Source organism: Lepisma saccharinum, chromosome 1, assembly GCF_977018435.1.
Source record: "Lepisma saccharinum chromosome 1, izLepSacc3.1, whole genome shotgun sequence".
Classification (NCBI taxonomy): domain Eukaryota; kingdom Metazoa; phylum Arthropoda; class Insecta; order Zygentoma; family Lepismatidae; genus Lepisma; species Lepisma saccharinum.
In genome coordinates this window covers 4752981-4897159 of record NC_139229.1, presented here as the reverse complement: position 1 = coordinate 4897159, position 144179 = coordinate 4752981, and the positions used below count along the sequence as shown (strand labels likewise).

At 39.0% G+C, this 144179-nt stretch overlaps 1 long non-coding RNA gene across 1 annotated transcript; it reads left to right on the top strand.

The window, feature by feature from the left end:
* Positions 1 to 77453: 77453 nt before the first annotated feature.
* LOC145997040 (uncharacterized) lies at positions 77454 to 142287 on the top strand. Its single transcript, XR_014442875.1, has 3 exons — positions 77454 to 77582; positions 141388 to 141611; positions 142131 to 142287. It is a non-coding gene; the product is annotated as an uncharacterized LOC145997040 (long non-coding RNA).
* Positions 142288 to 144179: the final 1892 nt, after the last annotated feature.

Sequence of the window (144179 nt, the reverse complement as noted above, 5' to 3'; positions counted from 1 at the left end):
CTACCTACCCTACGAGCCAGAGCTGGAAGATGCGATGGCTGGGATCGACTACCCGGTGGAGGTCCCGGACATTCGAAAGTTCGAGGCCCGTACACACAACCCTCGGTTGGCCATCAACGTTTACGGTCTCACCGAGAACAAAAATGTGGTGTACCCTATCCGGGTGAGCGACGTAGACGACGATGATGCGCAGGAAATTCACCTTCTGCTCATCAAGGACGAGACCCATCACCACTACACCCTCATTCGCTCGCTCTCTCGGCTTGTTTCGAGCCAACGGAGCAAAGACAAAACCCACATAGAAGTTTGTCGCAGGTGCTTGTCTACATTTCATAATCAAGAACAGCAGGATTATCAGCGCATCAGAGGTCCCAACATCGCTGCAGAGAAGCTCGCTCGCCACAAACTTTATTGTAATGCCAACGAGCCGGGTGTGGCAGTCTTGCCACAACCTGGCACCGTGGAGCGTTTCCACATGCGCGGTGCCATGGTGGAGCATCCCGCTATCATCATCGCGGATTTCGAGGCCTTCCTCAAACCCCTGTCCACTTGCGATCCAGATCCCGAAGTTTCCTCCACCACCCCTTACCAACTCCACGAGGCATCCAGTTTCGCATACGTTGTGGTGCGACGTGACCAGCACATCGCCCCCGAGCCCTACGTGTACCGTGGCCCCGACGCAGCCAAACACTTCCTCGAGAGGATGGTTGTCGAGGCCATCGAGATAGGGAAGGTACTGTTGGCCCCCAAGTCTATGCTCCCACTGTCCCCCGACGATCAACGTAGACACGACGAGGCCATCGCTTGCCCTGTCTGCGTCAAGAAGTACACCGCCAACAACCGTAAAGTCCAACACCACGATCACTTTAACGGTAGGTACGTTGGTCCTTGGTGCAACGGATGCAACCTCATGGCCCGGGACCCGCGCTTCACCCCTGTGTTTTTTCACAATGGCTCGGGATACGACTTCCACCATCTGGTGCCTCACTTTGGGTACGACGACATGCGAATCAACGTCCTGGCGCAGAACGAGGAGCGTTACATTAGCTTGAGCAAGTGGGTTCGAATCCCAGGATCACGCTCTACCGTCGAGCTTCGCTTCCTCGACTCCCTGAGGTTCCTCCCAGCAAGCCTCGATGCTCTCGCAGGGAAGCTTAGCGACGAGCAAATGCTCATTACCTCCGGAAACTTTCCGAACTTGGACGCCGGCCTCTTCAAGCGTAAGGGGGTCTATCCCTACGAATACATCACAGACCCTTCCAAGTTCGCGGAGACGTCGCTACCTCCCCAGGCGAAGTTCTACAGTCAGCTACGCGGCTCGAACATCACCGACGAAGAATATCACCATGCCCAGTCCATGTGGCGCGAGCTGGGTTGTCGAACTCTCGGGGACTACCACGACGCCTACCTCAAACTTGATGTGACGCTCCTCGCCGACGTGTTCCAGACGTTCCGTGCGACCGCAATGAAAATCTACCAGCTGGACCCCGCCTACTTCTATAGTCTCCCCGGACTGGCGTGGTCAGCCATGTTTCTGGTGACGAAGATCGAGCTGGAGCGTCTTTCCGATTATGACATGGTGCTGTTTGTGGAACGTGCTATCCGGGGTGGCATGGTCCAGGTGTCGCAGCGACACTCGCGCGCCAACAATCACCACATGGCCAAGTGTCCACCCGATTCCAACCAGACGAAGCTCGTCATGGATTTCGAACCCAAAGAGCGTTACGTCCTGCACTACCAGAATCTCCGGTGGTTGATGCAGCGAGGGGTCACGGTCCACGCAGTTCACCGCATCCTCAAGTTCGAGCATTCTCCGTGGCTGCGTCCATATATTGAAGTCAACACCAAACACCGCACCGCAGCCACGTCCGAGCTTGATAAGGATTTCTTCAAGCTCATGAACAATGCGGTGTTCGGGAAAACCATGGAGAATGTACGGAATCGTGTAGATGTGAGGCTAATATCAAACAAAGCACAATGTCGCAGGCTCGTAGCAAACCCGTTATTCAAATCGAGGACCATTTATAATGAACAGCTTGCTCTGGTGCATATGAGGAAGAGCGAGGTGAAGCTCAACAAGCCAATTTATGTTGGCGGCTCAGTATTAGACCTGAGCAAGCTGCACATGTTTCAAATATATTATGGGAAACTACGCCAGCACTATAACGACAATATCAGCCTACTCTACACGGACACGGACAGCTTGGTGTACCACGTTCGCACGGACGACGCGTACGGGGATATAGCCACAGTTCCATTTTTGGTTAACCTCTTCGACACCTCGGGCTATCCCCAGCAAAACAAGTACGGTATCCTGGCCCGCAACAAGAAGGTGCCTGGCAAACTCAAAGACGAGAAGGACGGTGATGTAATTCTCGAGTTTGCAGGTCTTCGCGCCAAGGCCTATGCCATCAAAGCCGAGGGCAGCGTTACCAAGAAGGCCAAGGGTGTCGGCAGACAGGTGGTTCGGGAGCATCTCACATTCGAGGACTTTGTCGATTGCCTCAAGACCAGGTCGTCGGTTCTAAGAGCAGAACAGCGCATCCAGAGCGTCGACCATATCATCACCACAAACAAGTAGTTGTATTTGTGGTGGGATAAACTCAAGAAAGTATGAACCCCCCCTCAAGCAGATTTGCTATACTTAAAACTATCTTAACATGAGCATATGAGCTTTTTGCTCAAGTGTGAAACCCCCGTATAATCCAAGATTTTTGTGAAAAAGCCCTCATGGATTCCATGAGAAAGTATGACCCCCTCAGATTGATGAGGCTACACTTATAAAAGCTACTTCTGTGAGATTGTTATCCATAAATTTGTTAAAAATATGCCCCTCTTGTGGCCATACTTAAAACTAGGCTATCCACACACATACACATGCATACACCTACATACACACACACACACACACACACACACACATACATACACACACACACTCACATACATATTTACTTCTGGTTTAAGTTCAATTGGACACCAGCTTCAATTTGTTTATCTAATATTAAAACAATGTAGTTCTTCTAGAATTGCTCCGTGACAACAGACCCATCTATGTGCAAATGCCTGAACTCGGTGAATACTTGGGAACAAGTCCATTTTTTTCATTATGTCAATATTTTTAACTTCTTTTGCCAGTAATAGGGAAATGGTAGCAAGCAATAAACAAAGTACTTTGGAGCTGAATATTCCTTTCTTAGACGTCGTATATTACTAAAATATCTTTAATTCACATATTTTCTCATACCGCAGTATCTTGTTCTATTAGGCCTCTTTGAGAACATTGCCTATTAGGACTCTTCAAGAACATTGCCTATTAGTAAAATAATAGGACAAGCATATGGCGGTATGGGGATATGTGAATTGTTGGTTTCTTCAATTCAGATAAAAGGATTGAATAGAAACTGGGATATTTTGCATTTGTTACATTCAGTTTCTTTGTTGTAATCTGTTCATATATAAAATCAAGCCCCGAGAAAGTATAAGATCAATACTTGAACAATATGTGCGCATGACGGCCCCAAAGCGGTGGGATCGATACTTTCCGCACGGTGCACAGTTCTATTTGCCCGCATTGAGTCTTATTAGAGCGAGCTCCGGCAGTTTTATTCTGATCGATTAGTTCCAGAGTTGTCCACTGCCGCGCCGGGAGGCAATGGCGCTGCGGTATGGATTGCATCGATTAGTTCCAGACAATTCCGCTCCCCTAAGCGTGGAGGCGCTGCGGTACGGATTGCATGTACGCTCAGCAGAAAAACGGGGGGTTCATTCAGAAGAAAGTACTTCGGCAAAAATGTTAGAGAATAGCTCATGTTTCTGAATGTACCCCTACAGTGTTTCTATTGGCTCTGTAAAACTATAAAAGCCAGGGCACAGTGCAGATTCTTCACCATTGCTGGATTGGAGACTTGAAGCATATAATTTGGCGGAATAACCCAAGTAATGTCATATATACATACACATACAAAGCACAGTGCTGAACCCAACTGATCCAGCATAGAGATTAGATTTAAAACCCAAGAAATTGTATATAAATACCAAAGCCAAAAATATTAAGTGTATACACACATATATACATACACACACACAAAGTACAGTGCTGAACCCCAACTGATATTTTTTATTCAGTATAAAGTTTTGAATTGAAACCCAGGAAATTGTATATAATAAACAACAACAAAAATGCCAAATCAAAAACATTGTAATCAATGCAATAAGAATATATCCAGCCCCAATTGGGCCAAGCATCAAAAAATTTGTAATCCAGACAAAAGCAGAACTCCCACAAAAATTTGCCCCAAATGCAATAGAAAATATAACATGCAATACTTCACATATATACATAAAAATACTTGCTCTGCACAGTCATCAACATTGCCCTCACAAACACTGAAAAGAAGGCACGAAGCACCTCTTAATGCCAGAGCAGCAAAGCAGCCACGCCATGAACCTATCCGTAGCAGTTTTAACGGCCAATTAAGGGATCACAAGTTTGTATCAGAGCCAAGATGTGGCATTGAGAATTTCTTGAACAGTATAAATTCTGATCTGCAGGCAATTCTTAATGCACAAAATGGCTCTTATAAGCTCTCCCTCAAATTGTTTGTACAATATAAGAAACCAAACGGCACAAAATTTACACATCCCCACTTAACAGAAACTGTACCTGTATATTCAAATTCAAATTCAGACAAAATAATAAGCAGGCTAATAGATCAATTAAATATCAAACATTCTGAATTTGCGGCAAAAGAGTCAGGATGGAGCCTATGCGGTTCATCACACAAGCTCTATGTTAATATTTCTGAATTCACTCTATTACAAGGTTCCACTTATGTGCCATTGCCTGCTAATATCAAAAACAAAAGAGCCGTGGTCAATATTGAAAACACCGACCAGAAATGCTTTTTGTGGTGTATATTAGCTGCTTTGTATCCAGTTTCAAGAAATCCTCAGAGAATAACTTATTACAAACAGCATGAACATGATTTTGACGATGTAATGGAGGGTTTGGAATATCCAATGTCAGTTCAGAATATTGATAAATTTGAAAAAAGGGCCAAGCACATCAATGGCAAACAATTATCTATTAATGTATTTATTTGTTCCACTGGCAATTGCCCGATAGCACCTCTCAGAATCAGTACACTTGATGATGAATCTGCAATTCCGATTGATCTGCTCTTAATTGAGGGGGATGGCACATACCATTACACTCTGATACATAATCTTGAAGCTTTAGTGAGAACACAACTAGACAAATATAAAAAAATATTTAAGTTGTGCAGAAGATGCTTAACTGTATTTGATGGTAGAAAAATGGTGAATGGTGTTTGTGAAGAGAGTGCAGAAATTGCAAAAAATAAGTTAATTGAGCATCTGAAATACTGTGGCAACCATAAACCTGTTCATATGGTGATGCCTAATCCAAGTGAAAATTGCAAATTCAAAAAGTTTGAAGCCTTGTTGGAACACCCAGCATTTATTGTCTATGATTTTGAATCGAATCTCAAATCTCTTGCATTCTGCAATCCAGATCCTGAAGAATCCTCAATTACACCATACCAGTTACATGAACCTTCCAGTTTTTGTTATGTAGTTGTACGGGATGGTGTTGTTATTAAAGAATATTCATACAAGGGACCAAATGCCATCAAAATATTTGCACATAGAATAGAAAATGTGTGCCGTGACATAGCATCTAACATCTTATTAAAATCAAAACCCATGTTGCCTTTAACAGAGGAACAGATTGAAGATTTCAACAATGCAGAAAAATGCCCGGTATGTGATTGTGAATTTTCAGATACAAATATCAAGGTTCATCACCATTCTCATACAGATGGTCGATATAAACAGGCCCTGTGTAATAGCTGTAATATTAAGATCAAGAGACCAAGATTTATCCCCATATTTTGCCATGGAGCATCCAATTATGATTTCCATCATTTGATCAGATACGAGGGTTTTGACAAACAGAATTTAAATATTTTAGCTGAAAATGATGAAAAATATATATCTATTAGCAAGATAATTAAAGTTGATGGTGTTTCTATTCAATTAAGATTTCTTGATTCTTACAGATTTTTATCTGCTAGCCTGGCTACACTGGCCTCTCAATTATCTGATGATGAATTCAAAATCACACGTGCCATGTTTCCAAATCAGGACCTGAAATTAATTAGGCGAAAGGGTGTATATCCATACGACTATGTTACAGATTTATCTAAATTTGATGAGTGTTCCCTGCCACCACAAGAAGCATTTTATAGCAAAATCAGAGGATCTGGAATTACTGATGAAGATTATCACCATGCCAAATTGATGTGGAACAGTTTTAAATGCAAGACATTTGGTGATTATCACATGGCTTATTTGAAACTTGATGTCACTCTCTCAACTGATATATTGCAAACATTCAGAAAATCTTCTATGCAAAATTATGGACTGGACCCAGTGTATTTTTACAGTGCCCCTGGTCTAGCATGGGCTGCAACGTTTTTCAACACCAAAAAGCCATTGGATCTGATCCACGATCAAGAAAAGTATCTGTTTATGGAGGAATGTATAAGAGGGGGGATGGTGCAATGTTCCCAGAGATATGCCAGAGCAAATAACAAGCATATGCCTGATTATGATCCAGCACGGCCATCAAATTATATACTGTATGTAGATGCAAACAACCTCTATGGTCACGCCATGATGCAAAAACTGCCATATGCAGGGCTTGAGTGGGTTGAAGATTTCAATATTGAAGATCTTCAGGATTTTGATGACAGTGAACATGGCCTCTTCTTAGAGGTTGGTGTGACAATTCCAGATTATTTGCACAATAAATTTTCTGATCTGCCCCCAATTCCCGAGGTTCAGTGCTCACCTGGCTCTAAACAGAAGAAGCTCATGATGACCCTGGAGCCGAAACAGGGATATGTCATATATTACAAAAACCTCCAGTTCCTGATGAAACATGGTGTCCAAGTGACCAAAGTTGGCAAAGTTTTGAGGTTCAGGCACTCAAGATGGTTGAAACCATATATTGACACAAACACAGAGCTTCGAACATCTGCAAAGAGTCAATTTGATAAGGGCTTGTTTAAATTGATGGTGAATTCAGTGTATGGCAAAACAATTGAAAATGTCAGAAAACATACCGATGTTAAAATAATTACTGACCCCAGCCGGAGCAAAAAATTGGTTGCAAAGCCCAACTTCAATTACAGAAGAATTTATGATGAGCACATGGCACTCTTCAACATGATGAAAACAAAGATCAAGTTTGATAAACCTATTTATGTAGGGGCTGTGATATTGGAATTGTCCAAATTACATATGTTAATATTGTATTATGATGTGCTGAAACCTTTTTATGGTGATCGTGTAAAATTATTGTACATGGACACGGATAGTTTTCTTCTTGAAATTCAAACAGAAGATGTTTATCAAGATATGTCACAGCCTGAATTGTTTAAATATTTTGATACCACTGAACATACAAAGATTCAACAACACCACAACAAAAAGGTGCCTGGCAAGTTAAAAGATGAGACACTTGGCGATGTTATTGTGGAATTTGCTGGGTTAAGTGCCAAGGTGTACAGTTTTAAAACATGTAGTGCTGTTGTCAAAAAAGCCAAGGGTATTGGCAGAGTGACTGTTGAAAAAGAGCTTGTATTTGAAGATTATAAAAATTGCATCAAATCACAGAATTCAATTAGAACATCAGAAAATAGAATTCAGAGTGAGAATCACTTATTGACTTCAAATATTGTAACAAAAGTGGCTCTGGACCCACATGATGATAAGAGATGCATTTTATCATGCGGCATGCATACTTTACCTTGGGGGCATTGTGATTTGAAAAGTGGAAATCAATGCCCAATTACAGAGCATGATTTGAAATAAATAAACATGCCTATGAACTTATTTGGGTTCAAAATTATGGACCTGCCCACACCACAACCCTCTTCTGATATGATGTCTAAACTGAGTGGCTTGTTAATTATTCATCTGAACAGCATACTTACAGATGTTGATGATGAAACGGGCAAAACATTGTACATATTTAACAATAATTTAAATCACTACCAATTACCTGTAGGTGGGCAATTGCAATTTATTACAACCCCTGAGGGTGATGTCAAGATTTCAGTAGGGAGAAATATTTACAGAATTAAGCACTCAAACATGATTTCTGGCACTGTATATACTGTTTCTGCTGGTGACTGCTTATATATTGAGGTCCCTGGATCTTATGACAAGCTTATACCCTTTTTTATAGAATTAAGAATCAGATACTCTATAATAAATAACCACTAAAAGAAAATGCCTAATGATATATTTGGCCATACAAGACATGAAGATCACAGTGATGAGATTCTGATGCTTGATGTCAGAGTCAAGAAATTAAGAAGTGATTTACAAGCTTTACAAACCACACTCAATGCCAGTCTTCAATTAGAAATTACAAATTTGCAATCACAATGCATGGACCCTCTTCTTAAAATTGATTCTGAACTCAAAGTGCTGCTTCAGAAATATACTGATTTGGCAACATTAGATAATTTTCAAAGTTTAGAAGAAGCTGTAGCAGCTCTTCAAGCCAAATTTAAGACCCAGGCTAACAACTCCGAGCAATTGAAACACCAATTGGAAGAGCAGATAAATAATGTCCAGACACAGCTCCAAACAATTGTCAAAAGCATAAAATCACAAGAAGATTTTGATCTAGTGATTTCCACTCTAAAGGAACAGATTCAGTCACTCCAGATACCTAATCTGGATCCTCTGCACAATGCCATAGCCGAGGTTAAAGAAAAAATTGAGACGCTTGAAAATTTTATGAACAATTTGCCATCTTCTGATGCTTTGAATGCAATAACTCGGAGTGTAGCAAATATTAAGCTGCAACTTGAAACATATGAAGATTTTGGAAAAATTCAAAGTACCATAACCCATCTTGAAGGTACAATAGCAGCAGTGCAAAGTGATTTGGCAAATGTACAAGAAACTCGCCTGCCTGGGATTGTAGATACACTTGTCAGTGTCCAGCAACAAATCACAAAGCTTGAAAACCTCAACACTGAATCTGAGCTGTCACATTTTCATCACTTGATCGATGATATTCAAACAAAGCTTGAAATTTTACAACAATCCACACCCACTCAGGCAGATATAGCCCTGCTCCAAAATGCTATGCAAAATGTGGCTGATGCATCTGAATTAAATAATGTGAAATTGGCACTTGAATTTTTGCAAAATACAGTATCAAATCTTCCTACATCACAGGAACTTAAAAATATTAAGAGGGCAGTGAATAGGATATTGAAATCAGAAGATATCAAGAATATCCAAGCAGAGATCAAACATCTCACTCAGACAGTGGCCACTCTACCAACCAATCAACATATTAATGAACTGCATGCCCTGTTTGAGGATATCAGAAGACAGGTCCATGATCTTACTGCTCAAAATTCAAAATTGGCAGTTGTTGAAAATTTGCAACAAATTGTAGCTAATATCAAGCAACAGCTAGGGACCATGGAATCCAATCAAGCAAATGCTCTGTCTGTTTTTGCCACCCAGCTTCAAGAGATTGTGCAACAATACAAGAAACTTGTTGTGGACATAAAGATCAAGCCAGGCCACGATGATGTTGTTAGGACTATCAATGAGCACCTTGAATCTGTAACAAGCAGATTGCTTACAGCAGAAAAGGAAATAACAGGCATAATCGAGAATCCAAAACATACAGTAATTCTTGAATTGTACAGCATCCCCAACAAAGAATATGATTCACCATTTACACCAGGTGGCAAAATATATATGCTGTCCCCTGCACAATTTTATTACCAATTTTTTGTTGGGGGCACATTGAGACCAATCAAGATCAAATATTGGCATCAGCCACAGGCACACCACTACCCTACCTTATCAATAACAAATGCTGAGAACAAAGTGAAAATCACCAGTGTAGAGTTAGAGGATTTTACAGACCCCAATACATTAGAGACATCCTATGCTGAAGATGATGGATCTCTGGAATTTAAAATACAAATAGGGGACAAATTATATTTAGAAAATCCTGCAGTCTCAGCTGCTGAACACCCCATAGTTGCAATATTCTTGTTTACATATTATGTCTAGACAAATTATTGTTGATGAATTACACAGACAGGCCAGGCATAATTTTAAGAGACTCCCAGTAGTCACAAAGGGCATAGATGATTTATGGCAGAGCGACTTGATTGAGTTGGCAAGTGGACAGTTGAAAAACTTAGACAAAATCAACAAGGGCTACAAGTATCTACTCACTGTGATAGACACATTTTCAAAATTTGCCTGGGCTGTGCCACTCAAATCCAAGACTGGGGCATGTGTTACAGAAGCTTTTAGGACAATCATCAATCATTCAGGAAGATCACCACGCTATTTGCAAACAGATAATGGCAGAGAATTTTATAATTCAGTGTTTCAACAATTTATTAAAAGCCAAGCAATAAAACATTACTCGAGTTACAGTGATCTCAAGGCCTCAATTGTAGAGAGATTCAACAAAACCCTAAAAAATCTTATGTATAAACAATTTACACTGCAAGGTAATTATAAATGGATTAATATTCTTCCAGAACTTCTACATAAATATAACAACTCTGTCCATTCCACAATCAACATGAAACCCTCTGAAGTAACTTCATCTGATGAGCAAAATTTGATCAGGACTGTTTATTATCCTAGATACCAGCCAACAACAAGAAGGGCCAAATACAGGGTGGGTGATCAAGTAAGAATCAGCAAATATAAGCACTTATTCAAGAGAGGCTTTACAAGAAACTGGAGCACTGAATTATTTACAGTGGTTCAAGTTAAACCCGGGACCCTTAACACATATATAATAAAAGATCATCGAGGAGAAATTCTCAAAGGCAGGTTCTATGAACAAGAGCTCAGCAAAACTAAACAGCCTGACACATATCTCATAGAAAAAATCATCCGCAGAAAAGGCAACAAGTTACTTGTCAAATGGCTGGGTCATCCGGAAAACAGCTGGATCGATGCAGACAAAGTGATAATATGAGCACCTGGGATGTTATAAAAAGGCTGCCAGAACCTGAACAGCAGAATAAGAGAAATGGCAACTTGCTGCCTGATAATATTAGGTGTCTTATTGTCGGGCCATCTGCTTGTGGTAAAACTACACTAATGGTTGATAATTTTTTATTGGCCCCCAACTGGTTAGACTGGAAAAACAGGCACTTGTATATCTTCTCTAAGAGCTTGGAACAATTAAAATATCAGCAGCTGATGAAGCTATATGATGGATTGGATATTGCCACTTTTGAACCAGATGTTAAGCCACTTGATGAATGTCTCGATAATTCTGTTGTTGTGTTTGATGACATTATACTGGATAATCAAAACAAGGTTAGAAATTTCTTTACACAGGGCCGGCACAAAAACATTGATTGTTTCTACCTGGCACAGACTTTTTCTAAAATTCCGAAGCAGCTGATCCGAGACAACAGCAATTTTATATGTGTGTTTCATCAAGATCATACCAACCTCAAACACATACATGATGAATATGTAGGTGGGGACCTGAGCTACAATGATTTTTCTAAATTTTGCAGCAGGTGCTGGAACCAGGACAGTTATGGGTTTGTCACAATTGATATGACAAGAACACCTAATACTGGCAAATACAGAAGTAAAATCAACGATTTTCTAGACGTTGAGACGTATATAAATAACCATGAAAAGGCCAATCATTGATGATCTTAAGTTAAGAGATTATCTTGTAAAAAGATTCAAGGGATGGAAATCAGAGAACCGAGGAATTTATGAAAAACACAAACAAACAGAACAGCCTGTAATTGATGCTATTAATAATTTAGGTAAGAATATCAAAACTGTTACAGAGCAAAATCAAGATTTGATCACAGAGCTTGTGCCTGTAGCTGCAAGAAACATATTAGATTATCCATTCACCCCACTTTCCAGTATTCATACACCTAGTCCTATTGCTCCTAGAAGAATTGAAGCTACACAGGATCCTATTGAATTGGGACTTCTTGCTCAAAAATATTTAACCACACCTAAAGACAACAAAGATGAGGTTTTTGGCTTATATGCCGACACAGAGCTTGATGGGAGCATCATTCATAGAATTGGCAATTTCAGAGTAACATTTATGGGAGATGATATAATTGTATATTCAGAATCTCGACTTGGAGAAAAAGGTGCTTTTGTTAAGTACACCGGCACACCTGGGTTGTGGGAATTGATGACTAGGAAAAGGCCTGGCAGCTATACAGATCAAGATTATGAGGATTACAAAGAAATATTAATAAAATCAGATGCTCTATACCAGAACAATGATCCCACACAAAAAAGAGTCAAGTCGAGCAGTGGAGCAAAATACAATAATTTAATCAAGCCCATATGGTTACAAATCAAGACAGGTAGTGGAATCAAACAATACAACACCCTGCCTAAAGAATTTGTGTGGGTTGATGATGTCAGGAAACTTGTGGATAGGTTATTGGTGATAGCTGGGGAGGAAAATGCTGGGAACCACAATTTTTACAATGAAAAAGTTGGAATTATGGACATGATAAGCACCAAATTGTCTAATTTTATAGTGAATGACCCTAAGGGGATTGGATATCTCATAAAAATTATTAATACTCTACCACCTAAATTTTGGAATATTTCTGAGGGTCGGGGGTTGGTTAATGACATTATAAACAAGCTGCCATTTGAACTACACATTCCAGGCTATCAGTATTGTGGTCCCGGTACAAAATTGGATCATAGATTAAACAGAGGTGATCCTGGTGTAAATCCCCTAGATGCTGCTTGTAGAGACCATGACATAGCATACAACACACATACTGATCTTGACAAGAGACATGTGGCAGACAAGAAATTAGAAGAGGCTGCATTTGGCAGATTTGTAAGCAAAGATGCTTCTTTGAGTGAGAGAATATCAGCATTGGGGACCACCATAGCTATGAGCACCAAACAAAAACTGGGGTGGGGGCTGTGAACATGTATATAATAAACCTACAATGAAGGCCAAGGGTGTTATGTATCAGATACCTTATGCAGGTCTCAAATCTCTTAAAACTATTGATAGTCTTTTAACCAAAAAGCAGCGCAAGAAAAAAAGCTCTTGTCTTGCAAAGGGCCATGGTATGAAATTGTTGCTTAGTACCCCCCAATTAAAAAAATTACAGCAATCAAGAAAAAAATCACATGTGGGGGGATTCATATTTACCATCCCGGCCATCTTAGCTGCTCTCGGGGCTGTTGGGAGCTTGGCTGGGGGATCAGCTGCCATAGCAAAAACAGTGATAGATGCCAAAAAGAATAGGGCAGAATTAGATGAGCAGAGGCGCCATAACCTGGCAATGGAGAAAAAAGGCAAAGGTGTTAAGAGAGCCATGAGTAAGTTTAAAAAAAACAAGAGCCGCTTACAAACCAAGATATTGAAGCTTTAATCAAGCCACTGGGCATCAAACATTTTAGGGGTGTGTACATGTCTGATTCTTTACCGGAGCAACCACTCAACAAAGAGTGTGGCATTGTTAATTTGGATGAGTACAAAAATCAGGGCACTCACTGGATCTGTTATCTTAAATATTTAAACGATGAGGCATTTGTGTTTGATTCATTTGGAGGTGTTCCACCTGAAAATTTAGTAAAATATCTAAAATCAACTAATCTTTATTACAATAATGCCCGTGTTCAGAACTTCAAAGATGTTAATTGTGGACATTTGTGTTTATCTGTTCTTAGATATATGTCTCAAATAAATAAACCATCAATTGAAAATTTTCAAAAAGCCTTGTGGTATTTAAAACATCATGGGGGTATTCCATCTCACCAGCCAAAATTCAATATTGAAACTCAAATTACATGATGACATAGTGTATCCCAAAACAATAGCTCTCAGGGCATTTTACGGCATGTACTTGATCCCTAATATTACACACCACAACAACAAAATTGCAGTAGGGGATCAAAAAATTGTCATCACTCCAGGGCAATATAATCTCTCCACTCTAAATGCTCAATTACCCAGAGGTGTAGTGTTAAGTCAAAATTCTGTCACTCACAGAGTAGAGATTGTATCTGCTACAGAAACAGTGGATCTGGGTACTATAGGAGAGCTGTTAGGATTTGAGAACAACACAAAACTCGAACCGGCCATCAAACACACTGCTATGAATATACCTAAATTCTTAGCCATAGAGACTCTGAATATTCACTGTAATGTGGCGGAGGGTATGATCACCAAATCAAATGGCATAGGCACTCACAAACAAACCGGCATCATTGCAACATTCAAACCTAATTCCGAATTCATGGAGCCCATCATCTACAATCCATCCCCAACATTATATTTTCCTGTGTGCCACAATAGAATAGATTACATTGAATTGATGGTCACTAATGAAAAAGAAGAATTAGTTGATTTTGCTGGAGCCACAACAACTGCTATCATAGAGATTAACATTTAAATAAAAATACATACAATGGAAAATATTGAGAGTTATGAGCTACAATCATTCTCCCCAAACAGGAGGACATTTGCAAATTTAAATCAACCCAACACAGAAATTGAGGTTGATCTTGATGTAGGGGATGGATTTATACACCCTCACAGAGCAGATCTATACATCAAATTTGATGTTGTAAAGCTCGATGGAACAGATTATCCGGCAAATTCAAATATAAGATTGGTGGATAATTTTGTGCCGCATCTGTTCTCTGAAATTGAGATCAGAAAGCATGGCGTTGTTATAAACAGAGTGGATTATCCCGGCATTACCTCCACAGCTTTGGCCACACTAAAATTATCCAAGACCGAGGCTTCATACTACCAAATAGGTGGATTTGAGGCTGGTGATAAGATATTATCCAAGAACCACACAGTGCTGTTCCCCATGCGCCTGTTGCCAGGATTCTTCTCAGATTACAAAGATATTATGTGGAAGGGTGGGTTAAGAATTACATTTAGAAGAGCTGCAAATGATAATAATGCTTTGATGAGGTACAGCACATTAAACCCTACAGGGAAGCTCTGCCTAATACCTTACCTGATGCAGGAAAATGCATTATTCAGACTATGGAGCTAAGAATCCCTGTTGTTGAATATGAGGCCAGTTACGCTCTTAAACACAAAGCAGATATAGTAAAAAATCCACAGATTCCTCTGCAATTTTACACATATCAATGCGTACAGAAGCCCGCCACTGGTTCTTATTATGAGTTTGATGCTACAAATTCATTCTCCAGCATACAATACGACATGCCTGATTTTGTGGTGGTTCTGTTTCAGACTGGAAGACACAATAATCAGGAAAAAAATTCAAGTAGATTTGATAACTGCAACATCAAGAACATATATCTTAAAAATGGCAGAAATGAGGTATTTCCTAGAGAAAATTACAATTTAGACATGTCCAAGGATGATTTCCTCAAATTATATGAGGCATTTTCGGCTTTCAAAAGGGTCACTACTGGCAATACTGACATGTATTACACACCAGATGAATTCAAAGCACGGAGACCCATGTTTGTAATCAACACTTCAAAAAGGAAACAAGTTGTGGTTAATGACAGAACAAACATTAAAATTATCTGTGAATTCCATGAGGCTTTACCCGATGACACCATATGTAGCGTTATTCTCATAGGAGAAAAATCATATGTTTATGATGTAAGAAATGAGAGGGTCACGGAGCAATTCTAGAAGAACTACATTGTTTTAATATTAGATAAACAAATTGAAGCTGGTGTCCAATTGAACTTAAACCAGAAGTAAATATGTATGTGAGTGTGTGTGTGTATGTATGTGTGTGTGTGTGTGTGTGTGTGTGTGTATGTAGGTGTATGCATGTGTATGTGTGTGGATAGCCTAGTTTTAAGTATGGCCACAAGAGGGGCATATTTTTAACAAATTTATGGATAACAATCTCACAGAAGTAGCTTTTATAAGTGTAGCCTCATCAATCTGAGGGGGTCATACTTTCTCATGGAATCCATGAGGGCTTTTTCACAAAAATCTTGGATTATACGGGGGTTTCACACTTGAGCAAAAAGCTCATATGCTCATGTTAAGATAGTTTTAAGTATAGCAAATCTGCTTGAGGGGGGGTTCATACTTTCTTGAGTTTATCCCACCACAAATACAACTACTCAAACAAAGTTAGAAAAATTGCGCTGGATCCCGATGACGATAAGAGGTGCGCCCTCGAGTGTGGTATTCACACATTGCCTTGGGGGCATCGTCGTTTAGAAATAAATAAGAATTGCGCACAGTGCAAATAATTAGCACTCACCACCACACACAACAATTTTCACTAACTCAAAAAAAAACATTTTGTTACTCAGTAAAAAAAAACACTTTGACTGTCATTACAAAAAAAAACTTTGGCCGTATTCTTAAATAACCAGCATGCCTATGAATTTGTTCGGTTTCAAAAAACAGATCATTATGGAAACCATACCAGATCATGAAGTCTTACCTTCCGTGTTACCTAAACTCAACGGTCTGTTGATCATTCACCTCAACAGCATTTGGACGAAATTGGATGATGATGTGGGTAAGATTTTTTATGTTTTTAATAACAATTTACATTTCTACGAAATTCCGATCGACGGGAAACTTCAAATCACCGTGAATCCGGAAAACGCAGGCGAAATCAAAATTTCTACCGGCAAGAACATTTTTCGAATCAAGCACGACAAGATGCTTTCTAACATTACGTACGATGTGTCTGCAGGAGATTATCTTTACATGGAACTCCTCGGAGATTACGACAAACTTATTCCTCTCTTCGTAGAATTACGAATCGTCTATCCTATTATAAATAACCGTTAACCAAAAATGCCTAACGACATTTTCGGCAACACCAAGCGTGTAGACCATGCAGAAGAGATTCTCATGTTGGACGTTCGTGTTAAGAAGTTGAGGACCGATTTGATCGCTTTGCAGGAGACCTTAAACAAAAGTTTAGAGTCGGAAATCGCTACGCTCCAAACGCAATGTCTCGACCCCATTCTGAAAATCGATTCCGAACTGAAGACGCTGATAAAAAATTATGTCGACGTACCTTCTTACGACAACGTTCAAAATATACAGTTGAGCGTGGATTCGCTTCAAAATGATTTGGCCAAATTACAGCAATTTCAATCGAAAAATGAAGATTTGGAAAAATTGAAACTCGAAATCGAAGAACGAACTTCCGCAATCGAAAAGAATTTCTCCGAACTTCAAACCGTGGTGAACGATATTGATGTAGAACGCTTGCACGTCGTCGTTTCCAAATTACAAGAAGAATTCACCGGCACGTTGGAAGAAATTAAATCCAAGTTACAGACTTTGGAAGATACCATGACGAACCTACCATCGTCGGACGAACTGCAGGTCATCGGTAAAAGCGTCGCGAACATAAAAATTCAATTGGAGGCCTATCAAGATTTCGAACACATTCAAACCACCATCGCTACGCTTCAGGCGTCCTTGGAATTGATCAACGAAGAAATTAAAAATATTCACGCTGAAGCGAGAGCGTTGACGAGCATTCAAGACACGTTGAGCACGGTTCAGCAGAAGATCGAATATTTAGAAAATTTGAACGTCGAATCCAATCTCGCTCATTTTCATCACGTACTGGACAACATACAGGGTGACTTGGAATCGTTACGGACGAGCGTACCTTCGAGCGAAGATTTGGAAAAATTGAAAACGGCAGTGACGGCACTATCCGAATCGAGCGACATCAAAATTTCTTTGAGCGATCTCGAGAGTAGGGTGGCCAATCTCCCCACCTCCAAAGAATTGCACGCTTTGAAAAGGAACATATCTCGAATGCTGAAACGACTGGAAACGGAAACGGCGAACGTGGAACAGATTCGAGACGAAATCAGTTCGCTGGTGTCGACGCTGCCCACTTCGCAGAGCGTCGCCGATCTTCACACGCAGTTTACAGAGATGCGAAGCATCGTGAACGATCTTACCGAGAAGAGCTCGAAATTGAATCAAGTCGAGAACCTTCAGAACATCGTCGTCAACATCAGAGATCAAGTCGGAGTGCTGGAATCCACGCAGGAATCGACGCTGGCTTCTTTCGGTGCCAAGTTACAAGAACTCAACGAAAACTACAAGCAGTTGAACGTGGAAGTAAAAATCAAACCGTCGTTGTCTGCCGTAACGGATACCATAGTCGAGCATTTGCTGCCCATCGAAAATAAACTCGGACACGTTCACAGTAATCTGCTCGGCGTCGACACTAAATTCGCTAAACTGCATTCTCTGCAAGCCATCGAAATCAACAGCGTACCCAATCAACAGAGAATCTCCACGTTCGTCGAAGGTAACAAACTGTACATGTTACATCCTTATCATCCGTACTACAAGTTTCTCCTCGATGGCACGATTCAGATAAACGAATTTTCGTACTGGTCTCACGGCAGAAAAGCTAGCGTTCCCACCATGACTTTGATATCGAATCGTGGTGTCCAGAAAGCAGGAAACATTCCTCTGGCACGTTGGAACGAAACGCGCAACATATATGAAATACACGAAGACGAAGATCTTACCGTTTTCGACGTGAGTGCCGGCGATAAGCTGATCATTCAAAACACGAGCGAGGTACCACCCTCTTTGAATCCCATCACGCTTGTGCTTCTCTTGAAACGTAATCTCTAAAAAAAAAAATGTCTAGGCAAGCCATCGTCGAAGAATTGCATAAACCTGCACGCCGTAACTACGAACGTTTGGCTGTGGTAACCAAGGGCATCGACGACCTCTGGCAAAGTGACCTCGTGGAGATGAGTAGCGGCAATTTGAAAAACGTACATAAATTGAACAAGGGCAACAAGTACCTCCTCACCGTCATAGACACATTTTCGAAATTCGCATGGGCTCTACCTTTGAAGGCGAAAACGGGAACATGCGTCACGGAAGCATTTAAATTAATTTTTCGCGAAAGCGGCGGCAGACAACCACGGTTTCTGCAAACGGACAACGGTAAAGAATTTTACAACGCCGTATTCCAAAAGTTTATTCAAAAACACAAGATTCAACATTATTCGACCTTCAGTCACATCAAAGCCAGCATCGTGGAAAGATTCAATCGAACCTTGAAAACACACATGTGGAAACGATTCACGCTTCGGGGAAATTACAAATGGGTCGACATCCTGCCGGAACTCGTCGACACCTATAATGATACGGTACACAGAACGATAGGCATGAAGCCAGTTGACGTTACCAAGTCTGACGAGCAGCGTTTAATTTCTACCGTTTACTGTCCAAAGTACACACCCACGACAAAAAAAGCTAAATACAAAATTGGAGACCAGGTGAGGATCAGCAAATTCAAACGCACCTTCGAGAAGGGATTCACAAAAAATTGGAGCACGGAACTCTTTACGGTGGTTCGAGTTTTACCCGGAAACCGACACACGTATATAATAAAAGATAGTAGCGGCGAGATTTTGAAAGGAAGATTTTACGAAGAGGAACTCTCTAAAACGAAACACCCCGACACGTACCTCATCGAGAAAGTATTGCGTAGGAAAGGTGACAAACTGTTTGTCAAATGGCTGGGACTTCCGGAAAAGAGTTGGATCGACGCGAACGAAGTGATCTTGTGAGTACGTGGAACGTGGTGAAGCGTCTACCGGATCCGGAAAGTCAAACGAGAAAAAAAAAGAACGGCGAGTTGCTTCCCGACAGCATCCGCTGTCTGATCGTAGGTCCTTCGGGGTGTGGGAAAACGACACTGCTCGTGGACAATTTTCTCCTCGCACCGAATTGGTTAGATTGGAAGAACAGGCACCTGTACGTGTTCTCGAAAAGTTTGGAGCAATCCAAATACCAGCAACTGATGAAAGTGTACGATGGTCTGGACATTGCAACGTTCGCTTCGGAAATAAAACCACTCGACGATTGTCGTGAAAATTCAGTCGTTGTGTTCGACGACGTCATCCTGGAAAATCAAAATGAAATTTGCAACTTTTTCACGCAAGGTCGTCACAAAAAAATGGATTGCTTTTACCTAGCTCTAACGTTTTCCAAAATTCCAAAACAGTTAGTACGCGACAACGCTAATTTCATATGTTTGTTTCGTCACGATCACACCAACCTCAAGCACGCGTACGATGACTACGTAGGCGGAGACATGAACTACAATCAATTTTCGGAACGCTGCTCTTCTTGCTGGAACAGTGACGATTTCGGATTCGCTACGATCGACATGACGAGGAAACCCATCGACGGAAAATACAGAAACAAAATCAACGACTTTCTAAACGTTGCAACGTTGTGAGAAACGACGTGTATAAATAACGTCATGACGAAACGAAAAATCGAAGACGAAAATCTCAAGCTTCGCGATTACCTCGCGAAACGCTTCAAAGGTTGGAAATCCGAGAATCGCGGATTCTACGAAGAGAAGAAACGTCAGGATCAACCCGTGATCGATGCCATCAGCGGTCTAGGTAAAGAAATTAAAAGTGTCACGGAACAAAATAAAAATTTGATCAACGAACTCGTACCACTCGCAGCTAAAAGTTACGCTGTACCCACGCCCATTTCGAGCATTCCTTCGACGCCGTTCGAACTGAAGGACGTACCGACACGACGTCGAGCCATAGGCAACACGTCTTCGGATAAGATCGAGTTGGGACCTTTGGGCACGAGACTACCTGAGCACGGGGAAGTTCGACAAGGATGAAGTGTTCGGATTGTATCCGAGCATGGAAAGCAACGAAGGCGGCGGTGTGGAAGATTGGGAAATCGAAGGTGACCTTCGAAGGCAACGACATTAAAGTCAATTTAGGCGACAAGGATAGTTGGAACAGGTATCCGGGTACGGTGGGACTGTGGGAACTCGTCGCCAAAAAGCAGCCGAAAGATTACACCGACGAAGATTACCAAAGTTACAAGGAAATTCTGATCATGACGGATGCCTTGTACCAGAACAACGACGCCTCGCAGAATAGGGTGAAATCGAGCAGCGGCGAGAAGTACAGGAATCTCATCAAACCGATTTGGAACCAGGTCAAAACAGGCAGCGGCGTCAAACGCTACAACACGTTACCCAAAGAATTCGTTTGGGTGGACGACGTTAGGAAACTCGTGGACCGATTGTTGGTGATAGCCGGCGAAGAGAATGCAGGCAATCGTAATTTCTACAACGAGAAGGTTGGCATCGTGGACATGATCAGCACGAAACTTTCCAACTTCATCGTGAACGACGACAAGGGCATAGGTTACCTGATCAAAATCATCAACACGCTGCCTCCGAAATTTTGGAACGTGGCCGAAGGAAAGGGACTCGTGAACGACATCATCAACAAGTTACCTTTCGAGATGCATCTACCTGGCTACCAGTACTGCGGACCGGGTACCAAACTCGAGAAAAGATTGGAGAGAGGAGACAAGGGTGTGAATCCGTTGGACGCGGCATGCAAAGATCACGACATCGCCTACAACACCACGCAGACGGATCTGGACGCACGTCACGAAGCAGACAAAAAATTGGAACATGCAGCTTTCGAAAGGTTCGTGAGCAGAGACGCATCGTTGGGTGAACGGGTCGCCGCACTGGGTACCACCATCGCCATGAACACAAAACAAAAATTGGGGTGGGGTATATAAATAACATCCAGTAAAAAAAACAACATGGCTTGCATAACTGATTTGCCGCACGAACTACTATCTAAAATATTCAAAAAGGTAGTTAACGGAGATGTTAATAAACTTGTGATCATAGCTAAAACGACGCCGGCATTTCACATGGGATGCGAAATAGTTCTCAAGGACCGTCTTCGGGAGATCAGTGGAATGAGGTGCGGTGATCTCGACACTCTTCTGTCGGCCGCGGGGGAGAAATTGAACAAGAGGTTGGACGAACTGTACGAGGCGAGGTAGGGGAGAAGACGGGACACCGATGATTGGAGAAAATCTAAGCAGGAGACGGAAGAAATCATCACGCACATCATCGCGTTTTCGGAAGCACGAACTTTCTTCCTCTGTTAAAAAAATATTCGATACAAAAAAAAATCTCGTGAAAAAATATATATATAAATAACACACATCGTGAATAAAAATTAAATTTCTCTCTAACACCCTGAAAATTTTTCTTTGATATGACGAGTGAAAAAATGAGTGACCTCCAAGCATTAAAACAAATGCAGTAGTGGTATTTGTGGTACTACCAGCACCACTTACAAGTGTAGAAAGTATGAACCCCCCTCAAGCAGATTTGCTTACACTTAAAACAAGCTCAACATGCCTACATGAGCTTTTTGCTCAAGTGTGGAACCCTGCCTAATCAAAGATTTTTGTAAAAATGCCCTCGGGAATTTCTCGGAAAGTATGAACCCCCTCAGATTGATTTGCCTATACTTATAAAAGGCACTTCTGTGAGATTGTTGTCCATAAACCTGTCAAAAATATGCCTCTCTTGTGGCCATACTTAAAACTAGGCCACCCACACCCATACACACCCACCCACACCCACCCACACCCACCTACACATATTTACTTCCGGTCCACTTCCGGTCCACTTCCGGTCCACTTCCGGTCCACTTCCGGTCCACTTCCGGTCCACTTCCGGTTTAAGTTCAATTGGACACCAGGCTCATCTTGCATATCTAGTACTAAGACAATGCAATATGCAGAGACCCTCTAGAATTGCTCCGTGACCCTCTCATTTCTTACATCATAAACATATGATTTTTCACCTATGAGAATAACACTACATATGGTGTCATCAGGTAAAGCCTCATGGAATTCACAGATAATTTTAATGTTTGTCCTGTCATTCACCACAACTTGTTTTCTTTTTGAAGTGTTGATTACAAACATGGGTCTCTGTGTTTTGAATTCATCTGGTGTGTAATACATGTCAGTACTGCCAGTAGTGACACGTTTGAAGGAAGAAAATGCCTCATATAATTTGAGGAAATCATCCTTGGACATGTCTAAATTATAATTTTCTCTAGGAAATACCTCATTTCTGCCATTTTTAAGATATATGTTCTTGATGTTGCAGCTATCAAATTTACTTGAATTTTTTTCCTGATTATTGTGTCTCCCAGTCTGAAACAATACCACCACAAAATCCGGCATGTCGTATTGTATACTGGAGAATGAATTTGTAGCATCAAACTCATAATAAGTACCAGATGCGGGCTTCTGTACGCATTGATATGTATAAAATTGCAGAGGAATCTGTGGATTTTTTATTATATCTGCTTTGTATTTAAGAGCATAACTGGCCTCATATTCAACAACCGGGATTCTTAGCTCCATAGTCTGAATAATGCATTTGCCTTCATCTGGTAAGGTATTAGGCAGAGCTTCTCCTGTAGGGTTTAATGTGCTGTACCTCATCAAAGCATTATTATCATTTGCAGCTCTTCTAAATGTAATTCTTAACCCGCCCTTCCACATAATATCTTTGTAATCCGAGAAGAATCCTGGCAACAGGCGCATGGGGAACAGCACTGTATGATTTTTAGATAATATCTTATCACCAGCCTCAAATCCACCGATTTTGTAGTAAGAAGCTTCGGTTTTGGATAATTTTAGAGTGGCCAAAGCTGTGGAGGTAATGCCGGGATAATCTATTCTGTTTATAACAACGCCATGCTTTCTGATCTCAATTTCAGAGAACAGATGCGGCACAAAATTGTCCACCAATCTTATATTTGAATTTGCCGGATAATCTGTACCATCGAACTTTACAACATCAAATTTGATGTATAAATCTGCTCTGTGGGGGTGTATAAAGCCATCCCCTACATAAAGATCAACCTCAATCTCTGTGTTGGGTTGATTTAAATTTGCAAATGTCCTCCTGTTTTGGGGGAATGATTGTAGCTCATAACTCTCAATATTTTCCATTGTATGTATTTTTATTTAAATATTAATCTCTATGATAGCAGTTGTTGTAGCTCCAGCAAAATCAACTAATCCTTCTTTTTCATTAGTGACCATCAATTCAATATAATCTATTTTATTATGGCACACAGGAAAATATAATGTTGGGGATGGATTGTAGATGATAGGCTCCATGAATTCGGAATTAGGTTTGAATGTTGCAATGATGCCGGTTTGTTTGTGAGTGCCTATGCCATTTGATTTGGTGATCATACCCTCAGCCACATTACAGTGAATATTCAGAGTCTCTATGGCCAAGAATTTAGGTATATTCATAGCAGTGTGTTTGATGGCCGGTTCAAGTTTTGTGTTGTTCTCAAAGCCTAACAGCTCTCCTATAGTACCCAGATCTACTGTTTCTGTAGCAGACACAATCTCTACTCTGTGAGTGACAGAATTTTGACTTAACACTACACCTCTGGGTAATTGAGCATTTAGAGTGGACAGATTATATTGCCCTGGAGTGATGACAATTTTTTGATCCCCTACTGCAATTTTGTTGTTGTGGTGTGTAATATTAGGGATCAAGTACATGCCGTAAAATGCTCTGAGAGCTATTGTTTTGGGATACACTATGTCATCATGTAATTTGAGTTTCAATATTGAATTTTGGCTGGTGAGATGGAATACCCCCATGATGTTTTATATACCACAAGGCTTTTTGAAAATTTTCAATTGATGGTTTATTTATTTGAGACATATATCTGAGAACAGATAAACACAAATGTCCGCAATTAACATCTTTGAAGTTTTGAACACGGGCATTATTGTAATAAAGATTAGCTGATTTTAGATATTTTATTAAATTTTCAGGTGGAACACCTCCAAATGAATCAAACACAAATGCCTCATTGTTTAAATATTTAAGATAACAGATCCAGTGAGTGCCCTGATTTTTGTACTCATCCAAATTAACAATGCCACACTCTTTGTTGAGTGGTTGTTCTGGTAAAGAATCAGACATGTACACACCTCTAAAATGTTTGATGCCCAGTGGCTTGATCAAAGCTTCAATATCTTGGTTTGTAAGCGGCTCTTGTTTTTTTTAAACTTATTCATGGCTCTCTTAACACCTTTGCCTTTTTTCTCCATGGCCAGGTTATGGCGCCTCTGCTCATCTAATTCTGCCCTATTTTTCTTGGCATCTATTACTGTTTTTGCTATGGCAGCTGATCCCCCGGCCAAGCTCCCCACAGCACCGAGAGCAGCTAAGATGGCAGGGATAGTAAATATGAAACCCCCCACATGTGATTTTTTTCTTGATTGCTGTAATTTTTTAATTGGGGGGTACTAAGCAACAATTTCATACCATGTCCCTTGGCAATACAAGAATTTTTTTTCTTGCGCTGCTTTTTGGTTAAAAGACTATCAATAGTCTTAAGAGATTTGAGACCTGCATAAGGTATTTGATACATAACACCCTTGGCCTTCATCCTAGGTTTATTATATACATATTCACAACCCCCACCCCAGTTTTTGTTTGGTGCTCATAGCTATGGTGGTTCCCAATGCTGCTATTTTTTCACTCAAAGAAGCATCTTTGCTTACAAATCTACCAAATGCAGCCTCTTCTAATTTCTTGTCTGCAACATGTCTCTTGTCAAGATCAGTATGTGTGTTGTATGCTATGTCATGGTCTCTGCAAGCAGCATCTAGGGGATTAACACCAGGATCCCCTCTGTTTAATCTATGGTCCAATTTTGTGCCTGGACCACAATACTGATAGCCTGGAATGTGTAGTTCAAATGGCAGCTTGTTTATAATGTCATTAACCAAACCCCGACCCTCAGAAATATTCCAAAATTTGGGGGGTAGAGTATTAATAATTTTTATGAGATATCCAATCCCCTTAGGGTCATTCACTATAAAATTAGAAAATTTTGTGCTTATCATGTCCATAATTCCAACCTTTTCATTGTAAAAATTGTGGTTGCCAGCATTTTCCTCCCCAGCTATCACCAATAACCTATCTACAAGTTTCCTGACATCATCAACCCACACAAATTCTTTAGGCAGGGTGTTGTATTGTTTGATTCCACTGCCAGTCTTGATCTGTGACCATATGGGCTTGATTAAATTATTGTATTTTGCCCCACTGCTAGACTTGACTCTTTTTTGTGTGGGATCATTGTTCTGGTATAGAGCATCTGATTTTATTAATATTTCTTTGTAATATTCATAATCTTGATCTGTATAGCTGCCAGGCCTTTTCCTAGTCATCAATTCCCACAATCCAGGTATGCCGAGATACTTAACAAAACCACCTTTTTCTCCGAGACGAGATTCTGAATAAACAATTATATCATCTCCCATAAATGTTACTCTGAAATTGCCAATTCTATGTATGATGCTACCATCAAGCTCTGTGTCAGCATATAAGCCAAACACCTCATCTTTGTTGTCTTTAGGTGTGGTTAAATATTTTTGAGCAACAAGACCCAATTCAATAGGATCCTGAGTAGCTTCAATTCTTCGAGGAGCAATAGGACTAGGTGTATGAATACTGGAAAGTGGGGTGAATGGATAATCTAATATGCTCCTAGCAGCTACAGGTACAAGCTCTGTAATCAAATCTTGATTTTGCTCTGTAACAGTTTTGATATTCTTACCTAAATTATTAATAGCATCAATTACAGGCTGTTCTGTTTGTTTGTGTTTTTCATAAATTCCCCGGTTCTCTGATTTCCATCCCTTAAATCTTTTTACAAGATAATCTCTTAACTTAAGATCATCAATGATTGGCCTTTTCATGGTTATTTATTTATATTTCAATGTCTAGAAAATTGTTGATTTTATTTCTGTATTTGCCACTATTGGGTGTTCTTGTCATATCAATTGTGACAAACCCATAACTGTCCTGGTTCCAGCACCTGCTGCAAAATTTGGAAAAGTCATTGTAGCTCAAGTCCCCACCTACATATTCATCATGTATATGTTTGAGGTTGGTATGATCTTGATGAAACACACATATAAAATTGCTGTTGTCTCGGATCAGCTGCTTCGGAATTTTAGAAAAAGTCTGTGCCAGGTAGAAGCAATCAATGTTTTTGTGCCGCCCCTGTGTAAAGAAATTTCTAACCTTGTTTTGATTATCCAGTATAATGTCATCAAACACAACAACAGAATTATCGAGACATTCATCAAGTGGCTTAACATCTGGTTCAAAAGTGGCAATATCCAATCCATCATATAGCTTCATCAGCTGCTGATATTTTAATTGTTCCAAGCTCTTAGAAAAAACATACAAGTGCCTGTTTTTCCAGTCTAACCAGTTGGGTGCCAATAAAAAATTATCAACCATTAGTGTAGTTTTGCCACAAGCTGATGGCCCAACAATAAGACATCTAATATTATCAGGCAGCAAGTTGCCATTTCTCTTATTCTGTTGTTCAGGTTCTGGCAGCCTTTTTATAACATCCCAGGTGTTCATAGTATCACTTTGTTTGCCTCGATCCAGCTGTGTTCTGGGAGTCCTAGCCATTTGACAAATAACTTGTTGCCTTTTCTGCGGATGATTTTTTCTATGAGATATGTGTCAGGCTGTTTAGTTTTGTTGAGTTCTTGTTCATAGAATCTGCCTTTGAGAATTTCTCCTCGATGATCTTTTATTATATATGTGTTAAGGGTCCCGGGTTTAACTTGAACCACTGTAAATAATTCAGTGCTCCAGTTTCTTGTAAAGCCTCTTTTGAATAAGTGCTTATATTTGCTGATTCTTACTTGATCACCCACCCTGTATTTGGCCCTTCTTGTTGTTGGCTGGTATCTAGGATAATAAACAGTGCTGATCAATTTTTGCTCATCAGATGAAGTTACTTCAGAGGGTTTCATGTTGATTGTGGAATGGACCGAGTTGTTATATTTATGTAGAAGTTCTGGAAGAATATTAAGCCATTTATAATTACCTTGGAGTGTAAATTGTTTATACATAAGATTTTTTAAGGTTCTGTTGAATCTCTCTACAATTGAGGCTTTGAGATCACTGTAACTCGAATAATGTTGTATTGACTGGCTTTTAATAAATTGTTGAAACACAGAATTATAAAATTCTTTGCCATTATCTGTTTGCAAATAGCGCGGGGATCTTCCACTCTGATTGATGATTGTCCTGATGGCTTCTGTAACACATTTTCCAGTCTTGGATTTGAGTGGCATAGCCCAGGCAAATTTTGAAAATGTATCTATTACAGTGAGTAGATACTTGTAGCCCTTGTTGATTTTGTCTAAGTTTTTCAACTGTCCACTTGACAACTCAATCAAGTCGCTCTGCCATAAATCATCTATGCCTTTTGTGACTACTGGCAGTCTCTTAAAATTATGTCTGGCCTGTCTGTGTAATTCATCAACAATAATTTGTCTAGACATAATATGAAAACAAGAATATTGCAACTATGGGGTGTTCAGCAGCTGAGACTGCAGGATTTTCTAAATATAATTTGTCTCCAATATGTATTTTAAATTCCAAAGTGCCATCATCTTCAGCATAGGCTGTTTCTAATGTATTGGGGTCTGTAAAATCCTCTAACTCTACACTGGTGATTTTCACTTTGTTGTCAGCATTTGTTATTGATAAGGTAGGGTAGTGGTGTGCCTGTGGCTGATGCCAATATTTGATCTTGATTGGTCTCAATGTGCCCCCAACAAAAAACTGGTAATAAAATTGTGCAGGGGATAGCATATATATTTTGCCACCTGGTGTAAATGGTGAATCATATTCTTTGTTGGGGATGCTGTACAATTCAAGAATTACTGTATGTTTTGGATTCTCGATTATGCCTGTTATTTCCTTTTCTGCTGTAAGCAATCTGCTTGTTACAGATTCAAGGTGCTCATTGATGGTCCTAACAACATCATCATGGCCTGGCTTAATTTTTATGTCCACAATAAGTTTCTTGTATTGTTGCACAATCTCTTGAAGCTGGGTGGCAAAAACAGACAGAGCATTTGCTTGATTGGATTCCATGGTTCCTAGCTGTTGCTTGATATTAGCTACAATTTGTTGCAAATTTTCAACAACTGCCAATTTTGAATTTTGAGCAGTAAGATCATGGACCTGTCTTCTGATATCCTCAAACAGGGCATGCAGTTCATTAATATGTTGATTGGTTGGTAGAGTGGCCACTGTCTGAGTGAGATGTTTGATCTCTGCCTGGATATTCTTGATATCTTCTGATTTCAATATCCTATTCACTGCTCTCTTAATATTTTTAAGTTCATGTGATGTAGGAAGATTTGATACTGTATTTTGCAAAGATTCAAGTGCCAATTTTACATTGTTTAATTCAGAAGCATCAGCCACATTTTGCATAGCATTTTGGAGCAGGGCTATATCTGCCTGAGTGGGTGTGGATTGTTGTAAAATTTCAAGTTTTGTTTGGATATCATCGATCAAGTGATGAAAATGAGATAGCTCAGATTCAGTGTTGAGGTTTTCAAGCTTTGTGATTTGGTGCTGGACACTGACAAGAGTATCTACAATACCGGGCAGGCGAGATTCTTGTACATTTGCCAAATCACTTTGCACTGCTGCTATTGTAACTTCAAGATGGGTTATGGTACTTTGAATTTTTCCAAAATCTTCATATGTTTCAAGTTGCAGCTTAATATTTGCTACATTCCGAGTTATTGCATTCAAAGCATCAGAAGATGGCAAGTTGTTCATAAAATTTTCAAGTGTCTCAATTTTTTCTTTAACCTCGGCTATGGCATTGTGCAGAGGATCCAGATTAGGTATTTGGAGTGACTGAATCTGTTCTTTTAGAGTGGAAATGACTAGATCAAAATCTTCTTGTGATTTTATGCTTTTGACAATTGTTTGGAGCTGTGTCTGGACATTATTTATCTGCTCTTCCAATTGTTGTTTCAATTGCTCAGAGTTGTTAGCCTGGGTCTTAAATTTGGCTTGAAGAGCTGCTACAGCTTCTTCTAAACTTTGAAAATTATCTAATGTCGCCAGATCAGTATATTTCTGAAGCAACAACTTGAGTTCAGAATCAATTTTAAGAAGAGGGTCCATGCATTGTGATTGTAAATTTGTAATTTCTAATTGAAGACTGGCATTGAGTGTGGTTTGTAAAGCTTGTAAATCACTTCTTAATTTCTTGACTCTGACATCAAGCATCAGAATCTCATCACTGTGATCTTCATGTCTTGTATGGCCAAATATATCATTAGGCATTTTTGTTTTAATGGTTATTTATTATAGAGTATCTGATTCTTAATTCTATAAAAAAGGGTATAAGCTTGTCATAAGATCCAGGGACCTCAATATATAAGCAGTCACCAGCAGAAACAGTATATACAGTGCCAGAAATCATGTTTGAGTGCTTAATTCTATAAATATTTCTCCCTACTGAAATCTTGACATTACCCTCAGGGGTTGTAATAAATTGCAATTGCCCACCTACAGGTAATTGGTAATGATTTAAATTATTGTTAAATATGTACAATATTTTGCCTGTTTCATCATCATTATCTGTAAATATGCTGTTCAGATGAATAATTAACAAGCCACTCAGTTTAGACAGCATATCAGAAGAGGGTTGTGGTGTTGGCAGGTCCATAATAGCCTGTTTTTTGAACCCAAATAAGTTCATAGGCATGTTTATTTATTTCAAATCATGCTCTGTAATTGGGCATTGATTGCCATTTTTCAAATCACAATGCCCCCAAGGTAGAGTATGTATGCCACATGATAAAATGCATCTCTTATCATCATGTGGGTCCAGGGCCACTTTTCTTACAACATTTGTAGTCAACAAGTGATCCACACTCTGAATTCTGGATTCTGATGTTTTGATTAAATTCTGGGATTTGAGGCAATTTTCATAATCTTCAAATTGGAGATCTTTTTCAACAGTTACTTTGCCAATACCCTTGGCCTTTTTGGCAACAGCACCACTACATGTTTCAAAAGTGTACATCTTGGCACTTAACCCAGCAAATTTCACAATAACATCACCAAGTGTCTCATCTTTTAACTTGCCAGGCACCTTTTTGTTGTGGGGTTGAATTCTTGTATGTTCACTGGTATCAAAGTATTGAAACAATTCAGGCTGTGACATATCTTGATAAACATCTTCTGTTTGAATATCAAGAATAAAACTATCCGTGTCCATGTACAATAATTTTACACGATCACCATAAAAAGGTTTCAACACATCATAATACAATATTAACATATGTAATTTGGCCAATTCCAATATCACAGCCCCTACATAAATAGGTTTATCAAACTTAATCTTTGTTTTTTTCATGTTGAAAAGTGCCATGTGCTCATCATAAATTCTTCTATAATTGAAGTTGGGCTTTGCAACCAATTTTTTGCTCAGGCTGGGGTCAGTAATTATTTTAACATCGGTATGTTTCCTGACATTTTCAATTGTTTTGCCATACACTGAATTCACCATCAATTTAAACAAGCCCTTATCCAATTGGCTCTTTGCAGATGTTCGAAGCTCCGTGTTTGTATCAATGTATGGTTTCAACCATTCTGAGTGCCTGAACCTTAAGACTTTGCCAACTTTGGTCACTTGAACACCATGTTTCATCAGGAACTGGAGGTTTTTGTAATATGCGACATATCCTTGTTTCGGCTCCAGAGTCATCATGAGCTTCTTCTGTTTAGAGCCAGGTGAGCACTGAACCTCGGGAATTGGGGGCAGATCAGAAAATTTTTTGTGTAAATTATCTGGAATTATCAGATCAACCTCTAAGATGAGGCCATATTCACTGTCATCAAAATCCTTAAGATCTTCAATATTGATATCTTCAACCCATTCAAGCCCTGCATATGGCAGTTTTTGCATCATGGCGTGACCATAGAGGCTGTTGGCATCTACATACGTTATATAATTTGATGGCAGTGCTGGATCATAATCAGGCATATATTTGTTATTTGCTCTGGCATATCTCTGGGAACATTGCACCATCCCTCCTCTTATACCTTTCTCCATAAACAGATACGTATCTTGATCGTGGATCAGATCCAATGGCTTTTTGGTGTTGAAAAACATTGCGGCCCATGCTAGGCCCGAAGCACTGAAAAAATATATTGGATCCAGTTTATAATTTTGCATGGAAGATTTTCTAAATGCCTGAAGTATATCAGCTAAGAGGGTGACATCAAGTTTTAAACATGCCATGTGATAATCACCAAATGTCTTGCATTTTAAATTGTTCCACATCAATTGGGCATGGTGATAATCTTCATCAGTGATTCCAGATCCTCTGATTTTGCTGTAAAACTCTTCTTGTGGTGGCAGAGAACACTCATCAAATTTAGAAAAATCTGTAACATAGTCATATGGATATACACCCTTCCGCCTAATTAATTTCAGGTCCTGATTTGGAAACAAGGCACTTGTGATTTTGAATTGATCATCAGATAATTGATTTGCCAGTGTAGCCAGGCTTGCAGATAAAATTCTGTAAGAATCAAGAAATCTTATGTGAATGGGAACACCATTAACTTTAATTATTTTGCTAATAGATATATATTTTTCATCATTTTCAGCTAAAATATTTAAATTCTGCTTCTCAAACCCCTCGTACCTGATCAGATGATGGAAATCATAATTGGATGCTCCATGGCAAAATATGGGGACAAATCTTGGTCTCTTGATCTTAATATTACAGCTATTACACAGGGCCATTAAGAATTTACCATCTGTATGAGAATGGTGTTTCACCTTGATATTTGTATCTGAAAATTCAGAATCACATACCGGGCATTTTTCTGCATTGTTGAAATCTTCAATCTGTTCCTCTGTTAAAGGCAACATAGGCTTTGATTTTAATAAGATGTTAGATGCTATGTCACGGCACTCATTTTCTATTTTATCTGCAAATTTTTTGATGGCATTTGGTCCCATGTATAAGTGTGGCTCACTAGCTACACCATCCCGTATAAGTATATAACAAAAGCTGGAAGGTTCATGTAGCTGGTATGGTGTAATTGAAGATTCTTCAGGATCTGGAATGCAGAATGCAAGAGATTTGAGGTTCGATTCAAAATCACAGACAATATATGCAGGGTGTTCCGACAAGGCTTCAAACTTTTTGAATTTGCAATTTTCACTTGGATTGGGCATCACCATATGAACAGGTTTATGGTTCCCACAGTATTTCAGATGCTCAATCAACTTATTTTTTGCAATTTCTGCATTCTCTTCACAAACACTATTCACCATTTTTCTACCATCAAATACAGACAAACATCTTCTGCACAACTTGAATATTGTATTGGATTTGTCTAGTTGTGTTCTCACTAAAGCTTCAAGACTGTGTATCAAAGTGTAATGAGAAATGCCATTCTCTTCAATTAAGAGCAGATCAATCGGAATAGCAGATTCATCATCAAGTGTACTGATTCTGAGAGGATCTATCGAGCAATTGCCAGTGGAACAAATAAATACATTAATAGATAATTGTTTGCCATTGATATGCCTGGCCTTTTTTTTCAAATTTATCAATATTCTGAACAGACATTGGATATTCTAAACCCTCCATTGCATCATCAAATTTGTGTTCATGTTGTTTGTAATAATTTATTCTCTGAGGATTTCTTGAAGCTGGAAACAAAGCAGCTAAAATACACCACAAAAAACATTTCTGGTCGGTATTTTTTATATTAACCACGGCTTGTTTGTTTTTAATATTGGCAGGTAATGGCAGATATGTAGAACCTTGTAATGGGCTGAATTCAGAAATATTAACATATAATTTGTGTGGAGATCCGCATAGGCTCCATCCAGATTCTTTTGCTGCAAATTCAGAGTATTTAATATTCAATTGATTTATCAAACTGCTTATTATTTTGTCCGAATTTGCATTTGAATATACCGGTACAGTTTCTGTTATGTGGGGCTGTGTAAATTTTGTACCATTTGGTTTCTTATATTGTACAAACAATTTGAGGGACAGCTTATAAGAGCCATTTTGTGCATTAAGAATTGCCTGCAGATTAGGATTTACACTATTCAAAAAATTCTCAATGCCACATCTTGGCTCTGATACAAACCGATAATCCCTAAGTTGGGCATTAAAACTGCTGTGGATAGGTTCATAGCGTGGCTGCTTTGCAGGTGAAGCATTAACAGGTGCTTCATGCTTTCTTTTCAGACCAGATGTAGATGGTTGTATTGATAACTGTGCAGAGCAAGTATCTTTATGTATATATGTGAAGTATTGCATGCTGTATTTTCTATGGCATTTAGGGCAAATTTTTGTGGGAGTTCTGTATTTGTCCGGGTTACAAATCTTTTGGTGCTTGGCCCAATTGGGGCTGGATATATTCTTATTGCATTGATTACAATGTTTTTGATTCGGCATTTTTGTTGTTGTTTATTATATACAATTTCCTGGGATTCAAATCAAAACTCTATGCTGGATAAAAATATCAGTTGGGTTCAACACTGTGCTTTGTGTGTGTGTGTATGTGTGTATGTGTGTATGTGTGTATACACTTAATATTTTTGGCTTTGGTATTTATATACAATTTCTTGGGATTCAAATCAAAACTCTATGCTGGATAAAAATATCAGTTGGGTTCAACACTGTGCTTTGTGTGTGTGTGTATGTGTGTATGTGTATGTATGTTGATATTTTTGGCATTGGTATTTATATACAATTTCTTGGGGTTCAAATCAAAACTCTATGCTGGATAAAAAAAGCAGAAATAGGCCACAACTTGGCCACAAGTGGACCGGAAGTAGGCAAACCGGAAGTGGACCGGAAGTGGACCGGAAGTGGACCGGAAGTGGACCGGAAGTTGACCGGAAGTGGACCGGAAGTGGACCGGAAGTAAATATGTGTAGGTGTGTGTGGGTGGGTGTAGGTGTGTATGGGTGTGGGTGGCCTAGTTTTAAGTATGGCCACAAGAGAGGCATATTTTTGACAGGTTTATGGACAACAATCTCACAGAAGTGCCTTTTATAAGTATAGGCAAATCAATCTGAGGGGGTTCATACTTTCCGAGAAATTCCCGAGGGCATTTTTACAAAAATCTTTGATTAGGCAGGGTTCCACACTTGAGCAAAAAGCTCATGTAGGCATGTTGAGCTTGTTTTAAGTGTAAGCAAATCTGCTTGAGGGGGGTTCATACTTTCTACACTTGTAAGTGGTGCTGGTAGTACCACAAATACCACTACTAAATGCTAAATTTATCAGTCGAGTATGTAAAAATTCAGGAATTGGAAGTCGACAAACCTTACACGATAACTTCCGGTTCAATCGTTTCTACCCAGTATGGTCCCAAGGTGCGTCTGTTGTTCAACGGACAATACAGTCTATTTTTACCAGATTGATACGCTATCATGTTATCCGACGAGAAGCTAGCTATCTTAATCGAGAACAAAACTCTAATTGTGTACAAGGGGACAAAGGAACTTCTTGGTAAGAAAACAAAGCATGTAATAGAATTTGTGTAACGGGGCTACGCGGAGTATATATAAAATAACATCCATTGAAAAAAAATCTCAGAACATTTATATATAAATAACATATCGTGAAAAAATAACACATAGAGCATCAACATGAAGCCCAAGGGTGTCGTGTACCAGATACCATATTCGAATCTAAAAAATCTAGGTGCCCTCGATGGGTTACTCACCAAGAAACAACGCGAGAAGAAACGTTCTTGCTTGTCGAAAGGACACGGAATGAAATTGCTGCTCAGCACACCTCAATTGAGACGCTTGCAGCGTTCGCGGAAACAGCAATAGATCGGAGGTTTCATATTCAGCATCCCGGCCATCCTGGCAGCATTGGGGGCCGTTGGAAGTTTGGCTGGCGGAAGTGCCGCCATCGCGAAAACCGTCATCGACTCGAAGAAGAACAAAGCGGAATTGGAAGAACAGAAACGTCACAACCTGGCCATGGAGAAAAAAGGGGGCAAGGGCGTGATGAAAAAGTTTAAAAAAAAAAACAACAGCACTCACCAACCGAGACATTGAATCTCTGATCGGACCGTTACAAATCAAACACTTCAGAGGAGTTTTCATGTCCGACTCGTTACCTTCAAGCGTTAAAAAAAGAGAATGCGGAGTAGTCAACTTGGACGGTCAAGAAAATCCAGGCACGCATTGGATATGTTACCACAAAAATAATGATAAAGCATTCGTTTTCGATTCTTTCGGAGGTGTTCCACCTACAAATTTAATTCATTATCTGAAAACGAACAAAACCTCTATATACTACAACGACGAACGCATTCAAAATTTCGGAGACGTGAACTGCGGTCATCTCTGCCTCTCCGTGCTCGCGTTTCTCTCTAAAATAAATAACCCTACGATCGAGGATTTCCAGAAAGCATTGTGGAACCTGAAACAGCATCACGACAATGGGCGTGTTCCATCTCACGAGCGAATCTTCAATCTTGAAACTCACGCTGCACGACGACATCGTCTATCCTAAATGCGTGGCTCTGCGTGCATTCTACAGCATGTACCTCATACCTAACGTCACGCATCACAACAACAAAATTAGCGTCGGAAGCGAACACATCGTCGTCACGCCAGGCCAATACAATCTTTCCACTTTGCAAGCTCAGTTACCCAAAGGCACGTACCTTTCTCAAAATTCGGTCACGCACAGAGTGGAAATCCTATCCGCGACGGAGACCGTGGACCTGGGCACCATGGGAGAACTTTTAGGTTTCGAGAACGACCACCCAAAACTCGAAGCTGGCATCAAGCACGTAGCAACCAACATTCCTAAATTCTTGGCCATCGAGACTCTGAACGTGCACTGCAACGTGGCCGAAGGCATGATCACGAAATCTTCGGACGGATTAGGAAGTCACAAGCAGACGGGAATCATAGCCACTTTCAAACCAAGTTCCGAGTTCATGGAACCGATCATCTACACGCCCTCTTCGCCGATCTATTTTCCAGTATGTCGCAACCGCATAGACGACATAGAGTTGGTGGTGACGAACGAGAAAGGAGACGTGGTGGATTTCGCAGGTGCAACGACGACGGCCATCGTGGAGATTAACGTATAATAAATAACACGCATAGTGAAAATGGAGCAAATCGAAAGTTACGAATTGCAATCTTTCCCTCCCAACCGTCGCACGTTCGCCAATCTCAACGAGGCGAACAGGGAGATCGAATACGACGTGGACGTAGGCGATGGGTTCGTTCATCCTCACAGAGCGGACCTCTACCTTCAATTCGACGTGGTGAAGAAAGAAAGCGGAGACGCGTTTCCCGCAGCAGCAAACTTGATACTCGTAGACAACTTCGTGCCTCACCTGTTCTCGCAGGTGGAGGTGAGGAAACACAACACCATCATCGACAGAATAGATTATCCAGGCATCACGTCGACGGCAGTGGGAACGTTGAAATTATCCAAAACGGACGCAGCGTACTACCAGGCCGGGGGATTCGAAGCCGGGACCAAAATATCGACGAGAAGTCACACGGTGCTCTTTCCCATGCGTCTGCTGCCTGGTTTCTTCTCGGACTACAAGGAGATCATGTGGAAGGGAGGACTGAGGATCACGTTTCGAAGAGCGGCCAACGACAACGACGCACTAATGCGATACGCTACTTTGGGTCCGGACGGCACCACGCCGATAGCCAACACTTTACCCGAAGCAGCGAAATGCGTCATCCGGAGCATGGAATTGAGAATGCCGGTGGTGGAATACGAAACGAACTACGCCCTCAAGTACAAAGCGGAGATCTTGAAAAGTCCGCAAGTGCCGATTCACTTTCACGGTTACCAGTGCGTGCAGAAGATGGCGTCGGGAAGTCACATGGAATTCGACGTGACGACGCAGTTCAACAACATACAGTTCGACATGCCAGATTTCGTCGTAGTGCTTTTTCAGACCGGGAGGGACAAGAATCAGGAAAAAGATTCCAGCAAGTTCGACGACTGCAAGATCAAGAACGTTTATCTGAAGAACGGTAGGAACGAAGTGTTCCCGCGCGAGAATTACAACCTCGACGTGACCAAAAACGATTACCTCAAACTTTACGAAGCGTTCTCGGCTTACAAACGCGTGACCGAGGGAAGCGTGGACATGTACTACACGCCCAGCGAATTCAAAGCACGGAGACCCATGACTGTCATCAACACATCTAAGAGAAAGAAGGTGGTGGTCAACGATCGAACCAACATCAAGGTCGTCTGCGAGTTCCACGATGCCTTGCCCGAGGATACCCTATGCAGTGTCATCCTGATTGCAGAGAAGTCCTTCGCCTACGACGTGAAGAACGAGAGGGTCACAGAGCAGTTTTAACATGTTTAACATCTTTTCTTGCACAAATAAGAAATTTTTTGTACTAGCACAATCAGTTACAATAGCACAATACGAATTTCACTAGTTCAGATCAGTTACAAATGTCAATTTCATTAGTTATCAGTTACAATATCTTTTTTTTTGCACTATAGCACGAGAGACAAATCAGAAAATTTGCACAAAAAAATTTGTTGTTGTTTTTACACAAGAAAATTAACAATAAAATTCTTTCTTTTTTTATCGTTTCAGATGCTGTCGAAACATCAAAAACACATACACACACACTAGAAAAAAAAAAGCATGCAACCTTATTTGTAACACACACACATACATTCTCCATCTTCATCAAGAAAATATTATAATAAACATAATTATTTTTATCTATATCTCACAATAAAACTCTATATCCAAAAATATTACAACATCAAAATAACACTAGAGTCGTTAGTACACGTTGCATGCATTACGGAGGTCCTCTGTAGAGTTTCATGGAAGTTTGAGAAAAAAAAAAAACACGTGAAACTCTACAGAGGTGTGGTTATCTAGAACCGCAGCCGTTAGAAAACCTTTTACTTTTTTTTTGGTTGGGCACCACGCACCCTGGCGAGGTTATAGGGGCCAGGAATCCTAAAAAACAACAATTATTATTTGTTTGTTTGCGTCACAATACGGAAATAATAAAAGGCACGCGCGTGCGCGTGTGTGGCACATCGTTCCCCCGAGAGAGGTTTACAAAAGTCACGATATATATAAACATTGGCCTCTCTCTTTTTTTTTTTTTGGGACTTGGAAAAAATTTACAATAAGGTGCATTCGCTCACCACTGTTGCCAGCCATAGGTATCTCTCTCTCTTCATCTTACAGCAACGTTGGCATCTCTATTTTTTTTTAGTTGTAAGTGGGTTGCCAATACACTCTAGTTAATAATGCTACATATTATACACACACACGCACACACATACTGTGTTGCCATCCACCCAACTCTCTCTCTTTTACGGCAGTGCGTGTTTGTTGCCGGCTCTCCTTGCCCAGTGTGTGTATGTTACGCCAGTATATAAATTGGCTAAGCCTCAAAAAAAAATAGTAGCTTTTGCTAAGTAGGAAGAAAAAAAAGCTGTAGGTAGGTGTTGGCAGCACTATCAGTTGTTTAATTCCCCCTCTCTCTCTCCTCTCTCTTTTTTGTAAAAAGCTATGGCAAAAGTACCAGTAGGTTGGCAAAAATTGCTTTATGCACTGTAAGGCAAGCCTCAAGCAAGGTTGTCAGCTCCTTGCTTTAGGTTAGGTTAGACCAAGAAAAAAAAGGCTGTAGGTAGGTGTTGGCAGCGCCGTCGGTTGTTTAACTCTTCCCCCTCTCTCTCTCCTCTCTCTTTTTTGTAAAAAGCTATGGCAAAAGTACCAGTAGGTTGGCAAAAATTGCTTTATGCACTGTAAGGCAAGCCTCAAGCAAGGTTGTCAGCTCCTTGCTTTAGGTTAGGTTAGACCAAGAAAAAAAAGGCTGTAGGTAGGTGTTGGCAGCGCCGTCGGTTGTTTAACTCTTCCCCCTCTCTCTCTCCTCTCTCTTTTTTGTAAAAGGCTATGGCAAAAGTACCAGTAGGTTGGCAACCTTGCTTTATGCACTGTAAGGCAAGCCTCAAGCAAGGTTGCCAGCTCCTTGCTTTAGGTTAGGTTAGACCAAAAAAAAACCTTGGTGATTTTTTCGAGTAAGGTGTTGGCAGCGCCGTCGGTTGTTTAACTCTTCCACCTCTCTCTCTCCTCTCTCTTTTTTGTAAAAGGCTATGGCAAAAGTACCAGTAGGTGGGCAACCTTGCTTTATGCACTGTAAGGCAAGCCTCAAGCAAGGTTGCCAGCTCCTTGCTTTAGGTTAGGTTAGACCAAAAAAAACCTTGGTGATTTTTTCGAGTAAGGTGTTGGCAACACTGCGAGAAAATGAGGCTTATGCCTTACAAGAGCAAACCATTAAGGCGAGCCTCACCGAGCCTCACTTTCGGTTGCAGAACCCGTGCACCTGCACTACTTTTATGCAAGCATATTTTCTCCCCTTCGCAACCGAGAACCGATAGCTCCTTTCGTTGTCAATGACAAATCATCCACTTGGAACTCACAAAAGCAATAAATGGCCGTCTAGTATGTAATTTACGTGATTTAACTAAATTTGCAACATGTTCGAATATTTAGTACGTCCAGCACCTCAAATTTATTCTTTACTCAAATATTAAATACATGCATTTTCCGAAACCGACTTTAAAATGTTTGCTGTTCAGTGTTGAACAATTGGCAACATCACAGGCACACTAGAGACATGTCTGGATTTGCCACGTTGCCAAACGTATTTCTTTGACCCAAGATCAGGATTTGATCTAAAATCGACAAATCGACAGTTAGCTTTACACAACATGATAGAAGCTTAAACTTAGTTCATTTCCGGATCGTAGGTCAAATCTGATCTCCAGTTAGTGATGTTTATACAACCGGGCCTGAGTAAATAACCATGTCACTCAATGTAGCCCCCGTCTGCTGCGACACATCTGCGCCAGCGTTATTTCCATGCCAAGAAGGCACTTTGGTAAAACTCAAGGGACTGACTTGCACACCATTGTTTCACACAGTAAATGAGGTATTTCCTTTGTCACTGTCGAATGTTTTCCTACGTCCTTGAGACGACAAAAAAAAACAACAAAAAAAACAAAAAACGGAGGGGGCCAAGTCCGGATTGTAGGGGGACTGAGGGACCACTTCCCATCCCATCATTCTGATTTTCTGCAGCGTCATTGTGGCTGAGTGAGGCCTAGCATTATCGTGATGCAGTTTGATGTCCTTATCCTGGAGCTCCGGTTGCTTGGTCCTGAGTGCACGTCTCAGTTTGTTCAATGACAAACAATATCGCTCCTTGTTAATTGTTGACCCACGTTCCAAGAAGTCTATGAGGTTTGCACCATGTTGATCAAAAAAAAAAAAGTTGCCATTATTTTTTCGGCTCATCTGGCGAGTCGGGGTTTTTCTTCCTGGAAGAACCATGACGACGCCATTCCATCGACTGAGTTTTGCCCTCTGGAATCACATGGAATAACCATGTTTCATCCAACGTCTGATCCCCATACACAGGAAGTAGCTTTCTTCGAAATATTGTGGCTGAGTCGTCCTCGGTCTTGTAAAGGAATTCTATCTCGGACCGTTGACAGGTGAGGCTGTCTAGTTCATTGTCCATTGTGCCTCACGTGTAAGTACACAACCGAAATTTGTATTATCATCTTTTACATAAAGGACCAAAGTATGTTCAAATGAAACTTCATTGCCCTAGTGTAAATAATAAAAAAAGTTACAGTGGATTGTGCAAAACTTTTTGACCGCCCTTTTTATTTACGTAGTCTCAAACTCCAAAATCGATCCAAATTTCCACTAACGCCACCTTCGAAATAATGAATTTTCTTGAGAACCGTGATGGGTTGTAGATTCCAATGTTCACTGCAGTTTTTACTAATTTAATGGTGATTACACTAGGCTAAAAGCTCTTTATGTATATTATTATATAATAATAATAACCTCAATCTGAGACTAAATAACTATGATTTGGCAATGCTTTCTCGGATGAAGCAAGTTCCACACACCACGTAGTAAGATTCGGACATCGCCTATGGACACTAACACATTCAACATTCGAAGACAGCATTTGAAGCACAGTGATTATAGTTCAAGAAACATTATTATGAATGTAATCATATCAAAAATGTTGGACGACTGTCTTTGCATGCTGCAAGTTACTGTAAATTTTCAGTTGTGCTTTTTCTTACAGCTGCGATGCATCAACACTGGTGACGCCACAGTCGTAAAAACCAAGACCACTTGGAAATTTATTTCTAATTTACAGCCACCTTTACTTACAAATTTAAACTCACTTTCTTCATTTATGTACAGAAATGTCACCATTTCGTTTACCTCCAATTATGGCGTCGCACTTGAATTGCAAAGCAGCCTCTTAAAGGGGTCTTTTAAATTTATTTTCTATGATTATTTCTATGATCATCCTTGTGTGGTCCCTGGCCTCTTATTACGTAAGACACTGCAATGAGTTGACAATATCTGGATATTCAGTAACTGTGCATGCTCATTACGCAATAAATTTATCAAAAGAAGGCCCAGATTGGCCCGTTTTACAATACTTTGATCTGAAGTCTAATTTGGCGAGGTTGGAAGGAATTGATTTAGGCGTGCTGGTTTGAATGCAGAATGTTAATAGAGCGTCCAATTCGACACTACATAGTATCGTTAGAAGTTTGTGGATTTTCATGTGTGTTTGCGGTTGTTTTTGTCTTTTACAGGCATATAGATAACGATATAATCGCTCAAACAATTTGGGCAGAAACTACGGAAGTCGGTTGCGCCTATGTTCAACAAAGTTATCTCGAGGATTTTTTCCTTGTGGTGTGCGACTACTTCCCCAAGGGTTCCCAAAAAGGTGAAATCGTCTACAAGGCAGGGAACAAGCCTTGCTCCGAATGTGCCGACGGTGAAGTTTGCGACACGAATTACCACAACCTATGCGGTAAGCACTTCATTTTGATGTACAGCCACGGACACAATCCCATAAACTTTGAATGGAATCATTACAACCCATAAGTGTCCATGGCTATCAGGCACGTATCTAGAAATGTAGTTCGGGGAGGGGGGGGAGACCAAATGTCTCAATAATAATAATAATTTAATTCGAATAATTTGAATTAAAGTAATTCATATGTAAATTAATTAGTATTTTATTATTATTATTACATGAATAGGTAAAAAGTCTGTATAAGAATACAGATATAACAGCACGTATTCATTATCTAGCTTACTTGTAGTTAAGATCGCAAAAAAGATCCCCCTGAGATTAAGATATCTGTAGCCGTGGTAAATAACATTTAAGTACGTACCCACAAGGGGCGTAGCATTAGTGGCGACCAACGTTGCGGCTAGCAGAATTGTGAAAAAGAAAGCAAAGAGAGAGAAAGCCAAAATGGAGGAAGAAAATAAATTCGAGGACGAAAACGGAGAAACTATAGTGGAGGAAAAACAAGAGAAAATAGAAGAGATGACCGTGATGAAAATGCTCCAGAAGTTATTGATGCAAGCGGAAGAGTATGGTAGAAAGTTAGACGAGATGTTTGACAAAAGGAAGAGAATAATAGAAGGAACAATGCTGTCGATCGAGAGTACGAGTTTGGATATGAATAGAAGAAGCGAAGATGAGGTTTCAGAGATTAGAGAATAAAATGAACGAAGAAATGAAAGTCCGGAAAGGAAAACGGGGGAAAGCGATTCTCAGATAGAAGTAGCTGTTTCAAGAATAGAAGAAAATGACAGCAAGACAGAAGTAGATGTTTCCAGAATAGAAGAAAACGAAAACAAGATAGAAGTAGCTGTTTCAAGAACAGAAGAAAATGACAGCAAGACAGAAGTAGATGTTTCCAGAATAGAAGAAAACGAAAACAAGATAGAAGAAGCTAAGGTCCTGATAGAAGATAGAAGTTGGAAGATGAAAGAAGAAAGTTCCAATGACGAGCATGACAACAAGACAGAAGAAGTAGCTATAAAATTACGAGAAGAAAACACTCAGGAACTTAAAGAGGTGAAAGAGAAAGATAAGAAAATAGAAGAAGAAGAAAGAGGAATAGAAAGGGATGAAAAATTTAGTTTTCAATGCAGTAATGAAGAGATCCATGTCGAAATGAAGATGAAAGAAGAAAGTTCGGGTGACGAGTCTCTGACGGAAGAAGAAAAGAAGCATAAGCCTATCAGAAGATGTAAACAAAGAAGAAAGAAAAGTAAAATGAAATTTAGATATATTCACATCAAGACATGGAAGAAGAAGAAGAGAAATAAATTAAAAATAGAAATAAACCTGAAGAAAGTTAAGAATATGTTAAAAAGGGTCAACATAGATCAAATGGATTTTGATGCTACTTCTCCAAAGAGAAGGAAGAAGAAGACGAGACGGAAAAGACAAGGAGAGCATGCATTTTATGAAGATGTAGAACATAAGAAGAAATCTTGGCAGAAACCAGATTGGAAGAAGAGAGAAATGAAAGTAATTTCTTTACTGGAAGAAAGTTGGAAGAGGAGAAAGAAGGATCTTGAGAAGAATAGAAAAGAAAATAGAAGAAACCGAAGAAGAAGAAGAAGAGAAAAGAAAACAAGATAATGACAAGCAACGAGTATTTGAAAGAATCGGAAGATACAAATAAGACTGACTAGTGCAAAGGAAGGAGATGTTATGATTTACACACTGGCAAGCGTACTTTTCTAGAATTAATAAAGTTGTATGAAAACGTTCCAGTTCACCAGAAGAAAAATTCGTGGAATTATTGGTTTGGGCAAATATTAATGATCTATTTGAAAGAAAAAAAAAATAGTTCTTTAATGTTAGTTCCTGTAAAAAGATATTTATATGATAGCCATCGTTGGAGGAAAATCTATTCTGCAAGTGATGATATCTTAAGAAAGAATAATGAGTGCTAATTTATGTCACCACTCCATTGAACAATGAGACCTATAGTGAAATATCAAACCTGTAAAAGGAAAGAAGCCAAAGAAAGTAATATGGAAAGTGGAAATCAACTTTTCAATTGTACGAACAGAAGAGAAAGAAGATAGAACAGTTAGGCACAGAAGGAAGTTAATTATGTAGAAAACTCTCAGAAAAAAAGGAGAAGATAATATAGAAGATCGAACAGTATCAGTAAAATGAATTCTTTGTAAGCTTAGACGATTAAAAGTCATCGTGTATTTAGAAAAGTGCAACTGAAATGGGTTGTAATCCCAGAAGATAAAGAAAAATCGGTTGTATTCCGAGAATGGGTTGTAATCCCAGAAAATAAATATATCTAGATACATGCTATATAAAGAGGAGCAAAGGAAATTATAAAAAAACTTAGAGCGGAGAAGAGGGATTATATATATTATAGTAAATTGAGAAATATATAAAAGAAGAGTTCAAATACTATAAAAGAAATAAATAGAATGTTGTATATAGTAAATTAAAATAATTAAGAATATGGGCGCATATGAAACGTTTAGGAAAGTTAGTAAGTAAGCGAACGAATTCAGAAATCTCTCTCCCTTTTTATTTCTCTGACGAGGAGAACATCGTCAGTGTTGTGGTTGTTTGTCCCCGGTGGCGCTGTGTAAAATTAGACGCCCCGAACAACTTTTCGGTTGCGCTCTTTATTAGTCGCACTGGGCCATTGGTAGCGCTTGTTATTAGCGATCCTGGTTATTCCCCTTTGGTCGTTAAATAGGAGGTGGCGCTATTGTCAGATTAGACGCCCCTAAAAATCCTCTATAGCTTTGGTTCAATTCTCTACAAGGAATGCAGCATAATGATTTGTCTATATTATTGAGAAGAGATATGGTAAAGAGAAATATTTGCGATAAATGAGAGAATAAGACTTTTTCCAGTGGCAAAGAAGAATAGAAGAAATAATAATTTGCTGTGGAAACAATAAATAGAAGAATTTATCGAGAATATAAGAATATCTCATCGGAATATAGAAGATAATAAGAATTGCTGATGAAAGAAGAAATAAGAATTGATATGAATAGAGGAAATAAGAAACAGTGATGAATAAAAGGGGATGACTATTTTTTGTAAATAGGAGAAAGAGATTGTCATAAAGGGTAGAAGAAAGAAAAAGAAGATTATCCTTTTACCAAAGAAAAGAAGTGGAAATTGAAGAAAGAAGAAGCCATTCATATAATTTGTCATAGAAGAAATTGACGATAGAAGAAGAAGCCTTTATTTCTTATAGAAGAAATTGATGAGAGAAGAACGAGCCTTTCCATATTTTATAATAGAAGAAATTGATGAAAGAAGAAGAAGCCTTCCTATTACCATAGAGAAGATTGATAAAAGAAGAAGAAGTCTTTTACCAAAAAAAAGAAGGAAGAAAAGAAGAAGAAGCCTTTTACCAAATTAGAAGGAAGAATAGAAGAAGAAGCCTTTTCCAAAATCAAAGATAAGAAGAAAAGAAGAAGAAGATTTCCTATCGATTATACATATATTTGTTATATATTTCAATGTATATACAAGCTTCGCTATAGATTTTCTCTGTATTGTATATAGTTTCAGAATATAGATCCGCATTTAACTATATCCTCTTGGCTATAAAACGCTTTCTTATTTGGAATTCTCGAATAAAGAACCTTTCCCCCTGAGATTAAGATATCTGTAGCCGTGGTAAATAACATTTAAGTACGTACCCACAAGGGGCGTAGCACATAGGGCAGTTAGGTAGGGCCTCACTTAGCCATCGACTACTAGCTTCGTTACTAACGATCGTGTGAGAGCATTCTCTTATTCAGTTCCCGACAGAATTAGAAACCGTCTATAAATCCATCGTTAATGCCATAGAACTAACTACCAATCAGAATTGAGGAGCACATTGGCAGCTGAAGTAGGAAGTAGAAGAAGAAGAAAGGTAATAGATGTTAGACTGTTATTCAAGACAGCAAAGAAGAAAAAGATTGGGGGCAAATATTTTATTTGTTGAGTGAAGAGTCTACTAATTATTATTGTTTTAAATAAATAGTTCGTATGTCTAAATTTCGTAATGTGATACTGTTATTTTACTTTCACATCCGACGCGAATACTATTTTAAACTTGAAGTAAGCAGTAAACACTGAACACCCGCATACGTATGTATGTTGGATGTAACAAATATACTGTGCTGTGTGTAGCACCGCAGTAAATTAATCTGCTAGTGTTGTAATGATATATAAGTTATGAATTGTAATTAGTTCTTCATGGACTTCTGGTCCTGAGTTCGATACCCGGTGGAGGCACGTAGTGGTTCGGATCCCATTTTAAACTGTAGTAGGTCCAGTCCCGATTAGCCTTACCGTGCATAAAGTTGACTTAAAACACCAAATCAATCAATTCATGGACTTCAAAGTAAATTTCACAATAAATATTTTAGGAGCAAAGAAGTGTCAATGAATTATAAATATAATATGGCAACTTAACGTAAACACCACAATTTTCGCACTATGAATGTTGTGAAGTTTATGTAATTTAATTGACTAGTTCGTATTGAGGAATATATTTCAAAACCGTACGAGAAGGGTTTCATTAGAATATACAACTTCTATCGTAATATATGAGTAATGCAACTTTAGGCTAGTGTTCGTAAAGTGGTATATCAACTTAAGATAACATATGTTATATATTCACATTCACTGCCAAGGGTTACATATGCTGTATTTTCAACAGTGCCAATATCATTCTTTTAAGAGAAAACATTATTTTCCCAAATCTGCAGCAGTTATTAGCATCTAAACTTGCGAAGTGGTATACCGTGTTTGTACAGTCGCCATTTTTAAAGATGCGATTTTAAAGATCGTGTGAAACCCCTTTTGCTGCCTTCCCGAACTGAAGACGTAAAATATCTTATGGTAGTTTCGGGTCGGGAAGTGAGGACCCACTTAACCACCGTGTGAGACTGGCTTTAGCAGCATTAAGAGGCCAAGTGCTGGGGTAAAGAGTTGGGTTGGGGAAACTGATCCCCACGTACACTGGCGAACTTTAAGAAAAGGTCTCCCTCCTCTCAGTTAGATTGGAAGCAACAAACAAAAACATATATTTAGTTGGAAACACTCCAGCGTCAATGCCAAAACTCTATGCAAGATAAGGTAGAGCTGCACAGTTGTCAGTCGTGAACACCTCACAGAAGAGCAATGTTAACCATGAGTCATCAAGGAATTAGCACAGCGTTTCTTTCTGAGGTCATTCGGCCTCGGAAGAAATATTTGTTGTCCATTTTGAGCTTTCAAGAAATCAGGTTCTGAGCTGGCGATTTATTTCCTTCATGAATGAAAATAGGTTGTTCATTTTTTCGTTTCTTTTATCTCTTTTGTCATTAGCTCTAAAACAAATATAGAAAGAAAACGAGCAAAGAAGGTAGTTTCTTTCGGCACGTGACAGGCATATGTGGTAACTTTGCTGTTTTTACGACCATATTATGTCCCTCTTGTTTACTTTCAACGATAAGGACGAATGTTGTAGTGACCGGAAAAAAATGAAGAAACACAATAAGCCCTTAAATATTACCCAAGCTTCGAAAATAGTGTCTGGCCCCAGTGGTAGAGTGGTTATCACATCACGCTACGACGCCAGGCGTCCCGCATTCAAATCCTGGCCTGGGCATGGATTTGTGAGTGTCCATTCATCAATTTTATCATATCGTCAATAATCCCCATATTTGATTGAGTTTGTTTTTGAAGTCCACTTTATGCACAGTAAGACTAATCGGGACTGGACCTACAGTTTAAAGTTGGATCCTAACCACTATGTGCCTCCACCGGGTACCGAACCCGGGAACCCTTGTTCACAAGGCGACGATGCTACCACTGCGCCATCGGGGAGGCCTCCCCCATACTTGCAACTTAGCCAAAAGTAGCACAAGAAGAAGTAAAATAAAGCAAATCAATGAATCAATCAATCGAACATAGGGTCTCCGGTTTCATAGAGCAGTATGCAAAGCACTCGGTCATGAAGACCCTCAAAATTGAAATAATAAGTGGAAGAAAAAACCTGATATTAGAGTATTTTAAGAGTTTAGGCAGATTAACAGTTCACGTCAACCTACAACAATTTCACCTGCATTGTGTGATATATGGTTCTGCCCTAATATAATTGAACATGCTCTTGCGATAATAGTTACACATTTCCGTCTTGCAACACACAACCTCGACTCTGCACGATATGTGCATTTCCTTGCCCCTTTTCTGTATTCTTTTCTATTTAGGATATATTACGTTGCCTTCTTGCCTCTTGGTTAATCCGTGGCGATGAGAATGATTGACCAATTGATAACATGGATGTGATGGGGCAAACATGCCTTAATCATGGTTCGAACTTAAGACCTCTGTTTTCAAAGTACGTTACAATCTGCCACGTGTGTCTTTTCATCTCCAGTCACCATTAATTTCAAGATGTAGAAAACGACGTTACTCAAATTGTATAAATAATTTCCATGATCATAAACATCTGTTGCACTTGTTGAGAGAAATCCATACCCTCGTAATGTTATAAGTCAACGTCGACCTAGTTGATGTCCCAGGAACCCTTCCTTCCACGAAAATCACACTATGTCCACAGGATTTACGACTGAACGCTTACTAAAGTAATAAAATGTGCATCCCCATTTCCATTAATCGTTCACTCTTCGTATATTTTGAGGTCAGCTAATTCGAACATACGACCCTAAGACAGCTACACACTGCCAAAAAAACTGCAGTGTCAACAAAGTAATTACTGTATATTTATATATTTTATTTTTGGTAATGGAATATTTTTCCCTTCAGATTAATATTTATGTTTGATTTGGTTTATTTTACTTCGCTCTTCTGCCACTTTTGGCTAAACGCGACGATGAGGATGAGCGATGAAATGATGAAATTGATGAAGGGACAGTCACAATGAACACCGAACGAACACAATGCCAGGGCGGTGTTTAAGCAAGCTGTGTTAACCACTCTACCACAGAGGCCGAAATCCTTTCTAGTTAGGAGAAATCGTTCCTTGACAGCGAACTAAGAACAGTTAATATGCGTCACGTCAGTGTTATAGGCCTAATATTTTAAATTTCTAACAATCAATTGGGATTTGCTCTTAACCATTTTTTTTTGCCTACATCAAAACTTCCACACAGTTAAGATCGTTTACACTAAGGACAACAGCGTTATAGTCTGTGCCTTAAGGAATGATTAAGCACAATATGATGACGGAAAATAATAATTCACATGACTATATTGATGCATTACATCGGTGAAACATTAATTTTCGTTCAGGAAGAAATATTGAAAAACGCAGGGACTCAATGACCAATTGATTTATTTATTTTACTTCGTTTTTCTTTCACTTTTGAATAATCACATAGATAAGGATGAAAGGTGTGTTAAGACGAAATTTGCGAAAGGCAATCACAAACGTAGGACACAGCCCAAACTCCACAAACCATTATACTGGCCTTGTGTCTAGACGCCAAATACTCGTTAGTCTGCAAAATACAATCCATGGTCACAATGACGTAAGCATTCGTAGAATAAATTTATATATCATTCTCCCCCCTCCCCCCAAGAAACGTGAGCTAAACTAGTGCGCGTTCTGTGATATGTTCATTACTTCTCAGGAACCACTCGTGGCCTTCAACTAGTTTATCTTGAAAAAACTGCGGGTTAGGATGTTAACAGATATTTCAGGGACAATATCCAAAGATACTGTCACATACGCAGAATGCAAAACATTTCTATTTTCTCATTTCTACTACAACCCTGGCGAAAAAAAGGCGGCTGGAGCGTGGTGCTGATCGTATCACCTCCAAAATGGCCGAGCTCGAGAATATGCAGTGCCCTACTACCACATCCCCTAAATGTGCCTTCATGGCACGTTGCTATACGCACGAGGAACTTTACCTAACCTTTACTACTGCTATAATAACTGATGCCAGAAATTTTGGTATTTTTTATACTTTTATATTTGCTCATTGCTAACCTGATTCATTCCCAGCCATAAGAGCAATTAGTCGATGCAATAAAAATACGCCAAACTTAAAAAGAAACGGGTGTCGGCGTGCTCGCGCGCACGCACACACACATACACAGAGGAGGGGGGTGTAGGAACACAAAAATCTTCCACAAACTGCCCAGATCATGCCTGACAAGACTCCAACAGAAAGCTTTCCGGAAAGAAGTTTACGTGCGCATACGGTAGTGATGGCCTTGTCTGCAACTGCCTTCGCCCAGTTTCTTATCTAATACAGGAATAATGAAGTGTTTCCAACTACCTTCCAATCTAACTAAGAGGAGGGAGACCTTTTTTTAAAGTTCGCCAGTGTACCACCGCTTATTTCGTCCTTAAATTGTATCGAAACGTCGAGTAATAGAAAGATTCCGTTACTAAAGGGTAAAATACATTTTTACCCTACTATTATTGAATGTGATACATTGAGAATCTGCAAAAAATTCAGAATATAGAGTAGATGTTCTCTTCTTTAGTACTTGTTCATTTATATTAATAAGCCGGCCCTGTGGCGGAGTGGTTAGCACATCGCGCTACGACGCCAGGGGTCCAGGGTTCGAATCCTGGTCTGAGCATGGATGTTTGTGAGTGTCCATTCATCAATTTCATCATATCATTCAACACTCAACCCTATCTTCGCAAATTAGCCAAAAGTGACAGAAGAAGCGAAGTAAAATATAGCAAGTCAATCAATTTATATTAATAGATCCAATTTGTGATTCGACGGACAAACAAGTTTCGAAAGCGATTCCATATTTATAAACAACACTTTAACCAATCAACATCTCTTCCCTTACCTTTGCAACAAGGTAATCGTGAAAAGCAGAGGTATTGCAGCAACTTACATTCTCGTTGGCATAACGTCCTTTCCAAATGTAGCATTTTTTTTAGTGTTGATATAAGTTAAAAGACTCAGAAATATATCGAGTTTTTACTTTAAAAAATTGCATTTAAGAAAAACAATATTTTTGTGATAAATTTAAAATTATAATCAATTTGATTTTTTAAAAAATATTATTCACTACAAAAGTGCAATACTTGTTCATGACTACCATGTTCAAGGTCCCGGGTTCGATCCCCGGCCGGTTCAAATCCGGGAACTTTTCTAACGGTGGAAGCGGCTCCGGCGCCCACCCAGCGTCGAATAACATGGGTACCTGGGGGAAACCCTGGGGGGTAAAGGCGGTCAGGGGCGTGATGCTGATCACATCACCCCCACTCACGACCGGATCAAGAAAGTGTGGGGCGTTACCCCCACACACCCTATACGCCTTCATGGCGTGGTGCTATGCACAGGGGCCAGACCCTGTGGCCGAGTGGTTAGCACATCGCGCTGCGACGCCAAGGGTCCCGGGTTCGAATCCCGGTCGGGCTTGGTTGTTTGTGAATGTCCATTCATCAATTTAATCATTTCATCACTCATCTCCATCTTCGCAAATTAGCCAAAAGGCACAAAACGCGAAGTAAAATAAACTAAATCAATCAGTCAATCAATCAATCTATGCACAGGGGAACACTTTACTTTTTTACCTTTTTTGTTCATGCAATAACGTGACTCTCCATGCTGACGGCAGCTTTGAAGCACGTTGGTGTCTCGTATCAACCATCGCAAGATGACGTCACTCTTTCTTTTCCCTGGCGCACGATCGGGATCACTTGCAAGGCCGCCCGCTGGATTTTTCTCCGTGAGCAACAGTGTTTAAAGTGGAGAGAAGGTGGGGTGATGCTTTCCCCCAGTTAATAGAATTGTCATAAAGCATTCCCAGCACTAGGATAATTTGCATAGTCACTTTATCTGATGTATTTCACGCCATCCCTCGCCCATGTCTTCATGCTACAATTACAAGATTTGAATTATATGAAGTTCTTGCAAATATCTCAGGGGAAGCAAGTGCCCTCCCCCTGGTCCCCCTCTGCGGGCGCCCTTGGTCACTTGGGTTGCAAGTTTCCTTCCTATGCGTGAATCATACCCTCCCGTGCAGACCCCTGGCTGCCAAACGAAGCAAACGAGATACGTACGTACACTTGCATGATATCGCAGGGTGTGAGCTAAAATCTGATTGCAAATTTCGTCCATGTACACAATAGGTCTAGGTCTGTCTTTTATAATTTGGGAAACGGGTTAACGGTACATAATAACAGTTCATAATAGAATTAATGCATTAATGTATAATTTCATATGGTGTGAATCGAGTCAGTTTATATTACTTTAAAGCATTGCTTATGTCACGTACCAAAATATCGTATTTTCTAAACAATTACTTGCTAGATGAGAACAAGTTATTAAATTTCACGAGCTTTAGCATAAATAGCTTCGATTATTTATTGGGATTAATAAGGCCAGCTGCACAGTGGATCCGATACGATCTTTTGTTTCGGCGATCTCCTGTCTCAGAATAAATCACGTTTAATTTACAATTAAATAAAAATATCGCAGTCATTATGCTGTTTCCCAGTTAGGAAATTTTGGACTGAAGTTGCCTCCATTTCCGGTCTGTAATTAGACGTCTGTGGCCTCATGTTAAACCTTCCCACAGTCGGTTTCCAACAAAAATGACTCGTCGCGTCGTGTTGGATCCGGTGTGCGGTTGGCCTAAGAGATGAGAAGTAGATATTACTAACTACTTTGTAATTCAATTGCAGTGGACCCAGACATGCTGACTACTACTGAACCGGGTCCCGAAACTTCTACAATGGACACTTCAGACAGTATCTCCGCTGAGTTCAAGGCTCATATGTGGGTGCACATACCTGTTATTTTTCTGGCGGTGTTAATCACTTGATCGTGCATGGTATTAGGCAAGGAACGTTATTTCCTTAATACATAGCACATTTCAATCCACATTGGATTATCAGTAATCTTCTCATTTCACATCCATCTATTCATATGTTTTATATATTTTATTACTTTGTCACAGTAAAAGTTTGAATCTGGCATATTCAGAAATGTTTTGTTTTATGATGTTTACTTTGTTTTATTATAACAATTTATAACTATTAATAATTCACTGCAAAGAAAAATGGAAATATGTTTAAAAATAGTGAAAACAACGTAATGCTACTTAATTAACTGATTTGAAAAGTTCCTTTTTTTAATTCGCCCCAAAAATAAAATAGGTTTTCTACACACTCTCATGAACTGGATTTATTTTCTTTATGCCAGCTGAATTGAAATACAGGGAATTTCAATATGGGCCAGAGGATGTTCATTGTTGCCTTGTGTTTCATGTGAAGTGAAGATTCGGTTCGGACGTGAATTCTTGAGGCTCCTGTGCTCAGCGAAGCGCAAAGTGTGCGAAGATGGGAAATTCCTTGGAGCAGTGGCGTTGTGCGATCGGTGTTTGGAATGCATCGGCAAGGAAGTTGCCAGTGACAAAACTGGAAGCAAAAACTGTTCTCAATCTAAGCGGCTTGTTCTTCCTGGGATTGGTGACCGTAATGACATTGATTATTTCGGGTGTGGAACAGAATCCCGGTCCATACAGTACTGATGACGTTATCCAAAAGTTGCAATCGATTGACGGAAAACTTGACAATATGGCTCGAACAATATCGAACGTCCAAGATGACGTAAGGTCGTTAACAATGGGACTACGAGAATTGAAGGTTGAAAATGCCATGTTAAAGGAAAAACTGCAGTTTTGTGTGTACAAATTAGACGATCTCGAAAACCGATCGAGAGGAGATAATTTGATATTTCGAGGGTTCAACGAAATGCAAGGTGAAACGTGAGAATGCTCGGAACGTCTAATGCGGGATGCTTTTTTTGGACCTATTGGAAATATACACCAGCGATTTCGACATAGCAAGAGCTCACAGGCTAGAGACTGGGTCTAAGAGATCAATAATAGTTAAATTTTCTAACTATAAACTCAAGCAGTTGATTCTGGCAAGGGTTCGCTTTTTTAGAGGAACAGGAATTAGTGTGCATGAGGATTTTTCAAGGGGTGTGCGCGAAACCCGGAGGGAATTGGCTAACTATTTGCAACAGGCAAGAGAACATAACCTATATGCAGTCATGAGGTTTGATAAGTTTGTGATAGAAGGCAGATCGTACACTTTAAGTTATATGAGTGAAAATGGACTTCCGTGTGCAGCGAGTGACGTAATAAGTGAAAGTGTTGCCAATTCTCAAACTTCAAATGATTTAGTTAATGACAAGTGTGTCGTCTCTCCTAGTACACGCAGGATTTTTTGCGAAGAGCTGGAATTATAAAGATGTAATTCTAGGAGGCAGGATACAACACTAAAATATTTCATTTTAAAAGTTGTTCCAAGACAAGAATGGTTGGTTATCTGGTGTCATTTTAAGGAGACTTTGCATTTATCACTTTGTTTTTCTTGAATTTCCTCAAAATTTTGGAGACGGCACCGGCACCCTTGAAGGAGTGGTTAGCACATCGCGCTACGACGCCAGGGGTCCAGGGTTCCTGGGCATGGTAGCTTGCGAGTGTCCATTCATCAATTTAATCATATCATAACTTATCACCATCTTCGCAATTAGTCAAAAGTGGCAGAAAAGCGAAGTAAAATAAACTAAATCAACAAATCAATCAAAATTTCGGAGGGGACTATAGCCCCATCAGTTCCCCTCTGCGTACACCAGTGGCGGAATCTAAACGTCCTAGCATCTAAGATGATTTTAAAATCGAATGCAGGTTCAAGAAACGCCTTCTGTAAATAAGACTTGTTCACCTTCCATTATGTCAGCAAACATGTGTTCACAGGAAATGCGAACAGCATTGACTCCACGTAGCTACGAGGGAGCTCTCTTCGATCTCGTCTCAAAAATTCTCGAAACGTTTGGTCTCATTTTCGTCTCAAGTTCTAAAAGATCACCGCAACTATCTCAAATTTCGAGACGGGACTGAGATAAAACAGAGATTTCTCTCATCTCCTCACCATATCTAATTTCAACACTCTCTCCATCGGCCAATAAGCAAAGTTTTCCGGACATCTTTTGACAAAGTTAATAACTTTAAGTTATGGGGGGAGGGGGGAAGGGGGAATAAGTGATAATTTAATTTAGAGAATCTTCTCATTTCACATCCATCTATTCATATGTTTTATATATTTTATTACATTGTAACAGTAAAAATTTGAATCTGGCATATTCAGAAATGTTTTGTTTAATTATATTTACTTTGTTTTATTATTACATATGTATAACTATTAATAATTCATGGCTGTTAGGAAGGCAAAAGAAACTAACGAAGGACTAAAATTAAATGGTGTGACTCAGCTTTTAGCATAGGCAGATGACGTAGTCTTAGTGGAGGTTGATGTAAATATAATTAAGAATAATGCTAAAATATTTTTCAAAGCAGCTAAAGAGATAGGTTTAGAAGTTAGCAAAAAGAAAACTAAATATATGTTTACAGGCCGAAACCAAGTGTTAGCTAATAATCAAAATCTAATTATTCAAAACAACTCGTTTGAACCAGTTTCCAAATTCAAGTACTTAGGAGTAATACTAATAAATGAAAATGATATTAAAGAGGAAATGAAAAGCAGGCTTAATTCAGTAAACGCATGTTACTTTTCTCTTCATAAACTTTTGTCTTCTCGCTTAATATCTAATAAACTGAAAGTTAAAATATACAAAACAGTAATTTTGCCTGTATTGCGAAACTTGGTCCCTTACATTGAAAGAGGAACATTAATGGAGAGTATTTGGAAATAAGATCCTTAGGAAAATCTTTGGGCCTAAAAGGGATGAGGAGACAGGTGAGTGGAGAAGGTTACATAATTTAGAACTACATAATTTGTATTCATGTCCAGATATTATTAGAATGATTAAATCAAGAAGACTCAGGTGGGCAGGCCATGTGGCACGAATGGGAGAGGAAAGAAGAGTTTACAGGATTCTTGTTGGGAAACCTGATGGTAAGAGACCAGTAGGAAGGCCAAGACGAAAATGTACCAAAAGAAAATCGGTAGGGATGGAAAAGAGTATATAGATCTTGCTCAGGATAGGGACAAATGGAAGGTCTGTGTTGCTGCAGCCATGAACCTTCTTGTTCAAGAAGGCTAGAGTGTTAGTTAGTTCATTGCAATAAAAATGGAAATATGTGAAAAAATTGTGAAAACAACGTAATTCTACTTAATTAACTTCGCCCCCAAAATAAAATAGGTTTTCTAAACACTCTCATAAACTGGATTTCTTTTGTTTATGCCAGAGGAAGAATTGAAGTACAGGGAATTATGAGCTAGAGGATGTTCATTGTTGCCAGGTGTTTCGATATAGCTTTCGTCAGCTGTAGACCATTGCAAGCGTAGTCGCTGAACAAAATGCAGAGGAACAACGTGTATATGTCGTGAAAACTTATGTTAGTTCGTGTTCTGTGGAAACTACGCTTCGAGAAATCGGTGATTATTTCGGTCTGCATAAGCGCCCGATGGAGAGAACATACATGACGGCGCTAGGCTGTTGGAATTGAGGCTGAAATGAAAAATGTGCGTCAACCACCCCTGAGCTCAAAGAAGAAATTCGACGCGTTGTTGGCGAGATTAAGTTGCAGTTATACGAACAATAAGAAATCTAGATAGAAGAATGCCATCAAACTACAAAAGGGGTCGCGGTGGCAATTTCTTCGATATTTAACGTAATATTCTGTCAACCAATTGTCGTTCAGCACGGCTGATTGACCCACCTGCACGTACGTATTCCTTACAAAATAAATTGAGATATAAAAAATTGAGATAAATGTGCATATGAAAATGTTGATGATATTTATAAATGTATTGCATTTTTGGTGTTTGAATTTTTGTAATATGATAAGCTATATCTAAATATAAATGTTATCAAAATATATGCTGGGCGAAAATACATGTAGTCAAACGTGAAACTGCAATAACTATGATATCGACAAGAATTCATGTTTACAAAGAAAGGGTCACGAAGAAGAAGAAGAGAAGAAGATGTTTACAAAATCTACCTTACATTTTGTTAGGACGTGAATGAAGGAGTTCGTCCTTTTTACAAGTACTCGAAATAATTCACAAAAGCATAACTAATCTTCTTGAGACTGGAAGACTACACTTGAGGAGGTAACTAATTGTAACTTTTTCGTTCACTTAGCTATGTAAATTGAACTGTCTAGAAAGCACAAAGCTGAACATAATTCGAGATCTTACTGATATGCGTTAAACAAATTATAACTTAACTGATCTTCCAAGAGTTCTGCTGTAAAGATTATGTATTTCGTTATGGTGGTCCAAATGTTACATCATATTCATTCATTTATCCATTTATTTTAGATGTAACAGCTATGAGTCTCTTTTGTCCATGGATATTTATATTTTGGAATATACAAACCTGTTTTACATGATTATATCCTCACATCTTTTTTCCTTATTGTACAGCAGTTATAGATTTAAGACAAAAATATAAGCATAACCTTTACAATTAATTGTATTTTATAGCTTCTTATAAATGTTAACAAACCATATGAAGACCCAGGGGAAAAAAACGATGAATGTCGATTTCTCACCCATTTTGAGATCACAGCGCCATCTGAGAGCTCAGAAGCTGTGTTATAAGAATGTGAACGGCCTTGTGGGGGAAAACGATGAGAAGTGCCTGAAAAACGCATTCAAACATACGGGGCAAGGGGGAAAACGATGAAAGTCCGAGCGTCGGGGGAAGAACGATGAGTGTTTTCTGTTAAATAATGTGTGCCTCACTGAAACGGGTTAGCGCTACGGGAAGGTTATTCCAGTCGTTCGTTGTGCGTGTGTTGAATCGTGCAGTGTTGTGATCAGTTCTATTGTGTACTATTTGTGACGAACCTGAATGTTTTTCTTAATATTTGTTGAGATATTAAGATTTTTAAATGTTTGTTATTTCAAATTATGTGCAAGATGTCACAGATATCTTTAATTAGATTGGTACAGTTGTGGTTGGATCTTGTATATATGTTTAGAAATACGCCAAAATCTGTTCGCATTGACGTCACGTTCCCATCTCAACAGAGGAAGTGAACCCGCCTGAATGCTTTCTCCTGACGACGGACTGAATTGAAAAACAGGTGAAGGTGAGGAATCAATAAGCATGTGGTAACGGAAAAAATGGAATGCCAGAATAGTTTTATTGGTTTACATTAATTGTGTTTCTTTGTAACGACTAGTTTCCAACAGGTGGACGTTGCATATTTCTTCCTTAACTGCAGTAGTATGGAAAGTGATTTGGAAAATATACAAAGTGATAGTGATGAGGTTGGAAAAGTTGCGACGAAATCCACCAAGAAGAGAAAAAGGACAGGACGAATGAGGAATGTGATGAAGAAATTGAGACTTGCATCTCACGCAACAGGTGACGATTGTAAGTGTAAACGGTTCAGATGTTTTGAAGTGGTGGGAGAAAGTGAAAGAAAACGATTGATTAAGGAATTCAATACTCTTGGAACCTATGACCAACAGAATCAGTATCTGTCAGGACTCATCACTGTCCTTCCCGTGACGAGACGAAAGCACAGCAAAAATATTGAAGCTGGCACGCACGAAAAGAACGCTTCATATGCTTTCAGAGTCAGAGTTAAAGTAGAGGAATCAATCCAAGACGTCCGTATTTGCTTCAACGCTTTTATCGCTTTGCATGGTATCACACCTAGACGAGTACAGACCATCCAATCTTCTCTGGTTTATCGAGGCACTTCTCCTAATGATGGGAGAGGAAAGCACACAAGTTGACCACACAAACTGTCTGAAGAAACTCATGCACTGGTGATGGACTTCATAAAATCATTAAAAGGGCGAAAATCGCATTATTCCCTGAAGGATTCTGATAAAATATACCTACCAGAAGAGCTCAACTTGACTAAGTTGACCGAAATGTACAACAAAACCCACCCTGAAACCCGTGTTCATCATGACACGTTCCGATCAAATTTCAACAACAATTTCAATATTTCCTTCAGATACCCACGCAAGGACACTTGCAGTACGTGTGATTCGTACAAGTCGCAAAAAGCTGTGGTTGAAGCTGCATCAGTGACTCTGAAAAATCAAAAAGAGAAAAAGAACTCTCAAGACTGGAAACAGAACACAAACTTCATTTACTGAAACCTCAAAAGATTTATTCCCTCGATAAGTTATACAAAAAGGAGAGTAGAAAGGATGACACCATAGCTGCAGTTACCATGGATTTCCAGAAAAATTTACCGACCCCCAACATTAGCACCAATAATGTGTATTATAAACGTCAGTTGAGCTTCTACAGCTTCAATATTCACATCCTTTCCTCTGGTGATTCAATTTTCTTCACGTACGACGAGACCGTTGCTCATAAAGGGTCAGATGATGTGTGCTCTATGGTCGACAATTTTGTGCACAACAGTAGTATCGGAATACGCCAAGGCCTGCCCTCGGGCGATTAATATTCGCAATTTAATTTGCATGTACTTAGAATTTATTTGCACGGGTTTTAATTAATTTGCGCGTACTTAGAACTCATTTGCAAGTACTTAGAATACTTTACATTTATGTATTTGTTTGTTTATAACTTTTTATGAATATATAATTATTTATTTTATGAAAAATATGTATATAGAAGGTAATTAGAGGTACTAAACGCTATGCATATGGTTTTATATTCATTACTGCAAAGTATGTAATGTATAAATCGATAATAATTAATGTTTATAGTAGTGAAAATAAGTTTTCTATGGTTTATGAACTGCTATGAACGGTGATAATGGCTGTAGGTACAGGTCCAATTACGATTGGGGACGGTCCCGGTACTCGAACCCGCGATATGTAATGTTATTAATTAGTACTATGTAATAATGTATGTTATTATGTTATGAAAGACGATGGTACGAGATGCCAGACAGGAGACTGTGAACTCCGCGCAGGTAGAGGAGAAAGGAATTTGGGGGAGTGTGCGTTCAAGGTCAAATGACGTCAGAACGTCAGAACAAAGAAGTATCTGATTCACCAATCAGAGAACGCGTCGGTAGATTTTCAGAACCGTTTTTTCCAAGGTTAACCAGTACGCAATAACAGGGGAAAGCTATGCAATACTGTAGGGCAGGGGAGGGATTGAACCAGACAACAAAGGATGTCTGGAATGCGCAGCAAGGGTCAAATCTCTGAAGCTATGCGTCGCTTGTAGAACTGGTTTCCGCCGCCAATTAATATTCCGCTCAGGGTTGCCCCAAGGCACAGGACGCTTTAGCGCAGGGTTTTTTTTATCTGTACTATGAAGAAGGGAGAGCTATCAGGAACGGGGCCTACAGTTTTCACTATTTGCTTTTATCACGGGGTAACGAACCTAGGACCCTTTGATTATTGATTTAGGTAGTAAATGTATGTTACTGTGTGCTATTTAACTTAATTTTGAGTTTATTTTTTACCAAACTTTGACTTTATGTCAAACATTTTCACAGCTTATCCTTATTTTTACAAAAATAACACTATTTGTACTATTCAGGCAACATTTTTTATTAAATTTTGGACTCGCAAAGATATTTTTACAACTTTTTAACTTATTATTTTACAATTTTATACCTATTTTTAACCTAAATAACACTATTTATACTATTAAGGAAAGATTTTTAGTTATATTTTCGACACACAAAGTGTGTGTTCTCAACTTTTATCTGTTTATTTCACAAGTTTAGGCTTATTTTTACCAAAATAACACAATTTCATCTGTTCAGGAAAGACTTTTAGTTACATTTTCGACACACAAAGTGTGTGTTCTCAACTTCTATCTGTTTATTAGGCTTATTATTACTCAAATTACACAATTTCAGCTGTTCAGGCAACATTTATTGTTAAATTTTGGACTCACAAAAAGACATTTTCTAAACTTTTAACTTATTATTTTACAACTTTATGTTAATTTTTTACCAAAATAACACTATTTATACTATTCAGGCAACATTTTTTATTAAATTTTGAACTCACAAAGACATTTTTCAACTTTTAACCTATTATTTTACAACTTTGTTAATTTTTTACCAAAATAACACAATTTCATCTGTTCAGGAAATACTTTTTATTACATTTTGGACATACACACATACACACACACACACACAGAAAGAGAGAGAGAGAGAGATAGAGAGAGAGAGAGAGAGGGGGAGAGAGAGAGAGAGAGATATTTTTTCCAAGTTTACAGGATTATTCTCCACGTTTACTCAAATAACACAATTTAAATGTGTTTTGAATTAAATTTTGTACACACGAAGTGTGTTTCGTCAAGTTTTACCCTTTTATTTTACAAGTTTAGGCTTAATATTACTCAAATAACACAATTTAATCCAGTCAGGAAGGATTTGTTATTATATTTTGGATGCAAAAGTATGTTTTGGCAAGTTCTACCCTTTTATTTTACAAGTTTAGGCTTATTATTACTCAAATAACAAGGAAAGTTTGTTTATTTTAGAGTTTGCTGAGTATTTTGTTACTGTTGTACTAGGTAAACGTTTTCTAAATATATCAGATAGGGCTCTGTATATTTTTGTTTTTGCTATTTTGGAGATGATGCGATCAGCACCACTCTCCATCTGCTTTTTTATCTTATGTACCCTAATATTATTTTGAGGCTTAGTGAATTCTAGAGCCTATTTATGCAGGAGAGAGGGGTTGAAAATTTTGATCTCAGATAACCACAACTATTTGTCAGAGTATTTTAAAGGATATTTTATACTTATTATGTGCCACTAGAATATCTAAGCTTGCTTAATTTTAATGCCTGTAACGCTGTTATTGTATTTCTAGCTAAGGCTTATTGGATAAAGTACACGAAATGTTTAACATTTCGACTATTTGCCAAATTTTTTAGTGTAACGAAAATTATTGTGTGTCTATAAAGACTGAAATTCTTTTACCGAGGGGTCCACAACTGGACGCTTACCAACATTGTTTCTTTTCTTTTTTAAATATAACCATTTATCAATATATTGACAATTCACAGGACAAGACGAAGTTCAAAGACAACTGACTATATGGACCATAGGTCCACTTGCTAAACTTTTTTTCTAAGCTAGAAGAATAATTTAGCCTTATAGCCTTTTTCAAGGTATTTTTGAAGTATTACTGGTATTTTGGGTGCATCAACATTTGGGTTATTTCCATTTGGTTTATTATACGAGGCTACAATCACTATCTGAACACTGAAATCCTCTGATTGAAATTAAAAGCTCAGGCTGTAACTAGGGACTTAGTATGTATATCGATAATTTATAGGACAACACGACCCTTACAAAGGATTGTAGGTGATGTAAGCCCACACGCCAGAGGTTTGTTAATCTTCAAGAAGCATTTACAGCTAATGCTACGAGGAAATGAGGTTGATTTTTTACTGTTTCACAAGAATGCTACCTTTTATATACCCAATATTTGCTTTTTCAAGTAACTACATGTACCAGAAGTACTTACAGGCCAACTCTAACTAGACTTCGATTTATATAAATGTGGCAAGAACTATATTTCTGAGGAAGTACGCAAAAGCAGATTACCCGATTAAAGTATCTGAAAAACAGATTTTTCTATTGTAGTATATTTTTATTGACTGGATTATTTAACAGATCAAACAGGAGGACTGCAAAATTCATTAAATGTAGTTCTATAGTATAGGTGGTTTCAGAGATATATAAAAAAAACAAATATAAGATTTCGCTTTTTTTTTGCTTCTGAGGCTAATTGCGACGCTAAGGGTAAATGGCGAGGAAATGTAACGGAGGAGAAACAGTCCCAAAAGTTATGGGCTGCATGTAAGTTAATACCACAGAGATATTACAGTAGGTGTAGGTTCTACCACCAGAACATTTCTATTATAATAATACTGGTTATGCTGTACTGTTAGCTAAAGATGCTGATATTTGAGAAACTTAAAAGCTTATTTTCAAAATTTTAGGTAAATAATAATCTGTTTATCTGTTAGATTGTAAACATATTTTATATCCATTCTGCAAAAGATCCGATGACAAAATTTAAAAATTGTTATCGCCCAGACATGGACTCGAACCCTGGACAGATAGCTTAAAAGCCTAACGCTATACCAACTAAGCTATCTGGGCACAAGGTATTATTTTCTTGAAAAGTTAGTTATGTTAAGAAATATATTGAAACACTTGAGAACACTCTTGGTCTGGTTCGACAGAGAAGGAGACAACATTTCCAAATTTTTACAGACTGGGTGTATTTTTCCACTATAGAGGCCTTCACTATATGTAATTCGAAACGCTAAAGTTCAGCTAGCTTCCAAAATTGAGGTAAAGATTGTGTTTGGCGAGATTAACAAGTTACAATTATATCCAGTTACGGACAAATAAAGCTAAACTCTCAGATTTACTGTACTAGCCAAGTTTTAGTAACATTTTCCTTCACTATAGTACTAATACCAAAGAAATAGGTATATTTTATTTATAATTTGACAAAACGTACTAGTATTTAATTCACAAAGTTAGGTAAAAAGCAGTGTTTTTTAAAAGTATTGTTACTGCCTTCAAATTTTATGTTATTTAGCCACTAACAACTGGTTTACACTGTTTGGCATCCTTTAAATAGGAAAAGAAGGAATTATTTGTTTAGTATTTTTATTAGTTTATATTTATTTAAGAAAACAATTCTACAGTTCAACTTAATTTTAACAAATTGTTACTAATTTATATATCAAAGTTATGTTATTTAGAGTGTATGAAGGCGTATAAAGTTAATATTTGTACTTATCAGTTCAACTAACAATTATATTTTACACACAAAAGATAATGTTTACACTTAAATTACTTGAATCAGAGAATAATATTTTACAGTAATTGATTCATTCAGCACTAGTCAGTACTTTTATGCATCAGAAAGTTTTTTTAATTTTCTATTACGCATGCTATTTTGGGCTATTCTTAAAATGTATTTCTAGGGCAAACTGGTTTAATTTTCTGCTTATAATGCAAATTTGACAGTTTTCGCACAATGCATTGTACATTTGTTATATTCTCTACTTACAATCCAAATATTATGCTTATTTAATGTATAACTAACTAACTCTCTAGCCTTCTTAAACCCGAAGGTTCATGGCTGCAGCAACACATGCCTTTCATCTGTTCCTGTCCTTAGCAAGATCTATATACTCCTTTCCATCCCTATCAATTTCCTTTAGATCCATCTCTACATTATCCCTCCATCTTTGTTTTGGTCTTCCTATTGGTCTTTTACCATCAGGTTTCCCAACAAGAATCCTGTATACTTTTTTTCCTCTCCCATTTGTACCACATGATCTACACATCTAAGTCTTCTTGATTTAATTATTCTCATAATATCTGGACATGAATACAAATTATGTACTTCTAAATTATGTAATCTTCTCCACTCATCTGCCTTGTAATCTGTTTTAGTCCCAAATATTTTCCTAAGGATTTTATTTTCAAATACTCTCAATTTATGTTTCTAGCTTATACTGTAGTTATTATATCTTTTTCTATCAGCTTATTTTGAAATTAATATTATTAGGTATAGTCTTTGATTTATAACTATATTGCTTTTTTATCAATTTATCTAAGAGTACACGCCGACAAACACATGTGTACACACTTTTATGTAAATAGATATGCTGTTTTTCAATATTTTAGTATGAAGATTGCACTTTAGCTATTTAAGCAAGGGTAGGAAAGGTAGGATTTCTGAGAATTTGTTGCAGGATTTTGTTGTCCAAGTATAGATGAGAACTGAGCTGGGAGACTGCTTTGAACCTTTTCATGAGAGTTTGCATGTGAACTGTATGCAAATTCAGCACTATTGACTGTGCATGCTTCTAAGTTTTGCTGTTATTTTACATCAAGTCTGTGAGACTGTAGACAGTTTTCTCTTTTCAAGTAGTTTTTATTGATTGTATTTGTATATGTTTTGGGGACTTAGCAGTTTTATGTTATGAGGCAGTTTGTTGTAGAATATTTTTACCGGATTGTTTTGAGATATTGAGTGTCTGCTGTTTTACTTGTAATTATTTTCCTTCTTGTGTTGTGTATTTGACTATATTTTGTCCAACTTCGTAGTATTTAGAATAATTGTTATTGACTTGTAGATGTAGGGAGTAATAAACCTTTGCAAGATGCCCTATACTTTAGTCTGAACATTATTCTTAGTGTTCACTTTTGAAGCCTTAGTATTCGGGTAGTATTATTAATGTAGAGGTAAATTAGGCTAAAATGTAGGCATTTTTCTGATAAATTATACTCACTTAGTTGTTTCAGCAAGTAGAAGTTGCATGATGGTTTACTGCTGATGATGTTAATTTGCTCTTCTTATGCACTACGTATGATGTAGCTTACTTGAGTAATTGGAATTTTCTACTGAAAAAAGGATTGTTGTCTATTTTATTCCTATGTTGTTGAGTTTGTCCATAAGCAAGCCATGTTTTTACTCTATCCTATGCCTTGGAAGAATCTAGATATATTGTGTTTGCAGTTTTATGTTTCTCTAAGGTTTCAGCTATGTAGTTTTTTAAACTGTGCCATGGGTGTGACTATTGATTTCTCTTTCTGGATGCCATGTTGGTTTCTGTGTATTCCTCTTGCTGCTTGAATTTGACTTAGGTTGTTTGCTTTTTTTCTTAGATCTTTATTTGTTTATTTGTTTAGTATTTTTTATTTTTTTGAATTTTAATTACTTTAATTTTACATTAACTACCATATTTTACATTAACAACAAAAGAATTTACTCTAGTATAAAAACTTCTACTAACAAAAATATACTATTATATCTTTTAATTTTAGAAAATTGTATTTTTAAAACTTTAACTTTGAAAAATAGATTTTTAACACACTTTGACTTTAACAATGTACTTTGAATTTTTTTATATAAGAAATATTAAAAAAATAAAAAATACTGAACAAATAAACAAATAAAGATCTAAGAAAAAAAGCAAACAACCTAAGTCAAATTCAAGCAGCAAGAGGAATACACAGAAACCAACATGGCATCCAGAAAGAGAAATCAATAGTCACACCCATAGCACAGTTTAAAAAACTACATAGCTGAAACCTTAGAGAAACCTAAAACTGCAAACACAATATATCTAGATTCTTCCAAGGCATAGGATAGAGTAAAAACATGGCTTGCTTATGGACAAACTCAACAACATAGGAATAAAATAGACAACAATCCTTTTTTCAGTAGAAAATTCCAATTACTCAAGTAAGCTACATCATACGTAGTGCATAAGAAGAGCAAATTAACATCATCAGCAGTAAACCATCATGCAACTTCTACTTGCTGAAACAACTAAGTGAGTATAATTTATCAGAAAAATGCCTACATTTTAGCCTAATTTACCTCTACATTAATAATACTACCCGAATACTAAGGCTTCAAAAGTGAACACTAAGAATAATGTTCAGACTAAAGTATAGGGCATCTTGCAAAGGTTTATTACTCCCTACATCTACAAGTCAATAACAATTATTCTAAATACTACGAAGTTGGACAAAATATAGTCAAATACACAACACAAGAAGGAAAATAATTACAAGTAAAACAGCAGACACTCAATATCTCAAAACAATCCGGTAAAAATATTCTACAACAAACTGCCTCATAACATAAAACTGCTAAGTCCCCAAAACATATACAAATACAATCAATAAAAACTACTTGAAAAGAGAAAACTGTCTACAGTCTCACAGACTTGATGTAAAATAACAGCAAAACTTAGAAGCATGCACAGTCAATAGTGCTGAATTTGCATACAGTTCACATGCAAACTCTCATGAAAAGGTTCAATGCAGTCTCCCAGCTCAGTTCTCATCTATACTTGGACAACAAAATCCTGCAACAAATTCTCAGAAATCCTACCTTTCCTACCCTTGCTTAAATAGCTAAAGTGCAATCTTCATACTAAAATATTGAAAAACAGCATATCTATTTACATAAAAGTGTGTACACATGTGTTTGTCGGCGTGTACTCTTAGATAAATTGATAAAAAAGCAATATAGTTATAAATCAAAGACTATACCTAATAATATTAATTTCAAAATAAGCTGATAGAAAAAGATATAATAACTACAGTATAAGCTAGAAACATAAATTGAGAGTATTTGAAAATAAAATCCTTAGGAAAATATTTGGGACTAAAACAGATTACAAGGCAGATGAGTGGAGAAGATTACATAATTTAGAAGTACATAATTTGTATTCATGTCCAGATATTATGAGAATAATTAAATCAAGAAGACTTAGATGTGTAGATCATGTGGTACAAATGGGAGAGGAAAAAAAGTATACAGGATTCTTGTTGGGAAACCTGATGGTAAAAGACCAATAGGAAGACCAAAACAAAGATGGAGGGATAATGTAGAGATGGATCTAAAGGAAATTGATAGGGATGGAAAGGAGTATATAGATCTTGCTAAGGACAGGAACAGATGAAAGGCATGTGTTGCTGCAGCCATGAACCTTCGGGTTTAAGAAGGCTAGAGAGTTAGTTAGTTATACATTAAATAAGCATAATATTTGGATTGTAAGTAGAGAATATAACAAATGTACAATGCATTGTGCGAAAACTGTCAAATTTGCATTATAAGCAGAAAATTAAACCAGTTTGCCCTAGAAATACATTTTAAGAATAGCCCAAAATAGCATGCGTAATAGAAAATTAAAAAAACTTTCTGATGCATAAAAGTACTGACTAGTGCTGAATGAATCAATTACTGTAAAATATTATTCTCTGATTCAAGTAATTTAAGTGTAAACATTATCTTTTGTGTGTAAAATATAATTGTTAGTTGAACTGATAAGTACAAATATTAACTTTATACGCCTTCATACACTCTAAATAACATAACTTTGATATATAAATTAGTAACAATTTGTTAAAATTAAGTTAAACTGTAGAATTGTTTTCTTAAATAAATATAAACTAATAAAAATACTAAACAAATAATTCCTTCTTTTCCTATTTAAAGGATGCCAAACAGTGTAAACCAGTTGTTAGTGGCTAAATAACATAAAATTTGAAGGCAGTAACAATACTTTTAAAAAACACTGCTTTTTACCTAACTTTGTGAATTAAATACTAGTACGTTTTGTCAAATTATAAATAAAATATACCTATTTCTTTGGTATTAGTACTATAGTGAAGGAAAATGTTACTAAAACTTGGCTAGTACAGTAAATCTGAGAGTTTAGCTTTATTTGTCCGTAACTGGATATAATTGTAACTTGTTAATCTCGCCAAACACAATCTTTACCTCAATTTTGGAAGCTAGCTGAACTTTAGCGTTTCGAATTACATATAGTGAAGGCCTCTATAGTGGAAAAATACACCCAGTCTGTAAAAATTTGGAAATGTTGTCTCCTTCTCTGTCGAACCAGACCAAGAGTGTTCTCAAGTGTTTCAATATATTTCTTAACATAACTAACTTTTCAAGAAAATAATACCTTGTGCCCAGATAGCTTAGTTGGTATAGCGTTAGGCTTTTAAGCTATCTGTCCAGGGTTCGAGTCCATGTCTGGGCGATAACAATTTTTAAATTTTGTCATCGGATCTTTTGCAGAATGGATATAAAATATGTTTACAATCTAACAGATAAACAGATTATTATTTACCTAAAATTTTGAAAATAAGCTTTTAAGTTTCTCAAATATCAGCATCTTTAGCTAACAGTACAGCATAACCAGTATTATTATAATAGAAATGTTCTGGTGGTAGAACCTACACCTACTGTAATATCTCTGTGGTATTAACTTACATGCAGCCCATAACTTTTGGGACTGTTTCTCCTCCGTTACATTTCCTCGCCATTTACCCTTAGCGTCGCAATTAGCCTCAGAAGCAAAAAAAAAGCGAAATCTTATATTTGTTTTTTTTATATATCTCTGAAACCACCTATACTATAGAACTACATTTAATGAATTTTGCAGTCCTCCTGTTTGATCTGTTAAATAATCCAGTCAATAAAAATATACTACAATAGAAAAATCTGTTTTTCAGATACTTTAATCGGGTAATCTGCTTTTGCGTACTTCCTCAGAAATATAGTTCTTGCCACATTTATATAAATCGAAGTCTAGTTAGAGTTGGCCTGTAAGTACTTCTGGTACATGTAGTTACTTGAAAAAGCAAATATTGGGTATATAAAAGGTAGCATTCTTGTGAAACAGTAAAAAATCAACCTCATTTCCTCGTAGCATTAGCTGTAAATGCTTCTTGAAGATTAACAAACCTCTGGCGTGTGGGCTTACATCACCTACAATCCTTTGTAAGGGTCGTGTTGTCCTATAAATTATCGATATACATACTAAGTCCCTAGTTACAGCCTGAGCTTTTAATTTCAATCAGAGGATTTCAGTGTTCAGATAGTGATTGTAGCCTCGTATAATAAACCAAATGGAAATAACCCAAATGTTGATGCACCCAAAATACCAGTAATACTTCAAAAATACCTTGAAAAAGGCTATAAGGCTAAATTATTCTTCTAGCTTAGAAAAAAAGTTTAGCAAGTGGACCTATGGTCCATATAGTCAGTTGTCTTTGAACTTCGTCTTGTCCTGTGAATTGTCAATATATTGATAAATGGTTATATTTAAAAAAGAAAAGAAACAATGTTGGTAAGCGTCCAGTTGTGGACCCCTCGGTAAAAGAATTTCAGTCTTTATAGACACACAATAATTTTCGTTACACTAAAAAATTTGGCAAATAGTCGAAATGTTAAACATTTCGTGTACTTTATCCAATAAGCCTTAGCTAGAAATACAATAACAGCGTTACAGGCATTAAAATTAAGCAAGCTTAGATATTCTAGTGGCACATAATAAGTATAAAATATCCTTTAAAATACTCTGACAAATAGTTGTGGTTATCTGAGATCAAAATTTTCAACCCCTCTCTCCTGCATAAATAGGCTCTAGAATTCACTAAGCCTCAAAATAATATTAGGGTACATAAGATAAAAAAGCAGATGGAGAGTGGTGCTGATCGCATCATCTCCAAAATAGCAAAAACAAAAATATACAGAGCCCTATCTGATATATTTAGAAAACGTTTACCTAGTACAACAGTAACAAAATACTCAGCAAACTCTAAAATAAACAAACTTTCCTTGTTATTTGAGTAATAATAAGCCTAAACTTGTAAAATAAAAGGGTAGAACTTGCCAAAACATACTTTTGCATCCAAAATATAATAACAAATCCTTCCTGACTGGATTAAATTGTGTTATTTGAGTAATATTAAGCCTAAACTTGTAAAATAAAAGGGTAAAACTTGACGAAACACACTTCGTGTGTACAAAATTTAATTCAAAACACATTTAAATTGTGTTATTTGAGTAAACGTGGAGAATAATCCTGTAAACTTGGAAAAAATATCTCTCTCTCTCTCTCTCCCTCTCTCTCTCTCTCTCTCTATCTCTCTCTCTCTCTCTTTCTTCATATCATATATGGAAGGGAACAAAAAGGCAGCTGAGTAAGCTTGTTAAAGATGTAGAAGATGAGAAAGCAGGGATATTCCTTGAGCTCGAAACGGAACAGGAAGGAACATTAAATTTCTTGGATATTGAGATGAAAAAGAAGAGAGGAATGGGGATTGTGGCTACTTGGTATCAAAAGAAGTGTTCGGCAGGAGTGTTCTGCCACAAAAGAAGTGATGTGGGTGATCGAACTAAACGTAATTTTATAAGGAATATGGAAGACCGAATAAAGAAGATATGCACAGAGAAAGGGGAAGAAGAAACCAAGATTAATAGCCTGTGGGAACAACTAGAAGAGAATGGCTATGAAAAGAAAGACAGACACAACATCAACAGAAGAAGGAAAGAGATAAAAGAGAAAGGACTGGAAGAGAAGGAAGAAAAAGAAAAAGAGAGATGGTTTGGTATAAGAAGTATGGGCGATGCCACAGAGAAGATATGCAAAGTGCTGAGGAAAGTGGGTATAAGAACTTACAGGAAGGGAGGACGCACTATTTTAAGCATAGCCAGCAAGAAGAAGGAAGAAAAGAGAGAGGAAGAAGAGGAAGGGGTTATCTACGAGGTGAAGTGCAGAGGATGTGAAAGTGTATATATAGGGGAAACGAAGAAGAGACTTAAAGACAGGTTAAAGCAACACATGGATGATGTGAGATTGAAGAGAGACAGGAATGCCATATTCAAACACACTAGAGAAACAGGACATGAAGTTGAATGGGATTCGGCTAGGCGAATAGGAAAAGAGAAGAGAGAACTAGTGAGAAAATGGAAGGAGGCCAAAGAAATAGAAAAGAAAGGAGAAGACATCATGAATTGGAATGGAGGACTCAAGATAAACAAGGAATGGAAGAGTGTGTTAGAGAAAGTTGAAAGGATGAAGAAAAGGAATGAAGAAAAAAGAAGTATGAAGAAGGAAGAAAGAAGAGAAAAGAAGAAGACCAGAGGAGGAGGCATTCATTCATAACCAAGAAGGCAGGAGGGGTGGGGGAGTGGTAAGCAGTTGCTAATCTTGACCTGCCAATCACCTGTCAGTGTAGTAGACCCATTAGTCAACAACTGTCAGGAGGTGATATGTTTAATTCCTTTGGATAAATCTACCTAGATAAGGACTGTCAACTTGATTTGTTGTTGTGTGGCTTGTGACCCTGCTATGTGTATGTAATCTTTCTGTGTGTAGTATATTTCATCATTTTAGTTTAGTTCTTCGTCTGAGGAAGACCCTGATACAGGGTCGAAACGTTACGTGTTAAGTGTTTTTATCTTAATAAACTGCCTTGGTCAGCAACTTATTGGTTTTAGTATAAATAGTGTTATTTAGGTTAAAAATAGGTATAAAATTGTAAAATAATAAGTTAAAAAGTTGTAAAAATATCTTTGCGAGTCCAAAATTTAATAAAAAATGTTGCCTGAATAGTACAAATAGTGTTATTTTTGTAAAAATAAGGATAAGCTGTGAAAATGTTTGACATAAAGTCAAAGTTTGGTAAAAAATAAACTCAAAATTAAGTTAAATAGCACACAGTAACATACATTTACTACCTAAATCAATAATCAAAGGGTCCTAGGTTCGTTACCCCGTGATAAAAGCAAATAGTGAAAACTGTAGGCCCCGTCCCTCATAGCTCTCCCTTCTTCATAGTACAGATAAAAAAAACCCTGCGCTAAAGCGTCCTGTGCCTTGGGGCAACCCTGAGCGGAATATTAATTGGCGGCGGAAACCAGTTCTACAAGCGACGCATAGCTTCAGAGATTTGACCCTTGCTGCGCATTCCAGACATCCTTTGTTGTCTGGTTCAATCCCTCCCCTGCCCTACAGTATTGCATAGCTTTCCCCTGTTATTGCGTACTGGTTAACCTTGGAAAAAACGGTTCTGAAAATCTACCGACGCGTTCTCTGATTGGTGAATCAGATACTTCTTTGTTCTGACGTTCTGACGTCATTTGACCTTGAACGCACACTCCCCCAAATTCCTTTCTCCTCTACCTGCGCGGAGTTCACAGTCTCCTGTCTGGCATCTCGTACCATCGTCTTTCATAACATAATAACATACATTATTACATAGTACTAATTAATAACATTACATATCGCGGGTTCGAGTACCGGGACCGTCCCCAATCGTAATTGGACCTGTACCTACAGCCATTATCACCGTTCATAGCAGTTCATAAACCATAGAAAACTTATTTTCACTACTATAAACATTAATTATTATCGATTTATACATTACATACTTTGCAGTAATGAATATAAAACCATATGCATAGCGTTTAGTACCTCTAATTACCTTCTATATACATATTTTTCATAAAATAAATAGTTATATATTCATAAAAAGTTATAAACAAACAAATACATAAATGTAAAGTATTCTAAGTACTTGCAAATGAGTTCTAAGTACGCGCAAATTAATTAAAACCCGTGCAAATAAATTCTAAGTACATGCAAATTAAATTGCGAATATTAATCGCCCGAGGGCAGGCCTTGGCGTATTCCGATACTACTACTCACAACTTTCTGCCGGAAAAAGTTCGTCGCTTGGTCATCTTTTGTGATTCTTGTGCCGTCCAGAACAAGAACTATACTGCCATTCGATACCTCCACTATCTCGTGACAGAAAAACGTCGTTTCGATGGCATCAACATGTTTTTTCCAATCAGGCCACTCCTACTTAGAGTGCGATAAAAACATGAGCTACATAAATCAACAGTCCTATTTTGAGTTGACGGACGAATGGAGAGATGTAATAAGGAGCAGCAGACACAAACCAACGCCATTTGCTGTGGTAAACTGCACGAAGGAGCTCTTCAAGACGTGGACTGAGTTCTTGAAGCCAATTTACCTGCCAAAATGTCCATTTCCTACCAGGCCAGTGCGTTGTTTGGAGATACGAGCTGAAAACCGTACCAAAATTTTCTACCGCAATACCTATCTTGGCACTTACTTGTGCGCTGATGTCATGTGGCGACCACCGAAGCGAGGAAAGAACAAAGGGACCTCTACTTCACCTAGAACCATTTTGAGAAACCTGTACGATGGACCGCTGCCCATTTTTTGCCCAAGTACAAGGATCTCCAGGATTTGGAGCGATTTTTCACCAACCCAGAGGCTCAACAGTTTTGCGAGACCATGCTAACAACCAACGCTACGGTAGAAAATAATGAGGATCTTTATGTGGACTACATAGTTGATGATGAAGAATAGTTTGTGAGTTACCCCCAAGACTGTTCCAACTTTTTTCATTTTGATGATGGTTTGATTAATAACAAACATCACTCTTTTTAATGTTGTAGTGTTACTCTCATTTTGTCTTTGTTCATTAGTGCACACCTGCAATGTAGAATTAAAACCACATTTTTCGGCATAATTTTGCTTATTATTCTTTTTTGGTTTCCTCTGATTCTCCAGAAACATTTTCCTATGGTTAACTACATCTGCGGGAGTAAAAAGATACTTAAAAATAATGATTTTGGCATATAATGGCGTATTTATGAATATAAATACTTGTTTTTCATTTCCTGACAAATCGTCTCGACTGAACATTCATCGTTTTTCCCCCTGGCCCTTCATATCCTAGTTGAACATCTGGATTTGACACCAAACCAATTGGAAACTGCACCTTTAAGCTATGCAAAGTTTTGTATGGAATATTATTCTCTCCCTTTTATACTTTGGGAATTCCAATATAAGTTGGATTTTATGATGTGCGGTAATATGGACAAGCATTGCTCAGTAAATTGTCCATTACTATTTTCATTATTTTTCTCTTGCTTTTATTGATTGATTGAGTTGGAGTTTTAAGTCCACTTTATGCACAGTAAGGCTAATCAGGACTGGACTGAACCACTATGTGCATCCACCGGGTATGGAACCGGGGACTCCTTGATTACAAGGCGACGACGCTACCACTGCGCCAGCCGGGAGGCCTTTTTTCTCTTGCATCCTGCGTGTTTTTAAGGAATGGATTTTAAGGTTGCTTTGCAGAGATTGTCATCAGCTTGTTTGACATTTTGTTTCAATTCTTGAAGCTCTAATTACTTAAAACCAAGAACATAAACATGATGATGGACAATTTCCACTCCACCACTGATAGATATGTATGTAAAATTCAAACTGCACAAGATCAGAAAGTGCCTGAAAATAGCGCAGAAGCCGATTTAAAGCAACATGCATAATAACTCACGCGACTATCGCAGAACGCGCGGGTCAAAAATTGCCGGATTAGATAAGCTACAGTAAGTGTTGAACTTCGAAACCGCAATTGTTTCTAACGCAACCGACATATACATCAAAATTCTTAGAAAAATCATTAAAACAAAACATCCAAAATCTATCAATAATTAGTTTCCCAAAATCTCGAAAACTCAAGAAAAATTTTGCGGGAAAAATTGAAGTACGAGACCACCAATAAAAATAAAATTTACATTAGAAACATCCACTTGCATTCATTAGAGTATCTGAACTGAGGCACATTTTAATAGCATCGCAATTCATAAGCATTTCTCTCTCATTATTATTGCAGATGTCGTCAGTTTTCAGCACCCACAACCATTTTTCTTACGTCTTCACCCGTTCTTACATTAGTGAACTAGGCTACTAATACCACTATTTTAGCCTAATGTACTAATTAAATTAGTATTTCATGATTTTTTCCGATATTGAAAACAAAATTAAAACTAAGGAAACCATAGAACCTTTTTTCCGTATTTTCATTAATATTTCAAAATTTACTTCTTCGTAGCAATTTTCAACATCGGAAACAACAATCATCATTATCATCATCGCCGCGATTAGTTTAAAGCGGAAGAAAAGAGACAGTAAACATCAAAAATACAAATGCTTCAGTGTGTATATCTTTAAAAGAAATGATGATGATAATAATAACGAACCTAATTCATACACAAAAATTTATTTGCCAAGAGCATTCCACGCGTATTTTTTCTCCCGTAGGATTAACGAAAGTATGACGATAACAGGAAGTGTGTGCCACTAGTGTGACAGTGTGAACATCCCGTGTCGCTTGTCCCATTGGTTTGAAAGTTGCCTTACAATCATGTCGATGGCACTAAGAAAGTTTTGTGGGGTTCCCCTTGTCGTTTCACGCAATCATCATTGTCATCTTCGCCGCGATTAGTTTAAAGCGGAAGAAAAGAGACAGTAAATATCAAAAATACAAATGCTTCAGTGTGTATATCTTTAAAAGAAATGATGATGATAATAATAACGAACCTAATTCATACACAAAAATTTAGTTGCCAAGAGCATTCCACGCGTATTTTTTCTCCCGTATTGTTAACGAAAGTATGACGATAACAGGACGTGGTCATACGTCTAGAATGTTCGTTAATATCTTCGCGACCACTGTACCAAATATCATAGCAATTATCACATTCATAGAAATGCTTCATGTAAAAGAATCAGACGTTGCAGCGAAAACTCCATTTACTTCCATTATAAGCAGTCGAACACCAAGCACCGGGGTCACCACCAGCGCCTCTAGCAGATCATTTTCGAGTGGAACCATCCAGAGAGCGCAGAAGCATGCCGTTTTCAACACTACGTTATTCTAGGCGCTGTGCTAACCCCGCTTCCTGCCACCTTTCGGGAGGGTACGAAACAGCTGGCGATGCAGTGAGGAGGATAGGGGCGGTTGTCACGTCAGCTTGACCGATTGCAAGATTCGAATCTCCTTGTCTGTAAACTATCAATGTATTAATTTAACAATACTTGGGCGAGGTATGCATTTCTTCTGAGGGTAGTTCCATGGCACGGCGGTTCTCCCCCTTGAGCCACCGCTGCATATTCATGCATACATACATGAGTACTGGTGTAGTTAAAACGTCCTTGAGACAGTTCATATAAATCACACTTTCAGTTGATCTTATTGTAACAGACGTGGATGTTTCGTGTGCAAACTTTTCTACTGTTCAATTTATATCTCTTCAATTTTTCCCGTAAAATGCACCGTTTGTGAGTCATTTAACGTTTTCAAATTTCCCCGGATTTCTCGAGATTTTGCAGGAGTAGATCTCTCATTTCTTATTGCAGTTTGCTTTGAGGATTTTGACATGTACTTGTTCAGCAATTAACTTCGATTTCAACAATGCCTTGCCACTATGTAGTAGACTATATGATGCAAGGTAGCACACTTACTGGATTTAAATATCCTTTTTAGGTTGATATGTTACATCACCTTTCACACAAATGCTCATTGAGCCAAGCTTCCAATTTTGTTAAGTGCCATGTCTTTTAAATTATTTCCTTTAATCTGTATTTTGCAGAGACATGGTTCTGTATATTTTGCTTCTGATCTACGTCTTTGTCGGAATTGGGTACATGAAGTTCAATCCAGAAGACTACTGTTCAATTCGTTGTGGCAAGCATCTTGACACTGTATGCGAAAACATGGTAAGTCTTAGAAACACTGAGCACCAAATCTCCATTTGGAATATTATTTTAAAAGAAATTAAGATTGAGCATTCACTTTTTGCTTTTATACACAATATAAATTATTTACATGTTCCAATTTTAATTTCGTACAAATGAAAACGTAGCACGAGTAATTCTCACCTTAAAGTAAAGTGTGGATTTTCGTTCTTTACTGATAATCAGGAAAAGAATTTATATGTAAATACATATTTATGTATGAAGTTGAAATAAGTTAGGTTCGTATTATCTTTGCGCATCGTGGTACGTAGACTGAAAAAATAAGAATAAAATTATTTTCCATATTTGTACATATATTTTACATATTTTAGATATTTTTACATATTTAATCAGAACATTTCTCAACATATTCTCCATATTCGGCCAGAATTGGTCAACGAAGTAAAATTTTAGAGACTCCAGAAGCATAATTCAATATAACATTTGCACTCATTGCTACCAACATTTCAAGGAACATATTTTTAAATTCACTACTGCATGACATAATACATACATTTCAAAATCATGTAGCAATTTAAGTTGAGATTAGTGTTATCTTGATATCATTATGTAGGTATTAATTAAACGCATACCCACAATAAAGGTATTTTTAACAGTAATACTTAAAGTATGTAAAAATAAGGCTATTATTTTTCTTATTTAAAAGAGTAAATATGTAACATGGTTATGGTTTTATTGGGAGCGATAAGTAGTGGGACCAAGATGGAAAGTTAGGGATGACAGGTAGGAAAAGGGGGGCCAAAAATCCACCTTGCCTGGGTGAAAATTTTATCTTGAGCTGACCCTGTCAGTATGGATTAAATGTACAGACGAAAAATTAATTTCTGGGAAATGTGAATGTTTGAAAATGGCATATTGGGGAAAAGTGGCGTCTTGAAAGCTTCATATATATTGCTTACTTTTCGTAAGCCATTATTTAGTGGAATGTGTTTGTGTTTGTCTTGTGTAGTAGTTCCTCCATTCATATTGGGGGTTAGGCGTAGAGCTGACAACTCTGCACTGTAAAAACACATGTCAAGAAACAACAATATAAGGCCATGGATGTTCCCAAGGTAAAATATTCCGGAGGTAAAATAGTTCCCCGTTCGGATCTCCGGGTGGGGACTACTTTGGGAGGTCCCTGGACTAAGGATAAGATCTACATTAGGAATAAGGATATTAAATTAGGCACCTGGAATGTTCTGAACCTTTACCGGCCTGGGGCATTTCAGTGTACAGTTAATGAGATAGTGAAGTATAAATTAGATGTAGTAGCTGTCCAGGAAGTTAGGTGGCCTGGAGAAGGGAATTGTAAAACTAAAAATTATACTTTTTTCTATGGTGGTACTGAAAATCATAATTTTGGAACAGGCTTTTTCATAAATAATAGAATTATCTCGGCTCTTAAAACAGTAGAATTTATTAATGATAGGATATCATATGCAGTTTTACAGGGTAGGTGGTGTAAAATTATTTTAATAAACATACATGCACCAACGAAAGATAAAGATGATAATACTAAAGATGATTTTTATACAGAGTTAGAACAGGTCTTTGATAAATTTTCTCAGTATGATATGAAAATTCTGTTAGGTGACTGTAATGCACAGATTGGCAAAGAAGAGACATTTAAACCCACGATTGGTAAAGAAAGTCTTCATGAATTAAGTAATGATAATGGTATAAGATTGATTACTTTTGCAATCTCAAAGAATTTAATTGTGAAAAGTACCACTTTTAAACATAAAGATATCCGTAAATATACCTGGTCTTCTCCAGATGGTAAAACTCATAATCAGATAGATCATATTCTCATTGATAAGAGAAGGCATACTAGTATAATTGACGTTCGTACACATAGAGGTGCTGACTGTGCCAGTGACCATTATTTAGTAATTGCTAAATTAAGAGAAAGACTCTCAGTGATAAATCATAAGCAACAAAATCTAAAAGTTCTAAAATTTGATACAGGAAAGTTTACTGATGAAATAATTAAGAAAGATTACCAAATTAAACTGTCAAATAGATTTGATGTTTTGCAGGATTTAAAGGATGATGAAAATATAAATGAAACAGACGTAAATAAGAATTGGGAGCACATACGTAATGCAATAGAATCAGCAGCTAAAGAAAGTATAGGATACCATAAACCGAGAAAAAGTAAGCCATGGTTTGATAAAGAATGTCATAATCTAATAGAAATAAGAAATCAGGCTAGACTTAGGTGGTTAAATAACTCTGATGATACAAATCTAAACAATTATAATAGACTAAAGCGAGAAGTTAACCGCACATTTAGAAGTAAAAAGAGAGATTACTTGAAAAGCAAAATTAACGAAATTGAAACAAACAGCAAAAATAAAAATATCAGAGATTTATATAAAGGTGTAAATGAGTTTAGAAAGGGGTGGCAACCTAAAGTAAACTTGATAAAAGATAAAGACGGTGATTTTCTAGCTGACCCAAGCGATATTCTAAATACATGGAAGAACTACTTTAAAGACCTTTTAAATGTCCATGTAGGAGATAAATCAGAAGTGAATGAAGTCCACACAGCAGAACCTTTAGTTCCAGAACCTAACTTGACTGAAGTTAAAGATGCTATTAAAAGGCTAAGGAATAACAAAGCACCTGGCATTGATTTAATACCAGCTGAGTTAATTAAATATGGTGGAAATTCATTAATATGTCAAATTCATAAATTAATTTGTTTAATATGGAATAAAGAAGAAATCCCTCAACAGTGGAAAGAATCCATAATTGTTCCTGTGTTTAAAAAAGGTGATAAAATGAACTGCAATAATTACCGTGGAATTTCTCTACTCTCAACGACATATAAAATATTATCTAACATTCTTTTAACAAGACTAACCCCATATGCTAATGAAATTATAGGTGATTATCAATGTGGATTTAAACGTAACAGATCAACTACAGATCAAATTTTTCACATCAGACAGACACTTGAAAAAAAGTGGGAATATAATCAAAATGTCCATCAGCTATTCATTGATTTCAAAAAAGCATATGATTCAGTCAAAAGAGATAAACTATATAATATATTAGTAGAGTTTGGAATACCTAAGAAGCTTGTTAGTATGATAAAAGTATGCACCAGTGAAACAGAAAGTAAAATTCGTGTGGGTATTAATATGTCTGACAAATTTACAATTCATGATGGGTTAAAAAAAGGAGATGTATTATCTCCATTGCTCTTTAATTTTGCCTTAGAATATGCTGTTAGGAAGGTAAAAGAAACTAAAGAAGGACTAAAATTAAATGGTGTGACTCAGTTGTTAGCATATGCAGATGATGTAGACTTACTGGGGGATGATGTGAATACAATTAAGAATAATGCTAAAATATTTTTCAAAACTGCTAAAGAGATAGGTTTGGAAGTTAACAAAGATAAAACTAAATATATGCTTACAGGCCGAAACCAAGTGTTAGGTAATAATCAAAATCTAATTATTGATAACAACTTGTTTGAACCAGTTTCCAAATTCAAATACTTAGGAGTAATATTAAAAATGAAAATTATATTAAAGAGGAAATAAAAAGTAGGCTTAATTCAGGAAATGCATGTTACTTCTCTTTTCATAAACTTTTGTCTTCTCGTTTAATATCTAAGAAACTAAAAGTTAAAATATACAAAACCGTAATTTTCCCTGTAGTATTATATGGATGTGAAACTTGGTCCCTTACATTGAAAGAGGAACATAAATTGAGAGTATTTGAAAATAAGATCCTTAGGAAAATATTTGGACCTAAAAGGGATGAGGAGACAGGTGAGTGGAGAAGGTTACATAATTTAGAACTACATAATTTGTATTCATGTCCAGATATTATTAGAATAATTAAATCAAGAAGACTTAGGTGGGCAGGCCATGTGGCACGAATGGGAGAGGAGAGAGGAGTTTACAGGATTCTTGTTGGGAAACCTGATGGTAAGAGACCTGTAGGAAGGCCAAGACGAAGATGGAGGGACAACGTTCAGATGGACCTAAGGGAAATCGGCAGGGATGGAAAAGAGTATATAGAACTTGCTCAAGATAGGGAAAGATGGAAGGCCTGTGTTACTGCAGCCATGAACCTTCGGGTTTAAGAAGGCTAGAGAGTTAGTTAGTTAATTATTTAGTGGAATAATGTGACAGGCTTATATCAACAGTGCAAAATACACCATAAAAACTACACACTCTCTCAGCTCTGTGGATGGATATTATTATGCCAAAAAACTTCAAGTTATTTCTTATTTTTGGCTGAAATGCGTCTACCGTTCTATAAAAATCTATTGGGCTACCGGGGAGGGGGGGATTTTTTTTAGGACTTTAGCCCCGTAATGCCTCTATAACGCCGTCCCTGCAGCTGCTCTCAAAATTGCTATATTATCCATGCGATCTTCCACATATTAAAATGATTTGCACCCGTCCTTTGGATATAATAACTTTGTTCTTTTGGAGATTCTTGTGCTAAACATTTCTATTTAAACACTGTTTTCGTTGAGCTAATCATTTATGTGCCTTGTCCCCGCATAAAGCGGCTCTGGGCTCACCCAGCCTCAAATAAATGGATGCCTGGAGGATAAAGGCAGCCGGAGCGTAGTGCTGATCACATCACCTCCCAAATGGCCGAGATCGAGAATGTGTGGGGCCCTATCCCTACATCCCCTAAATATGCCTTCCTGGCACGGTGCTTATTAAATAAATTAATAATAATAATTGTTTAGGTAAAATTTGAGTGTCATTTTGGATCTCCATTTTTGGGATTTCTGGCAGATTTTACGGGGTGGCATCAAAGTTTATTCAGTATATCTTCAATATTAAGAGATTAACACCAGTGAATTGTACTGTGCACGAACTGGCTGGCTAAACGCACGGCCATGAAAATAGGCGTTTGGGCAGAATTGCGCTGGTGTATTACGTACCCAATAGGACCAAGTAATGTAAATAGTTTGCCAAAGAGGAATAGAGATGGCAGCACCAGGCGTTCAAGGTTAAGAATTGGCATAATATATGTGAATAACTTTATAAATAAGAACAAAGCAAATTGGAAAGATGAAAAACAATAGAATATATTATAAGAAGACAAAGAATAAATATGAAATAAATAAATTAATATATACATTTTATAAATCAAATCAGTGATCATATGTAAGTTAATATGAAAATTAAGGAAGTCAAAGCACGGATACAAGTTTGTGTCTTTGAACAGATATTGCATCTGTTTGATTTATCATTCCCATTGCGGAAATTTTGTTTACATCAGTGGCGTGCGCGTTCCAATCGACGCCCCACAGCACTTTTTGGTTGTGCGTTTTAACCGTAGCACCTACTTGGATGCGCGTGTCAATCGTTTGCACCAAGTATACACTCTGTTGTACTCAGTTAGTGTTGGCGCGTTCCAATCGCAGCCGCAAGGGAGGATATTAGTATTATTCCCAAAGCTTAAAGGAAAAAGTTGGAAAAGGATAAAGGAATTCGTTAAATAGTCAAAACATAAACAAATTGAAATCCAGAGGGAAGTTTACAAAGAAGACAAGAAGGAAGTCCAGATCCAGAACGTCCATTAAGGGAAGTCCAGATCCTCCATATTGAGAAGGAAGTCCAGATCCAGACCGTCCAGATCCAGATCTGTCCATTACGAAGGAAGTTCAGATAGAAGAATATTCAAATAGAGAAAATAAATAATAAAAAGCATATTGAGATGAAAATTGACTGTAAACGAGAAAATTATAGAAGAAAGTAGCTTATCATGTAAATATTCTTACTCCATGTATCCTGTGTTTAAATAATATATTCGTTTAAACGTCTCCATTGGAAGGCATCCTGTCTGGTTTCATTGTCTACAAAGAACCCTACCCTGTAGATAAGCTAGCTGAGTTTTAGGATTAAGGTTTATGTACCTTTGCACCAAATGAAGGTAGCAAGTGCCACATGTGGGAAAAGCAAAGCGAGAGCGGGACGAAAGTCGCTGGTTCCCGCGCACTGTGTAGCAACGTCAACCGGGCTGCGTTATCTAGTTCGAGCGTCAGACCGACCTCTCTCCGGGGCAGTTTTTTGTCATCCCTGGCCTTTCGAGAAAATACTGTCAGTTTGTCTAACATGGATTACAAAGACCAACTCAACAACGAGATCTTTCATTCTGTTAAGCCTCCGAACACACGGGGTTGTGCTGCGACGTGGCAACAGCGCGAACTTCTGCCACACGCCTAATTACATGGCCGTGCGTTTAATTCTGAATTCTCGATTATTTTAGAAACCGGAAGGAAGTTGCTCAGGGTTGCCTCTTGGAACGCCAATGGATCGCAAATTACGTGATCTGATACTGAACGGTCACAACGAGTTCAGGAACAGTCTTGCTGGTGGAGAAGTAGATAAATTCCCAATGGCAACGAACATGAAGCGGATGGTGAGTATGAGTAATAGTGGACTGCTGCGACTCGACCGCCACGATCGGTTGCTCGCGTTGGCGACAGGGTTGTTAAAGGTTTAAGAACTCATAAATTCTATACTCTATCCCTGAAATCTCTGGAGCAAGGACAGGAATGAGGTGGTTAGAGCCAAGCAGTACACGCTGATACAAACAACTGGGAACTGCAGTCGGTTTCCCCCTCCACGCAATCCTGTTCTCTCGCACTCATTCATTGGTAAAGCCCCTTCGAGTCAGTACTTGCGCAGATACTTGATTTCGTTAGCTCGCTCCAGAGATTCCGAGGACAGAGTATAATGGGTTCTATCTATTGGGTTCTTGGAAACTTGGCGGATCTCCTACTTACGAGTATAAAAAATGTTCAGACCTGTAAGACCTATTCCTATAAATAATGATTCGATTTAGATAGCCTTTATTCAATTCAAAATTTAGAAGAAAAAAATAAAGATTGAAATACATGTTTACAAAAGTTTTTTTGAGTTCGATATGAAAATCAATACTTTTCAAAAGTTGTGCTGCTCTTCAAGCTGATTCTATTTTTTCAGATGTGGAATGAAGAGTTGGAATTTATTTCTCAAGCGTGGGCGTCACAATGCAATTTTAATTCTTTTATTCACGACGACTGCAGATATACGTTAAGTAAGTATACGTTACTGGTATTCACTGTGTAAATTCAGCTTTTTGCTGGGGGGGAGGTGCTCACTTAGTGGAGTACTTGTGATTGGTGTGCAAATTTGTGCATGTTACCAGTGTAAGCTAAACTATTGCCTGCGGTTTTAAGTATCTTAAAATGGGCCTTCCCGATGGCGCAGTGGTAGCGTTGTTGCCTTGTAATCAAGGGGTCCCGGGTTCGATACCCGGTGGAGGCACAAGTGGTTCGGATCCCACTTTAAACTGTAGGTCCAGTCCCGATTAGCCTTACTGTGCATAAAGTGGACTTAAAACAACAAATCAATCAATCAAAGTATCTTAGAATATTGGTTCTAACCTAGATCATTAAATGTTATGACTAGGGAAAGGATTTTAAGGTACAAAATTATGGTCGGGAAAGGGAAAAAAATGTTCTGAAAATGTTTTCAAGAAGGTGCAAGAAAAATTGCTGATCTACTTTTACTCAATGCTCTGTTTTTTGTTTTTTTTTCCGTTGTCAGGGCTTTATTGCCCCAGCATCATATTTATTTAGCTGGAATCTTTTCATTACTAACAATTTACAATATTACATGGTATTTTACAATTCCCTCCCGCAACTGTGGCAAGGAGGTTTCATCTACATTGTTCCCTGACATATACAATACAATACACTACATACAACAAAAAAATATACAAAGAAATATTACATGAAGATATGGTTGTACAATATATTACATCACAATATATTGCCTTGTGTTATTTACAATTACAATTTTGTGTGTCTGGTGTGTTTTTACAACACTTTGTTGTGTCTGTAGTGTGTTTCATTTGGTTATGGACGTGGTAATTTCATGATGTTTCTTCTGGGTCTTGTTGTAGTACCAATACTTCTGATTAATGGGTTTCTGTGGCGAGGTATTTTCGCCCATACTTTTTGATGTGCTTCTTCTATGATGTGAATTATGCGTTGGCACTCTAGGTCGTCGTACATCTGTGTAATTCTCGTTGCCCTCGGGTAACTTCCTATTATTCTTAGTGCTCTGTTTTGTATTACCTGTATCTTTTTATGATGTTTATTTGCCATTTGTTTCCATGCTGGTCCTGCATATGTTAATATCGGTCTGATCATCATCTTGTATACATGTACTCTAGCTTGTAGTTGTAGGATCGGAGAACTTAGGATCGGGTACAGGTATCCGATTCTTTGTTTGGCCCGCTGGGTCATTTTCTCCGTGTGAGGCCCAAATGTAATGTGGCGATCCAGGGTGACTCCTAGATACTTTACGGATTGGTGCTGGGTATCGTTTTCTGGTACATTTGAAGATTGATTTTATTCGTCGTTGATCCTAATCCGAATTCTATGGATTGGCTTTTGTTCGGGTTTATTTGTATTTTCCATTTTCTGGCCCAATCCTCGAATGTCTGGAGGTACTTCTGCATAATTCTTATGCCTGTTGGTAGTTTTCTACCCCAGCTGAAGATCGCCGTGTCATCTGCGTACGTCGCAATCATCCCATTAGCTGGTTGTGGGATGTCTGCTGTGTATATAGCATATAGGATTGGGCACAGTACGGAGCCTTGGGGGACGCCTGCTCTCACTGGTCTTGGCCCAAAACGTTTTTCATTAAACGTGAGAGCGAGTTTCCGCTCAAACAGATAACTGGCTATCAGTTTGAAGTAGCTTATTGGAAACTTGAGAGTATAGAGTTTGTACAATAGGTCCTGTTGCCAAACGCTGTCAAATGCTTTCTGGACGTCCATAAACACTCCTAGTACTCGTCGTCTCCTGTCCATTTGTACTGAGATTGTATCTACAACTCTCAGCAGTTGTTCTGTTGTGCCATGTTTGGGCCGAAACCAGGCGCGGTTGGCCCTATAGCGCACAGGATCAGTGAACCCCCAGTAATATACGATAATCACCTCGAGAATGAACAATAAACAATGTCTCTACATTTTCACATTATTTCGCTAAAAATTCTACACAATAAGTCATGTATTTGTGCCCGTAACACGGCGAACTCTCTTGCTGAGAAGAAGAAACCGCGATTCGGCCGCCCTGATACAGACCCTCAGTTGAACCCCCACAGGACAGCTCGTGCCATTGTGAAAGCTTCGTGCGGGAGCAGAAGCGCGAGGAGGGTATAGGACAAAATACATGGGAGATGAGATTTGCAGAACCTATGTTCAACCCAACGGTCATGCGCAGTTCGTTCTCTCGCAGAAGGCGCGGGACAAGGCTCCGATCTCGTTGCTTCCTCCCTTCCAGTGTTGCTGTGTGCGGTTGAAGTTTGAAGCGCACACATTACATATTCAATATTCTCTTTGTATCATTTTTGTACTGAACTTCTTGGAATAAATGCAAAATTGTGGCAGAGATGGATGAGTGGAAACAAATAAAAGCTGGAATTAGATGCGATGAATTAAAATAAAGGAGATACATTACCAAAATACCTTGTGCATGCATTCAGAATTTTTTCCTTAAAGGTGGAAACACTTCGGGTTCGCGAAAGAGAAAGAATGGCGCGAAGACGTGACTCGCTGTCGCCCGGTGTCAATCGTCTCAAGTTTGTTAGTTTTTGAAGTGCTTGGATACTTGTTGGAAAGTATTAAGTGATGCTGCGAGTGAAGCGAGGGATGGACTTTACCTAGGTTATGTCACATGATGCAGTGTAGGCGTTGCAGTCAGCGCAGGTAAGAAATGACCGATAGAAATGCACGTAATTAACGTAAACGAACTTCCTTGTCCACTGAAAAAAAGCGTGTGCTGGTCGACCAGCCCCAAATTTGAACAATTTCTCTATCTTGTATCAATGAAAGGGTCTCAGGTTCGATTTCTAGTATGCACATGCCATTAGTTGCCATTTCCCTTTAATAAATGTAGGACCAGTTCTGATTAGTCGGCATGGACGTCCGGAAGGGGAAAAGGGGGCAGCCCCCCATGGAAATTGAATGTAAACCAAAAATTATATATTACACGCATATAATTTAATTTCAGTCACAGTAATTTTTGGTAATTATTATAAAAGCGTTGCAGTAACTTCAGACTGAAGGAGTGTTTTTTGCTCCTCCTGAGGAAAAAATATATTACTTGCCCCTACTTGAGGACGTCCATGATATTCCAACGAAACTCAACTTTTTTCATAAAGGCACAATTTATTGTAGTTTCAGCCCTAAATTTATTCGCACACCCCTAATACAAAACCTTATACTCCCATATAAAAAAAATTCTGGACAAATCTTTTAAGCCCGCCCCCCCCCCCCATCCTTTTGTTAGGCGAAGGAAGTTTATTTTGCGGAAACTGAATATATGTCACATGACTTCAGTGAACCCCCGGGTAAATAATGCACGAGCCGCGCCTGGCCGAAACCCAAATTGGTGATTTGGTATGATTTGTTTCTCATCGCAGAAGGTCATCAGGCGTTTTCTTATGATCCTTTCGAAGAGTTTTGCCAAGTGTGATAAGAGACTTATTGGTCTATAGTTCGTCGGTATTTCCGGACTCTTCCCTGGCTTTGGGATGGCTATTATATTGGCTATTTTCCAGTCCTGCGGGTAGTATCCTGTTTTGAGTATACTCGTAAAGAGTCGGGCTAGGTAGACTATCCCTTTTCTTGTTAGGTTTTTCAGTGCTGTTGTTGGAATCTTATCCAGCCCTGGCGCTGATTTCGGCTTCATAAGTTTAGCGGCTGCTGCTACTTCTCGTGATGTGATATGATTGACATCCAGGCACATTGGGAGTCGTTTCAGCTCCTGTAATCCTTATTGGACCAGTCTTACTGTGTCTTAGTGGTGGAGATGTCGATGTGGCACAAATGATTCAGTAAAATGGTCCGCCAGCATATTTAGTTGGTCTGTGGCTTTCATTACCTCCGCCGTGGCAGTTCGTAGGACGGGTGCATTGCGAGTCTTCTTGGTATGCAGTGCTCTCGCCAATTTCCAAAACGAGGGATCCATTTGTGACATTTGTCTTAGTGTGTCATCGCATCTTGCTAGTCTATCTCGGAGTAAGTAGTTTTGTAAGTGCTTCTGTACCATTTTCCAATATTCTAGGTGTACTGGTGCTCTTGATTGGTGCCATCGTCTTCTGGTCCATCTTGATAGTTGTACCAGGATGTGGAGCATCGGTGATGTGGCTGAAGTCACGGGATCTTTATGGAATGTTGTAGTTTGATACCATGCTTTCGTAACTGTGGTTGAGAATTCCAAGACTGCTCGGTCAATGTCTCTTGGTGTCTGTAGCTGTATCGTGGGGTTGATGGCTGCATGGGTAATTTGTTTGTAGTCGTTGCAGTTAGTTGTTTGTTTTCTGTAGTGTCTTGAATCGTTGGCAGTATATACCCTGGGCCAGGGAGGTGAGTACTGGTATGTGATCCGAGGAGAGGTCTGTCACTGCATACGGAGCTGTACTAGTACCAACGCCTTTCAGGAGAAGTATGTCCAAAACATCCTGGAGTCCACCTTGTCTTGGATAGAACGTCGGCTCCTTCGGTGCCATGACTTGGAAATCGGTATCTGGTAGTGTGTTGTAGAGCATGTTTCCCGCCACGTTAGATATACGGGAATTCCACGACGGGTGTTTTGCGTTGAGGTCCCCTCCTATGACCATGTTCGGCCCCATTTCATCCAGTTTCAGTAAATCGGTCGCTTTCAAAGGTGTGAGTGGGGAGCGATATGCCTATACTAAAATGAGCTCCATTGCAGGAGTCTTTATTTTCACTGCCAATGCCTCAATTGATGTAAGCGCTGGTGTTGCAATCTGTATAGCTGCTATTCCTCTACGGAGTATGATGAGAAGGCCTCCTTTCCTCTTTCCCTGTCTATCCAGTCGGAAATGTCGGTAGTCTGCTAGTTTCCAGTTGATGTGTGGTTTCAGGTGAGTTTCGTTTATCAAGGCGATGTCTACATGATGTGTGCGTAGGAAATGCCATCCGCATTAAATGCAAGGAGGGTAATTTGTCTGAGAAAGTTCCTATGCTTAAAAGCAGCCATCTTTTTGCATATCAAGGAGCGTCTCTATACATATCGAGACCATATTCATTCCTGTCGGGGCCGTTGCGAGTCGCTGCAGGCCTCTGCTTACATGTTGCCAGATTCTTTGTAGATTCCAGTTTGATGCTAGTTCAATTATGGATTGAAGTCCTTGACCTAGGGTTGGTGTTGCTGTTTTCTGGTTAGGTCTTGTTGCTGAGGTCTGCGGAGCCCTGAGAACTCTCCCTGCATATGTATTGTTTGATGTGGGTGCGGTTGATGTCGAAGGCGTTGCTTGCGACGCTGACCCTGTTAATCTTGCTTGGTTCTGCTGTGCTGCAATTCTGTTCTGGTTATTGGTTCTGTCTTCTGTAGTTGGCATCGTTGTTGGTTTGAATATTCGGCAGCCTCGGAAGTTTGCAGGATGCTCCCCTCCGCAGTTGACGCATTTATCTGGTAACTTCCTGTCTTTCTTCGGGCATGCTCTGGTGTCCTGCCCTCCTGTACGTACATTTAACGCATCTGGAATTGGCAAAGCAATTAGCCGATGTATCTCCCAGTCGTTGAGTAGTGTAATTGATGCTATAATAAACCCCACTTATAAGTGTAGAAAAGAAGAGCTCAAATGATTGAACAATCCGATTTGCCTACACTTAAAACAATGCCAAGAGGGCCTTATACCCCAATTCTTCAAGTGTGATATGCTCTTAATTTTAAGAATTCTGAATTCTAGTGTAGAAAAGAAGAAGCCTCAACAGACAGATTTGCCTACACTTAAAATTATGCCAAGTTCCCATATGATCTTATTGTTTACAGTGTGTTTTTCTGTCAAAATCCCAGGAATCTTGAATTCTAGTGTAGAAATGATGAGCCCCCCCTCAGATTGATTCCGCCATGTGTACAAAGACTGAATCTCTCAGTTTGTTGTCTATAAGCTTGTCAAAAATATGCCCCTCTTGATATTGTTTTGGCTACACTTGAAATTAAGCGAAAAATACTTATATTCTCATGCAAGCAAAACTTCCCGATCAATACAATAGGTCAAGGGCAGGCTGTTTCATGTTCTTCTAATCTTTTGATCAGTCCCATGTCCCGGCCAGCAATAAATCATGCACGCCTGGGAGATTATATCTGCTGGCATGCAAGAGATATAATCTACACTGTGCTCTTTCATTTTTCAGAGAAAATTGCTATGCCAGCAGATATAATCTCCAATTTACTGGAAGAGCACAGAACTTCACTCTTGCATGCCAGAGCCAATTCAGGCTTTGCCTTCTTCTGATAATATATACTCGAGAGAGACTTACAACAATATGCATTGCACATTTCAAAGTCCCACTTTGAATTGTATTTGAGCTTTCCTGCAATAGGCAGAAGTGCTGTATTTGAGCTTTCCTGCAATAGGCAGAAGTGCTGTTTTTTTAGCTTTCCTGCATTAAGCAGAAGTGCTGTTTTTTTAGCTTTCCTGCATTAAGCAGAAGTGCTGTGTTTTTTGAGCTTTCCTGCATTAAGCAGAAGTGCTGTGTTTTTTGAGCTTTCCTGCAATAGGCAGAAGTGCTGTGTTTTTTTAGCTTTCCTGCAATAAGCAGAAGTGCTGTGTACATAGTTCCATGGCTTATATGTTTTCAAAAGCCCCCCCCCCAGGTTTCAAACCTGGTAGAGTGTATGGGCTTCCCTGACGGCAAAGTGTTGGTATTATTGCTTTGTAGTCAAGAGGCTTATGGGTTTGAGTCGGCCCTCTAGAATTGTTCTGTGACTCTCTCATTTCTTACATCATAAACATATGATTTTTCACCTATGAGAATAACACTACATATGGTGTCATCAGGGAGTGTATCGTGGAATTCACAGATAATTTTAATGTTTGTCCTGTCATTAACCACAACTTGTTTCCTTTTTGAAGTGTTGATGACAAACATGGGTCTCTGTGTTTTGAATTCATCTGGTGTGTAATACATGTCAGTATTGCCAGTAGTGACCCTTTTGTATGCTGTAAATGCTTCATATAATTTAAGAAAATCATCCTTGGACATGTCTAAATTATAATTTTCTCTAGGGAATACCTCATTTCTGCCATTTTTAAGATATATGTTCTTGATGTTGCAGTTATCAAATCTACTTGAATTTTTTTCCTGATTATTGTGTCTTCCAGTCTGAAACAGTACCACCACAAAATCCGGCATGTCATATTGTATACTGGAGAATGAATTTGTAGCATCAAACTCATAATAAGTACCAGTTGCAGGCTTCTGTACACATTGATATGTATAAAATTGTAAAGGTACTTGTGGATTTTTTATTATATCAGCTTTGTATTTAAAAGCATAACTGGCTTCATATTCAACAACTGGGATTCTTATCTCCATAGTCTGAATAATGCATTTGCCTTCATCAGGTAGGGTATTAGGCAAAGCTTCCCCTGTAGAGTTTAATGTGCTGTACCTCATCAAAGCATTATTATCATTGGCAGCTCTTCTAAATGTGATTCTTAAACCACCCTTCCACATAATATCTTTGTAATCTGAGAAGAATCCTGGCAACAGGCGCATTGGAAACAGCACTGTGTGGCTCTTGGATAATATTTTAAAACCAGCCTCAAATCCACCTATTTTGTAGTAAGAAGCCTCGGTTTTGGATAATTTTAGTGTGGCCAAAGCTGTGGGGGTAATGCCGGGATAATCCACTCTGTTTATAACAACACCATGCTTTCTGATCTCAATTTCAGAGAACAGATGCGGCACAAAATTATCCACCAATCTTATATTTGAATTTGCCGGATAATCTGTTCCATCGAGCTTTACAACATCAAATTTGATGTATAGATCTGCTCTGTGGGGGTGTATAAAGCCATCCCCTACATCAAGATCAACCTCAATCTCTGTGTTGGGTTGATTTAAATTTGCAAATGTCCTCCTGTTTGGGGGGAATGATTGTAGCTCATAACTCTCAATATTTTCCATTTTTTTTGTATGTATTTTTATTTAAATATTAATCTCTATGATTGCAGTTGTTGTGGCTCCAGCAAAATCAACTAATTCTTCTTTTTCATTAGTGACCATCAACTCAATGTAATCTATTCTATTATGGCACACAGGAAAATATAATGTTGGTGATGGAGTGTAGATGATGGGCTCCATAAATTCAGAGTTAGGTTTGAATGTTGCAATGATGCCAGTTTGTTTGTGAGTGCCTATGCCATTTGATTTGGTGATCATACCCTCAGCCACATTACAGTGAATATTTAGAGTCTCTATGGCTAAGAATTTAGGTATATTAATAGCAGTGTGTTTGATGGCTGGTTCAAGTTTTGTGTTGTTCTCAAAGCCTAACAGCTCTCCTATAGTACCCAGATCCACTGTTTCTGTAGCAGATACAATCTCTACTCTGTGAGTGACAGAATTTTGAGTTAATACTATACCTCTGGGTAATTGAGCATTTAAAGTGGACAGATTATACTGCCCTGGAGTGATGACAATTTTTTGATCCCCTACTGCAATTTTGTTGTTGTGGTGTGTAATATTAGGGATCAAGTACATGCCATAAAATGCTCTGAGAGCTATTGTTTTGGAATACACTATATCATCATGTAATTTGAGTTTCAATATTGAATTTTGGCTGGTGAGATGGAATACCCCCATGATGTTTCAGATACCACAGGGCCTTTTGAAAATTTTCAATTGATGGTTTATTTATTTGAGACATATATCTGAGAACAGATAAACACAAATGTCCACAATTAACATCTTTGAAGTTTTGAACACGGGCATTATTGTAATAAAGATTAACTGATTTTAAATATTTTACTAAATTTTCAGGTGGAACACCTCCAAATGAATCAAACACAAATGCCTCATCTTTTAAATATTTAAGATAACAAATCCAGTGAGTGCCCTGATTTTTGTACTTATCCAAATTAACAATGCCACACTCTTTGTTGAGTGGTTGCTCTGGCAAAGAATCAGACATGTACACACCTCTAAAATTTTTGATGCCCAGTGGCTTGATTAAAGCTTCAATATCTTGGTTTGTAAGCGGCTCTTGTTTTTTTTAAACTTATTTATGGCTCTCTTAACACCTTTGCCTTGTTTCTCTATGGCCAGGTTATGGCGCTTCAATTCATCTAATTCTGCCCTATTTTTCTTGGCATCTATTACTGTTTTTGCTATGGCAGCTGATCCCCCAGCCAAGCTCCCAACAGCCCCAAGTGCTGCTAAGATGGCCGGGATAGTAAATATGAAACCCCCCACATGTGATTTTTTCTAGATTGTTGTAATTTTTTTAATTGGGGGGTACTAAGCAACAATTTCATACCATGGTCCTTGGCAAGACAAGAATTTTTTTTCTTGCGCTGCTTTTTGGTTAAAAGACTATCAATAGTTTTAAGAGATTTAAGACCTGCATAAGGCATTTGATACATAACACCCTTGGCCTTCATTGTAGGTTTATTATATACATATTCACAGCCCCCACCCCAGTTTTTGTTTGGTGTTCATAGCTATGGTGGTCCCCAATGCTGCTATTCTCTCACTTAAAGAAGCATTTTTGCTTACAAATCTACCAAATGCAGCCTCTTCTAATTTCTTGTCTGCAACATGTCTCTTGTCAAGATCAGAATGTGTGTTGTATGCTATGTCATGGTCTCTACAAGCAGCATCTAGGGGATTAACACCAGGATCACCTCTGTTTAATCTATGCTCCAATTTTGTACCGGGACCACAATACTGATAGCCTGGAATATGTAGTTCAAATGGCAGCTTGTTTATAATGTCATTAACCAACCCCCGACCCTCAGAAATATTCCAAAATTTAGGTGGTAGAGTATTAATAATTTTTATAAGATATCCAATCCCCTTAGTGTCATTCACTATAAAATTAGACAATTTTGTGCTTATCATGTCCATAATTCCAACCTTTTCATTGTAAAAATTGTGGTTGCCAGCATTTTCCTCCCCAGCTATCACCAATAACCTATCTACAAGTTTCCTGACATCATCAACCCAGACAAATTCTTTAGGCAGGGTGTTGTATTGTTTGATTCCACTGCCAGTCTTAATTTGTGACCATATGGGCTTGATTAAATTGTTGTATTTTGCTCCACTGCTAGACTTGACTCTTTTTTGTGTGGGATCATTGTTCTGGTATAGAGCATCTGATTTTATTAATATTTCTTTGTAGTGCTCATAGTATTGATCTGTATAGCTGCCAGGCCTTTTCCTAGTCATCAGTTCCCACAATCCAGGTGTGCCGGGATATTTAACAAAACCACCTCTTTGTCCAAGATGAGATTCTGAATATACAATTATATCATCTCCCATAAATGTTACTCTGAAATTGCCAATTCTATGTATGATGCTACCATCACGCTCTGTGTCAGCATATAAGCCAAAGACCTCATCTTTGTTGTCTTTAGGTGTGCTTAAATATTTTTGAGCAAGAAGACCCAATTCAATAGGATCCTGAGTAGCTTCAATTCTTCGAGGAGCAACAGGACTAGGTGTATGAATACTGGAAAGTGGGGTGATTGGATAATCTAATATGTTCCTTGCAGCTGCAGGTACAAGCTCTGTGATCAAATTTTGATTTTGCTCTGTAACAGTTTTGATATTTTTACCTAATTCACTAATAGCATCAATAATAGGCTGTTCTGTTTGTTTGTGTTGTTCATAAATTCCTCGGTTCTGTGATTTCCATCCCTTAAATCTTTATACAAGATAATCTCTTAATTTAAGATCATCAATGATTGGCCTTTTCATGGTTATTTATATATGTTTCAATGTCTAGAAAATTGTTGATTTTATTTCTGTATTTGCCACTATTGGGTTTTCTTGTCATATCAATTGTGACAAACCCATAACTGTCCTGGTTCCAGCACCTACTGCAAAACTTGGAAAAATCATTGTAGTTCAAGTCCCCACCTACATATTCATCATGTATGTGTTTGAGGTTGGTATGATCTTGATGAAACACACATATAAAATTGCTGTTGTCTCGGATCAGCTGCTTCGGAATTTTAGAAAAAGTCTGTGCCAGGTAGAAGCAATCAATGTTTTTGTGTCGGCCCTGTGTAAAGAAATTTCTAACCTTGTTTTGATTATCCAGTATAATGTCATCAAACACAACAACAGAATTATCGAGACATTCATGAAGTGGCTTAACATCTGATTCAAAAGTGGCAATATCCAATCCATCATATAGCTTCATCAGCTGCTGATATTTTAATTGTTCCAAGCTCTTAGAGAAGACATACAAGTGCCTATTTTTCCAGTCTAACCAGTTGGGTGCCAATAAAAAATTATCAATCATTAGTGTAGTTTTACCACAAGCCGATGGCCCAACAATAAGACATCTAATATTTTCAGGCAGCAACTTGCCATTTCTCTTAATCTGCTGTTCAGGTTCTGGCAGCCTTTTTATAACATCCCAGGTGCTCATATTATCACTTTGTCTGCATCGATCCAGCTGTGTTCTGGAAGTCCTAGCCATTTGACAAATAACTTGTTGCCTTTTCTGCGGATGATTTTTTCAATGAGATATGTGTCAGGCTGTTTAGTTTTGTTGAGTTCTTCTTCATAGAATCTGCCTCTGAGAATTTCTCCTCGGTGATCTTTTATTATATATGTGTTAAGGGTCCCAGGTTTAACTTGAACCACTGTAAATAATTCAGTGCTCCAGTTTGTTGTAAAGCCTTTTTTGAATAAGTGCTTATATTTGCTGATTCTTACTTGATCACCCACTTGTATTTGGCCTTTCTTGTTGTTGGTTGGTATCTAGGATAATAAACAGTCCTGATCAATTTTTGCTCATCAGATGAAGTTACTTCAGAGGGTTTCATGTTGATTGTGGAATGAACCGAGTTGTTATATTTATGTAGAAGTTCTGGAAGAATATTAAGCCATTTATAATTACCTTGAAGTGTAAATTGTTTATACATAAGATTTTTTAGGGTTTTGTTGAATCTCTCTACAATTGAGGCTTTGAGATCACTGTAACTCGAATAATGTTGTATTGACTGGCTTTTAATAAATTGTTGGAACACAGAATTATAAAATTCTTTGCCATTATCTGTTTGCAAATAGCGCGGTGGTCTTCCACTCTGATTGATGATTGTCCTGAAGGCTTCTGTAACACATTTCCCAGTCTTGGATTTGAGTGGCACAGCCCAGGCAAATTTTGAAAATGTGTCTATTACAGTGAGTAGATACTTGTAGCCCTTGTTGATTTTGTCTAAGTTTTTCAGCTGTCCACTTGCCATCTCAATCAAGTCGCTCTGCCATAAATCATCTATGCCTTTTGTGACTACTGGCAGTCTCTTATAATTATGTCTGGCTTGTCTGTGTAATTCATCAACAATAATTTGTCTAGACATAATATGAAAACAAGAATATTGCAACTATGGGGTGTTCAGCAGCTGATACTACAGGATTTTCTAAATATAATTTGTCTCCTATTTGTATATGAAATTCCAGAGAGCCATCATCTTCAGCATAAGATGTTTCTAATGTATTGGGATCTGTAAAATCCTCTAACTCTACACTGGTGATTTTTGGTTTGTTGTCAGCATTTGTTATTGATAAGGTGGGGTAGTGATGTGCCTGTGGTTGAAGCCAATATTTGATCTTGATTGGTCTCAGTGTGCCCCCAACAAAAAACTGGTAATAAAATTGTGCAGGGGACAGCATATATATTTTGCCACCTGGTGTAAATGGTGAATCATATTCTTTGTTGGGGATGCTGTACAATTCAAGAATTACTGTATGTTTTGGATTCTCAATTATGCCTGTTATTTCTTTTTCTGCTGTAAGCAATCTGCTTGTTACAGATTCAAGGTGCTCATTGATGGTCCTAACAATCTCATCGTGCCCAGGCTTGATTCTCATGTCCACAGCAAGTTTATTGTATTGTTGCACAATTTCTTGTAGCTGGGTGGCAAAAACAGACAGAGCATTTGCTTGATTGGATTCCATGGTCCCTAGCTGTTGCTTGATATTAGCTACAATTTGTTGCAAATTTTCAATAACTGCCAATTTTGAATTTTGAGCAGTAAGATCATGGACCTGTCTTCAGATATCCTCAAACAGGGCATGCAGTTCATTAATATGTTGATTGGTTGGTAGAGTGGCCACTGTCTGAGTAAGTTGTTTGATCTCTGTCTGGATATTCTTGATATCTTCTGATTTCAATATGCGATTCACTGCTCTCTTAATATTTTTAAGTTCCTGTGATTTAGGCAGATTTGTTACAGTATTTTGCAAAGATTCAAGTGCCAATTTCACATTATTTAATTCAGAAGCATCAGCCACATTTTGCATAGCATTTTGGAGCAGGGCTATATCTGCCTGAGTGGGTGTTGATTGTTGTAAAATTTCAAGTTTTGTTTGGATATCATCGATCAAGTGATGAAAATGAGATAGTTCAGATTCAGTGTTGAGGTTTTCAAGCTTTGTGATCTGTTGCTGGACACTGACAAGTGTGTCTACAATACCAGGCAGGCGGGATTCTAGAGATTCTTGTATATTTGTCAAATCACTTTGCACTGCTGATATTGTACCCTCAAGATGGGTTATGGTACTTTGAATTTTTCCAAAATCTTCATATGTTTCAAGTTGCAGCTTAATGTTGGCAACACTCCGAGTTATTGCACTCAAAGCATCAGAAGATGGCAAGTTGTTCATAAAATTTTCAAGTGTCTCAATTTTTTCTTTAACCTCGGCTATGGCATTGTTCAGAGGGTCCAGATTAGGTATTTGGAGTGATTGAATCTGTTCCTTTAGAGTGGAAATCACTAGATCAAAATCTTCTTGTGATGTTATGCTTTTGACAATTGTTTGGAGCTGTGTCTGGACATTATTTATCTGCTCTTCCAATTGCTGTTTCAATTGCTCAGAGTTGGTGGCCTGGCTCTTAAATTTGGCTTGAAGAGCTGCTACAGCCTCTTCTAAACTTTGAAAATTATCCAAAGTGGCCAAGTCAGTATATTTCTGAAGCAGCAATTTGAGTTCAGAATCAATTTTAAGAAGAGGGTCCATGCATTGTGATTGCAAATTTGTAATTTCTAGTTGAAGACTGGCATTGAGTGTGGCTTGTAAAGCTTGTAAATCACTTCTTAATTTCTTGACTCTGACATCAAGCATCAGAATCTCATCACTGTGATCTTCATGCCTTGTATGGCCAAATATATCATTAGGCATTTTTGTTTTAGTGGTTATTTATTATTGAATATCTGATTCTTAATTCTATAAAAAAAGGTATAAGCTTGTCATAGGATCCAGGGACCTCAATATATAAGCAGTCACCAGCAGAAACAGTATATACAGTGCCAGAAATCATGTTTGAGTGCTTAATTCTATAAATATTTCTCCCTACTGAAATCTTGACATTACCCTCAGGGGTTGTAATAAATTGCAATTGACCACCTACAGGTAATTGGTAATGATTTAAATTATTGTTAAATATGTACAATGTTTTACCTGTTTCATCATCAACATCTGTAAATATGCTGTTCAGATGAATAATTAACAAAGCACTTAGTTTAGATATTATATCAGAAGAGGGTTGGGCTGTTGGCAGGTCCATAATAGCCTGTTTTTTGAACCCAAATAAGTTCATAGGCATGTTTATTTATTTCAAATCATGCTCTGTAATTGGGCATTGTTTGCCACTTTTCAAATCACAATGACCCCATGGTAAAGTATGTATGCCACATGACAAAATGCATCTCTTATCATCATGTGGTTCCAGAGCCAATTTTCTTACAACATTTGTAGTCAACAAGTGATCCACACTCTGAATTCTGGATTCTGATGTTCTGATTGTGCTACATGATTTGAGGCAATTTTTGTAATCTTCAAATTCAAGCTCTTTGTCCACAGTCACTCTGCCAATGCCCTTGGCCTTTTTGGCAATAGCGCCACTACATGTTTCAAAACTGTACATCTTGGCCCTTAACCCAGCAAATGCCACAATAACATCACCAAGTGTCTCATCTTTTAACTTGCCAGGCACCTTTTTGTTGTGGTGTTGAATCTCTGTATGTTCACTGGTATCAAAATATTTAAACAATTCAGGCTGTGCTATATCTTGATAAACATCTTCTGTTTGAATATCAAGAACAAAACTATCTGTGTCCATGTACATCAGTTTTACACGATCCTTATAAAAAGGCTTCAACACATTATAAAACAATTTTAACATGTGTAATTTGGCCAATTCCAATATCACAGCCCCTACATAAATAGGCTTATCAAACTTAATCTTTGTTTTTTTCATGTTGAAAAGTGCCATATTTTCATCATAAATTCTTCTGTAATTGAAGTTGGGCTTTGCAATCAATTTTTTGCTCCGGTTGGGGTCAGTAATTATTTTAACATCAATATGTTTTCTGACATTTTCAATTGTTTTGCCATACACTGAATTGACCATCAATTTAAACAAGGTCTTATCAAATTGGCTCATTGCAGATGTTCGAAGCTCTGTGTTTGTATCAATATATGGTTTCAACCATCTTGAGTGCCTGAACCTCAAAACTTTTCCAACTTTGGTCACTTGAACACCATGATTCATCAGGAACTGGAGGTTTTTGTAATATATGACATAATCCTGTTTCGGCTCTAGAGTCATCATCAATTTCTTCTGTTTAGAGCCAGGTGAACACTTAACCTCGGGAATTGTAGGCAGATCAGAAAATGTGTTGTGTAAATCATCAGGAATTGTCAGATCAACCTCTAAGAACAGGCCATAGTTACTGTCATCAAAATCCTTAAGATCTTCAATATTGAAATCTTCAACCCACTCAAGCCCTGCATATGGCAGTTTTTTCATCATAGCATAACCATAGAGGCTATTGGCATCTACATACAGTATATAATTTGATGGCAGTGCTGGATCATAATCAGGAATATATTTGTTATTTGCTCTGGCGTATCTCTGAGAACATTGCACCATGCCTCCTCTTATACATTGTTCCATAAACAGATACATATTTTGATCTTGGATCAGATCCAATTGCATTTTAGTGTTTAAAAACATTGCAGACCATGCTAGGCCCGGAGCACTGTAAAAATACATTGGATCCAGCTTATAATTTTGCATGGAAGATTTTCTAAATGCCTGAAGTATATCAGCTAAGAGGGTCACATCAAGTTTTAAATAAGCCTTGTGATAATCACCAAATGTCTGGCATTTTAAATTGTTCCACATCAACTGGGCATGGTGATATTCTTCATCAGTGATTCCAGATCCTCTGATTTTGCTGTAAAACTCTTGTTGTGGTGGCAGAGAACACTCATCAAATTTAGAAAAATCTGTAACATAATCATATGGATATACACCCTTCCGCCTAATTAATTTCAGGTCCTGATTTGGAAACATGCTACATGTGATTTTGAATTGATCATCAGATAATTCAGTGGCCAGTGTAGCCAGGCTAGCAGACAGAATTCTGTATGAATCAAGAAATCTTAAGTGAATAGGAACACCATTAACTTTAATTATTTTGCTAATAGCAATATATTTCTCATTATTTTCAACTAAAATATTTAAATTCTGCTTGTCAAACCCCTCGTACCTGATCAAATGATGAAAATCATAATTGGATGCACCATGGCAAAATATGGGGACAAATTTTGGTCTCTGGATCTTAATATTACAGCTATTACACAGGGCCATTAAGAATTTACCATCTGTATGAGAATGGTGTTTCACCTTGATATTTGTATCTGAAAATTCAGAATCACATACCGGGCATTTTTCTGCATTGTTGAAATCTTCAATCTGATCCTCTGTTAAAGGCAACATGGGTTTTGATTTTAATAAGATATTAGATGCTATGTTATGGCATTCATTTTCTATTCTATGTGCAAATTCTTTGATAGCATTTGGTCCCATGTATAAGTGTGGTTCTCTAGCTACACCATCTCTTATAATTATATAACAAAAGCTAGAAGGTTCATGTAGCTGGTATGATGTAATTGAAGGTTCATCAGGATCTGGGCTACAGAATGCAAGGGGTTTGAGATTTGATTCAAAATCACAGACTATATATGCTGGGTGTTCCAACAAGGCTTCAAATTTTTTGAATTTGGCATTTTCACTTGGATTAGGCATAAGCATATGAACAGGTTTATGATTCCCACAGTATTTCAGATGCTCAATTAACTTGTTTTTAGCAATTTCCACATTTTTTTCCCGAACCCCATTCACCATTTTTTGACCATCAAATACATTTAAACATCTTCTGCACAACTTAAATATTCTATTAAATTTGTCTAGTTGTTTTCTGACTAAAGCTTCAAGATTATGTATCAGAGTATAATGATACAATTAAGAGCAGATCAATCGGAACAGCAGAATCATCATCAAATGTACTGATTCTGAGAGGTTCTATCAAGCAATTGCCACGGCCAGTAGAACAAGTAAATACATTAATAGATAATTGTTTACCATTAATATCCCTGGCTTTTTTTTCAAATTTATCAATATTCTGAACAGACATTGGATATTAAAATAATATCAAAATTGTGTTCATATTGTTTATAATAAGTTATTCTCTCAGGATGCCTTAAAACTGGAAACAAAACAGCTAAAATACACCACAAAAAGCATTTCTCATCATTATTTTCTATATTAACCACGGCTCTTTTGTTTTTAATATTGGCAGGTAATGGCAGATATGTAGATCCTTGTAATGGGCTGAATTCAGAAATATTAACATAGAGCTTGTGTGGAGATCCGCATAGACTCCATCCAGACTCTTTTGCTGCAAATTCAGAGTGTTTAATATTCAATTGATCTATCAAACTGCTTATTATTTTGTCTGAATTTGCATTTGAATATACCGGTACAGTTTCTGTTATGTGGGGCTGTGTAAATTTTGTGCCATTTGGCTTCTTATAATGTGTAAACAATTTGAGGGACAGCTTATAAGAGCCATTTTGTGCATTTAGAATTGCCTGCACATCTGGATTTATACTGTTCAAAAAATTCTTAATATCACATTTTAGCTCTGATACAAACCGGTGATCCCTAAGTTGGCCATTAAAACTGCTATGGATAGGTGGCGCATAGCGTGGCTGCTTTGCTGGTCCAGCATTAACAGGTGTTTCATGCTTCCTTTTCAGACCAGATGTAGATGGTTGTGGGGGCAATGTTGATGACTGTTCATAACAAATACACTTATGCCATTTGCAATAAGCCTTGCTTAATATTTTATGGCATCTTGGACACATTTTTGTGGCCTTTCTGCATTTCTTAGGGTCACAAATATGCCGGTGTCTAGACCAATTAGAACTAGATATATTTTTTTTGCATTGAATGCAATATTTTTGATTTGGCATTTTTGTTGTTTGTTTATATAAAATTTCCTGGTCTGAAAAAAAAACAGAACTATGCCAAAACAATTATAACAGCAATTAGTGGCTAAGCTGGTGCTTTTATACCCAAACAACAGCAATAACTAGGCTCTGGTGATCCCCAATATAAAATAGTTTTGCTCTTTTATGCTGTTGTACAACACACTTTACCAGGTTTCAGATCTAGGAGCTATCAGTTGTATATCAACTAGCAGTAATTATTCTCAAAATCTCACGTGTGGAGATATTATTTTACCACATGTATTTCAATCTTACACATTTTATCAGAACTCAAACCCGAGCCTCTTGTTTACAAGGCAATATTAACACTTTGCAATCAGGGGAGGCTTCACATTTTATCAGGACTCAAACCCAGAAGCCTCTTGATTACAAGGCAATAAAAACCATGGAGCTATGCACCACACTCTACTGGGTCTCAGAACCCAGGAGCTATGAGCTTTATATCAATATATGGCGGAATCAATCTGAGGGGGGGCTCATCATTTCTACACTAGAATTCAAGATTCCTGGGATTTTGACAGAAAAACACACTGTAAACAATAAGATCATATGGGAACTTGGCATAATTTTAAGTGTAGGCAAATCTGTCTGTTGAGGCTTCTTCTTTTCTACACTAGAATTCAGAATTCTTAAAATTAAGAGCATATCACACTTGAAGAATTGGGGTATAAGGCCCTCTTGGCATTGTTTTAAGTGTAGGCAAATCGGATTGTTCAATCATTTGAGCTCTTCTTTTCTACACTTATAAGTGGGGTTTATTATAGCATCAATTACACTACTTCGTTGGCATTTATAGCATTGCAAAACTGTTTGGGATCGATATGGTTCGACTATTATGCGATAGTAATCTATGAATTCTTCCTTATATATTGCTGAGGCTGTGGAGGTTCTGTTGAGGTTAACTAGGAAGAGTGGCATCGGCTTCCTTGTATTTGTCTTATAGTCCATCTTCTTGAGTTGGCTCACAGAAATGACTGAGAAGTTCTTTTCTTGTAGTTCAGTTTTTATGGATTCGGGTTTCATATCAATTGGTAGGAGTCTAAGTACTACTTTTAAAGGTTTGGCCTGCCTTTGTGGTCCTATTGCATATTGTACATGTAGGTCACGTAGTCTTTCCTTTACTGTGATGAAATCTTTTTCTTCTTTGCAATTTATGCGAATGCTGTGTGCTGTTACGCGGACTCGCGGTTGTTGACTTCGCTCCTTACAAACTGCCGACACCAGCTGACGTGGTTGAAGGATTCCATAAACGTGTATTGCCGGGACATGTGTCCTTGTTGGTTCATTTCCTTCGTCTTCTACTTGCATTTCTTGGACGTCGTCTTCCTCCGTCCCACTGGTACAATGCTCTGTTTCTCTGCGCATTCTGTATATAATGCGCGCGGACCGCAGAGAGAACTGTGGTTCTGCCGAATAGGTTTTGTTGAAGTTCGTGTTTTCTCTCGCGGGTTTTGCTACATTATCTTGGGGGAACTATTGGGCTGCGATGATTGTATTATACCATTTTATAGCTCTCGTTCTGCTCTACAAGGTGAGACTATAGGACTTTATGTTGCTGCTCAAGAAGAGTGAAAATCATTTATTTTTCTGAAAGAAAAGGGAGGAAAAGGTGCTGAAGCATCAAAGAGGGTGTAAAAAGGGGATAAATGTGCTAATCTCACGAGAAGGTACAAAAAGGTGCAACAAAGTGTCTTCATTTTACTTGATTTCATGTCCTAAAATAAATATCTCAAACGACCGATATGAAAACAGCTATATTTTTGGAAAGGTGCTGCACCTTAAAATCCGTTTCCTGACAACATTTACACATAATTTATAAACAGTGTATTTACATTTTGAGAAAACCCAAGCTCATACACCAAAAGATCTATCGAACTAGTAACACCAAAAACTTGACCAAATGTCTATTGGCACGTTCAAATTTATAGGCCACCTAACCTACCTACAAGGTTCTTGGGAACATTTGAATAGAATACACGTAAAATATCAGCCCAGCCTGATGAGAGAGGTTGGTCACATGCAGAATGATATATTCCTCTAATTCATCAGGTTGCATGCTTTTCGCTAGGGAAATCTTTGACGGCTTGACAATTAATGAACGAATGATTTTTCAATTGTGTTTGTTAAATAGTTAAGAAATGATATACCATATGTTTTCAATTCATTTTCTTTGAAGAGAATAAAAACATCCCTGGCAGGAATAAAAATAATTCTCTTTTGCCGGACATATATTTAATATATACAGGGTGTTGCAAAATACCTGTTACAACGCTTGGGAGGTGTTTCGACAAGTAAAAACAAGGAAAAAATGCTATGTGAAAAAAAGTCTAAATCGGCGTGCGAAAGTCGCCTCACACCATGTTTAAAGCACAATAACTCAAGAAGGAAGAAAGATATCAATGCCGGATTGAAAGAATACAAAGAAAGTCATACCTGACCAATGCTATAGTGCAGCAATTGAGGCCCAGTGTAAATTGCGCAAGGGGACTCTCAAAGAAAGTGGGGAATCTTCTGATGGAAAATACAGGAAATTTACTACTATTTTCTATATAATGTTGAGATCGGAATATAGGCAGTTAAAAATAACGACGTATGCCCACATGTCCCACCACTGCTGGGACACCGTCCCACACTCGAGAAATAGGAAATTCACCCGAAAATGACGATATGCCGTTAGATTACGCTGAGATTCATTTCAGCTAATTGATACAGAAAGCCCCACTAAAGGCGCTGGGAATGTAGGTCACCTGTTACGTATTAGCGTTGGTGGGTACTACGTAGAGAGTGTAGTCGTCCCAGGGGGTGTTATTTCGGTGGCGCAGATCGTATGCGCAGTTGTCCGTGGATGCATTACGTCATCGTCGAAAGGCTCGGCACGAAAAAGGCTGGTTCCTTATGCAAATATTGATATATCTGACAACGAATATCTTCTAAAATATAGTAGCAGGGGGAAAGTTACTACTTTTACTGTTAAGATTCATCCTTTCTAATCAATTTGTTATAAAGTTTATTCAAATCTGAAAAATGCTTTTCAAGAAATCACCTTACGAAGGAACCCCTGCTTTGTTCTCTCCAGGCTTCCAATGTAAGGGAGTTTTAACTTAAGCGCGTTGGATTTCCTTTTGCTCTATGTTTTGAAATAATATTATTTTGTTCTTGTCAACTGAAATCATGCCTAAATGCTATGGAAAGCTGTGAAAACTATTATCAGAAAACTAACGGAAGAAATCTAAAATATCACAGCTTGATTGATATAAAAAATGAGGGATTGCCAATTTTTGTGAAAAAGGCATTGTGCTAGATCTAAAAGCAGAACTTATTAATATTGTATGTAAATGTAAGGGTGTAATAACGTGACTGCCTCCCGTAAAATATCACTGCACTCTCCACGTTTCTCGTCTGTCTTTTCTTTGGCGCCGTCAATAGCTTCAACACGTTGTTTTTTTTATTTATATATTTGTCACATACTTATTTTAATTAGTATTCTGCTCGTTCCGCCACCTGAACGCAGCAGCTAGGGCTCAAGGGGCAGTGCAGTTACACCGGAAGAAGGCTCGGAAATGGCAGGCTTCAGAAGTTAACTCATCCAAATTAAATTAAACAGGTATGTGCTCTCTCTAAATTTATATCATAGTTCACAAATAATTTGATTAAAAGTTTTAAAGTATCTGTTTTATTTAAGAGCGTATTAATTGGTGCATTCTTCTACAGCATAGCTATAGGCAATGAAAACACTACAGGGGGGGCAGGAACGCCCCCCTATTCTCGTTCGACAATTTCTCTCTCTCTCTTATCTGCCGCCAGTAAAACGACAAAAACAAATAAATGAATGAATGCTCTTTTAGCCAAAATATGCATTTTTGTGTCGTATGTAACGGAATAATAAACATGATTGCCCCGGGAAAATATGATTTACTCCTCCATCTTTACTATTGCGCCGTCACTAGCTACAACATATTTTGATTTGTATTGTTCTTACATATTTATTTTAATTTTAGTATTGTGAATCATATTCCACTGTCTTACCTCACGTAGCCACCCCCCCCCCCCCCACACGTACGATTTCAGTTGTAAGTTTTAGACGAAGCTTACAAATGTCCACTTATATCTTTGTATTCTTGAGCCATTAAAAAAAAATCATTTCGCCCCTTCTTCTGGACTATTTCATAGCAATGTTTTCCCACTGGAAGCCCCTTTGCAGAGCGAGATCCGGGGCTATAGCCTTCCCAAGCCACCGTCCCCTCCAAATACTGTCCTGGCCTCATGATAGAAAAATATATGTATTTCTACGAAATATTAATTTGACTTGGCAGTTTCTTTTTTCGAACAGGAATAAGTTTTAAATTTTAATAGCTTATAAATTTACACTAGCAATTTTGAGTAAAGTTTGGCGTAACCCTAAAAGTACATTTAGAGACTGCAAGGTCAACTCTCGATATTTCAGATATATTAATAATTTTCATCACAACGTCTTGTAATAATTATTTGTTACTTCAATAACCTCCTCGCAAATGTTTCTCGCATATTAAAACATATATGCCATTTTCTGTTTATTTCCTTGTAATGCTAACCTCCGTGGCGAAGTGGTTAGCACAACGGTTTACGATGCCAAGGGCCCCCAGGTTCGAATCCCCGCCCGGGCATGGGTCTAGTTTCCTTTATTCAATTTATCATATCATCACGCATCCTCATCTTTGCGATTAGCCATATGTGACAGATAAGCGAAGTAAAATAAACTAAGTCTATTAATCAATTATTTTTTAAACTCTTTAATTCTTCTTTAGCATGCCACGTTCTTGTTAAAATTATATTACGATTTGTAAAATGACGAAATTCTAAAGGAGAACACGCAACTTTCTTTGTAGCGCATCGGTCAGAAAGTTTCAGGAATATGGATTTTCAAAATACATTTTTTCACATGTACTTTTAAAAGTAGCGCGTTTTCAATTATGTTACTAATCATTAAAAGGATGCCTCGATACCATCTTGGAGGATGACAATTATTATTTTCCCCCTCCTAAAAGTAATAATATACTTTCGCTCTCTGAATCTCCCATATAAATGCTAGGGGCCGTCTGCTTCAGCCGAGCTCACTGCTTCTCCGGTGACGTCACGCGTTCGTGCAAGATCGGTAATCTTCGGATGGCTTTACCTAATCTCTATGTACCTTGTAGTCGTCCGTTGTTCTTCCTATCTGTTCTGCATGCAGGGTTGTTGAAGGTCCAGGAACCCATAAATTCTAAAGGGTTCTATTGGGATCCGCTGCAGGACCGGAAACTTTTTCTAGCACAATTTAAATTCGATCCACGTTGCGTATTGTTTCATTGAAAAAAGGTTCCTGAACCGTATTTTAACTCATCCTGAAAAAGGTTCCTGGACCGAATTGAAATTCATTCTGGAAAAGAGATCCTGGATCGAATTTAAATTCATCCGAAAAAAGGTTCCTGGACCGTATTTAAATTGATCCGGTAAAAAGGTTCCTGGACCGAATTGAAATGATTTAAATATGAAAAGGTTATACACTGTCTAGAACTCATTTACGTTTGCTGATTTTCTCTCTCAGTCCGGATTGAATTTATTTACAATTACAGACCAGGCTTGACCGATTAAAAGTTGCCTTCTAAAAATGTCCGCGAGTACGTTTTACATTGGTATGTCGCACTGTGGTTGTAGAAAACGTAGCACAGGAAAAACAAAACGCTGTTGTTCTCTCGTGGGCCAGATTCAAAAACTCCCTTGTCGAAGAATTACTGTACATAACGCAATGACATGGCGTCACATTGAGTTCAAACAAACACATCACGTGTTGCTCCGGCATCCGATCCAGCAACCGTAGCCAATAGGAGCCGTCGACGAGGTAACTTGAGGAGGCTGCTATGTTCCCAGCAGATATTACAACAGGGAAAGGCAGTGCTGCTACAACCAAGTGAAGGAACGGGCGCGAGAGAATGGGACTACATGGAGAGGGGCAACGGAACTGCATTGTTTGCGTTTCGCCCATTTCTACCTTGTACCTTAGATTCTCGAGACAGTCAGCACCTGGATTCGTCTTTCATACTCACAAGTGGATAATTGGTTCGATAAAAAGGTTGACGGACCGTATTTAAATTCATCCAGAAAAATGGTAGTAGTAGTCAATATGTACCTTTGACAACAATTTTGATTTCTTGACCCCACGACCGCCAAAACCTCAAAAACTCATTTTCTCTCCACGTTCCACGCCTCATTTATTGCGCTGACGATGTTTCACGGCGCAAAAAAAGCCGTGATGAGTGAAAGATGAGCTCTCATCCTCTCATCCTCTCATCCTCTCATCCTCTCATCCTTGAAGGATGAATGCATCTTATTGTAATTTTCCAAGTCCCGGTCAAATGTTTGTATATCGTGACCTTTGTAAACCTCTCTCTTTCGGGAACGATGTGCCACACACACGCACACACACGCGCGCGTGTGTATCACTTTCCCCCCACGTTCCGCGCCTTATTTATTGCGCTGACGATGTTTCACGGCGCAGAAAAGCAGTGATGAGTGAAAGATGCACTCTCATCTTCTCATCCCCTCATCTTCTCATCCTCTCATCCTCTCATCCTCTCATCTTCTCATTCTCTCATCCTCTCATCCTCTCATCCTTTGAAGGATGAATGCACCTTATCGTAATTTTCCAACCCCGGGGGGACCAAAAATGTTTATATATCGTGACCTTTGCAAACCTCTCTCGGGGAACGATGTGCCACACGCGCGCGCCTGCCTCTTATTATTTCCGTATTGTGACACAAACAAACAAATAATAATTGTTGTTTTTTAGGATTCCTGGCCCCTATAACCTCGCCAGGGTGCGTGGTGCCCAACCAAAAAAAGTAAAAGGTTTTCTAACGGCTGCGGTTCTAGATAACCACACCTCTGTAGAGTTTCACGTGTTTTTTTTTTTCTCAAACTTCCATGAAACTCTACAGAGGACCTCCGTAATGCATGCAACGTGTGCTAATGACTCTAGTGTTATTTTGATGTTGTAATATTTTTGGATATAGAGTTTTATTGTGAGATATAGATAAAAATAATTATGTTTATTATAATATTTTCTTGATGAATGTGGAGAATATATGTGTGTGTTACAAATAAGGTTGCATGCTTTTTTTTCTAGTGTGTGTGTATGTGTTTTTGATGTTTCGACAGCATCTGAAACGATAAAAAAAAGAAATAATTTTATTGTTAATTTTCTTGTGTAAAAACAACAACAAATTTTTTTGTGCAAATTTTCTGATTTGACTCTCGTGCTATAGTGCAAAAAAAGATATTGTAACTGATAACTAATGAAATTGATATTTGTAACTGATCTGAACTAGTGAAATTCGTATTGTGCTATTGTAACTGATTGTGCTAGTACAAAAAATTTCTTATTTGTGCAAGAAAAGATGTTAAAAAACTTGTTGAAACTGCTCTGTGACCCTCTCGTTCTTCACGTCGTAGGCGAAGGACTTCTCTGCAATCAGGATGACACTGCATAGGGTATCCTCGGGCAAGGCATCGTGGAACTCGCAGACGACCTTGATGTTGGTTCGATCGTTGACCACCACCTGCTTTCTCTTAGATGTGTTGATGACGGTCATGGGTCTCCGTGCTTTGAATTCGCTGGGCGTGTAGTACATGTCCACGCTTCCCTCGGTTACGCGTTTGTAAGCCGAGAACGCTTCGTAAAGTTTGAGGTAATCGTTTTTTGTCATGTCGAGGTTGTAATTCTCGCGCGGGAACACTTCGTTGCGTCCATTCTTGAGATAAATGTTCTTGATCTTGCAGTCGTCGAACTTGCTGGAATCTTTTTCCTGATTCTTGTCCCTCCCGGTCTGAAAGAGCACTACGACGAAATCTGGCATATCGAACTGTATGTTGTTGAACTGCGTCGTCACGTCGAATTCCATGTGACTTCCCGATGCCACCTTCTGTACGCACTGGTAACCGTGAAAGTGAATCGGCACCTGCGGACTTTTCAAGATCTCCGCTTTGTACTTGAGGGGGTAATTCGTTTCGTATTCCACCACCGGCATTCTCAATTCCATGCTCCGGATGACGCATTTTGCTGCTTCGGGTAAAGTGTTGGCTATCGGCGTGGTGCCGTCCGGACCCAAAGTAGCGTATCGCATCAGTGCGTTGTTGTCGTTGGCCGCTCTTCGAAACGTGATCCTCAGTCCTCCCTTCCACATGATCTCCTTGTAGTCCGAGAAGAAACCAGGCAGCAGACGCATGGGAAAGAGCACCGTGTGACTTCTCGTCGATATTTTGGTCCCGGCTTCGAATCCCCCGGCCTGGTAGTACGCTGCGTCCGTTTTGGATAATTTCAACGTTCCCACTGCCGTCGACGTGATGCCTGGATAATCTATTCTGTCGATGACGGTGTTGTGTTTCCTCACCTCCACCTGCGAGAACAGGTGAGGCACGAAGTTGTCCACGAGTATCAAGTTTGCTGCTGCGGGAAACGCGTCTCCGCTTTCCTTCTTCACCACGTCGAATTGAAGGTAGAGGTCCGCTCTGTGAGGATGAATAAACCCGTCGCCTACGTCCACGTCGTATTCGATCTCCCTGTTCGCTTCGTTCAGATTGGCGAACGTGCGACGGTTGGGAGGGAAAGATTGCAATTCGTAACTTTCGATTTGCTCCATTTTACATGTATGGTTATTTATTATATGTTGATGTCCACGATGGCCGTCGTAGTGGCACCTGCGAAATCCACCACGTCTCCTTTCTCGTTCGTCACCACCAACTCTATGTCGTCTATGCGGTTGCGACATACTGGAAAATAGATCGGCGAAGAGGGCGTGTAGATGATCGGTTCCATGAACTCGGAACTTGGTTTGAAAGTGGCTATGATTCCCGTCTGCTTGTGACTTCCTAATAATCCGTCCGAAGATTTCGTGATCATGCCTTCCGCCACGTTGCAGTGTACGTTCAGAGTCTCTATGGCCAAGAATTTAGGAATGTTGGTTGCTACGTGCTTGATGCCAGCTTCGAGTTTTGGGTGGTTGTTCTCGAAACCTAAAAGTTCTCCCATGGTGCCCAGGTCCACGGTCTCCGTCGCGGATAGGATTTCCACTCTGTGCGTGACCGAATTTTGAGAAAGGTACGTGCCTTTGGGTAACTGAGCTTGCAAAGTGGAAAGATTGTATTGTCCTGGCGTGACGACGATGTGTTCGCTTCCGACGCTAATTTTGCTGTTGTGCTGCGTGACGTTAGGTATGAGGTACATGCTGTAGAATGCACGCAGAGCCACGGATTTAGGATAGACGATGTCGTCGTGCAGCGTGAGTTTCAAGATTGAAGATTCGCTCGTGAGATGGAACACGCCCATCCTAGTGATGCTGTTTGAGGTTCCACAATGCTTTCTGGAAATCCTTGATCGTAGGGTTATTTATTTTAGAGAGAAACGCGAGCACGGAGAGGCAGAGATGGCCGCAGTTCACGTCTCCGAAATTTTGAATGCGTTCGTCGTTGTAGTATATAGAGGTTTTGTTCGTTTTCAGATAATGAATTAAATTTGTAGGTGGAACACCTCCGAAAGAATCGAAAACGAATGCTTTATCATTGTCGTTTTTGTGGTAACATATCCAATGCGTGCCTGGATTTTCTTGACCGTCCAAGTTGACTACTCCGCATTCTCTTCTTTTAACGCTTGAAGGTAACGAGTCGGACATGAAAACTCCTCTGAAGTGTTTGATTTGTAACGGTTCGATCAGAGATTCAATGTCTCGGTTGGTGAGTGCTGTTGTTTCTTTTTTTTAAACTTCTTCATCACGCCCTTCCCCCCTTTCTTCTCCATGGCCAGGTTGTGACGTTTCTGTTCTTCCAATTCCGCCTTGTTCTTCTTCGAGTCGATGACGGTTTTCGCGATGGCGGCACTTCCGCCAGCCAAACTTCCAACGGCCCCCAATGCTGCTAGGATGGCCGGGATGCTGAATATGAAACCTCCGATCTTTTGCTGTTTCCGCGAACGCTGCAAGCGTCTCAATTGAGGTGTGCTGAGAAGTAATTTCATTCCGTGTCCTTTGCTCAAGCAAGAACGTTTCTTCTCGCGTTGTTTCTTGGTGAGTAACCCATCGAGGGCACCTAGATTTTTAAGATTGGAGTATGGTATCTGGTACACGACACCCTTGGGCTTCATGTTGATGCTCTATGTGTTATTTTCACGGTATGTTATTTATATATATATTCTGAGATTTTTTCTTGTGTAGTTTTTTTTTTTACGGTATGTTATTTATATATAAATGTTCTGAGATTTTTTTTCAAGGCCTCGCAGTCGTTACACAAATTCTATTACGTGCTTCGTTTTCTTGCCAAGAAGTTCCTTTGTCCCCTTGTACACGATTCGAGTTTTGTTCTCGATTAAAATAGATAGCTTCTCGTCGGATAACATGTTAGCGTATCGATCTGGTAAAAATAGACTGTATTGTGCGTTGAGCAACAGGCGTACCTTGGGACCATACTGGGTAGAAACGATTGAACCGGAAGTTACCGTGTAAGGTTTGTCGACTTCCAATTCCCGAATTTTTACATACTCGACTGACAAATTTAGCATTTGTTTTAATGCTTGGAGATCACTCATTTTTTCAGTCGTCATATCAAAAAAAATTTCAGAGTGTTAGAGAGAAATTTAATTGTTTTTTCACGATGTGTGTTATTTATATATACCGAAGATTATTTTTTTTCACGATGTGTGTTATTTATATATCAAGTTTTTTTTTTTTTTGACACGTATATATATTATTATTTTTTTAACAGAGGAAGAAAGTCCGTGCTTCGGAAAACGCGATGATGTGCGTAATGATATCTTCCGTCTCCTGCTTAGACTTGCACCAATCTACTGTGTACCGTCTTCTTCCCTGCCTTGCCTCGTGCAATTCATCTAACCTATCGTTTAATTTTTCCCCTGCAGCCAAAAGCAGAATGTTGAGATCACCGCACCTCAGGCCGCTGATCTCCCGAAGATGGTCCTTGAGAATTATTTCGCATCCCATGTGAAATGCCGGCGTCGTTTTAGCTATGATCACAAGTTTATTAACATCTCCGTTAACTACCTTTTTGAATATTTTAGATAGTAGTTCGTGCGGCAAATCAGTTATGCAAGCCATGTTGTTTTTTTTACTGTATGTTATTTATATACCCCACCCCAATTTTTGTTTTGTGTTAATGGCGACGGTGGTATCCAGTGCGGCGACCCGTTCACCCAGCGATGCGTCTCTGCTCACGAACCTTTCGAAAGCTGCGTGCTCTAACTTTCTGTCTGCTTCGTGACGTGCATCCAGATCCGTCTGCGTGGTGTTGTAAGCGATGTCGTGATCTTTGCATGCGGCGTCCAACGGATTCACACCCTTGTCTCCTCTCTCCAATCTTTTCTCGAGTTTGGTACCCGGTCCGCAGTACTGGTAGCCAGGTAAATGCATCTCGAAAGGTAACTTGTTGATGATGTCGTTCACGAGTCCTTTTCCTTCGGCCACGTTCCAGAATCTCGGAGGTAGCGTGTTGATGATTTTGATCAGGTAACCTATGCCCTTGTCGTCGTTCACGATGAAGTTGGAAAGTTTCGTGCTGATCATGTCCACGATGCCAACCTTCTCGTTGTAGAAATTACGGTTGCCTGCATTCTCTTCGCCGGCTATCACCAACAATCGGTCCACGAGCTTCCTCACGTCGTCCACCCAAACGAATTCTTTGGGTAACGTGTTGTAGCGTTTGACGCCGCTGCCTGTTTTGACCTGGTTCCAAATCGGTTTGATGAGATTCCTGTACTTCTCGCCGCTGCTCGATTTCACCCTATTCTGCGAGGCATCGTTGTTCTGGTACAAGGCATCCGTCATGATCAAAATTTCCTTGTAACTCTGGTAATCTTCGTCGGTGTAATCTTTCGGCTGCTTTTTGGCAACGAGTTCCCACAGTCCCACCGTACCCGGATACCTGGTCCAACTATCCTTCTCGCCTAAATTAACTTTAATATCGTTGCCTTCGAAGGTCACCTTCGATTTCCCAATCTTCCACACCACACCACAACCTTCGTTGGTTTCCATGCTCGGATACAATCCGAACACTTCATCCTTGTCGAATTTCCCCGTACTCAGGTAGTCTCGTGCCAAAGGTCCCAACTCGATCTTATCCGAAGACGACGTGCTACCAATGGCTCGACGTCGTGCCGGTGCATCCTTCAGTTCGAACGGTGTCGAAGGAATGCTCGAAATGGGCGTGGGTACAGCGTAACTTTTAGCTGCGAGCGGTACGAGTTCGTTGATCAAATTTTTATTTTGTTCCGTGACACTTTTAATTTCTTTACCTAGACCGCTGATGGCATCGATCACAGGTTGATCCTGACGTTTCTTCTCTTCGTAGAATCCGCGATTCTCGGATTTCCAACCTTTGAAGCGTTTCGCGAGGTAATCGCGGAGCTTGAGATTTTCCTCTTCGATTTTTCGTTTCGTCATGACGTTTATTTATATACGTCGTTTCTCACAACGTTGCAACGTTTAGAAAGTCGTTGATTTTGTTTCTGTATTTTCCGTCGTTGGGTTTCCTCGTCATGTCGATCGTCGCGAATCCGAAATCGTCACCGTTCCAGCAAGTAGAGCAGCAGCGTTCCGAAAATTGATTGTAGTTCATGTCTCCGCCTACGTAGTCATCGTACGCGTGCTTGAGGTTGGTGTGATCTTGACGAAACAAACATATGAAATTAGCGTTGTCGCGTACTAACTGTTTTGGAATTTTGGAAAACGTTTGAGCTAGGTAGAAGCAATCCATTCCTTTGTGACGACCTTGCGTGAAAAAGTTGCGAATTTCATTTTGATTTTCCAGGATGGCGTCGTCGAACACGACGACTGAATTTTCACGACAATCGTCGAGTGGTTTTATTTCCGAAGCGAACGTTGCAATGTCCAGACCATCGTACACTTTCATCAGTTGCTGGTATTTGGATTGCTCCAAACTTTTCGAGAACACGTACAGGTGCCTGTTCTTCCAATCTAACCAATTCGGTGCGAGGAGAAAATTGTCCACGAGCAGTGTCGTTTTCCCACACCCCGAAGGACCTACGATCAGACAGCGGATGCTGTCGGGAAGCAACTCGCCGTTCTTTTTTTTTCTCGTTTGACTTTCCGGATCCGGCAGACGCTTCACCACGTTCCACGTACTCACAAGATCACTTCGTTCGCGTCGATCCAACTCTTTTCCGGAAGTCCCAGCCATTTGACAAACAGTTTGTCACCTTTCCTACGCAATACTTTCTCGATGAGGTACGTGTCGGGGTGTTTCGTTTTAGAGAGTTCCTCTTCGTAAAATCTTCCTTTCAAAATCTCGCCGCTACTATCTTTTATTATATACGTGTGTCGGTTTCCGGGTAGAACTCGAACCACGGTAAAAAGTTCTGTGCTCCAATTTTTTGTGAATCCCTTCTCGAAGGTGCGTTTGAATTTGCTGATCCTCACCTGGTCTCCAATTTTGTATTTAGCTTTTTTTGTCGTGGGTGTGTACTTTGGACAGTAAACTGTAGAAATTAAACGCTGCTCGTCGGACTTGGTAACGTCGGCTGGCTTCATGCCTATCGTTCTGTGTACCGTATCATTATAGGTGTCGACGAGTTCCGGCAGGATGTCGACCCATTTGTAATTTCCCCGAAGCGTGAATCGTTTCCACATGTGAGTTTTCAAGGTTCGATTGAATCTTTCCACGATGCTGGCTTTGATGTGACTGAAGGTCGAATAATGTTGAATGTCATGTTTTTGAATAAACTTTTGGAATACAGCGTTGTAAAATTCCTTCCCCTTGTCTGTTTGCAGAAACCGTGGTCGTCTGCCACCGCTTTCGCGAAAAATTGTCTTGAATGCTTCCGTGACGCATGTTCCCGTTTTCGCCTTCAAAGGTAGAGCCCATGCGAATTTCGAAAATGTGTCTATGACGGTGAGGAGGTACTTGTTGCTCTTGTTCAATTTATGTACGTTTTTCAAATTGCCGCTACTCATCTCCACGAGGTCACTTTGCCAGAGGTCGTCGATGCCCTTGGTTACCACAGCCAAACGTTCGTAGTTGCGGCGTGCAGGTTTATGCAATTCTTCGACGATGGCTTGCCTAGACATTTTTTTTAGAGATTACGTTTCAAGAGAAGCACAAGCGTGATGGGATTCAAAGAGGGTGGTACCTCGCTCGTGTTTTGAATGATCAGCTTATCGCCGGCACTCACGTCGAAAACGGTAAGATCTTCGTCTTCGTGTATTTCATATATGTTGCGCGTTTCGTTCCAACGTGCCAGAGGAATGTTTCCTGCTTTCTGCACACCACGATTCGATATCAAAGTCATGGTAGGAACGCTAGCTTTTCTACCGTGAGACCAGTACGAAAATTCGTTTATCTGAATCGCGCCATCGAGGAGAAACTTGTAGTACGGATGATAAGGATGTAACATGTACAGTTTGTTACCTTCAACGAACGTGGAGATTCTCTGTTGATTGGGTACGCTGTTGATTTCGATGGCTTGCAGAGAATGCAGTTTAGCGAATTTAGTGTCGACGCCGAGCAGATTACTGTGAACGTGTCCGAGTTTATTTTCGATGGGCAGCAAATGCTCGACTATGGTATCCGTTACGGCAGACAACGACGGTTTGATTTTCACTTCCACGTTCAACTGCTTGTAGTTTTCGTTGAGTTCTTGTAACTTGGCATCGAAAGAAGCCAACGTCGATTCCTGCGTGGATTCCAGCACTCCGACTTGATCTCTGATGTTGACGACGATGTTCTGAAGGTTCTCGACTTGATTCAATTTCGAGCTCTTCTCAGTAAGATCGTTCACGATGCTTCGCATCTCTGTAAACTGCGTGTGAAGGTCGGCGACGCTCTGCGAAGTGGGCAGCGTCGACACCAGCGAACTAATTTCGTCTCGAATCTGTTCCACGTTCGCCGTTTCCGTTTCTAGTCGTTTCAGCATTCGAGATATGTTTCTTTTCAAAGCGTGCAATTCTTTGGAGGTGGGGAGATTGGCCACCCTACTCTCGAGATCGCTCAATGAACTTTTGATGTCGCTCGATTCGGATAGTGCCGTCACCGCCGTTTTCAATTTTTCCAAATCTTCACTCGAAGGCACGCTCGTCCGTAACGATTCCAAGTCACCCTGTATGTTGTCCAGTACGTGATGAAAATGAGCAAGATTGGATTCGACGTTTAAATTTTCTAAATATTCGATTTTATGCTGAACCGTGCTCAACGTGTCTTGTATGCTCGTCAGCGCGCTCGCTTCAGCGTGAATATTTTTAATTTCTTCGTTGATCAACTCCAGTGACGCCTGAAGCGTAGCGATGGTGGTTTGAATGTGTTCGAAATCTTGATACGCCTCCAATTGAATTTTTATGTTCGCGACGCTTTTACCGATGACCTGCAGTTCGTCCGACGATGGTAGGTTCGTCATGGTATCTTCCAAAGTCTGTAACTTGGATTTGATTTCTTCCAACGTGCCGGTGAATTGTTCTTGTAATTTGGAAACGACGACATGCAAGCGTTCTGCGTCTATATCGTTCACGACGGTTTGAAGTTCAGAGAAATTCTTTCTATTGCGGAAGTTCGTTCTTCGATTTCGAGTTTCAATTTTTCCAAATCTTCATTTTTCGATTGAAATTGCTGTAATTTGGCCAAATCATTTTGAAGCGAATCCACGCTCAACTGTATATTTTGAACGTTGTCGTAAGAAGGTACGTCGACATAATTTTTTATCAGCGTCTTCAGTTCGGAATCGATTTTCAGAATGGGGTCGAGACATTGCGTTTGGAGCGTAGCGATTTCCGACTCTAAACTTTTGTTTAAGGTTTCCTGCAAAGCGATCAAATCGGTCCTCAACTTCTTAACTCGAATGTCCAACATGAGAATCTCTTCTGCGTGGTCTACACGCTTGGTGTTGCCGAAAATGTCGTTAGGCATTTTTGGTTAACGGTTATTTATAATAGGATAGACGATTCGTAATTCTACGAAGAGAGGAATAAGTTTGTCGTAATCTCCGAGGAGTTCCATGTAAAGATAATCTCCTGCAGACACATCGTACGTAATGTTAGAAAGCATCTTGTCGTGCTTGATTCGAAAAATGTTCTTGCCAGTAGAAATTTTGATTTCGCCTACGTTTTCCGGATTCACGGTGATCCGAAGTTTCCCGTCGATCGGAATTTCGTAGAAATGTAAATTGTTATTGAAGACGTAAAACATCTTGCCCACATCGTCGTCCAATTTCGTCCAAATACTGTTGAGGTGAACGATCAGTAGACCGTTGAGTTTGGATAACATGGAAGGTAAGAGGTTATTGGAATTTGGTGGTGCACTTTCCATGTTGATCTGTTTCCGGAAACCAAAAAGATTCATTGTCCTTGTTAGTTATTTAAATTTTCTATATGCTGTGCCCCTTTGTAGATCGAATAAAAAGAAGAGAAGATTTTATCTACGGCGATGCAATTCAAAAGACTCGAACGTGTAATTATGTCATTAGATCAGGATGAAGAAGAAAAAAATAAGAGTTGAATTTAATGAGGCCTCGTTTAGAGCGAGCTTAACAACATAATAACAACTTCCAACTTTTCATCCCCCGAGGGCTCCTCTTTTCCTCCATATGTTTTTGAAGAATGCCAAAAGACACAGCGGACTTCATGGCTATGGGGTTACGGTTAACACACGTCACATTTATCGCTTCCATTACAGTGGCCCCACTCTCTCGTGTGGATTTGACAATCGAGAACACGTAACTTATTGTCTCTGGCATCCAATGCGACCTTGGTTACGCGCGTCGTGTACAGTTCGTGTAATTTATTCGCAATGCGATGATCTGTGCTGAGTTGTATTTTACCTTGAAACAGGCATTCTTTGTAGTCTTTCATGCTAAATTTGCTGGTACTTATTTTTCCTACCCCTTTCGCTTTCTTGATCTCTTTTTCTTCTGCAATCTTGACGCAGTACATTTTGGCACGAAGCCCCGCAAATTCGCTGATGTAATTACCAGCCGTTTCATCTTTGAACTTTCCTATGGTCATTTTATTTTCTGTCGAATGCAAGTGATGGCCTGATGGTAAGTTGCTAAAATCAAAAAGATGCTTCATCGAACTCAGATCATGTTCGAGGCTTGGTGTTTGGATTAGAAAAATGAAGCTATCCGTATCAATGTAACATATTTGGATGTTATCTCCATAAAAAGGTTGAAACTGATCGTAGTACGATTGGTACATGTGCAATTTTGATAGTTCAAGGACGGTGGCACCTATGGCAATCGGCTTGTTGAGCATCACTTGCTTCTTGTTCTTCTCGACGAATACTAGATTCTCGTCGAAAGTGGTGAAGTTTTTGAAGTAGGGAGACGCGACAATCTTCTCAAATTTCTTTTCGTCCGTGACCAACGTTGCGTCGATGTAATTACGCACGTTCTCCATCGTCTTGCCGTAGATGGCGTTATTGAACAGTTTGTACAGATCCTTGTCTGCAGGCGATGTCGATTGCGCTCTGCGTCGCGTGTTCTCGGCTATGTACGGTTCGAGCCACCTACTCTGTCGGAACTTCAATCCTCTATGTACTTTCTTCAGCTGCAAGCCGTGACTCACGTAAAATTGGAGGAGTCGGTAGTGCAGAACGTAATTCCGCTTGTTCTCCATGCTTAGTATTAGTTTTGGCTCCGATCCTCCAGGTGGCTTCTCTTTGGTGGGGGCCAGGGCCAATCCGCGATGTTTCTCGTGAAGCGTTTCGGGATAATAGAGATCCACTTCCAAGAAACAGCCCCATTCGTTATCTTCGCTCCAGTTGAGAAAATCCTCGCAGGAGAGTTCCTCTTCGGTCATCCACGCGTAGTCGCTGATGGGAAGACACTGGGACATGGAGTGGCCATACAAGTTGTTGACATCCCAGTAGACGATGTAGGTGTTGGTCTTCGATGCATCGTAACCAGGTGTATGAGGGTTATTTGCCTGGGCATGGCGTCGAGGACATTGGACGATGCCACCGCGTATCGCACTCTCCATGAAGGCATACTGTTCCTTCTCTGCGATGAGTCCCAGTTCCACGTTGGTGTATTTCATCATCGATTCCCAAGTCAATCCCGGCGTCGTGAAGAAATACGCAGGATCCAACTTGTAGATCGAGATGCATCTCTTGCGAAACGATTCGAAAATGTCCATGAGAAGAGTCACGTCCAATTTGAGATAGAGATCGTGATAATCACGAAAAGTTTGGCAATTGAAGGCTGTCCACACACTACGAGCGTGTTCGTAGTCCTCTTCGGAACAGACGTCCTCCGTGAGATGAGAATAAAATGCCTCCCGGGGTGGAAGTTCCGCCTCGTCAAATTTGTCGAAATCGTTGACGTACTCGTAGGGGTAGACGCCCTTGCGACGCAACAGATTCAAATTCTCATCTCTCCCCGAAAAACATTTTTGTTTGGTGGCCACAAGATCTTCGTCGCCAAGTTGAGCTGCAAGAGTAGCGAGGCTGGAGGACAGGAAATTGTAAGAGTCCAGGATTCTAACTTCCACACTTCCTCCTTCTTCGAGAGGGATCCACACTCTCACTGTAATATACTTCTCGCTCGTTCTCGGAATGATGCTGATTCGAGTTGTTATGTTGTAGAGCTCTTTGACGAACAGATGCGTTTCGTATTTTTCCGTGTAATGCAGAAACACGGCAACAAAATGCGACTCCTTAATTTTAAGATTGCACGAATTACAGATGGTGCTCAGGAATAATCCATTCTGGTGGTCATGGTGTACGACCTTGTGATTTTCGGGGGTGAAAATCTGGTTACACTCCGCGCATCTTGTCGCCGTGTCATGTCTCCGCTGTTGTTCCGTCGTGAGAGCAGGTGGAGAAACGTAAGAGCCTTTCAGGCTGGGTGCAAGTTCTCTCGCGCATTCCGCTATCTTCTTAACAAAATGTTTTGCCGCATCGGGTCCGCAATACAAGATGACATCATTTAATTTTTCTCCGTAGATGGAGAAACTGCAAGGCTCGTGGTGAAAAATTTGGATTGTGCTTGAGGTAGAGGGATCAGGGTTGCAAGAGGTCATGGGAACTTGGAAGCTTTCAAAGTCGGCATAAAAAACTACGGGATGGTGGAGAAGAGCCTGGTGTTTCTGAAATTTCATCTTGGTTCCGGGTTCCGGCATGACATCTTCGGGTTCTGCATTCACGGAACCAAAACACTTGTGCTGTTCTCTCATCTTCTTTCCCACGCGAAAAGTTCTCAAGCATCGATCGCAAATTTCGATCTTATCGTGATGCTTGCTGATCTGTCTTCCTACTAATCGTGAAAAATTCCGTATCAAACTGTAACGGCCATCTACAAGCAAGAGTCGAATTACATTATTCTGGCTTCTCGCAGGTCTTAACACACGAATGTTGTCGCAATCGTCAACCCCAAACACAAAAATATCGATATCTTCTTTTTTTTCCTCTCTATAGTTTTTTAAAAATTGATCGATCTCATTCACGGGCACAGGATAGGAAATTCCTCGCATGACATTCTTGTATTTCCCCTCGTATCGTCTGTAATTGGACAGGCGTTGGGGGTTAACATTATTAGCTGGGTGTAATGCGGCGATGACAGACCATAGGAAACTCTTCTCATCATTACTTTGTATGTTTAACACTGCATTTTGCTTTTTTTTGCTTGTTTTTTGAGCGCTACGTAAGGGTTTGAAATTGCACACTCAAAGCTGTAACGTGTGGCTGCGACCGCAAAGGGTCCATCCACTTCCTCTACCTTCAAACTCTTCTTGTTTTTGTGTCAGGTGCTCAAATAGCCGTGTCACTATCTCGTCCAGATCCTTGTGATTGCCCTCATGCAAGTCTTCACACCCTACGTAAAAGCTGAAAGTGCTTGTCTTGGATGAGACAACTTTCTCATACATGAGGGTCAAGACGAGATGAATTTTAATTGAAACATTGACGAGGCAATCACGTAATTGATCAACTACCAGAGATTTCACATTGTCGAGGAAGGTGCTCGAGTCACATTTTTCGTCACCTCCAGATTTATACGTCATGATGCGTGCACTTTTATTCAAAGCACCGCCTTCATGCGCATCAATGCGAGATTTCTTTGCCGGGGGGGCGACATCATGTTCAGGTAGACGACATTTTTTCAAATTCCTGGCAATATTGGGTTTAGAAATTAATTTTCCACAGTTACGACATGCCACTTTCCCGCAAAAACCGGAGGGACCTGGTTGCGGTTCCATTTTTTTTTCCTGTTATTTATATATACAGAGAATTTTTTTGGGGGGAGGGGGGTTGTGGTGGTGGTAGGGGAAAGCGCACTGAAACAGAAGGAAAAAAAATAGATCAAAAAATCTGAAAAGTGCTAGATATTTTTTCCTTACACAAAAATGCATATATATATTAGACGCGAACAGTGTGTGCACTGTTGTAGGAGGTGTGTGTCAATTTTTATGACGCCTCTCAATATGTGCGTGTGTGTGTGTCAGACGCAAAACAAAATAAATATATATCGTGAAAACAAAATAAAACACACTTGAAAAAAAAACTTACCTTTCAAGAGAGATAGAGAGACTTCAAAAAACTTGTAGCTCACTAAAACTTCCACGATGATATATGTATACTGTCAGACAAACAATTAAGAATACTGAACTGCCACAATTGACGTTCACCTTTCAAGAAAGATAGAGAGACTTCAAAATAAAACTTGTAGCTCACTAAAACTTCCACGATGATATATATGTATACTATCAGACAAACAATTAAGAATACTGAACTGCCACGATTGAGGTTCACTATGATAATGATGTACAAAAAGAGAAACTGGTGTGTTATATAGGAACGGGGAGTTTGTTGCCGTTTGTGGTTGCCGAGGGTGGAGTCGTCCACTGCGGAAGCGGATGGCAATAAACACCGTTGACAGTTCCACCTTATGCGTGTTTGTCATGGTATTCAATCATTTTTCCTCAACCAGATTCACTTCGGGCGGAAGCAGATGCGAGATGATTAGGTTCGGGGAGTTTGTTGCCGTTTGTGGTTGCCGAGGGTGGAGTCGTCCACTGCGGAAGCGGATGGCAATAAACACCGTTGACAGTTCCACCTTATGCGTGTTTGTCATGGTATTCGATCATTTTTCCTCAACCAGATTCACTTCGGGCGGAAGCAGATGCGAGATGATTAGGTTCGGGGAGTTTGTTGTCGTTTGTGGCTGCCGAGGGTGGAGTCGTCCACTGCGGAAGCGGATGGTAATAAACGCCGTTGAGGTTTCGTATAGGATTATCGATTTATGTTTCATGGAATAATCTACGTAAGATTCCAGCATTGAGAACAAACAACGTTGATTGAATTTTTGGCAGCATTTGCAATACAAATCCAAACTCGTGACGATTTTCGCCGCCACGCACCCTGGCGAGGTTATAGGGGCCAGGAATCCTAAAAAACAACAATTATTATTTGTTTGTTTGTGTCACAATACGGAAATAATAAGAGGCAGGCGCGCGCGTGTGGCACATCGTTCCCCGAGAGAGGTTTACAAAGGTCACGATATATAAACATTTTTGGTCCCCCGGGGTTGGAAAATTACGATAAGGTGCATTCATCCTTCAAAGGATGAGAGGATGAGAGGATGAGAGGATGAGAGGATGAGAGAATGAGAGGATGAGAGGATGAGAAGATGAGGGGATGAGAAGATGAGAGTGCATCTTTCACTCATCACTGCTTTTCTGCGCCGTGAAACATCGTCAGCGCAATAAATAAGGCGCGGAACGTGGGGAGAAAGTGATACACACGCGCGCGTGTGTGTGGCACATCGTTCCCGAAAGAGAGAGGTTTACAAAGGTCACGATATACAAACATTTGACCGGGACTTGGAAAATTACAATAAGATGCATTCATCCTTCAAGGATGAGAGGATGAGAGGATGAGAGGATGAGAGGATGAGAGCTCATCTTTCACTCATCACGGCTTTTCTGCGCCGTGAAACATCGTCAGCGCAATAAATGAGGCGTGGAACGTGGAGAGAAAGTGAGTTTTTGAGGGTTTGGCGGTCGTGGGGTCAAGAAATCAAAATTGTTGTCAAAGGTACATATTGACTACTACTAATGGTTCCTGGACTGTATTTAAATTCATTCAGAAAAATTTCTTGGACAATATTTAAATTGATCCTGGAATAAAGGTTCCTGGATCGTATTTAAATTGATTGGGAAAAAAGGTTCCAGGACCGAATTAATACTTTACAGATAAAAAGGTTCTTTACGGTCCAGAACCCATTTACGCTTGCTGATTTTCTCTCCTGGGAGCCTATTCTTGAAACTCGATACGGTAGCTGGCTCTTGGAAGTAAGTTTGGAGAAATTAATTTGTGCATTTAAGTCCATGTTACTTATTGGAATATGAGGAGGTCACAATGCATTTTCTTCTTGAATGCATGATAAATTATCCATTTAGTGTACACCCAGTTCAAGCATGAAGACAATAGCAGCAAGATGAGACAGACCTCTCCAATACCACCCATAGACAAACAAGGGCCACATGTTACTTCCCCATCGTCTTTCAATTTGGGTTCTGGGAATGTTTAACCTAAAAGTAGAAGAAAAGAATTAAAATAAAAAAATGCATACATAACTATCTGAAGTAATATCACAACTAACCAACATGGTAATGGTTCAGATTGTGTAATGAAATTTGCAAGTTGTACAAGAGGATAAAGAACACATTTAGAATACTGGAAGTAAGTTTGGAGAAAATAATTTGTGCATTTTAAATATGAATTATGTTGTGAAAAGTAGCTTGTGAAGGCTACACTGCCTGTAAGTCACTGATGAATGAAAAATGTTCTATATTTGTGTAGCATAATTCATCAAATTCAATCAAATCCTCACATCTTCGTTATCAAATTTAGACTAAAGATGCAGAAAAGTGACTTAAAATAGGGAAAAAGACAAACTATAGACATATAAGCACCAATTGTATTTTTTCGTGTTGACTTTCTGCTTGGGATATTTTGGTATCGAGAATACCTTTTGGTATGTCATAAATAAGAGGCCTAGCCTGGAGCATAATAGCGGTTCTAAACGAGTTAGGGCATGCTTTGACAACACAACATCCAGTCCTGATTAACTTCTGTGTACCAAATAATTTTAATACTAAACTTTCTCACTACTATGTACCGTTTGTTTAGGTTGTGCGTCTTTAACACTGGTCCAAATGTTTGCAACAATTTACATTACACTAGATTAGATTGAAGACATCCTTGCTTATGATTATGAACGGTGGGGTAAAATTTCAGTAACCACCAAACGTCTCTAATTCTCTTACTTTCTTATTTTTCACATTGATACTTACGTATTCTGCATTCCTAAGGATTCTTGAAGGTGGCATTTGGTTTTCTCCAACGCAAATAATCTCAATTTTAGACATATCGAGTATTTTTTTTTTGTTCGCTTTCGCTTGCGTTACACGCGATATGTCGCAGAAATCTTGACTAGCGTAGTCCATAATCAGTGGTTATGCAGTGTTGCAACCTTCTTCATAGAAAAATATCTACTTTCGTGTTACTGATTTTGTATTTCTTTATTCATAAATAGCCCCACGAAACCATGCACGGATAGCCCCACGAACCATGCACGGCAAGGCTAGGTTAGGTTCTGTTAGGTTAGGCAAACATAGTTAAAATTGTTTTTTAAAATTAGAAAAATTAGATAATTTATTTTTTGGGACATTCCAATTCCTTCACAATTCCATGGTGAATAACAAATTCTACTCGATCTTCAACGCCGTGCAATTTCACCACTCATCCTGTGCACGTCATGTTGTCGCAAGTTCGAAATCAGAAATGATGAACAGTAACGCACGTTTATTTACGTTCTACAACTGTTACACAGTTACAAAACCGCGTATTTGGAAACACTGACCGGTTGTTACGTCATTAAACGGACGCAAAAATTTGGTTCACGTAGTAGACGGACATCAAGGGAACAGCTTTCGTGCATCGGAGTCGAAAATTACATGATTTACCCGCAAAAAAATTCAAGCGAGGGGAAAACACACTTCCAAGACCTTCCTAAAGTATAAATACTCATTTCGGTAAGTACTTTCTCCTGTAAAATTGAAGAAATACGTTTTGCGGAAACGAAAATTTTACCCTTCCGGGTGTTAAAAACATACATTCGGGACCCTTGATGCTGGACTGCGTGAAACTGGATCTCTACTACCCCGTAGGTGGGATTGTTGAAAACCCCGCACAGTGCGCAGTCTGCAATTTGAAGAGGACGTGTTGGACGCGATACGAGACCGTCCTGGCACCAGCACACGTGCCATTGCTCGTACGCGACAAACCCACCATAGCAATGTGTTCCACATTCTTCAGGAGAAGGGCTTGCACCCATACAAATTGCATAAGGTGCACCACATGCTGCCCACGGACTTTCCCCTACGCATGGTTTCTGCCAACGGTACGTGCAACAAACTCTTGCCATTCCAGATTAGGCAATGTTCACTAGGGACGGCATGTTCAATAGCCACAACAGCCACGTCTGGGATATGGACAATCCGCATGCAATCATTGTGCGCCATCATCAACATAGGTTCGCAGTGAATGTGTGCTGTAGCGTAGTAGGTGACAACTTGATAGGCCCGTACATTTTGCCCTCTACTTTGTGTGGTGGGAATTATCGGGTGTTTCTACATGACGTATTACCTGAACTTTTGGAAAACGTGCCACTGGCAGGTAGACAACGTATCTGGTTTCAACACGACGGCGCCCCCGCGCATTTCGACCGGGGAGCCAGGACCTTACTCAACGATATTATCGGCAATCGTTGGATTGGCAGGGGTGGACCTTTACCGTGGCCACCTCGCTCCCCCGATCTCACGCCACAGGATTTCCTTGTGTGGGGAGAAATGAAAAGGCTCGTGCATCAAACCCCTGTGGAAAGTGCTGTGGACCTCGTTGCTCGTGTTAGTGCCGCTGCTGGGACAATTGTTGACATGCCAGAGGTATTTGCGCGTAGCAGACAATCAGTGCTTTGCCGATGGCATTTTTGTCTTGAAGTCAATGGCGGACATTTTCAACAACGTCTCCGAGTATACCGGTGTTTGTGAGCCCCTACCAGCACCGCATAGTGTCCTTTAGTTAAAGGTGCGAGTGAAGATGCTGGGATCGTTGTACTACATACCGTCGATATGCATGTGCGGAGATTGTGCGCTTCTCAGGGGAATCCCTTCAAGATGTGCTGTGCCTGGAAATATTACAAACCATTGTGTGCGTTTTCTCGCCATTCTCAGTCTTCATTCCTTCTAGGATTACCCACTTTCTTTGGGGAGCTCTCTTGTACTATGTACAGCCTGATGACTTGTGGCCATTGTTTAACTTTTGTTTTTCGTAAAGTGTGTCAACCTTAGGGGATTGAAAAAGATTTTTCCTCGTTTTGCCGTATTTTTTTCGATTTGGGATTGTGTCCCAGCAGTAGTGGGACATGTGGACATATGTCGCCATTTTTTACTGGCTACATTCCGATCTCAATATTATGTAGAAAATAGTAGTAAATTTCCTGTATTTTCCATCAGAGGATTCCCCACTTTCTTTGAGAGTCCCCTTGCACAATTTACACTGGGCCTCAATTGCAGCACCAAAGTATTAGTCAGGTACGACTTTCTTTGTATTCTTTTAATCCGACATTGATATCTTTCTTCCTTCTTGAGTTATTGTGCTTTAAACATAGTGTGAGTCGACTTTCGCAAGCCGATTTCGACATTTTTTCACATAGCATTTTTTCCTTGTTTTTACTTGTCGAAACACCTCCCAAGCGTTGTAACAGGTATTTTGCAACACCCTGTATATATATATTTTGTGTAGGTGGGATATCCCCGGTATCCCCCCCGCTAATTCGCACACTTCTGATATTTCTGAGCAGAGGCAGGCTGTTCAAAATCGTCAATTTGTAATTTCCATTAATGTTGACATTCTTTATGCTATAATAATAATAATAATAATATATAATATATAATAGTCTGACTACCATGCTAAAGGTCCCCCAGCGTTGAATTACATGGGTACCTGGGGGAAACCCTGGGAGGTAAAGGCGGTCAGGGGCATGATGCTGATCACATCACCCCCACTCACGACCGGATCAAGAAAGTGTGGGGCGTTACCCTCACACCCCCTATACGCCTTCATGACGTGGTGCTAAACACAGGGGAGCACTTTACCTTTTTTTTTACTATATAATAGTTTCCCTTAAACATTTGTGTGCTGTGTTCAAGCATTATTATTGTGATGTGTAAAAATATATTTGAAAAATAAAAAGTAAATTGACATAACCTCATAAATGAAAATCAATAAATATTGTATGTTACGGAAATTGCGGGATTTTATATACTGGTGGGTCAAAAGGAATGAAACAACTTTACACAGATGTTATAACGTAAGTATTTGTGATTGAAAAATCAAACCAAGGCATCAACATAACAAAAAAATCTTAGGAGTTTTACTCACATTGCAAAGATTCAATAGATGTTGTTAAAAGTGGAGCTACTGTGAAGCATGCACACTCGTCTGGTTTCCCTCGAACATCCGGTTACGCTGACGGTTCTATGGATGTTAACATGAAACTTGAAACGGCGGAGCGGAGATTATTTTACAAGAAGAAAGGATGCAAACTGTGCAGAATATGATTGCACATTTCGATAGGGAACAAAGTTATTGAACCAAGTATCATTTCATAGGTTTCCGAAGCATATAGAAGAAATATGTGAATACAAGCGGTACGGGACCGTACCGCTTGCATTTTGTTACAAGCTTATCTGTGTGTGGTCTTGTGGTGAAAAGCACATCTTTTAGGGAGTTTCCTGGCCAAAGAGATCCAGGACAGCGAGGGTTCATACTGAAGTGACAAGCGACAAGTGCACCTTCAATCTATAAGCAAGCATTTACAGCGCATGAGCGAGCAACAGACTTGAGGGGATACGAAGCACGCCATAGGGAGTGTGAGCGACACGTGCAGCTTGTGCCGCTTCGGTTTGAAAGGTGATATTGGTTACACACAACACGAAAGCCGCGAGAGATAGAATCATAGAATAGTGACAGGAAAGGGAAAATTGATATGAAAATAGGATTGAGAAATAGAGAAAAAAATAAAATAGACGAAAAAGGGAAGAGAGACATAATGAAGGGAACGAAAGAGAAAATGTAGAAAAAGACAGAAAAGGCCAGAGAAAATCAAGACGAGGGAGATTAAATGAAGAACAACTTCAGAAGATAATTTTTTATACAGTGTGAAAAATATATTAAATGTTAGTTTTGTTTATAGACAAAAGTAGAACTGGACAAATCCTATGGCACGCTGAATCAGAGGGAACTAAGGCGGAAAAATGGAAAATTTATTTGGCATATATCAGCGATCCAAAGCACTTTAAGTACGAGTACCCACCGGATGGAATATATAACCACAGGTAAGTGATAAAAAACTAGATTCCTGTCCATTTCAGACAATTGTAGCTCTGCTGTCCGTTGGGTAAGAAGTGAACTGTATTATCAGACAATATTTAAATGGAATAGCGAATGTGTTATCTCTTTCTTTAAATTTCTAATTCAATATTCAAATTAAAAATATTAATAGTTTACCTCACGTGCTGAGATTAAAACAATCAGCCCATGTTGTCCTAGTTTATGATGGGAGTAGATTTGGCCATTTTCAGAGGCGCGACCAAGAATTTTCGTCTGGGGGGCAAGTTCCAGGATAAATGTACCAATAATAATAACAATAATGGCATTATTATTATTACTACTAGTTGTAGTATCAAAGATTTGAAATATTTTTTCAACACCGTCAATTTCACATTAACTAATAATGGAAAACAGGCAAACAAACTGTATTTTTGAATGGCAGAAAATGAATGATAAATGTATTCCGAAGATAATTATTTTTGTACATATAACATGATAACTTTCAAGTACAACATATGTTTTACACATATGCAATATGGAGTGACACAAAATAAAAAAGAACTTATGCAACATGCTAACACTAAGTTGCGCACGTATTCAATACACATATATAGAACACATAGTATTTAAGTACATTACATTACCGAAAAGAACTAAATTGCAATCGAAGCGAGCAAGAAAATTTTTAGATCTAATTTTTGCAATTTAAAACAATATTGATTTATAGGGCGCAAATACATTTAATTTCACCGGATGCCATGGCATTCTCTCTTTTACAACGTTTTTTTCATTTAGATCGTTCGGCATCCATGGCCGACTCCCGCCGCCCCCTAGCTAAGGCTCTGAACTTGTCGAGACTGAGAAAAGAAGGTTTGCGAACGAAGCGAGCAAGAGAATTTTGCGAAATGTATTTTTATTTGCATATAATTTGGAATCAAGGGGGGTAATTGCTCCCCCCCGTGCAGGTCCCCTTGGCCTTTAATGTTTGCCCTCCTTGTCCCCCTAGAATTGACTTCCGTCGAAGGTTGGGGGAAATGCCCCTCCTGTAGTTGCGCCACTGGTCCCGATGTTCATTAAGAGCTATTATTTTGAAATTAGAACAAAAAAAGGATATTTGGATACTTGTATTTTTTGTAGAAAATGTCAAAATTCAAGGTCAGACCGCCCATTTTTCAAGGAAAGTGAAACATCGGTATGCTCGGAGTGCTGTATCTTTGGAAATCAACAACATCCCAAACTTTTGTTTTGATATACTGTTAATATAAGACTGTTGCTTATATACATTCAATTGTTTTAATGCGGCATTGTTGCTTTCCATTATTATGCGGCATCAAAGAGGGTCCAAAATGCAGTTTTTTCCTGTTTTCGGCCCTTAATATCTTGGTTAAGCAATAGTACCCCAAAGATTTGTTTACTGGGCATTGAAGCTCACTATTAGAACAAGCTACCTGATATAGCACATTACTTTGATATTGATGCTGTTAGCAGATATAACCCTTTGAATACTAGAAAATTGTGAAATCCACATCTTTAGAATTAGGCCTATCTCAAAACAACATCAAGGTAAAAATACATTAAGAGGGAGGTGGAGTTTGGCGAAGGTCGCCGTGGAAAGTGCTTAAATTTAACATGGGCTTTTTTGCATTTTGTTGAATATAACGTTTTAGGACAAAAATTTGCCGGAAAACACGCAGTAGATGTGAACTTACATTATGAAACTTTGAGTACATGACACATTTATGCAATTTCAGTCCGATAAATGTGCACAAATTCCATTATTGTTTTTCAATTTCCCATAAGGAAATACGTAAATAAGCACAGAATGGTTATAGGATTTGTGGGTAGCACCAACGAAAATGGCCATTATGATGCATACTAACGTAATGCTCAATCCTTTTATGACTAAGCTAGGGAGGGCTTTTCTTTTAAAAATCACTTGCACAGCCCAAAATGATTGTTTAAAAATGTCATGTATTATCGACGGCGAAAGATACAGCCGCTTCAGCCGAATTTCATTCATCATAGTTCGACACTTGGCCACTAGATGCCTCTGTTGCAAAATTGCCCCAGGCTGACGGTGAGGGCTAATACGCGCGGGTGTTTGAATCCTCTGCACAGCTGGGTTCCGTCCCCTCGTCAGAAGGTCCCGTAGCTGTCACAGCTTGATTTATTGCCTCTTCCCAGGCAAGAAACCAAGAAAGCAGGAAGGCCATGAGTTTGTGTATGTTTGATTGTAGAGAAGCAGAGCATATTTACCATGAATTGGAACCAGTGACACAGTAACTTTATCTCGATCTTACCGCGAAGGACGTATTTAGGGGGGTACAGGTGTCCCAACGTCCCCCCGAAAGACTTACCAAGTACAAAAAAATTAAATAATGAGATCATAAAACTTCAATTAAGTAATGAAAATAAGGTGGTTGTTTAATCGCAAATTGTTTATTTCCGCAAAAATATTGGAAAGTAATACGACTTTGAATGACAGTACCAAAGAAGATTTATGCAAGAATTATTACTACTTATAATAACATGCAAAATATTACCAGGAATTTTACTTTCGTCAACTGATTCTAACATCATTTTTTCATACTCAATAAATATTATATTCTTTATCTATTTGACATTAATTTCCTTGCCAGGGCAGTTTCTATTTTTTTTAAATTTTGCCGACCTTAACTACACGTAAGCTAGATAATGAATACGTGATGTTATACTGTATCACTGTTGTTATACCGCCTTCTTACCTATTCATCTTATAAAAATATATTAATTAATTTAATATAATTATACTTATTTTAATTTAACATTATTAATATTATTATTTTGAGACATTACGTTAGGACGCCGCTCCGAAATATATATCTAGATACGTGCCTCGTGTTCGATTTGAATAAAATGTAGAAAAGGCGGGGAGGGTGGTGACGCTTCTTCTTTTTACATTTCGATAGTTTTACCTCACATATAGTACTTTGTGAGTCAACGGTGGGACGCGCGCAGGTTCGAGTCTCGTGGATGAGCGTGACAACTTTTCTCCTGATATTTCGGCCAGTCAAACTCGCGGGCCGCATGTGAGCCCCAGCATTCGTTAATGCGGCCCGCCTTGGCCCCACTTAACACTTCATGCTTGAAATTATCTATACATTTGTAGTTATCCCGTTTTTTCTTTTCTCGTGATACAAGACCAGACTCATCCAAACTTCAACACATTGACCAATTTTCCCTACACAGGTATACATTCCCTTATAGAGTAGGTGTTGTGTCAACTAAGCAAGCTGATTGACAGGTTACTTCTGAAGTACGAAAATATCTTGCCATCTGGGGGAGGGCAGCGTGCATACTTTCTGTCGCCTATGAGTCTGTTTCTTGATTTTTAAGGATTTACCTGGAAGAAAAGCCAGTTTCTGTAAAAGTTTCAGAGAACCATATCGCTGCCCAAACTTCGTGGGAGTAAGAAAAGGACTATAGAAGAGAAATGCAGATTTTTCAAGTGAAATGCTTACTTTTGTTGTGAAGTGAATACTGAAAAGCGTAGAAATTTTGTACCCTGATAAAGTAAATTCATTCAGAAATATTTCTTTATCACGAAATAAATTTGCCAACCTCTGTGGCGGAGTGGTTAGCACAACCCGTCGCGACACCAGAGGTTGCGGGTTCGAATCCTGGCCTGAGCATGGGTTTTCTTTGTATGTGTCCCTTCATCAATTTCATCATATCATTACTCATCCTCATCGTCGCCATTAGCCAAACGTTGCAGAAAAGGAACGCTAATAAAAAAAATCAGAGGAGAGGATTTATTACTTAGTCAACGAACAATTGAAAGCGAAAATTGTTCGTGTTGTTGCCTTTTCGCTCACAATATGCGAAATTACGGACGTCTGTGAGCTAGCTCGGTTTGCTCCCTTCACTCGTGGATGCGATTCTTATCTCGATATGACAGTAAAACTACTTGAATGATTCCTCCCCGTGACACAAGAGCTGATATTTTGAAGGAAGTGGAGGCCATTTTGCAAAGTTACAGTCTTCCGTTATATTAAAACTTTTTAATAAAGTTATAATTTGTCCAAAGTAAAAATACTACGTGATGAAGTTGGAAGCAGGTTTCAAGACTTCATAGGGTGCGAAGGGCAATAATCTTGTTCTGCTCTGCTCCCTTTTCTTTAAGATGGTGCGTGTGAAAGTCCTGACTTCGAATGGAACTTATTTAATTGCAGTGCAACTCGTATTGAAAAATAAATATCGCGAGGTGGGCTATCCTTGATTTTTCTTATATCTCCAATAGCAGTACCCTCGAATAAGCTATTTTGCTGTAGAAATTTTATTAATTTTGGTTGCACTTGCCTTGGTGAAAAGTTGTTTTCCATAATGAAGATTAATGAAACAGCCGAATGATCAAGAATGACTGACAAAACATTTGTTGTCTGCATTAAGAGTTTCATGCTAACAAAAAACTTATTGCAGACTTTTGAGAAGCTTGTTAAAAAAAAGAAACAGTGAAATCTGTGCGAAACGAAACTATAATTGCAAACAAACAGTTACAATTGTAACCAATTTATACTCGAAAGTAACATGTAAAATACTATAACCATGAAAAAAATATGGGGGGAGGTCTATATAATTTACATATCGATGCTGCAATAATAATCACTGGAATCCCCCCCTCCCCGACCCCATTGGGTCGAACCACTTAGTTCTGGATTTTAAGGTGTTGGGGTTCTAGATATGTGGCCCGGATAGTTTTGACATTATCGTTATGCGGCCCTACTCACGAATTGAGTTTGACATTGCTGGTCTATAGTACCTGTTGAGGAGATATATGCGTGTGTGTGTGTGTGTCATAGAACATCACTACTTCCAAACAAACTTGATGTGGCTCTTACAGAAACATCTGTTTTGGAGTGGAACGATGACGAAAAGTTTACACTGGCCTCCCCGATGGTGCAGTGGTAGCGTCGTAGCCTTGTTATCAAGGGGTTCCAGGTTCGATACCCGGTAGAGGCACATAGTGGTTCGGATTCAACTTTAAACTGTAGGTCCAGTCCCGCTTAGCCTTACTGTGCATAAAGTGGGCTTAAAACACTAAATCAATCAACCAACAAAACGGTTTACCGTTTCTTTGCAAATCTTCAATTAATGTAAAATTTAGTATAAAAACATAATTTTTGCTGACTTTCTAACTTGAGATTTAAAGACAAATTATTACTTCGAATTCTTCATTAAAAATAACAAAAGTGATATAAAATATTGGATAAAATTCTTGCCTTCGCTGAGAATCAAATTAGAGATGTACAGGTTAGGAAAGTGGAGGGAGGATTTCCTGGCGTCTTCCCCTTCAATGTGAACGGTGCCTCCTTCGTTCTACATTGCATTCAAAATTTCTTCTTAGTTTCAGATATATTTTGCATCCCCTATAGCATAATGGTAAAGGTGACAATTGTAATTTAAAATATCCTGAGTTCCCCACTTTTTCGCCCTTAGATGGCAGCTGCTGATAAGGGATGAGCCTTCCCCCCGAAATAAAATTCTGGCTACGGCCCTGCTGTTCTGCATCGTGACTGTATGGTCCGATGCATCATGGTTTGAGCTCCGTCTACGGGACGCGCGCAGGTTCGAGTCTCTTAGGGGAAACGTATCAACTTTTCTCCTGAGATTTCGGCCTGTGTATAGGGCCGGTTGCCACCCACCATCGTGAGGAGATTGGGAAGCTATGAATGAGTCACGGAAACCTACAACAAAGATTAGGGGTTCGTCGTGCTGACCGCACATAACTGGTTGGACTGGAAGTGAGGCCTACAGTCGGTAGGTGGGCTCTGGCCCTCAGGGGCTGTAGCACCACGGGTTTACTTACGTATATTGGCGTAACCAAGTGTGGGTCCACAGAGGCTCGGCCTCTCCTCGAAATTCTGTCACTTTATTTTGGCCAATTCATTGGGATTTTTTTAAGAGTACTTTGTAACACGTATAGTGCTGATCTTGAAGATCATACTATAATTAGTTGGACTGAAATTTCACTTGGCAAGCAATCAATTAACATTGGGAAAAATCACAATAGGAGAGAGCAACTAATGTGATGCAGGAACTGGTCATATGTTTCCACAGGGGATTCCCATCATCACTGAGAGTTTGTCCCCACCCTTGGCCGATTAGCCGGCCCCGTGGCGGAGTATTTATCTCATTTCGCTACGACGCCAGTGGTCCCGGGTTCGAATCCGGTCTGGGCATACGTGTCCTTCGTGAGCGTCTCTTCATCGATTACATCATATCATCATTAGCCAAGAGTGGCAGAAAGGCGAAGTAAAATAAACAAAATCAATCAATCTTGGCCGATTAAAGCTGCTGTGAACTCCAACGATGAGAACTGTGCAAAGGGACTTAATTCAGATCATAGCAAAGAAAACTACTTCATCAAAGTGTATGTTCAATATTATACTATTGTTTCCTGACATCTTTGTTACTACTGTACATTTTGTTACATTGTTTTGTCCGTCTTTCTCCTTTTCAGTTTTTCCATATGTTATTACGCATGTCCACGTTTCCCCTTTTTAAATTCCAGGTAGTTTCGCTCCTGCCCATCTCTAATAGGGACTCGATTCGTTAATAGTTGAAATAATAATTGTTACTAATTCTTGCCTTATTATTATTATTATATTGATTTTGTATAAAAAAACACCCCCTTCAAAGGAAAATACTTTCTTTCAACTGATATTCTCTACCTCCTTCTTTACTCTCAATTGATAAAATTCCAACCTCAACAAGAAAATTCAACATAATTATAGTAGCCACTGTAATCAACCAAATTTATTCAATCAAAACTTTAGTCATGAATGTTCTGTCTCTGGAGCCTGCCACTCGTCTCGCTCCATGCAAGAGTCAGCCAGCAAGCAGAGAAATGCGAATTGCTTTGCCAGTGGAGAAATTTTAGCCTCCGAAACCAGAATTAAAAGAAACAGGTGGGTGTCCTTTTCCTGGAAACCTCACAGCGGGAGTCACGCGGAGGGGAGGGTGTGGTGAAGGAAGGAAGGTTCTCTGGCCTCAGGCTTAGGACAGCCGAAAAGAATTCCTAGTCCTCTGATATGTCGCTAGGTGTCTCTGTATCGCATCGGGCCAGGAAACTACTTTCATGCCAACCTCCAGCCCACTCTTAAGTATGCCAACTTGTAGGTGAATATATGTACTAACACCAGGAAATGAAAAATACTTTGGGGCCTCGTCCCATTTTCGAGAAAATAATTTTTAAAATATTAAGAAATGTCAATGTAAAAAATTATCACACTTCCTCCCCTATCAGAAAGTGGAACAGACCTTTCTCCTCCGTTTCTTTGTTACAAATGGGACAGTCCATGTCTTGACAAGTTGTGGGACAGTTTTCATTTTCCTTTCTTTGATGGATAGCGTAGTGGTAACGTCGCCTCCTCCTATTAAAGGTGTCCCTGGTCCTGGTTTCATGCAAGGTTGAGGTACAAGTCGTTCGGGTCCCACTTTAAACTGCAGGACACCAGTCCCGATTATCCTTCCTGTGCATATAGTGGGCTTAGAAACAAAGCTGCACCAACCTCTATATACAGTGGCGTTCCAAGGACTTTCGGAAGGGAGGGGGGACCTATACATTTCTTAGTAGCCAGCCATCTTTTTCCCATCTTTTCTTGCCTTTCACATTCATCTTACTGGGCCAAAGACGGGATATGATCACCCCTCCCTTTGGGCACAACTGCGATAAGAGTATATTTGTTAAGTATATTTTGTATTATTTTACCAAAGAGAACATAACTTACTTGTGGAAGTCTGTACTTGTAACACTATGCTGTTTGTGCGAGATTCCCAAACTAAACCAATTTCAGTTAAGGCAGGCCTAGGAGCGGACCTTCGTGGTGGAGTGGTTACCACAGCACGTCACGATGCCACGGGTACCGGGTTCGAATCCCGGTCTGGGGACCATTATTCTCTGTGAATGTCGCTTCAATAATTTCATATCATCACTCATTCTCATTGTCGCGATTAGCCAAAAGTGGTAGAAAAGCGACGTAAATTAACTTAATATCAAGCAATCAATCGCATATAGACCTATAGGAAAACACAGGCTTATGATATTTCCACCATATTTAATATTATTATTGCAAATAACCAACGTGCTTTTGTTATCATCTAGGCAATTGTTTTAAAGTAATTTTAAAACAGCAGACACAAATTTTGTATTTTCGGGTACTTCACCTTGCAATCATAATGGGGTACTTTAAATGTGCTTGGTTTTCTTTTAAATGTGGTGCAAACAAGCCTTCAAAAAGTTATCAGTTCTCCCGTCAGACAGAATATGACAAACTTTGCCATAAGCGTCATTCTGGTAAGAATTAATTTGCTTTATACTCAAGTGAGTATTTGTAAGAAATTTGATTCACGACTGCCAACCACGAATTGCTTATTTAGCGTAGCAAGTTGTCTAGTTTATTGCTTGCACGTGAGATTGCAGCAGTAGGCGGAAATACATTTTGAGGTTTTGTAATACCATATGTACTCAATAGATGTCCTCGGTTGACACTTTGTAAAGAAATGGTTTTCTTTTCTTTTCTCTTTTTTTAGTCGCTTGGTTATAAAAATACTCGTGTATTTTATAATTGAATTAAGTAATAACATTATGCAAATAAGGCAAATTGTACTATTGATAGGATATTATCTGGGTTTATGTATTTAACTTGGCAAGAGTGAATGTGCATAACATCTGAGGAAGAGAGTACGGGAGAATCGAATCATTTGGAAAAAATGGACAAAAAGGAACGAAAAAAGCATCTGGAACAAGAAGAAAAAATGGACGAGTAAATTGAACGAGTTGGGAAAAATCGATGGATATCGGCTCAATCATGGACGTACGAGTTAAACTGAATATCACGAATTGAGCACGAAAGTTATCGTTTTATGATTTGATAGGAATATGGAGTCGATGGACGCTCTTTACGAAGGATAAGTGAATTTATTTTCGGCTGATGTGAATATATGATTGGTACGCGCAGTGACTATGTAACTACTTAAAATTCTTTATATTTAAGTGAATACCAGATGCTGATGTAAGGATAATTGAGAATACCACAAATCATCGCATTCTGTATTATGCTAGCATTCGTGTGCAACGGGTTATGGCCATAACATATTCGCGTAAACGCAATACCGTAAAACGTGGTCGGTAACAATAGATTCTCAAAGTAGCTACGTGGAAGGTATATCGTTGACTAGTCATTAGTGAACACTTATGAACAATAACGGTAATCTATCCATATTGTCTGTAAAAGGGTATTAAATTCTTATTCATTGGCTTATACACAGTGCAAAGGCGTAATTAGGTCAAGGTCACGTTACGTAGGTTAACATAAGATTTAGCTCTTACCAAAGTAGATGTTGAAATCTCAGCAAAATTCGTTGTTTATGTAACCAATGTCTCATTTAAAAAAACAAGTCTTACGATATTTTCATTTTGATATCCGCCTGATGTTCATTATTTTTATTAGGCATCCATATCTGTAAGAGATGCATAGAGTCGGGAAAGATTGTATCAAAGGTACACCGCTATCCTTTGAGTGCCACTAAAGTATTATCTGTCACAGATCTGTGAACTTCTAGAAAGTTTTGAGCAGTGTCACTATAATTGGTTTCAGTAAAGGCACGAGTAAAAATGTCGGTAGATGATATTTAATATATGGTCTTTGAGCAGCGTTGATTAATAATTGTGAACCTTAATATACGAATTCTTTATCATGTTTATTGGTGAATAAAGTTCCTATTGTTAATTCGCGGTGTTGCAATTTAACCCAAAGGGTACCTCAGTGTGTAGAATATATTAGTATCTTGTATACTAATGCCAGTTTCTTTCCAGAGGGGGGAAAGCCCACATCCCACTCTTCTTCCTAAGAATTGTCAGTAATAGTGGGATTATGATGATATCTAGGGGTCTACATTACAGTTAAGGAGTTAACCAGTATTAGCTAGAATTTGTGTTCACTATCTCCGAATGTTCAGTCCCATTGTAATTTCAAGGGAGCCCAGTATGGTGGCCTAGGCCTTAAGTAAAGTTCCAGTGTTATCTCTCTTGTGAATTGCCAGTGGTTTTGATCCCAGGTAGCTTACCATTTTAGAATAACCTTTCACTTTGAAAAAATAAATTTCAAAAGCATGAGATTCTGTATGGATAATCAGAGGGATTATTTGAGTTTGGTCTAACTTGCACAGTGGTTGGGGTTCAAATTTAAACTGTAGGACCACTTCCGATTAGTCTATCTGAGTATGAAACCTTAAAATTCATTCCAGAACTTGTTCAACTTCGTGATAAAAGACAGAACAGTTCGAAGTCTTTAAAAATATTAAGGCATAATAATATAGGGCTATCTAAAATCTGGCAGTCGGTAGGGGCGATCACCTTCCCCGTAGATCCGAGCCTGTCTGGATTGGACCTACAGTTTAAAATGGGAACCGAACCACTATGTGCCTCCACCGGTCTCTTAAAGTGATATTTTAAAACCATATTCAGTGATTATTTGTATGATAATTATTGCGTGGTTCTGTTTGGTCACTCGGTACGTAAGACACTGAAATGAGTTGCCAATTTTTGGACATTACATTACCTACAACGAATTCACCAAGAGAGGATCCAGATTGCGCCGTTTTGCACTAGTCAGATCTAAAGTACATTCACAGCGTGATTTCACGAAGCTCAAATTGATTTGAGCGTGCTTTGAATGCAACATAGTATATCGAGTGTCAGTGGCGGCGATTTGGGTAGGGCGAAGGAGGGCAGTTGCCCCACTTTTTGCCACTTTTGCCCCTGCACTATGCTAAACCTTATCTACCAAAGGAAAGTAAAATGTCCTTGCTCCCCCCCCCCACCCGCCTAGTTTTGAAACCCAATCGTCGCCACTGTCGAGTGTCCAATCTGACACTACGTAGTATAGTTAGACGTTAACGGATTTTCATTAATTTGGTTGCTTTTTTTTTCTTCTAGCTATGCAGATGATGATGTATTTGGTCAATTAATTTGGGCAGAGACTTCGCAAGTCGGCTGCGCCTTAGCTGAAGAATCGGTTAAGAAAGTACGCTTCCTTATCGTGTGTGACTATTTATGCGACGGCTGCTTTAAGGATCAAATCATCTACAAGTCAGGAGGATGGCCGTGCTCCGAATGTGCCGACGGTGAATTTTGTGACAATACTTACCCCAACCTATGCGGTAAGAGCTTGCCTCTGTGTTGTATCACCATCTCCCTACACTCTGTTTCAGCTATCTCTGGAGCAAGGTCGCTCATAGCGGCAGACAAAGGGGAAATCGAGTGGGCAGAGCAAAGCAGTACACGCTGCTACAAAAAGCTGGTAACCGCAGTCGCTTTTCTGCCCTCCACGCAATCCCGTTCCCTTTCACGAGTTCATTGGTGGAGCCGTCTCGAGTCACTACTTGCGCAGAGACTTGCTTTCGTTCTTTTGCTCCAGAGATTGCAGGGACAGAGTATAAGTGAAATGAATTGAACTGAATTGTTGTTTTAAGTCCACTTTATGCACAGATAGGCTAATCGGGACTGGACCTACAGTTTAAAGTGGGATCCGAACAATTATGCAATGTGCCTCCACCGCGTATCGAACCCGGGATCTCATGTTTCGCAAACCAAGCAATCAACAAGGTATTTAATATATTCATAAAACAAGACGCTAAGTATTTGTACAGCCACAAACAATAAATATATTTCAATTGCAGCGATCCCAGACATGCTGTCGACTACTGAAACGACCCCGGAACCAGAAATTTCTCCTACATGGTACATTCCAGACGCAGGCATCAAGTTCAAGGCTTATATGTGGGTGCACTTACCTGTTATTTTACTAGCTGTGTTAATCACTTGATCGTGTATGGTACTAGGCAAGAAATGCAATTTCCTTCATAGTAGAACTAGAAGCACTTTTCAATCGAAATTCGAGAATCATTTCCCAATAATTTTCTGATTGCACATCCATGTTACTTTATTACTTTGTCAATAAAAGTTTGAATCTGGAATATTCAGAAATGTTTTGATTTATTCTGTATATTTTTTATTATTATTTATTTATGGCTATTAATAATGCATTGCCAGATAGAATGAAACTATGTGAAAAACAGTGGAAACAACATAATGTCATTTGATTAACTGATTTTTTTTTAATTCGTACCAAAAATAAAATGGATTTTATACACACTTTTAAAAACTGGACTTCTTTCGTTTATTCTAAATCAAGAATTGAAATAAGGGGATTTCCAGTATGAACTAGAGGATGTTGATTGTTGTCACGTGGCAACACTGTTTCGATACATTGTTCATTAGCTGTCAGCTGTAGTTAGGTGTCAAAAGGAGGTGTGGGTGGATCTTGGCTATTTACTCTGTGTTAAAAAAATTACTTGTAAGTTTCGGACATTTCAGAGCATTCCTAGATGGGAACTACAACTTCAATCGACTCATGCAAAAGTACTCGACATTTGAAAGCAATGTTTACGTCATACAAATCGTTAGTTCCGAAAATCACGCTCAATATTTCATACCTTGACGCAAACAACTGGGTTGACGTGTTTAGAGAAAATTTTAAAAATTACAGTCAAAGCGGAAACACTTCAATCATCGCTTTTATTCATTAGTACTATCACCTATGAAGCAAAGACTTCATCAAATTAATTGAAAATCAACAGCAACATGGTAACGGCGAAGGTGTTTTGTTAATTTGTTCATCATGATACATAGGCTATACTGCGACCGAGGATGGCTGTAACGACGTCTACCTTATTTTTTGTGCCTGTCGACGCTCTGGGTGCACATTACATGGGTGATGTAAACCAACAAGAAACAAATAAACAAAAGGCAATCATTAATACCATATTTACCTTTTGTGCCAGGGTAAGTGCCATCAGCTGGAGCCGAAGAGATTGCATAGGGTAGAACAACTTACACACCACAGAGTTAGTTTACTATATATGGTATAATTTCTAGATAAGAGCACATGTATAAAACACTTACATTAATGCCCCTTTCATTCCTACATTCACTCTCTCACGCATACTTCGGCATTTCAAAAGACATCATTATTTAATACAAATTTAGTTTCGGGTGAAGTTTAGACAGTAGCATTGATTAAATCTTTTCTAATTTGACATTCACTTTTCCGTTTCCGGGAGTCTTATGTTCAGGTAGGAGCTTAAACCTGGACGAAAAACACTACTCCTTTATGCAGTTATAATTGAATGCTATTAGGTCAATCTATACATTGTTACTTTTGTGGTTAACTTGGATCACCGTTATATAATTACATCGACAATTTATAGTGTCGTACAATCTGAAGGTTAAATATACTTTGTCTAAATCAATAACTGGAAGTTGTACTCTGATCTACATGATAAAATTATCGCTGGTACGATCTAATCACCGTAATAACCAATGTAATGAGTAATTTATACGTAATTATGCGAGTTCATTGGGCGTTTAGTTACGACGGGGCGAACGAAACTTATCCATTTTCACTTTTCACATACGGCTTACCTATGCCGGATATGTTTGACGTAATCCCCTTGGAGATGCGGATACTGCTGGCGGCGTGATAAATGAGATAGCTTCTGGGCGATAAGACTTGATCTCAGCATCTTCGCGGGAGGTAAGTAGGTTAAGCGCCCCCCAGCGGGGCCTTTCGCGGTCTCTACTCCATCGTGTTTGTAAACAATCCCGGGCGAACTATACACAACACTGATCGGTCAAACACACGAGGCGGTTACTTTTACGCGGGTGGT